This window comes from Mustela putorius, unplaced genomic scaffold, assembly GCF_011764305.1.
Source record: "Mustela putorius furo isolate JIRA1106 unplaced genomic scaffold, ASM1176430v1.1 tig00003858_pilon_pilon_pilon, whole genome shotgun sequence".
NCBI lineage: Eukaryota > Metazoa > Chordata > Mammalia > Carnivora > Mustelidae > Mustela > Mustela putorius.
In genome coordinates this window covers 34,748,872-34,893,050 of record NW_025422010.1, presented here as the reverse complement: position 1 = coordinate 34,893,050, position 144,179 = coordinate 34,748,872, and positions in this window count along the sequence as shown.

Below are 144,179 nucleotides of genomic sequence, written 5' to 3'. Positions count from 1 at the left end.
ATCATTTCTGATGTAACCCTTCCTTTCTCCTCCAACCTTATCTCTTGCTTTAGGTCTTTGACATAGACAGCTTAACCCTTCCGATGTTTTATAGCACAATGTTTCATCTCTCTACCAACTCTGCACATTTTCACAAAATTGTAACTCTTCCTGGGCCTTCACCTAATTATCCCTTTTCTCTTTGACTAGATAGTTTTTCCATCAACCTTATACTGCAGCTTTGATTTTAATTCTTGAGAAGCCTATCAGTTGCCCTGATCCATGGTGTTTTATGTGGCTTTTATGGAAACTACTATGCCAGGTGATGTATCTATATACTTTTTAACATTTTCTAATAGAGCCCAAGCTCAATTTAAATACTACCTACTTTTTCTTATTTTCCTCTCTACTTTCAGACACTAGTACAATAACAAAAATATAACGAGTGCTCACTATCACTGAAAAAGTGAATAAGTAAAATAATGTTATAATTACCATTATTTTTGTTGAATATATAATATTTAATATGAACTTGATTATCCTCCAATCCTCATTCTAATTTCTTGAATAGCATGAGATCTGAGAAAGTTCACTGCTTAGAAAATAAGTTATGTTGTTATCACACCCCCTGTCCCCTCTAAGTCATTCTTAATTCTGCTAGGTAATTATGTTATCACAAAGAAATGTATTTAATCAAATATCTTCTGCACATGGGACATATCTAGTCAATATGTGGTAAACAAGTTTATTTCAATATAAAGTAGGGACACTGTGTTTCAGAGAAATGCATTGATCTCAAATGGCAGAGTTAGTCTTCTTTTGTGAGAAGAATCTTTCAAATAAAGCTACTTGAGTGTTTGAAGGTGTCAACACTTTGATGTTTCAAAGCCTCAATTATTCAGGTACCACAGAGCTGAGCATTGTATGTCTGCCAATGTCACATTTAAAAAGCTTAGATGGCTAAGATGCCATGTTCTGTTCAAGTCTTCTGATATTTGGGATTAAGAGAAGACCCCTTTTTATTTCAGCAACTCCTAAGGCTCTCCCAGTCTTCATGCTGTTGCTCTGAAACTCAGCATTCATTAAATGCTTGCTTGCAATTTGAATACATTGTTAACAGAGTGGACAGCTTCAGAGGTTGAAAGTTCAATTTATACTCTAGGGCAAGGGGAAACTTTTGATATCTCTGATTGAGGTTCGTTATTGAATCAAGGGCTTGGTTTGGAGCCAGAGTTGTATTAGACAAATTATCTGAGAGGACTGAATAAAATGCTTTTATCTTATGAAGCATCTGTCCAAGCTACAACCTTGTTTCAGCATATGGCATTCAAAGAATATGTTGCACTCCTTCCAGATGGGTCTGAGAAACTTTTTTCAAGAAATCAAGTGCAGACCCTGTTATTTTCTACTGACATTATAAAACACCACTTTATTCCATGCACTGTGATGTAAAGCTTCAGGTCCACTGGCTCTGGAGTCACAACCATAAACCCCAGGGCTATACCACCTTTTGTTTGTCAGACAAATACTTGCATGTAAATTCCTAGTGCAGTTTGCTTCAAATAGTAGACTTTCCCAGCTTCAAAAAATCTGTCATTTGCATTGGTCTGAAATTATCTGGAAATTATGTTTGGATTAAATAACCTTCATGAGTAAAAATAAATTTTAAATATTTGGAAGAAATAATGAATAAAGCACATAAGAGGTGTTATCAGTAATACTGACAAATGAAGTTTTAAATTCCACCTTTTGTGTCCAGTTTTTTATAGTTACTCAATAAGTAATTGTTTAATCAAGAAGTGAAAAGAAATACTCATCCTGCATATCACTCTCAGATGATTCCTTTTAAAGCAACATTTTCAAAAATGCCTTGGTCACATTACCATTCCCTTTTTGACACATTGTCTTTTTTTCTACTTTCAGGATTTTTTTTTTTTTTTAACCTTCAGGATTCTAGTCATATGATGCCCAGCCCCACATCAGCTTCTGCTTATAGTGGATCTAAAATACCTTTCAAGGATCTGCTAGACTGATTCTTCTATGAATAATTGTCTTACTGTTTCAACCTAGAATGATCTCTCCTGCCTCACATTTGTATTACTTATTATCTGCCCCATTTATTTGGCATTAAGGCATCCATTGCCTTGTGACATCTGTTCTATTTTTGGCTGATATTGCAATTGACCTTTTTATGTATGTATCTTGTCTCCTTAACTGGATGGAATGCTCCTTGAGGACAGGGTCATGAATTGAATCATAGATTTTTACACCTACAAGAAACTTTAGAGATCAAATAGTCATACACCTCATTCTGTAATTGAGAAGAGAAGAGTCTGGTAAAAGTTAAATAACTGATCTAAGGTCAAACAATAATTTAGTTAGAAGGCCTCAAATCGAGTTCTTGGCTTGAAATACACTGCCCTTTACAGTGTGCTCCATCCACTGTAACTTTCATAACATATTAGAGTTGAAACATAAGTGTATTAGTAATCCAACTTCCTCAATTTCTAGAGTGAGAAACTGAAGCTCAGAGAAGCTGTGAAATTGTTGCCAATGTCATTTATTGAGTTAATTCTAGCAGTCCTGCGGTGACAATTCAGATTTCCTATTTGTACAATGCTTTGCCCACTGAAAAGGAATTTTCCTTTCATCTTTCTGTATTCTGCAAAGTTCTATGTACCAAGTAAATAACTATTAAGCATCTGCTAAACTTTATACATGAAAGTTTAAATATCTCCAATACAGAATCCTAGAATCTGGCATTTCAGTGGAAATTGAGAAAATCGTAAGTTTCAGAGTTTAACTCTAGGCTTTTTCATTAGGCTTTCTCTGTATAACACTCTATTTTATCTTAGGAGACCCAAATTGTGGATGAAAATGGATAGATTTGGGAATAACTCTATTTGTAGGGTAAAAAAAAAAAAAAAAGTCTTCTGCCTTGTCAGGTTTTCTGGAGTCAAATCCCCACCTTATCTGTGCATGGCAGATCTATATTCCACAGGACTCTCAATCTGTGTAGGATTGAGTGGGATTTCAATTTCTCCTTACCCCGTTTTCTTCTTAAGTGTAATGAATTCTTACTTTTTGTATCTCACATGCAAAAATTCTACACAAGAAATATTATAATCCTTTGTACAATGAAGTCCATGGGAGGCTTTCAATTGGCTGTAGCATGTCAATACACTTGGTAGCCAGAAGCATCTAAACTTTGTGTTTTTTTAAATCTTCTTATTAATTATTTTTATTAACATATAATGTATTATTTGCCCCAGGTGTGCAGCTCTGTGAATCGTCAGGCTTATACTTCACAGCACCCACCATAGCACATACCCTCCCCAATGTCCATAACCCAACCACTCTCTCCACAGCCCCTGCCCCCCCAGCAAGCCTCAGTTTGTTTTGTGAGATTAAGAGTCTCTTATGGTTTCTCTCCCTCCCAATCCCATCTTATTTTATTTTTTCCTTGCCTACCCCCCAAACCCTCCACTCCACCTCTCAAATTCCTCATATCAGGGAGATCATATGATAATTGTCTTTCTCTGATTGATTTATTTCTCTCATCATAATACCCTCTAGTTCCATCCACGTTGTCGCAAATGGCAAGACTTTATTTCTTTTGATGGCTGCATAGTATTTCATTGTATATATATACCACTTCTTTATCTGTTCATCTGTTAATGGACATCTAGGTTCTTTCCTTAGTTTGGCTATTGTGGACATTGCTACTGTAAACATTTGGGTGCATGTGCCCCTTCGGATCACTACATTTGTGTCTTTAGGGTAAATACCCAGTAGTGCAATTGCTGGGTTTAGGGTAGCTCCATTTTCAATTTTTGAGGAACCTCCATGCTGTTTTCCAGAATGGCTGAACCAGCTTGCATTCCTACCAACGGTGTAGGAGGATTCCCCTTTCTCTGCATCCTCTCCAATATCTGTTGTTTCCTGACTTGTTTATTTTAGCCATTCTGACTGGTGTAAGGCGGTGTCTCACTGTGGTTTTGATTTGTATTTCCCTGATGCCAAAAGATGTGGAGCACTTTTTCATGTGTGTGTTGACCATCTGGATATCTTCTTTGCAGAAATGTCTGTTCATGTCCTCTGCTCATTTCTTGATTGGATTATTTGTTCTTTGGGTGTTGAGTTTGAGAAGTTCTTGATAGATTTTGGATACTAGCCCTTTATCTGATACATAATTTGCAAATATCTTCTTCTATTCTGTCAGTTGTCTTTTGGTTTTGTTGACTGTCTCTTTTGCTGTGCAAAACCTTTTGATCTCAATGACGTTCCAATAGTTCATTTTTGCCCTTGCTTCCCTTGCCTTTGGCGATGTTTCTAGGAAGAAGTTGCTGCGGCTGAGGTCGAAGAGGTTGCTGCCTATGTTCTCCTCAAGGATTTTGGTTAGAATTTTTGCATCTGTGTTCATCAAGGATATTGGTCTACAGTTCCCCTTTTTGATGGGGTTTATGTCTGGTTCTGGGATCAAGGTAATGCTGACCTCATAAAATGAGTTTGGAAGTTTTCCTTCCATTTCTATTTTTTGGAACAGTTTCAGGAGAATAGGTATCAATTCTCCTTTAAATGTTTGGTGGAATTGCCCCCTGGGAAGTTATTTGGCCCTAGACTCTTGCTTTCTGGGAGATTTTTGATGACTGCTTCAATCTCCTTACTGGTTATGGGTCTGTTCAGGTTTTCTGTTTCTTCCTGGTTCCATTTTGGTAGTTTATATTTCTCTAGGAATGCATCCATTTCTTCCAGATTGTCAGATTTTCTGGCATATAGTTGCTCATAATATGTTCTTATAATTGTTTATATTTATTTGGTGTTGGAAGTGATCTCTCCTCTTTCATTCATGATTTTATTTATTTGGGTCTTTTCTCTTTTCTTTTCTTTTTTTAAAAATTTTTTTTCCTTTTCTCTTTTCTTTTTGATAAATCTGGCCAGGGGTTTATCAATCTTACAAAGAACCAGCTCCTAGTTTCATTGATTTGTTCTTCTGTTCTTTTGTTTGCTGTTTCATTGATTTCTGCTCTGATCTTTATTATTTCTCTTCTCCTGCTGGGTTTAAGCTTTCTTTGCTATTCTTTCTCCAGCTTCCTTAGGTGTAGGGTTAGGTTGTGTACTTGAGACCTTTCTTGTTTCTTAAGAAAGGCTTGTATCACTGTATACTTTCTTTTCAGGACCACCTTTGCTGCATCCCATATATTTTGAACAGTTGTGTTTTAATTATCATTTGTTTCCATGATTTTTTTCAATTCTTCAATTTCCTAGTTGACCCATTCATCTTTAGTAGGATGCTTGTTAGCCTCCATATATTTGAGTTCTTCCCAACTTTCCTCTTGTGATTGAGTTCTAGCTTCAGAGCATTGTGGTCTAAAAATATGCAGGGAATGATCCCAATCTTTTGGTACCACTTGAGACCTGATTTGTGACCCAGGATGTGATCTATTCTGGGGAATGTTCCATGTGCACTAGAAAAGAATGTGTATTCTGTTGCTTTGGGATGGAATGTTCTGAATATATCTGTGATTTCCATCTGGCCCAGTGTGTCATTTAAGACCTTTATTTGCTTGTTGATCTTTTGTTTAGATGATCTGTGATCTCATTTCAGTGAGGGGATGTGTTTATGTCCCCTACTATTATTATATTATGTTGATGTGTTTCTTTGATTTTGTTATTAATTGGTTTATATAGTTGGCTGCTCCCATGTTAAGGGCATAGATATTTAAAATTGTTAGATCTTCTTGTTGGACAGACCCTTCGAGTATGATATAGTGTCCTTCCTCATCTCTTATTATAGTCTTTGGCTTAAAATCTAATTGATCTGATATAAGGATTGCCACTCCAACTTTCTTTCAATGTCCATTAACATGGTAAATTGTTTTTCACCCCCTCACTTTAAATCTGGAGGTGTCTTTGGGTCTAAAATCAGTTTCTTGCAGATAGGATATTGATGGGTCTTTTTTTTTTTTTTTTTTTTTTTTAAATCCATTCTGATACCCTATGTCTTTGGATTGGGGCATTTAGCTCATTTACATTCAGAATAACTATTGAAAGATATGAATTTAGTGCCATTGTATTGCCTGAAAGGTGACTATTCATTTCTGGTCTACTCCATTTAGACTCTCTCTTTGCTTAGAGGACCCCTTTCAATATTTCCTGTAGGGCTAGTTTGGTGTTTGCAAATTCTTTTAATTTTTGTTTGTCCTGGAAGCTTTTCTATATCTCCTTCTATTTTCAATGATAGCCTAGCTGGATATAGTAGTCTTAGCTGCATATTTTTCTCATTTAGTGCTCTTAATATATCGTGCCAGTTTTTTCTGGCCTGCCAGGTCTCTGTGCATAAGTCTGCTAGAAATCTAATATTTCTACCATTGTATGTTACAGACTTCTTGTCCTGAGCTGCTTTCAGGATTTTCTCTTTGTCACTAAGATTTGCAAGTTTTACTATTAGATGATGTGGTGTGGACCTATTTTTATTGCTTTTGAGGGCTGTTCTCTGTGCCTCTTGGATTCTGATGCTTGTTCCCTTTGCCATATCAGGGAAATTCTCTACCATAATTTGCTCCGTTATACCTTCTGCCCCCTTTCTCTTTCTTTTGGAATTCCAATTATTCTAATATTGTTTTGTCATATAGTATCACTTATTTCTCAAATTCTACCCTCATGGTCCAGTAGTTTGCCTCTCTTTTGCTCAGTTTATTTATTCTCCATCATTTTGTCTTCTATATCACTATAGAATAGTGCCTTATTTATCCTAACAGTAAGAGCCTCCATTCTTGATTGCACCTCATTAATAGCTTTTTAAATTTCAGCTTGGTTAGATTTTAGTCCTTTTATTTCTCCAGAAAGTGCTTTTATTTCTTTAGACATGGTTTCTCTAATATCTTCCATGCCTTTTTGAGCCCAGCTAGCACCTTGAGAATCATCATTCTGAACTCTAGATCTGACATATTACCAATGTCCATATTGATTAGGTCCCTAGCCACGAGTCCTTAGTACTTCCTCTTCTTCTTCTTTTTTTTTTTTTAATCCATTCTTTTTTTTTTTTTAATCCATTCTGATACCCTAGGTCTTTGGATTGGGGCATTTAGCCCGTTTACATTCAGAATAAATATTGAGTTATTGGTGGTGAGTTTTCCTGCCTTGTCATTTTATCCAGATAAGAATATATGAATGAAAAAATAAAATACTAAAAGGATGGCAAAGACCACAGAAAAATGTATGCTAACCAAATCAGAAGAGACCCCAAACTGGGGGAGAAAAAAGGGGATAAAAAGGAAAAAAAATATGTATATATAAGTATATATATGTAAAACTTATAAATATATATGTCTAATATATATATATTATATGTCTAATATATATATATATTAGATTGGTGAAAGAACAGAGCTATCCACTTGATTTTGTGTTTATTTTAGTCTCTTAGAAGAAACTACCTCCCAAAATTTTAAAGAGAGAAAAACTTATATATATACATATACAAAAATAAAGGTAAACATGATGAAGAGATGAAATATGACTGTAAAGTTGAAAATCACAAAAAAGAGTTCTAAAAAAGAAATTGATAAGATAAGTTGATTGTAAAAAGAAAGAAAAAAAAAGGGAAAAAAGAAGGAGAGAATGTGCTCAGGCTGGAGACTAGAACAAAGCCCTGTGCTAGATTTAGGGTAAGTTTTGATCTATTAGAAGAAATTGTACCCCAAAATTTTTTAGGAAAAAAAAACCCTTATGTATACAAAAAATAAGGTTAAATACAATGAAGGATAAAATATGACTAGAACAATGAAGGTTTAAAAAGATTTTTTTTTAAAGAGAGGTATTGTTAAGATAAATTAGTTAAAAAATGTTAAAAGTGGTAAGAGGAAAGGTTAAATTAAAAATATTTAATTTAACTTTGCAAGACCAAAGGATCATGGGGAGAAATCCAGGAATTCCATGCATTGCTTTCCCTTAGCTCTGGAGTTCCACTGTTCTTCTTGATCTGTAAGCTTGGTCTTGACTGAATGTTCTGGGGGAGGAGTTTGTGGCAGTGATTCTCAAATGTCTTTGCTTGAGGCAGAATTGCACTGCCCTTGCCAGGGGCCAGGCTAAGAAATCTGTTTGGGTTCACTCTCGGGAGTTTTTGTTCCCTGAACGCTTTCTGTAGAGCTCTGGAGGACAGGAATGAAAATGGCAGACTCCCAATCTGCGGCCCGGAGGAGCCGAGAGCGTGGGTCCCCACTCCTAAGTGCATCCTCAGAGAAAAGCGATCAATCCCTCCCATCTCCCTGTTCTCTGGCCGCGCTCCGAGCTCACCCAGCCTGTGACCAAGGATTTCTATCTCTGGCGCATGGCCCCATTTGGAATTTCTAGACCCAGAAGATTCCTGCCATGCTGCTCCTCCAGCCTCCCTGGATCTGCCACTTGTGGATGGAGGTGAGCCTCCCCTGGATCTGCCACTTGTGGGATCCCTGCTCAAAGATCAGTGGTATGACTGTGTTGTGGATGACAGTTTACGGTAACCCCGTGCTGAGAGCTCAATCCTTGGCTCTGTCTCTATAGCTGGCTTCCCTGCTCTGATACCTGGGAGCTCTGCCACACTCAGGACACCCGCAATCTTTCTGTGACCCCATGGGACCTGAGACTACACTGTCCCTGTGAGGGCTCCACCCCCACTCAGCCTCTGAGCGATGTCTCTGACTGGAGCAGACTTCTAAAAGTTCTGATTTTGTTCTCCACTGCTCCACCACTTGCCAGGAGCCGGCCACTACCCCTGTGGTCTATCTTCCCATCATTTCAGTTTCACTTCTCCACATGTCCTACCTTTCAGAAGGTGGTCGATTTTCTGTTCCTAGTATTGCTGCTCTTATTCTCTTCGACCTCCTGTTGAGTTTGTAGATGTTCAGAATGGTTTCATAACTATCTAGCTGAACTCAAGCAACCTGTCATTTCAGTCCACTACTCCTTCGCTATCTTTCCAGAACCTCACACCTTAGCTTTTTAAGGGCTTTCTATATTAACACCATAAAATTAGAATTCAATCTCTGTAACTCCTAAAAGTCTAGAGTTCTCATTTTAACTTGGTTCATAAATTTTGCTTTACTTCATCCTTTTTGTTTAATAACACTCAATACTAGATTTAGCAATTTGCCGTGATCATGAAAAGAAACTGTATCTTATGGGAGGAAGCACTACCACTGATCCACTGAGTGGTTATAACCAAGTCATGCATCTCCTTGGAATTGTTCCTTCATCTGGCAAAACCAAATAAACAAATAAAAAACAAATGTATTTGATTAAATGATTTCTGCCACTTATCTCTTGATAAGTGGACCAAGATATTTGAAGATATAAGTCTGTCTTCCCAATTACTGAAATTTTTGAAAATTCTAGAGAAGCTCTATCATAAATCTAAGTTTTCAGAAATTAAAGTTACCATTTAGAATGCCAAAAGATTTTAGGAGTTCTTGGAACATGCCAACTAACATTCGTAGAAGGCTTACAATGTGTTAGAAACCTCATCAGTATTAAATTGCTTATTCTGCACAAGAATTCTATGATGTAAGCACTGTTATTATGCTCATTTTATAGGTGACAAATCTGAAGCACTGGGTTTAAAGTAACATGTCCCAGAGTGCACAGCAAGTTTGTTACAAACTGCGCTTTGCAGGCAGATTCAGGTTTCTGAGCCTGTGCTCTCAACCATTGCCTCTGTCTCTCAGGGACAGTCTCCAGAGAGCTCATGTGTTTATGCCAGAAAACGGAGATCAGAGAGACCTACAAACTTTCACTCCCACAGGAAAAAGAACAACTTCAATCTAAGAACGTGTTCTGACTGATAAATATAGAGGTAGAAGGTGGGTAGGAAGGTAGAAGGTTGTGATGCAAAGTATTTGATTTAAAATCAATGTGATTGATTTTTTAAAAATTCTACTTGGAACATCAGGACACTAGACCAGTGCCTGATGTTTATACTTAATGATCATATTTCCTCTTGTCCTTATTCTTTCTCATTTGATGTTTTGTTTCCTGCTCAGTACATCCTAAAACTCTTTTCACCTATCTCTCAGTGTCCTCTGTCTTCCTTTAAATCATTCACGAAGTGAAATTGAGAACTCCATTGTACACCAATCACTGGACTCATTGCTAGCCAAGATGAATGAAAAATAAATGGGAAATAAAGGCTTACAAAATTCACAAATTTTATGATTTATTTGTAAGGAGAATACCTACATAAGAGGGCAACTGTATTATGGTATGAAAATGTGAGTGCGATGTTATTTGTAAACTCCATGATTGTTAGTGACCAAATGATTTCTAATCCTGTCCCTGATATTAAGATATACTTCATTGGCTGAGGATTTATTACTCTGTAAAATGGGAGAGTTGGACTTGTTTGTCTCTAAGACCTCTTCCTGGCATACATACCTATGCCTTCCAGTTTGGGTTAGATCTTAGAGGCCTCCATTTTATTTCTTACCTTCAGTTATAGCACTTACATAGCTTGTGGTAAGTAAGCTTACCACTACTTACCTTAAGATATATAAGTAATGTTTAAATATTCTTTGTAAAGTGTTTGGTATTCATCAAATAAATCTAGAGTAAATGGTCTACAACTTTATGGCTGAAATTAAGCTTTCCTAATTACTTACTTAGGGGAACATGGTCAGATTTCTGCTTGACTCTTTTAAATGTTCTTTCTCCAGCCCATAGAACATATAATTTTTGGGATAAAGTAATGGGAATAGAAAGCTTATCTTCCTTAAAGTAAATGACAGCACTGATGGTTGCTCCATCTAAGTTCTCTGCAGTGTCTTGCCTGTTTTCTTGCCCCCCCCCCATTAAGTTCATATTTTACTCATCTCATTTTGTCTAAATGTCTTACTCCTTGGTTTCTTTACCTTGATTTCTGTTTCTTTCCTCTCTCAAGGCATATTTAACCAGGTGCCTTTAAACATTCTTTTTTTTATATGTAAATGTGCATATTTATTAATACATCTAGTAAAGTGCACAGATTTTAAGTGCAAAGTTACATATTTTACATATCTGTTTTTACATATCTTACATTTTTAACGTATCTATATATTTGTAAAACCATTACTCAGATCAAAATATAGAGCAATATCAGCGCTCTTCCTCCCAAAAGTAACTGCTTATTTGACCTCTACTGCAATAGATTAATTATACCTATTCTTGACCTTTATATAAATGGAATGATACAAAATGCATTTTTTCTGGCTCTTTCCATGAAATTTTTTCCAAGAGTCACTCTCGGAAACATTCTTAAGCCTTAGTTATTGCTTTGATACTGCTCAAAGAAGAGCTTGAGTAGAAATCTGATCTTTCATATTTTAATTGTCCTTACTCAAAGGATGTGCTGCTTTTCCCCATATATTTATTTTGTTTATATGTGTATTATTTTAATAATAATAGATCTTGGATTCTGGAGTTTTATTTAACACCATAGATTTTAATTTCGAGGTCTGACTGTGTCAAGTGCTTACCTTCTATTGCTTTGAATTGAGGCATATGAACATGACACATATTCACTATAACCATACCTTATGCTTCAAGGATTAAAGACCTTATGAAGGTGATTTTCCACAGTTGGGTTTATTTGGAATGAAAATAAAGAAATGTTTGAAATTAAACTCCCAGCTCAAAACTATTAAATAAATCCCTGGAAATCATAATTATTAAGTATATTTCAGCACATTTAATCAGCTCAGACAGTGAAATCAACATAGCCACTGAAAGATTCCTCAATCTTTGACTTAGTGATACAAAATCATGACTTGCCATTTCCAAAGATAATTTAATACTAAAGTTTGAATTTCTAGTTATGAAAATATGAACATAAGAGGAATTATTGTCAATTATCTTATATTCCAATTTACTGAATGCATGTTTCTGTGTACTATGAAGCTTAATTTGTCTGGACTAGGTACCCTCTACAATATTACTCTAAAAAATTACATTAAATAGTGAATAGAGATATTTGTGATTTATTGCATTCCCTCTAGAAAAAAAAAACTTAGTTAATTAAAAAAGCTTCAGGTCACTATACATTTTAATTAATTTTTAGCTGTAATTTTAGATGTTAAAAAGGCTAGAAGAAGGTAGAGAATAAATATAGCTAGCAAGCAAGCTAGAGCTACTTTAATTCCCCTGGTTTATTAAAACCTATCAAGTCTTTGATGGTCTATGAAATCATGGTATTCTATCAATTATGATCTCAAAAGATTTCTGAAACATTTTTTAAGCAAGAAGTAAGTAAATTATGGGTTTGTCTTTTAAAATGTGTTTTATTATGTCATTACTTCAAATAATGTCAGTAACTCAGTACCAGTTTGAATGGTTATGGAACATTTGTAATTCAAGGGGGTGTGATTATCATTGTATATTCTGGTATAAAAAAAGACTTTAGCCAGATTACTTTTTATCGGCTCATGAATTTAGATGCAGTTCTTTTAGTTCCATAATGCAGCTGTCTAGGGGTAGATATATGCAACTCTCCAGATTGGCTGCCATTGAAAACTTGTATACTGCAACTTGATAGTTCAGGGTAGAGAGGGATTGCTGGCTCTCCTGGGGAAAACATTTTGAAACAAATAGCTCCAACAATGACAAAAAATTAGATTTGGGTTAGCTGTTTCCCAGGTGATATTTTTGCTCTCCATCTATAAGTATAATGAAGAGGGGGAAAAAAAAGCCCTCTTTGGGTTTGTTTCTAATGCCAGTCTGTATATGATAAATGTTAATTTCTCTAATCATCCAACAAATAAGGCCTCACTTCCACTAAGAATCATTCACTTAACTGCCAAATTCATTTTTTCCATCTAATGTGTTTTTATTAACAACATTTGCCATCAGCAATTTTCAGCTCATCGGCTGATGAAGAATGATGCATTCTCCTTTCATTAATGCTCACTTAAGAAAATAATTCCTAATCTTCAAAGGCTGAGTAGGCACACTGTATACTCTTTTAAAAAAGGATATACATGAGTAAAAAAAGACAAAAGTCATTTATGCAGACTTGGTCAAAACCTCTGAATGATTATAAGGTACTAGCAGGATGGGGGAAGAGTCAGGTTCATATTTCATACAGACACAACTGTTCATTATAGAAAGTTTTCATGCAGGATTCCCATAATGAGTAATATAAAGTATATTAATAAGGAATAAAAAATATGGGAAATGTTGGGACACCTGGGTGGTTCAGTCATTAAGTGTCCACCTGTGGCTCAGGTCATGATCCCGGTTTCCTGGGATCAAGCCCCACATCGGGCTCCCTGCTCAGCAGAAGGCCTGCTTCTCCCTCTCCCACTCCCTTTGCTTGTGTTCCCTCTCTTGCTGTCTCTTTCTCTGTCAAATAAATAAATAAAATCTTTTTAAAAATATGGTAAATGTTGATACTGTAAACTTAGTGTTTGTTGAGTCAATCTTAAGAAGACTCTAAAGAGGACTAGACTTTAATTAAAATACAATACCCAATCTGTGGTTTTACAGCCCTAAAATCTCCATTCTGCGATTACTTTGGCTCCATTTCCACACTCTTTCTCCTCCTTGCAGAACTTGGTAAGTGTGTGTTCTCATACTAGGTAAAGGATACCTAAGTCCAGATTGATGGGAGAAAGAATCCAAGATGGACAAAGTCTACTATTTATCTTGAAAGGCACAGGAATTTGCGGGATAACAGTGGTTGAGAAGTTAAAGGGCAAGCAGTGAAGTCAAAGGAGAGAACCTGAATTTTGGAAAGGAAAAAGAAACCACACAACCCATTAAGGGAAAAGCAAATCCTCATGGGGAGGGAAGATGCTCTATCTCTACCCTCTTAGGTTCAGTGGGTGGTACCTATGAATCAGACTGATGAAAGGCAGATTAATAGGAGAAAGAGGTTTATTACATCTGCATATGTAAGCTTCACAAAGAGAAAAGAAAAGAGAAGAAAAGAAAAAATTAAAACGTGAAGAAGCCATTGGCCTAGAGAATTATGTACCATTTAAACAAAGTGTGGAAAAGGAGACAGCTTTGGGGAAATGAATAGGAAATGTATGGTAAATAGGGTTGCTCAGTAAAGTTCATCATGCAAACCCATATCATCTCCAATGATGAAAATTGTCTTCTGCTCATTCTCCTTTTGTTGGTACAGAAGAAGAATACAGCTTTATAAATGGAAATATGCTTTACAAAATGGAAATTTATGCCCAATTTCTAGGAAATTAGGAGGAGGCTAGAAAACTATCCCATGTTTGCTGTTTCTCAATCACCTTCATATCAAATTAGTCCTATGCAAAAGTGGTATAATTTGAGGTGGTACATTCTGATCCTCTTCATGCTGAAGTATAAAGTATTGTATATAAATTATACATTCAAAAGAATGATGCATATTTTGTAGGATTGCATAGTTTTAGAAACAAGTTATTTTGATTATTGTAACTTTGTTGGCTCCTTGTTCTTCCTGTTATCATTAAGTAGGGTTTCTGTTCAGTCTTATGAAGGTGTTATCTCATATAACCCTTGATAACAGGTCCTGTGAAGTTTGTGGTATTAATCCTCTTTTAAAGAAAAGAAAACCCAATTCACAGAGAAGTAACTCCTTGAAGGTTCACAGCCAGTCAGTGGTAGACATGTAACTTGAGTCTAAGTATTATATTCTTTCTCCAAATGTGGAGCCTGGTAGGAAGGATAAGTAGAAGTATAGGAAGAGAAAACTTCTTGGGGAGCTGAAACTCTTGGCTAAAACAAAATATAGCCACATAAAATTCATTTAGTTAAAATAGAAATATAAATTACAAAAACATGTCATAAATATTTTAAAACAATCCAATGTGTCAACAAAACAAAACAAAACAAAACAAAACAAAAAAACCCCACAAACCTTTAGTTTACTACATTCTCAGTGTGTCCCAAATGTGTAACATGGTTTTCAAAAAGTATACTGTTATCCATTAGAATAGCCAAAATCAGGGTCAATGACAACAGCAAATGCTGGAAACAATGTAGAGCCATAGGAACTCTAATTCATTGCTGGTGGGAATGCAAAATGGTATGGATACTTTGGAAGATAGTATGGCAATTTCTTACAAACTAAATATACTCTTACCATACTATCCAGTAATTGTTCTCAAAGGGCTTGAAAACTTATGTCCACACAAAAATTTGGACATGTTTGTTTATAGTAGCTTTATCTATAATTGCTAAAAGTTGGAAGGAAACAAGAGGTCCTTTAGTAGGTGAATGGATAAACTATGATATATCCAGACAATGGGATATTATTAAACACACATAAAAGCAAGCTATGACTCCATGAAGACAGGAAGAAAAGTTAATACATATTACAAAGTGAAAGAAGCTGATCTGGAAGGCTTCATACTGTATAATTTCAACTACATGACATTCTGAAAGAGGCAAAACTATGGGGATGGTAAAAAGATCAGTGATTGTCAGGAGTTCTGTGTGGAGGGATGAAAAAAAAAAGCATGGAGGATTTTTAGGGCAGTGAAAATGCTCTTTATGATACTATAATGGTAGATATGTGTAATTATGTATTTGTTCAAACCTGTAGAATGTACAACACCGAGAGTGAACTGTAATGCAAACTATGGACTTTGGGTGATTATGATGTGTCAGTGTAGGCTCATCTTTGGTAAAAGATGTACCATCTAGTGAAAGATGTTGATAATGGGTGAAGCTATGCATGTGTGAGATCAAAGAGTATATGGGAAATCTCAGTACCTTCCTCTTAATTTTGTTGTGAGCTTAAAACTGCTCTAAAAAAATTAAGTGTAAAAATCCATGTATACTGTTCTCTGAATTTACCGACTCTGAATTATGCTTCCTTCTAAACTTTTTTCTAAGAGGTTAGGTCAGGGAAGGATAGGGAAGTAGTTTAAGACCTCTCATGGTACCTGCCTCCAGGGCAAGGTAGTGATATAGAAATATAGAAGCTGACACATTTGGGTAGGAGAGGGCTAGTACTATCAGAGAAAGACAACATGAAACATGGTTTAAGAAAGTGCCAACATTTAGGTTTCTGGTAATGAAAAATGAAACTTCAGGCAGTAGCTTGGGCTCAAGAGACTGGGGATTATGCAGATATCTTCTTATAGAAACAGCATATCCCTTGTCTCTAAGCCACTAAAAAGAATATACGAAAAAGTTTCAGTCTAGCATCACGGGTAAAATAAGGCAGGATGGCAGGTCTACTTATTACGCAGTAATAGTTGTAGTAGATTTCCAGTGTTTGAAGCCATCTAGAAAACTGGCTGAGTAAATCTGTATCAATGCTTACAGACTTTTCTATAAACTATCAACCTGGTGAAAAACAACTTGACTATCTCAGGGAACATGGGCCTCACTGCCTATACAAGTTCATATATAAAATTGGCCATCATAATGCCGACGAAAACGTCAATGAATTTTAAGTGAAACATTAAAGAATCAAAGTGTGTATGTGATTTCTGTCTTAAACTCGAAAATCTTTTAGTATAATCACTTATGATCATAGATATAAAAGAGAGACCACATTAAGTCTTTTTGGGCAAATGAGGAGAAGCATAAAAATCACTGGAAAACTGCCTTAAACATAATTATCTTAGGAACTGGAGCAGAGCCCGTCTTTACTTGGAGTGAAAAAATTGGAGGCCCAGGTAATTATGATAGCAAGGAAACAAGATGAAAAAAGAGAGTTCTGATTTTAGGCTGCAGTAGCAGAAGTGTGACCTGTAGAACAAGAAAGGCAACTGTCCTGTTTTGTTCACACCTATGAAATCATATTTTGGTTATATTAATTGTAAGCACTATGTTTGCTTTTAGTCCCTACAATATCATCAACCATGTGTGATAGGGCTTGCATCATAGTTGTAGAAAATTATCTTCTGTTAGATATGTATATTATTTGTTCACTTATGTCTCAGAAATTTAAATCTGATACACCATGATGATTTGGACTTAACCACCACATTTGCTTATATCCTGTGATGCCATTGCCTTTGTGTACCGCAACTCAAGCACAGTGCTCTGCAGTTTCCTCTTTGAGAATATATGATAAGCACTTCCCGAGCCAAGGGAAGAATAACATTATAGTGTGTTTTTCTCTATCTGTTTGTATTTTTAAGGGAGACAGCAGAGAAAAGGTAAAGATTAACTGAACGATGTAATAGTAAATTTTTAGACTGTATGACATATTGCTGAAAAGAGCCCTTCAAAATGCCCCCTGAAATGACCCTACAGAGGTACCTAGCTCCTCTTATTTTATATAAAATGGAACTAATAGAAACTGAAGATGTATTATGAATAATGAGGCTGAATTTTAATAAAAACCATGTCTTTACTAATCTAAATGTTCATTCCATCAAAATGAAAAGAATGTTAATCTAAGTGCTATTCTCTTGACACTTAGAAGCCTTGATTCATTCTATTAAGATTCCTCTCCATTCTTTCTGTGCCCTAAGATGATAGAGCAGCTATGTTTATTTTTTAAACAAATAGGTAATTTTTCTGGGTGCAATCTTTATAGGAAATGTTCCAATGTATTTATAAAACAGAAGGAAAGTTCCCAGTATTATAGAGCCTCCACATACTATACAATTGTACACTTTAGGCTTTTGACTTGAAATACTTTTCTTGGTTCAATAAAAATAATTATTGATTAAAAATTGTATGGATACTATTTTTCTGGGTTCTGAACAGTATAATTCCATCTTCCAAAAATATCAACTCTATCTGAGGAAAATAGATATTATAATAGAATCAACTAAATTATCATATAAAACAGGGTAAGAATAAATGTTATACATTATTAGTTGTGCACAGAAACAACATAATATTTTCAGGGCCTAGGACAATCATGTAAATGAAGACCCATGTATCATGTATCTAAGCAGTTAGAAGTTTTAAGCATTCATAGGAAACTGAAAGGCCATATTTGAGTTTGTTATTCTCACAGTCCCTGTTGCTCTGCTGGAATATTAGGCTCAGGGAGAGCCCACACCAGTCCATCTTCAGTAGCAGCCTGCCTCTTTTTTTGTGCACCCCTGGCTCTGGACTGCGCTGCAAGTGACACCTCTTCTGCAGACACATAGTTATTTCAGTCCACATGTCAAGGTCCCATCCACATTCTTCATAGCTATTCTTTGGTCATTGCTCATGGTGGTGAAGGGATCTATCTTCTAGAAGAGGAATATGAAGAAGATAGCAGATTTCAAGCTGAATTGGATATTCAACTGGGTCCCAAATATGAGTAGGATTTGAGATTTCTTGAGAAGAGAAAAGCCCATTGTAAGTAGGACATAAAATACGATCAAAGCCATGTGGAAAGAAATTATATTAGAGGCTGGAATTGTAGGTGCTTTTTTTTTTTTTTTTCCTTGATGGAACTTACAAAAGCGGGGAGTTCCTATTAGAAAAGAATAATAAGTGAGACAAAAATTCTTCTTCAGTGATTCTGCCTGTAACTGCAGAATTACATTAAAAACTTACTAGAATTAAAGTCAAGATGTTTCTCAGTCTAATTCTAGACTAACTTTTCATCCTCATCCCATTGTTTTTTCATACCCCAACCCTGAACAAAGAATGTGACATTTGACTTGACAATGAAATTTAACACTTTTAAATCTAGAAAACCATAGTTATATATGGTCAATAAACCTTTATGCTCCATATCTACCTGTCACATCAGTTTAGCTTATCATTCCTCACTCATCCAAATTTTGGCCTCCACATTTTAAATTATGATTGTTTTTTCAAATCAAACATACACAGTCCATGTACTGTGTAGATAACTCTTCCAAACTTTTGTAGTTTATCCCAAATATTGACCAATCATGGAAATATTTCTACTTTCATGGAAGACTTAATGAATCCTACTCCATATTCTCCTAGAATTTTGTTTGTATCATATCACATACTTATATATAGGCTATTTTTTACTATTGGATAGTAAAAACTTTATGTCAATTATAATGTTATATTTGCATTTACCAAGTTCCCTGATATATTATAAATATTCAGCTAATAGTTGGTTAATAAGTATAAAGTACTTTTTAATTTAATGTTGGTATAATAAGTAATGGGCATGGACTCACAAGTCAATAAGTCTTTTGGAATATAAAAACGTCATGGGGTACTTGCTTCTGAATCAAAGTTCTTAAAATGCCAAGAAAACGTTTCACTTCAGTTAAAAGATGCCAAAAGATTCCTCATTCTGAGAACTTGAACTCGATACAGTTTCAGTATGAATACGAACTTGGTTTGAGGGAATTCCAGTTGGAGTTTATGGTACTTTCTCCAGTTTAAGCCCCATTTATCACTAGACTCCCCCTTATTTAAGGAAAACCGCCAACAAGCTGAACTCCTTCTTGTCACTTTATTACAAACTTCACAGAGCTTCAGCCATGACAGCAAACATCAACAAGAGCCATGAAGTGATTGGCACTGCCCATCAATCATAACTTGGGTACAAAGTGAAGAAGAGGTTTCTTGTTTTTTTATTTTTTTTAGTGGACATTCCAGAGAGAAAGCATGGTTATCTCAGGTAAGTTTGTCTGTAAATGCCATTTGTTAATACTGTGAACACAAATGATTTCCACCCATTATTCACTTTTCTTCCTTTCAAATGTTAGTTTATTCCATCGAAGATAAAATATTAAGTGGAATAACCAGGTTTTAGACCATAAGGTAATAATCCTGATAATCCTTTTAAAATGATTGTGTTCAATATGGCAGGATTATTTGGGGGTTAATTGGCCTTTGTTTCTGAATTGCTTATGAAAATTCAGTATAGTTATAAAATACCATAATGTAGCAATTTGTATTTCCAACTATTGGTTCTCATTGAGTTTTCCCATACTGCAGGGTTTTTGTTTTTGTTTTTGTTTTTTATAATAAGGGCATTGCATTTTATTGGTTAATATTACTTATTTTTTTTCCTTTTCCTTTGGCTGGATTGAGATTTTTCAAAAAGTAGTTAAATTTCCTTATTATGAGTCTCTAAAATTTTTAAGAAATAAACTGGGAATCTATTCTGATAACCAGTACAGATTTCGTCTCTAAATCACACACAGACACACACAAAAAAATCCCTAATTTAAAGATTCACTGAATAGGAATTTGGATTGATAAATCAGTGAGTGTCTGTGTGTGAAGAAAGACAGGTGTTTTTCAAGTTTTATGCTTCAACTAGATTGCTGGCATCATGGAAATAAGTTGTGTGAGACAGAAGAGAGAGGCTAGATATTTCTTTTCATTTGATCAGTTTTGAAACAGTGTTAATGAATGTTTAATTCCATTTCTGAGGTCATACAACTGGTTAAACCAAAGGTAAAATCAGGGTCTGGATAAATTGCCCTCAACTCTGGCCAGATTTCCATTTCACATTAAAGAATAATTTTCTTTTCAATAACCATTTTTAAAGAAACTTATAATGAGCTTAATGAAGTAATAGCCACAATCCAGTTCCCTTTCACAAATATAAACCATACTTTACCTAAACCACCGAGTTTTCAAACGGCAGAGATCCCGTAGTAGGCACGTTGAGAAAACAGAAGATGTAGAGTCAGTCTATCCTTAATACTGGACAAAGCTCTCAAAACTCTTACCCATACTGGCTCAGTCATTTCCACTTCTGATTCATAGGAAAGAATATAAAATAAAACTCTCAATATTTTATACTTATCTGACCAAATCCACAGTATCCCTTGAGTTCCTGTCTGTGACTAAGAAAACTTTAGTAGAAATAAATTTTTTGTTACTAAAACTGCTTTTGACCTTTTAGACACTTTCTTGTCTTCACTTCAGAATTGTGTGTGTGTGGCACATGAATGAAAATCAAAGGAATTGCAAGGTCATCAGGCGATGACAGAAAACAAAACAGTATCTGAGAGAAGAAAAATGCCAAAGCAAAAGCAGTTCTGCTCTCATTAGATAAACAGTCCCTGTTCTTCTCTTCCCCATTACCGTGACTGATAAGCATTGCATCATCTCAGAGAGGGGAGAGATAAGCAACAGGGAACAGGGAAAAGCAAGTGTTTGGGGAAGATTTTAGTACCTGGGTGTGTGATTTCTGGCTTTCTCAGATGTGAACACAAGAAGGGGTGTGGAGAAAAGGCTAGAAATGTGAATCTTTTGGTTACCAACAATTCTTTATTTGAAAATAGACCCTACAGGCCCTTTCAGTTGTCCTCTAAATTGATATTTAGAAGGTATCTAGAGTTCTGATTTTAGCTTAGAGGTATAGAGTTAGAAACAGTCTCATTTCCACCCTCACACACTCAGACAAAACTTCAAACTGCAAAGTAACAGCTTTTCTGAATCCATTGGAGAACTCAGGTGGCAGGGCAATTCACTAACCCTAAATCTAAGAAAGACAGGTACCTCAGGAGAAACAGAGCTCAAGTATTTGGTTACTTGGAACCAAATAGGCCAATTCGGCTCACAACTTCTAATGAATTGCCATGAGAAAGAGTGTATGAAGTCTTTGTGGATTACATACATTGGGGGGGGGGGGGCTTGTTTCCTCTTGAAAACTTTTTATTCTACATATCCTACCAGGAAGTCATACTAGAATACTAGGACTGTTCCCCTTGGGGTTTCTGGGATTGGCTGGGGAAGGGGAACAGCAGCTGCTAAAGAAACACTGTCTGGACCATCATTCCTATCTCTCCTAAAAAACAAAAGTCTTAAGACACTGGCAGATACAAAAGTTGGATATACATCCTTTCTGATGAAGGCATAATACTCCATTGTATATATGAACGATATCTTCTTTATCCATTTGTCCGTTGAAGGGCATCTTGGTTCTTTCCACAGTTTGGCGACTATGGCCATTGCTGCTATGAACATTGGGGTACAGATGGCCCTTCTTTCCACCACGTCTATATCTTTGGGGTAAATACCCAGTAGTGCAATTGCAGGGTCACAGGGAAGCTCTATATTTAATTTCTTAAGGAGTTTCCAGACTGTTTTCCAAAGTGGCTGCACTAACTTGCATTCCCACCAACAGTGTAAGAGAGTTCCCCTTTCTCCACATCCTCTCCAACACATGTTGTTTACTGTCTTATTAATTTTGGCCATTCTAACTGGTGTCATCTCACTGGAATCTAAAATTTTGTTTATTCTTATGTAGAGTGTACCAATATCCATTTTTTCCCCAATGAGTTGTGGAAGTGAGTATTTTCTATTACCTCTCAGGTCAAATTACATGGGAATGTGTTTCCTTATATAACATTGGAATGGGGAATTTCACTACATGTAAAATATATTGCTTAATGACATGACATATCAAAAACTGATATCCAGCAATTATTTATTTAAAAGTCTATGAATTTGAAAACAAAATAGTCAAATGGTTGGTTGATCCAAGAAAAGCAACTGATAAGACTAATGATTTGATTTAATAGACTGGATCAGCTGGGGAGCTAGTATCCTGTGGAACAAAATCTAGCATCCATCTTTCTCATAGGCAATCATGTCAGAGTGTGTGAGGAACTGGTAATTTCTAGAATTTTTGCAGAAATGTAAAAATTTTTACTATATATTGACTTATGACTACATGCATTTGATTGTATGAGGTTCATTTGGATTCATCAAATCCTATTAATTTTTACTTGAAAATACGTTGCAGCTCTGTTCGCTCGTCCATATTATACATCCTAGTTTACTGCAGTTTTATCCACTGTCATTCTCCACCTAGGCAATTTGCAATACCTATTACTTGACTTGTTTGTTTCAACCCCTACCTCCTTCCTTTATAATTCTTTTTCTTTAATGGATCGAGAATTATTTCTTAAAAATTGATTTTAGGTCACCTCACTCCCTTGCTTAAACTATTAAATTATTTCCCTGTTATGGGTAGGATAAAATCCAGATTGCCAACCACCATGTACAGATCCCGGATGATTTGGCCTTATATACTTCATCAGTATCATCCTGTGCTTCTGAGTGCTATTGTCACAACACTTACGACATACTGATGGCCTTCCTTCCCTTTCCTAAACATCTTAAGTACCTTCTACATTGGTCGCAGTTTTCCAGAGAAAGAGAACCAATTTTATACACACACACACACACACACACACACACACACACACTCACATATTATCCACTCACATATTATCCTTTCTTTTATTGTCATAAACTTTGTTTACCTTATAATTAGGCATTTCATTGTTTAATCTCTACCTTCTATACTAGACATTAAAATCCATGAGAGCATATACTATCACCTTTCTTTTTTCCTCCTGATGACTGCAAATTGTGAATAGCTGGAATATAGTATGAATTCAATAAATATTTGTTGAATAAATTATATGCTTATTAAATAGCTAGCAGGACCATTATGGAAGAGGGAATGTGCCTTTATCGCTCATTTGCTTTCATATTGAATCCCTGCCTTTTCTGTTTCATTCTTATCACGGAGTCTGCCTAGAGATTGCATTCACCAAACCTGGCTGTACACTGAGTAGGTTTGGCCAATGGGAAGCACTAACCAGAAGTGAACAGCTAGGAGGGAATAAGCAGTGTGTCTGCCTTCTTTTGCACTTCTTCCAGTAGGCAGGATCTCTGTGGCTCTGGCTTCAACTGGGGATTCTCAGCTTCAGTAACACCAGCACCTCGGTTGTCCTCTCGGGCCGAGTAAGGAGCAGTTTTCTGCTGGATTGCCTCTCTGTCCTCTGATTTACATTTTAGCTCTTGCAACGTGTTTCTCTGCATAATGGGTTTCCCATCTTAAATTCCCTTGATTTGAAACACGTACAAGCTTATGTTTCCAATGTAACACTCTGGCTGGTACAGAAATATTGGGTTCTTGGTCTTCAATTGTCAAGTCCTGTTGGAAAAAGATGAAAGAGCAACAAGTCCTTCAATAAAGATGTCAGTGCTGGTATGTTGTTTGCTGCTGACCTGTTGTTACAATGTTTCTAAAGCGGTATCACCATGTGATCCAAGTCTTCTGGTTTGAAATAGGGTTTGAAATCCTCCAGCCAAAGAGGGTGGGTCTTGATGCCAGTCTTTCTAAATTCTGTAGAATATTAAAGGAAGTTGCATTAATTTCCTAGGCCTGCCATAGCAACATAGCACAAAGTAGGTGGCTTAAAGTAACAAAACTTTGTATCTCATAGAACTGGAGACCAGAAGTCAGAACTGAAGGTGCTAATAGGGCCCTACTCTGATTAAAGGCTCTGCGTGAAGATCCTTGCTTGCTATTTCTAGTTTCTGGTGTCCCCAGGCCCTCCTTTGCTTGTGGCAGCCTAACTCCTATTTGTTCCCGTACCCATGCAGCCATTTTCCCTTTGTGTCTGTGTCTGTATCCAAATTTTCTTCTTATAAGCACACCGATCATATTGGATTAAGGCCTACCTTAATATCCTTATCTTAACTTTATTACTTCTGCAAAGACCCTATTTCCAAGTACTGGGGTTAAGATTTCTTTCTTTCTTTCTTTCTGTCTGTCTTTTTTTCTTTCTTTCTTTTTTCTTTCTTTCTTTCTTTCTTTTTCTTTTTTAAGATTTTATTTATTTATTTGACAGAAAGAGACACAGCAAGAGAGGGAACATAAGCAGTGGGAGTGGGAGAAGCAGCAAGCTTCTTGCCAAGTAGGGAGCCCGATGTGGGGCTCAATCCCAGGATCCTGGGATCATGACCTGAGCCAAAGGGAGGGGCTTTAACCCACTGAGCCACCCAGGTGCCCCTGGGGTTAAAATTTCAACATCTTTTTGGAGGATACAATTTCACCCATAATAGGAAGGATGTGGATGTTGTAAAACCTACCTTTTCTTCTGTTCCTGCCTTTTGATACTCACTGTTTCTCCAGCTTCCAAAACTACTGTCCAGTATATTGAGGAAGCCAGGTTTTCCCTATATATATTTCTTCTTGGTCTTTGTCATTAATAGCACTCCCATGAAAATTATAAGAACTGCTCTTTTGAGTGGGAAATCAAAAATACGAGGATCCCCTGGACTATAACAGTCAATATGTACAGGGCTTCTGCCCAGCTTGACCATACTATATCGTGCTGCCCACTCCAAACCTGTTTACTGCCAGGCAACTACATTTATTGAACCTTTCATAGGGGCTAAAAAATAGCCACCTCATTGTAGTGTCTGGCAGGTACAGCCCACACTGTAAACTTCTTAGCGATTCAGCAGTTCATACTGTAAAATATCAGAGTCAATGCTGAAAAAGACAATATTCTGTTGGCTTCCTGGGAATCCTGACCTCAAATTCCCTTCTAACACTTTCTGACCTAAAGGGAATTAATTTACCGTCTCTAAACATAGCCCCAAATACATTATTTTAAGATCTTTTATTTACTGTACTGGTTAGCAAGCTTTTATCTCTTATTTATGATCGGGTAAGTTTTAATTGGAAATAGGTTGGAAGTCATCCAAGCTAGGTGGGTACTGTGGTCCCTGTTGTAAATTGATCTTACAAACACCTGCTTGTTGTGTGAAGTTATGCAAAATCATCCTTGAGCTGTTGCTTTTTCTTTTTTTCCTCCTTTCATTTTTAAACTTTTGAAGCACTGTGGAACTTGCCAATTAAATCAAGAAAACATAAATAAATCTCTCTGAATTTGAAATGGATAGAAGAAACTTTGGTGAAAGCATAGTTGACTAAATTATAATTAATCATTATCATGCATTATGAGGGTTTTATTGTTTTTTTATCCACAATGTGCTTGACTGAAAGAGTGTTAACCTGGTCTTAGTAAATAAAAAAGAAGAAGTTGAAATCCCCTAACCTGAAGGTAAGAGGACAGACAGATAAAGCAATAGAAAAGTTGAAAAAAAGTCATAAATATTTTTAAATGCCTATGGTCTGAAGTTCATAATTTTAGAACATGTTCAGGGTAAAACATTTTATTCTTTATTCTACAATCCCACTAAGGACTGGATACTTCCAGGTCCTTCATGTGAGTCTGGAAGCGGGGACTAAATACTTTGGATTGAAAGGACTGGAGGAAGGACAAGTTAAGTCATTGAGTCTAATTGATAATTGACTGTTCTTTATTATGCATGTGTTGGTGACCCTGTGTGGTTATTTTATTCTATCCAGAACAGTGTAACTTGAGAAAATCTGAATTTCAGTGTTGAAATACTCATTCTTTGCATATACATTTGACTCTCAATTACATGAGCTAATAGAGAGGAACAGTTGCATGATTGATTCGAAGAAAAAGAGATTATTCACAATTGTCTTCAGATTGTATTTGATCACTTTTGCTGCAGCAGAATTGCCTTACTCATTCTGTCTTGCTCCAGCTATTCAATAAGTTTGCACTGGTTCCTCATGAGATAGGGAGGCAGTCATGGTGATTCTGCTTGGTGGCCTACAGTGGGAAATTAAACATTTCTCACAAATAAACCCAAGGTACTATAAACATACAATACTTTAAAGTTAACCTTTCCTCTAGTTAATTTCTAAAATAGTAAAATAATGATCGTGATAGGCAGCTTACATGCTTAGTTTTGTTCTTCCATTAGCTGAATCTCATTTTGGCCCTGAGATGGTTACAGTTCCTCATGGAAAGTCAAGCAGAATGACAGTTTAGAACATAATGGGCCTGTTGCAGAAGAACGGTTGCAACTATCAAGATATTTGATGGAAATTGCCTGTAGATATTCAGAGAAATAGGTTTGATTTTTTTGTGTCTATTTCTTGATCTGTAAAATGGGAATAAAATTCTCCCTGTTAGCTTCTCAGGGCTGTTTTAAATCAAATGAATTATTGACTTTGTCAAATATAACCCATACTATAAATGTAAGGGGAGACAATTATAGAAGAAGATATTACATCACTGAGAGAACACAAGTCTGAAGTAAAACCCTTAGGTTCTATGTGCCATGCTGCTAAACACACAAGCATTTTACTAATGGATCAATGAACATACATCAGTTTGAATCATTGTGACTTTAGGATTTAAAATTTAAGGAACTCTATCTTACCTTATTTCTCAGTGAGCTCTATGATCGCATTGATTTTTTACTTATTAATCATCCTACCTTTGGTCATTTCAGCAGTGTCTTTAATTTAAATATTGTCCCACAATCATTTCTAATTTGAAAAGAAAGGAATATGATGTTTAAATTTCAAATCAGGGAGATAACTTGGTAACATGATATGGTGTTTTTATTGTGGTTAGAGGACTTTCTGAAAAAACTTTAAATCCATTCATTATCTTATTTATAAATTAAAATTCATTTTTTCTTTTCTTTTTAAAAAAAAAAATATTTTATTTATTCACTTGACAGACAGAGATCACAAGTAGGCAGAGAGGCAGGCAGAGAGAGAGGAGGAAGCAGGCTCCCTGCTGAGCAGAGAGCCTGATGTAGGGCTCCATCCCAGGACCCTGGGATCATGACCTGAGCCGAAGGCAGAGGCTTTAACCCACTGAGCCACCTAGGTGCCCCCATTTTTTCTTTTTTCTTTCTTTCTTTTTTTTTTTTTTTTTTAAGAATTTATTTTTTTACTTGGGGCACCTGGGTGACTCTGCCTACTTGTGATCTCTGTCAAATAAATAAATAAAATCTTTGGGAAAAAAAGATTAAAAATAAAAAGAATTTATTTTTTACTTGACAGAGAGACAGTGAGAGAGGGAACACAAGCAGGGGGAGTGGGAGAAGGTGAACCAGGCTTCCCACTGAGCAGAGAGCCTGATGTGGGGCTCAATGCCAGGACCCTGGGAACATGACCTGAGCCTAAGGCAGATGCTTAATGACTGAGCCACCCAGGTGCCCCAACATTCATTTTCCCATTCCATTAGTAAGACTACGGAATATATTTTAAATTAAAAAAAAATATTAAATACAAGACTGTGTCGGGTGTGATAAGACATGCAAAGTGATATTATACTAATATAGTCTACTTAGATAGTAAAACTAAATGTATGACCACGTAAGATGTTAAAACAAGCGACAGCACAAAGTGCAAAAGAAGTTCGCTATCATTGAATAACATGCGCCGGGTGTTGTGAATTCAAGTGAAAAGATTTGAAATGAGTGTAATTAAAAAATAGTTTTGAGAAGCAAGTGAGGAGTCTGATTTTGAAAGACCATATGTAACAGGTTAAGGTGTTTGAAATTTGTGTTATTGTTACTAGTAAATCATTGCTGTTTGGTGAGTAGGACACTATCTTCTTCCTCTAAAAAATAAAATTAAATGTAGATTTCCCATAAATTATAAATTCGATGAAGAACGGACAGAGAGGAAGCAGTGAAGGAACCCGAGAGAAGAAGGAAATTTTAGTGAACATAAGTAGAGAAAAAAATCTAGTAAGGGCAGAGGAAAATGTTTGCTGCATATGACATGACCAGTAATTTCTGTTGATTGGTTGATTGATTGATTAAGAATTAAGTGACATAATTTAAAAAGAAATGAAGTGAAGGGCTCTGTTTGTTAAGCAGCTGTCTTCTTAGCTCAGGTCATGATCCCAGGGTCCTGGGATGGACCCACCTCGGGCTTCTTGTTCAGTGGGGAGTTCGCTTCTCCCTGCCTGCCACTCCCCCTTGTTGTGTTTGCTCTCTCCTTCTCTCTCTTTCTGTGTCAAATAAAGAAATAACATCTTTAAAAAAATTTTTTAAAGAAAGAAAAAAGAAATGAAGTGACCTAAGCATTTAAAACTATTCTGATATGAAGGAGATTCATGTTTGAAGGCCTAAGACTTTAAGTTCTCCTTTGGTTATTTTTTCTTATCCACAAGTCCTTCCCTTTCTATTTGATCTCTTCTCCTAAAACCTATTGTGTAAATAAAAATAATAACTTATATTCGTTAGAATATTAGTTGTTGTAGCCTGGGTTATGCTGTGAGAACAAACAATCCTAAGTATTAGTTACCTCACTAAAAAAATTTCTTCACTCACAGTTTGCTGTGGGACTGTGTAACTCTTTAGGGTGGCCAAATTCCTGTCTTATCTCAGTTTTCCAGGTCACTTTGGTTCTATAGCATAGAGCATGTCAATATATATATTACAATGAGACATTCTTATGTGGGTTCTAAGATATATCTGCTTGTTAAAGACACACTTCACTTGAGTTTATATTTCATTAGCCAAGGAAAGTTACACAGCCACACCTGAATTCAGGGACGGATAAGCACAGTCTTCTGTTTATACTGGAAGAAGGAGAATTAGAAATACTAGTGAATAATATTCATGTCCACCATAACCACTTATTACATGTCAGCCGCCGTCTAGAGAAATTTATGTGAATTGTGTATATTTACATGCATTCATTAGCCCAGCCATTCTATTGCATAGGGACAAACTGTGCACCCTTGGCAGGTGAGGAAACTTAGAGTTTCCTCTGAATAGTATTTTACTAGTGCAAAAAGAAGATGGGGTATGTTCCCAGACAGTATGGCTGCAGAGTGTATCCCCTAACTACAACTTATTTTAAACCATTACTTCTTCAAGTAGTATTTGTATTTTTAAAGGAAACAAAACCTTAAACTAAGAAAAATGAAATGCTAGCATATAGAAATTTGTGGTTCCTGTGAGGAAAAAATATAATGGCTATAAACAATTGCCCATTTTCAATAAAACCCTGTCACAGAGAAAGTTTCTGTTCCAATCTTGATTGTAGAAACTTAGTTCTCAGACACAGAACAGAGAAACAGAATTCAACTGTTAAGATGTAAAAAGCATGATGCAGTAGAATATTTTAAAGAAAACAAATAATCAAGGAAGAAAGAAAGAAAGAAAGAAAGAAAGAAAGAAAGAAAGAAAGAAAGAAAATAAATAATCCTAAAGGTAGTCCTCTGTTTTGTCAGGTTGAATAAGCCAATTATCACATCAAATTAATACGGGAGAAAAAAAACCAGCAAAAAAATTCAAATACCACTATTTTTCTCCTCATATATTATTCTTTGCCAGAGAAAGGTGGTATTATGTTGAACATTATGAAAGGAAATGATTTAAGCAAGTCTCAGTTTATTTAGGAAAACAGCAAAAAAAAAAGTAGATTTATAAAATGATAATAAATGTAAAACAGTATTATGAATAAATCATTTTGTGACATTATACTTGGGGGCTTCATCATTCAGGAAAGGCATATGCTGTCCAAGAAATATAGCCTCCAGAGTACATCATTTTAAGATGGAGTATTTAGTGAGCACATTAGCAAGGCTTAGTCTTTTATTTACGATCAGGTTGGTTTTAATTGGAAGTGGGCTGGAAGGCATCCAGGCAAGTAGCTGCGGCCATTGGATTTCTTAGAACTCAGTAATATCGCTATTTGAAAAGTCTGTACAAACTCCTAGATATGTGCAAGATCTAATCAGATGTCTTGAAAATCAGATCAGCATTTTCTTTTCATATAAAATATAATCCAAAGGACAACTTTAATTTAGAGAGGATATGAAAGTTCATCAGATAAAAAGAAGAATATGGTCAAAAGAAGAAGAAATATGCATTTTCTAATTATCCTCAGTGAAGGAGTTGAGATTTTGAATGTTTACTTCTTCTCTGTATCTATATATAATACTTCAGTAATAGGATATTGAGAAATCACCAGGCATCGCAACCATTCTCCATTCCATAAAGACAATTACAACAGTGCAAAAAAGCATCCCATCAACTCCTACTTTTTCCAAGAAATGGTTGGCTACAGAAAACCTTCTGCCCTAACACTGAACACTCTTTCTGCTTTTGAAAAGTCCCCATGGGCAACCAGATGTTCCAGAACACCAATTAGAAAATCTCCCTACTTCTAAAAATCCCATTGCCAAGAACACTTGCCAATTAGAGATGGCCTTAGTATTTCTTGTTTTTAGCCTTGTAAAGGTTACTCTCCCTTCTAACACTTTTGAATCCCTGTTGAAATGAAATTGATGGAAGACAGGTACCCTGGCAGTATGTTTATAAATATATAGCCTTTGTTAATTTTGTTGCTCTCTTACTCTTGTCTTTGACAGTTGTCTCAGTGCTGAATTTGGATCCTGCCAGATCTACCTGTGATGCAGACTTGGGCTCTTGAGCAGGAGTGGTACCCACCTGGACCCCTTGAGCTTCAACTGCTCCTTCAGTTCCCCAAAGTAGTAAGTCTTCTCTTTGAAGAGTAACTCTGCTGTTTTATTCATTTGTTCATTTCTGGATATTTGCATTTGTTGGAAGTTTCCTGTTTGGTGTAGATCCTTGGTAATTTGCCTCTGCTTGCTGTACCTTTAAATGTTGTAAACTCATGAGGAGAAGAGAGTCTCAAGGTCTGAATCTGTTGTTCCAACCAACTCCCAGGCTGAGGATGTTGTGATTTTCTCCAGACCTGTGTCCTCTGGGAGTAAACAAAAACAAAAACAAAAACAAAAGAAAACTTTGCTCTTGAACACCAATAAAACTGGATGAGAGTCCCTTCCTATTCTGACTATTCATCCCAACAGCTTAGTCTTAATCCACAGGGAGTATGACCTTTGATTTTCCACTGGTGGGGAGGGGTGGGATATAAATTGTCAAATCTATGTTTAGAGGTAACTAAGTTTTATTTAAGGGGCTTGAGACACAAAACACACCAAGTAATTCTTTCCACTGACTGTGGGCAACTCTCATGGGTTCTTCTTAATGTAAACGTCTTTCACCACAGAGAAAACTGCTTTCTATATGTAATCATATTACAATGCTAAGGTTTGTGCTTATTTCTCTAAATGGCAGAATTTCACCAATGCCATTTAGAGAATGCCAGTGAAATGGGTCTCCAATGTCACTTTGGGGAGCATTTCATTTAGCAAATATTATTCATTTGAGAGATATCTTAGAGAAAAGAGGAAAAAATTGCGTAGATAGCCCAATGAGCAAAAATTTTAATTGGTATATTGAAGCTTCTAAGTAAAATTCCAACTCCAATTTAGCTTCTCTCTAAGATTCTTTGGCTGAGGTTAGAAAAGTTTTTTGTTTTTTTTAAAGATTATTTATTTACTTATTTATTTGACAGGTAGAGATCACAAGTAGGAGGAGAGGCAGGCAGAGAGAGAGAGAAGAGGAAGCAGGCTCCCCATTGAGCGGAGAGCCTGATGCGGGGCTCAATCCCAAGACTCTGGGATCATGACCTGAGCCAAAGGCAGGGGCTTTAACCCACTGAGCCACCTATGCACCTCTAGAAAAGGTTTTGATGATATTAAACAGGCGACAGCTTTCCTCTATTAAAACCACGCCCCCTTGTATACCTCACACTTTCTCATAGTCTGTACTTTTCCTCACTATAGCTCTTCAGAACTGCCTTTTCTTCTATGTTTCCTGAGAATTTTCCTTACAAGCTCTCTGCTACTTCCATCTGCCAATTCCTTTTATGGATCCACTCAAGTCATGAGCCTAGAATGTCCTCACAATTGAGTTTACGTTGGTCCTAGGAATAGTTAAAAGCCATTATTGGGGATTTTCCTAAGCCTCAGAAAGACAGACAACTAGTCCATAAATAACTTAGAATCCTGCGCAGGGTCTACGACTTTGGCTTACCTGACTTTCATCAATTAGTCCACATATTAGTGAGTACTTCAGATGTGAAGCTGTGGCAAAGTTGAAACATTTCCTTGCTGAAAAATTATAGCCCTCACCATTGCTAAATGTTGCTTCCTTTTATAAATCCAACTTGGGACAGACAAACAATTATTTAACTAATGGAGGCACATATTATTTAGGAACTACAACAGAATAAATTTATAGTTTCTCCTGTTACTCAAAAACTACACTACATTTACCACCCATAACTTCTAGAAAGGTTAAAAGAACCAATGGCATTCTTGAGCTGAGACTAGCAAAACTCAGAACTACTCTTGAACTGACCCAGCCAAAAGCATGGTCCCTATCTGTTGTGGCTATTCAGTTCACACATTTGCAGGCACCTAAGTTATCTCCCTAGGAATTTGCTACCGGAAGACAGATACACATAGATATTTCATGGCCCACTCTAGCTTTTACTCTTTGACAGATGTGGCAAAATAATGCAAAAGAATCATGTATTATGCCAGTATTGTCACTGACAGGTCAAAGCTACCCTTTCACAGCATCTTCCTAGGCAGCCTATTCACAATCTTCAAACAGAAGATTCTGTTTACTGGAAAGGCATCAAAACTCACTGGAAGAGTACATATCCGTCATCAGGTTTTTATTTTTCAGGGTGTCAAATGCTATAGGGAAGTCTTAATGGATTGTACAACAGATGATCAGATATTGCTTGACCAGACAACAAAATAGCTTATGAGGATAAAATCTTCAAGGAGATTGATGGCACCCAATAGATTCAGTGATGATGATCTAGTGACAATGAACTAGTAGCCTGAGTCTAGGCCAATTTCTTGATTCTGATAGGAAAAACAAAAACAAAACAAAACAACATTGAAAGGGAGAACTAAGACACCGCCTGCCATGGCAGCCACTTCCATAAGGGTCATTATGACAATTTGACCACAAAAGAGCACCCAGTTCACCCCCACTCGTTCCAGAAACAGGTTGGCCACAGAAAACTCTTAACCCTGAGGTTAAACACCCTTCCTCTTTTGACATTTTCCCAGACTGCTTACGTGTCGTCTTGTAGTCAACCAAGCACTGTACTGAAGTACACCTGAGGAGATCAGAAAGTCTTCCCACCCTTAATTAATTTTGTCTCTGACTTCCTCTGTCTTTAAGAATACCAAATGGAAATATAAACAGCTTTACTTATCACTCGCCTCTTACAGGGACTATGCTTTTTTCCATATCATGCATTTGATTTTCACAATAATGTGCAATTTAGGTGTTAGTCCTGCTTCATAGACAGAAAACTGTCTATGAAAACTCTCCCCTTTGGAGAGTTACAAGATGTTGGCAGTTACATAGTAAAACAAAAATGCCTAAGAGATTCGCTGGTTAAATAGCATATTGGAGGTAGAGCCAGTACCGTAAGTGAGGAGTTCTGATCTGTAGCTAAGCTTACTTGCCTTGAGACACTAAGAATATTTCTTCTGGATCCACATGGTCTTCTCTCAGGAAACATATTTTTTTAGACCCATATCCTGGGAAATTAAAAATATAAAACACAAATTAACCCATAGTTTATTCCTTGGGTTACTTTCAGTAATTCACAAGGTCAGACACAGGAAAATACTTAAAGAAAGGTTAGAGCTGTGGGAGAGATGAGGAGGTGTTGGGGAATATGCAAAGTTGTTTTATAAAGTCAAACATTGAACACAGTTATCTTAAGTCTTCAGAGAAGTGACTTTTACAATTTGGGATCGACTTTCAAAATCTGATGAAAGATGAGAATTTCTCCCCAGTAAGATGGAAATCAGTGTACATTATCTATTGGTTAATGGTTAACTGGGTTTCTCTATTGTAATGTTATTTTTTTTCACTGTACTTAATGAGTACATAGGGGGAAATATTTTGAGAATGTGCATATCCTTTTATCTTAAACATTATCTACTGATTTTAGACCCTTTTATTGTGGTGTTTGTCTCATGGTGATTTTCTATTTCTCTATTTCCTTTGACATTTATTTATGGAATTCTACTTTAAGGAAGAAATGCCTTTTCTTTCTCATTTATTCATTTATTTAAAAAAAAGATTATGAATACAGTGGTACTTGGGTGGCTCAGAGAGCTAAGCATCTGCCTTTGGCTCAGGTCATGATCTCTGGGTCCTGGGATCCAGCCCTCCAACTCCCTGCTCAGTGGGGAGTCTGCTTCTTCCTCTGCTCATGGTCTCTCTCTCTCTGTATCTCTATGTCTCAAATGAATAAATAAAATCTTTTAAAAATATTTGTTTTAAAAAATTATGAATACTTGTCAGCATTTATGACATATATAAGTATGAACTCAAATTATTTTATGTCATAAATATTATCTTTTTGTTTTAGTTTTGTATCTATATTCTCTCTCACTCTTTGTAAAATAAATGGAAAATTTTGAAGAAAAGCATATAACAAAACTATGGAAGTAAAATAAAACTCAGATGAAATTACACTCTAAATGAATTTCAATTACTTTTAAATTTTCCAAAATAAAAAAGTTAAAATTTATGTATGATCTTTGACATACAAGTTGACATATCACCTTAGACAATCCATGACAACCTTACCTTTGATGACAGCAAGTTTTGATGAACTGATTTTGGTAATTCCGAGATTTGCAAAAGTAAGGTTATTCTTTTTATATATATATATATATATATATAAGATTTTATTTTTATTTATTTGTCAGAGAGAGAGCACACAGGCAGGCAGAGTGGCAGGCTCCTGACTTCCTCTTCCTCCCGCTGCACAGGGAGCCCAATGTGGGACTTGATCCTGGGACACTGGGATCGTGACCCAAACCAAAAGCAGCTGCTTAACCAACTGAGCCACCCAGGCATCCCAAAAGTAAGGTTATTCTTAACAAATGGAGAAAGAGTCCTCATATCTTGCTTTGCAAAATGATGCTAGGTCTATGTCAAAGAACACCATTAAGGTGTTCTGGACAGAAATTCCCAAATAGCTCTTCAATTTTACAGGTATCTAGATTTCCTACCTGCAGAGAAATCAATAAAAATAAATATTTTCTTAAGACTGTTCCAGTAGAATTCTACATCCAATATGTCCTTCTAGTAAAGCATCTTTTTCAAAAGTAAATGGACGTTTTTCTCTCAGGTCTTTTGTGGTGGTGACTAAAGCATGAGAACAGAAGCCATCTGATCTCACAATGCTTTTTTACTGTTACAAAATGAAGGTAAATGGCATATTTGACAATTTCTCCATAATTTGCTTCAAAAAATTGAACTAAATAACATGTTCTATGGAGTGGAAGATATCATCTGACAGAAGCCCTGCTTACATTGTCCTCCTCTGCTTCGCATCACAGAGCAGCTTGATAATTTTCAAGCTCCACATTTTCCCCAAGATTGTTCCAATTCTGCATGGTTCCTTTTCTTGCCAGTAAGATTAGCAGTCTAAGATGCTGTACAATGAGGCTTCACTTTGGTTGTTTTTGAGTAAATTCAAGTTTGTATAAATAAAGATTTAGAAATCAAAATTCCCTCCCCATCACAAACACACACACACATACACACATGCGCACACACATACACATGCACACTGTCCAGTGCATTGTAAAGATGGCGATAAATACATTTATTAGCTACATATTTCTTTTGGTATAGATGTTGCAATACAAGAAGCACTGTAATCTCATTTGATACAATGTGAGAGAAAAACTAAATGATTTACAAATGTCAACATGTATCCCTTTTCTAACATTTACAGCTTCAGCTGATATATGTAAAGAAAGGTTCACACCATTAATCCTAATGTTTTCCTCTTCCCAATAACTTCTTGCCATTGTGAATTGGTGGTGACTACTAGTACATTTAACATTCTAACCTTCTACTATTTGAAATGATATATTAATAACACAATTTCTATATAATTTAACCTTAAATATTTTCCCATTTCAATTTTCAAATAATAACATATCACAGAAAAACACGTTATTTTTGTGTGTATGTGTGTATGAGTTTGCTAGAATTTTGCTTAATTTCCTGGCTCATCTAAATATATCAATGCCTCTGATCCTTAGTTAAGAGAAACCCATGGCTTGGTAACAGGTTCCTTCTTTGTATGATAGCATGGTATTTGTTGAACTTGGTGCTGTGAGGAATACAAAGGAGGAATTGTCTTTCTCACTGTCTTTCTTTCTTTGTATGGATATCTACACTACATTATGTATAGTGTGTGTATGGATAATATCTATACATTTTATATGTATCTATAATATATACATTATATATTATATATATTATATATGTACATATAATATATACATATATGTGAATAGTTTTAGTTTTCTATCTATACTTTTTCTCACTCTTTGTAAAAAAATGGAAAATTTTGAAGAAAGCATATCTGTATGTATGTGTATATGTACTTATATGCACATATATAAGTATATATATGTATTTCTATATACATACATATAACATATATATGTTATATGTATACATATATAAAATGTAAATATTATATATAATAAATGTGTATCTAATATAATTTGAAGTGTTATTTTATAGTAGATATTTTACAAATAAACACTTGTAGCTTGCATATAGAGGATAGACAATAGATAAAGGATGTGTGCACCTTTGATTATGATTAAGAAAACCTCAGAGAGAAGTGAAGGTTGAATTGAATTTAAGGTAGAAGAAAATTCCATGGAAGGGAATCAATATAAGGAAAGGTATGAAAAGATAAGGTGAAAACTTATATGGGGCATGTGCTCATTGAGTGTTGCATGGCAGGGATGGGAAAGAGAAGGCTAGGCATATCTAAATGGGATAGGAAGATAGATTGTTGAGAATGAGAACAGAAAAATATCTAGCTTCTCTCAAACAGAACCCCCTTTTCAGAGATGTTAGAAATATTTCCTAATTAAAAGTAAAGACTACATTTCACTATTCCTTCAAACTTATCTCTTACGTCACTGGTGTGAAGTAACTCGGGGGAAATGTGGTTTAAACAGATAAAAGTGTTTTAAGGGGAGGTGAATCATGAGAGACTATAGACTCTGAAAAACAATCTGAGGGTTTAGAAGGGGTGGGGGGGTGGGAGGTTGGGAGAGCCTGGTGGTGGGTATTAAGGAGGGCACCTATTGCATGGAACACTCGGTGTGGTGCAAAAACAAAGAATTCTGTTATGCTGAAGAGAAATTTTTTTAAAAAGTGCACAAAATTTTTTAAAAAAGTGTTTTAAGGAAGTTTGTGCTGAAATCAATCCACAAATAACAACATAGTCTTTTATCCATAGGTTATGTCTGTGCTTTGCTTTCACATGAGAGGGACAGTCCTTAATCAGTGATTTAAAGATGCGACATGAATTTTCTTGCTATGGTCCATACTTCCACCTTTTTTTTTTTTTTTTTACCTAGTCAATAAAATTATAAGGTTATTAATTCATGTACCTTTCTAGTCCTATAAAGCTCTACATTCAAACTCATTGCCCAAACACATAAAATGTCTTAAATTCTCCATGTTACACACTGCAGTAGGTTTAAGAAAGGCAGTAAGAGGGTTTGTGGGGGAGGAGGTACACTTTTATGGCTGCACTGATTTAGTTTAAGCTGGAGACACCAAAGGCTTTCAAATGCTACAAACTTTCCTGAAAGGGAAAGCATTAAAAGCCATTCTGCCCTTACTCCCCTCTCATGATGTCGATAAAACATAATTTCCAGGGCTTAATGGTGATCCCCCTGGGAACTTTGAGAACTGTAAAGCATTTTGTTTTGCTCCAACAGAATAGCATTGTATCCTCCTCCTTCCAGCAGTGCAAGCTCCCCAACACCTTCCCACTCCCAACAACTATAGAAATCAAATGTATCACTTAGTACTTTTCACTAGTCCTTAAAGAATATAGTAGGATGATTTCTTTTTGCTTGATGCACTAAAATTTTTAAAAGTCTATTTGTTGCACATGAAAAGATGAGTATGCCATGCAAGATTAATAAATTAATATGCATAAGATTTGGCTAGATGCCAGCTGCATCCAGAGGAAAATACATGCAAATCACTTTAGCTGGTGGTCCAAGGTGCTGAACCATGTCTGTCTAGGGGCAAGGTCACTGCCTTAAATTGTTCATCTCTGTCTCTGCCTCAGGATATCCCTATCATGGCCATAGTGGAATTGATAACACTACAAGATGCAAGAATAAAACTTACCGAAGGATAGACTCAGACCCCTGAATCCTCAGCAGTTCATGAAAATGAATGTCATCCTCAACTCTGTCTCTCTAGAATAGTTACATAAATACATTTGCAAGGAAGTTATTAAAATGAAGGTGTTTGTGTTTTTCTCCCTTGGCTGTTTGAAAATCAGTGTTTTAAAGTGAAATGGGTAAATCTGTGCCTTCTGGGTTGGTGTACAATGTGGTTATATTTGCTAGTATCTTTCCTACAAACCTTATTCTGAAAAGCCGGACCTATCCTGCACCATAAGTAATATTAGATTGCAAAGCATATAAAAAGAATTGAAGTTGGAAAATATCTCCTCTTCTTTCACTCCATGATACTGCTGGTTGAGCAAGAGATAACTGGGGTCTAAGAGATGGATACTTCAGAAAGCAAGAGGCACGGGAAAGATACTGATTATTGGTTAAAAAAAAAAAAAATCGACTCTGTGCCACATAGGAACAGGAGAAATGACACAATGGTTCAGACCCAATGTCCATTCAGAGAAGGATTATATATCTGGTAAGTCCTGGTATTATATTTTCTCTGAAATTATTTTTGTATATATTGGACAAATGCCAAATGCATGGTACATGTTTTTGAACTTTTATGTACCATATATTTTTAAAGATTTTATTTATTTATTTGAGAGAGAGCATGAGAAAGAGAGACAAAGAGAGAGTGGTTGAGATTGAGCAGGCAGAGGGAGAATGAACTGAGCTGAAGGCCACTGCTTAACCAAATGAGCCACCCAGATGCCCTTACGTACAGAATTGATTGAATCCATTATCTTATCTAAATGATTTCTGTACCCACTTTTATTTGCAACATATGTTTATTAAATGTACACAATGAAAGAAAGAAAGGAAAGGAAAGAAAAGAAAGAAAGAAACAAACAAACAAACTCATTCTTTATGTTACTAAAGAAATGGAGGATTCCATTTCCTAAAATAACTAGAGTATTTGGTAGGAAATATTATGTTGTAAGATTGGCTTCATTTGAATTTATGGATCTGTTAATAATCTGAAATATTGTGGGGATAGCTACTACCATTTAGGTGTGAAAACCAACCCCTTTGTACATAGGTAAGTTAAATGTCCAGTGAGCATCAGAAACACAGCATATCTAAGATAAATCTCACAAGCCTTAAATATTCTAAACTCCCAAATGCTTATCTTTTTCTCAGTAAATGGCACTACAGTTCCCCTAGTTGTGTAGGTGAATCTTTCTATCCCTACCACCTCACACATAAAACAGTAAACAATGTAGGCTCATTTTCCCCATACACATCCCAAATCTGTTCTCTTCTCAACAATTATATAGCTACTTGTCTAATGAAAGTCACCAAGGTCCTCTCTCTGCTCAGCAACTGTATTAGCTTTCTAATTCATCCCTTCACTCCCTTCCCCCTCCCTGAGTCTCTGTTCTCTATACAGGAGCTGAAGTCATCCTTTAAAAATGCACAGCAGAGGGGAACCTGGATGGTTCAGTGGGGTAAGCCTCTGCCTTCCGTTCAGATCATGATCCCAGAGTCCTGGGATCAAGCCCCACATCGGGCTCTCTGCTCAGCAGGGAACCTGCTTCCCCTTGCTTCTCTGCCTACCTGTGATCTCTCTATCAAATAAGTAAATAAAATCTTAAAAAAAAAATGCACAGCAGATCATTTCAATGCCCTGCCCTCAAGTTGCCATGGTTTCCTATAACACTTACTATAAGATCCAAACCCTGAACAATTGCCCACAGGGTCCAGCAGGATCTGGCCCTGTCCAGCCACTTTCAAATTCTTATTCTCTCTGCCACACTCTCTCTGTACAGGCCACAGCAGCTTTCCTGCCAATTGATGCTCAGGTAAATTAAGCTCCATTCTGTTCCACTATCTTTGCTCTTCCCTATTATTAGCAGTCTTTTCCTCCAAATTATTGCAAGAATTTTTCCCTCACTGTTTTCATGTCTCTGCTGAATTTTCTCATCCCGATCAAGGTTTTCCAGTTAGTTTATCAAAAATAATCTTTCTGACATCTTGCTTTATTTTCTGTTACATAAAAACTTCACTGCCTAAAATATTATATCATTATGTGCTGTTATTTTGCTGTCAGTCAGACTAGAACATAAATCATATGATGCCAACACTGATTTCCCAGGGTTCAGAAGTGTCTAGTACATAGTAGATGCTCGAAATATACTTACTGGCTGAATGAGTCAATAATTTTGAATGTACCTATACACAAACTAGGTATGCTGAATATATTGAAAGACTTTTATCAAATCAGAAGACCAGAATGCTAGTTCAGACTTGTCTCTATGTAGCTAGGTGAGGAGTTTTAGATGTTACTTCCCCCCTCCAGGGTTCCATTCTCCATGAGTATGTAGCACAGGTGTCTTGGGCTACAACATTGTGGGAATAAGTATAGATTCCAATAGTCTCAAGGCTTTGCTGCAGAAAGCCCTTACAAAACCAACCGATTGTCATCTTGCCGTTTTTACTTTTTCCCCTTCAGTGTATAATGAATCTCTACTGTTGCACAAAAAGTGACTGGAATATAAGAACACCCACCAAAGCAGCTATCACTCCTCCAGGCCCCCAGCAAGAGGACTGAATCCTTCAGGGCTCTAGGCCTGGATGTTGCTGTACTATATGCTGACAATGCCCAGAGGGAACTGAGTGAAATATACATTTTTAATTATTCTCCTATGAAAACCCATTTATTCCACAATTCTGGGAATCTGAGAAACAGACATACCTTGTGTGCTCCCTACTTTGCCCTACCAATGTTTTGTCCTTGATTTTCCCCCATATGGGAGGGCGAGTCCAGAGTTGCTCACTATGGCACGCATCTGATGAAAACCTAAAACCTAGGGTGTACATAACTAAAGCTCAAGCTGAGAGTGCTACCGAAAATAGCTGGATGGCATCTACATCTCTCAAAACATGTAAAATTTGTAATGGAAAGCCAACATGTCTGTGAGATTTCTCTCATTCTAATTCATCAGCGCAAGTTTAGGTAGTTTCATATTTGCATTGCTAATAGCCCTCCCTCAGAGTGTGTTGACACTGTAGGTTTTCAGAATTTCTTTTTTCCCATTTGTAAAACTTTGCAAGGTAGCTAACTTTTTAAAATAGGCTTTAACACCTACATAGTTTTTCGGAATTACTTAAAAATCTCAGGAATTTCATATTATCTCTACTTATTTGTTTAATTATAGAAGGACATCCTTTGGCAGGTGTGGTGATAAACCTTCTGGAAGCCACCGGAGGCAAGCACCTGCTTATTTCTAATGTTCGCTTCTCTTCCACCCTGCCTGTAGAAGAACATCCTTCTAGAGGAAAACTGGAGGTTTCTGTCAATCAAAATGTCAGAAGAGCCTTCTGCAGCCAGGTGCCTCCCTCTCCTCTCCCTTCGCCAGCTGGTCAGTGCCTTCCCCTCAACTTGCTCGGAGGCCTTGAAAGTTCAAGAGTACACTTTAGTCACCACTCCCCCGCCCAAAAAGTACAAAGAAAAATGCATAATGTATGATCATGGTCAAACTAGTAAGAATTAAAGTAAATGGTGTGATATAAATAGGGTTTCAAACAGGTTTAATAATTCCACAATTTGTTATACAAAGTCAATTTTTCCACTTACAGAGCAAAGTTGCCTGGTGGGTTTATTGGTTCACTCCTTATTAGGTATATATCATTTTTATTGTTTCACATTTTTATCGTTTATTAAAAAAAAGACAGCACTCATGAATAAAACATTTTGGCTTCAGGCTGCCATACACTGAGGTTGGTCAGAGGGATTATACCATCCTTGATTTAAAGTGATAACGGAACATACAAAGTAAAAATAGCATAGTATCCGACAGGATAGCAGCATAGAGGTGGAGTTTGCCAAACTGCAAAGAGACATTTGTATCTCAGGTAGATTCCTCAGCATCAGTCTCTTGGTTCTCTTTATCCCTGTGGATAGGACCTCTCTCAAGTGTAGTATCTATTTTTCTTGGTCATTTGGTGACCATGATCCCCTTGTCCACATTGGATTATCGTGGCTTCTTTCCTACTCATTTTCATCACACAGGATGGTGATGCATCTGAAGTGCCGGTCACGTGCTGCTAAGAAAGAAGTGGAGACATGTAGCCTGATGAAAGTATTTAATTTTAGCACTTCTCAATCACTCTGCACATTTGAGAGTTCATAGCTAAGCATCATCAAGAGTCAATTAGAACTCTATGAGTAATATTTCTATGTATTCACACATTAATTTGGTTGGGATATGTGATATGCTTATCTTATTCCAGAGAGCTCTGGGGATGTCATCAGCGGGAAGTCCTTAGATGTTGTCTGGGGCCTTGTGACTATACCAGGAGAAACAGTGCATCATTAGGCCAATTTGCCAGTTTTGTTTTGTCAGTTTTGTGCCTGCACCAGGAGTTAGGCTAACCATATGGTTCTAGCTCAGAGCTGTCTGCTACTGTAATGGTGACCTTTGTAGAGCTAGGAGCTAGTCATGGCACAAGAGACACTAGGGAATAGCAGAAGGAAAATAGTAAGGTGGAAGGTATTTTCTTCTAACTCTGCCTTTCAAGCTTAACAATTATGTTTTCTCTTCAGAATTCATTTTCTATCACTACCATAAAATTTTTTAAAGTATATTTTTAAAGAAAAAAGGAATATAAACTAATGATGTTATCCATTTTTCATAGTTGATGAATTTGAGGAAATTGCTGTTACATGGCAGAAACCATTGATAGAACAAGCAAGGGGACACAGTTGTTGCCTTTCAAGCTGATGGTTTTCCCTAGCTACATACTTTACCCATGTATCTCTAATCCTGCAGTTATTTTAAATTTTCAAGATTGTTAATTACTATAGTTTTAATTTATCTTAATGAATTAGAAACTAAGCAAAATAATGAACCCATTTAAAATTAAAAGCCAATTACACACTGATACTTGGAGTACTATAAACTATCTTATTTCATCTCATCTTACCAACTCTTCAATAGGTAGTTTTTTATTTAAATTAGTATTTTATTTAATTATTTGCACATGAACCTGGATTTTGGTGGTGGTGGTGGTGGTGGTGGTGGTGGTGGTGATAATGACTGGAAATTAAGTAACATATGTAAAAACCTTTGGTAGTTTGCTAAATTAAAAGACTCTCCAGGACTGTAAACTATGTTAGCTAGTAAGAGATTAGCATGTATTGAATACACAGTCTTGTTTTCTCATAAATTGCTAATAATATTCCATTACCCTGTAGAGCTCAAGCTCACAGGTCCCATATAGCAATTTATTTAATGTGCTGGAGGCAATGGAATCTGCTTTTAATTGGATTAATTTCAATTTCAAAAAATTAATCAAGTCAGTCTGTCACGCAAAAATCAACTCAATCAATCATCTTGACCACTGCCACTTGCCAGATTCATGTGATATTTAACTGAAATATGATGGAAATGTCCAGTTTTTCTATTTCTGTGTATGTGATATAAAAAATCTAATCACTAGAACAATATTTGGCCAATTTGGGGCCTTACTTATGTACCCCAAAACAATCAATCAGAAAAGACGAGACCCATTGGAAAGCGTTGGTTTAGGTGCCCTGGTTAGGTTTTGCCCTAGAATGAGAAAAGGAAAGCATAATTTCCCATAATCCTGAATAATACACAGGCTAATTGGGGAGCCACCGTGTGTAATTGAGCCATTCTGAAGAGACGATCTACTTGCAGTATTTATGAGAAAGAATCTTACCCAGAACATAGCATAAGGGAGCTCCCAAACTTGTCTAGCTTATCCCCGATGAAGCAAACCCATAGCTTGCCTTGGAGAAGAGGTAAATGGACATCATACAGGGACAGCTGCTAGCATCAGCAATGTGTTATAAATGCAATCTGTCAAAACCTTCCCTGTAGAAACAAAACTTAAAGACCTAACATATTCTCAAAGCCTAAAAAAGATGATTTTTTTTTTGTTTCTGTGTCAACATAATCTCTTGGCTTCTTCAGAAATGAGTACAGGTTCCCTTTGAAGGTCTATTCCTCCAGAGAAGTCCATAGTAAAACATAAATTTTACATGTATAGAGTTTCTTTATATTATTTTCTTGAAATTTAAGTTCTTCATTTACTTCCAAGTTATGTTGAGTCTTGTATAATTAGTCTAATATCAATATATTGATAAAGGCTATTATTGATGAAACATTGTGAAAACCATAAAACAGATATATCATCTCATATATAACTTGATAGAAGTTTTGGAAAATAATTCTGGGTCATCATGCCATAAACACATAATATATTGTCTGAATCTTTTCAGTTGCAAGACTTTTAGGTTAGTTACCTTTATAAATTTAGGAAGTGATATCTAAAATCTTTGGGGTCATATTCAGTGCATGTAAGAAATATAAGAAAGTGATTGGTTTTTGAGAATATAAATGGGAAACAAATCAATTATTTTCCATTTCCATTTTCTTATGTATAAATGAAATAGAGCTTCATAGAGAGAAGAAGGTGGAAATAGTGTTGAAACTGGCTTCTGACAGAAGTTCCATTTCTGTTTTTAACAAATGAGGTATAGGCATTTATGATGAAGATGAATAGGGACTATATGGAAATGTTGTCCATTGTTCCAAATTCAGACTGGCAAATTTCCATGTAAATGGTAAATAGCAGGTGAGCTGAGCTAAGGTGAAATTAAATGCATCAGCCCACTAATAGGAACACAAAAAAGATGTGCCTTATTCATGTTCCTCAGTAATCATGTCACTTAAAAATCAAACAAATCCGAGTCATGAACTCTGTCCTTCTTTCTCCCATGTTAGAAATGTGAAATTTATTGCAAAATTGTGGTGTATGTGATGTGTGTGTATAGATGTATGCTTGTACTTCAATATCAGATACTTAGAATATACTCACAACATCGATGTTTTAGCAAATACATATTCTTAGATTTCTCAAAGACTATTCTTTTTATTATTACTTAAAATAAAAATTAGTAAAAAACTGTAAATGTCTCTAATATGGGAGTAGGAACACAGAGCTATGTGGTATCTATAAGATAAGATATTTAATCAAAACTCGAACTTTAAAAAATATGCAATATGGGGTGCCTGGTGGCTCAGTGGGTTAAGCCTCTGTCTTTGGCTTAACCAAAGATCGAGCCCCGCAATGGGCTTTCTGCTCAGTGGGGAGCCTGCTTCCCTTCCTCTCTCTCTGCCTGCCTCTCTGCCTGCTTGTGATCTCTCTCTGTCAGATAAATAAATAAAAATCTTTATAAAAAATATGCAATACAAGACATTGTTCATGACATAAAATTCCATGCAAAAAACACAACAGTCTGTATGTGGAGTAGCACAATTTTTAATACATAAAAATTGCATGAAAATGAAAACAGGATATTTGGAACATTGTTTACAAGTAATTCTCTAGAATTATGGGATTCTAGATCATGAAATTATAAGTAATTTTCTTCCCTTTGAGTCTCCTAAGTTTAACATTTTCCAAAATCCTTTACACAATACAGTATATATTATATTTGTAATTATAAACACTTTAAAATATATGTAATATACAATTAACTACTGTAAAAGTCTTATGAGAAAGTGTCTTCTCTGAGTGGCTCATGCAACTCATACCTTCACTTTTGGAAAAACAGGTCTGAGGTCATCTTTCATTTCCATTCATGTAGTGATGCTACTTTTTTTTAAATGTGAGGAATGGCATTATGATTTTGCTTATTATCTCTATTAGATCTCTTGGCTCCAAACATACCATAATTAATTCTAATTTAAAAATTAGTATGTAATATATAATATTATACACAGAAACACACCCCACTGGCTGATGCAGTGGGTTAAGCATCTGCCTTCAGCTCAGGTCAGGATCCGGGTCCTGGGATCAGGCTCCACATTGGGCTCCCTGCTCAGTGGGGAAACCTTCTTATCTCTCTCCCATTTCCCCTGCTTGTGTTCCCTCTCTCACTTGCATCTCTCTGTCAAATAAATAAGTAAAATCTTTTAAAAATGTATATGTATCATCTCCTATGTGTTAGATACTCTTATTGGAACCGAGGATGCACTTGTATTGGAGGCAGAATTTGAGGTTTGTAGTAGAGTTAGTATTCTAGGTGAGGAGTCTGAAAAGAAACAAGTAAAAATATTTCCCAAACTATATCTGTATTTATTTAGGTATCTATATATTTATATAGATCTATTCCTATTTATTTATCCACTTATCTATCATTTTAAGTGATAAATTATGTGAACAAAAATAAAAGAGACTTAAGAGACAAGCGTGGTAGGGTGAGGATGGAGTCCAGATGGGCTGGACAATGAAGACATCTCTGATGTGTTAACATTTGAGGTAAAACTGAGTGAATCAAGGAGTAAAGAATTAAGAAGGATTAGGATAAGAACATCTCAAAAAGCAGAAATAGAAATGAAAGGCCCTAAGGAAGAAGTCAGTTTAACATTTGGGAAAAAAAAAAAAAAAAAGCTTGGAGGACATTATGGCTTTGCAGAGCCTAAAGGTAAGTAATAAGGACATCATGTTGGAAAAATAGGTAGAAAAAAGATTATAGGGAACGTCTAGGCCTTGTTAAAAAGTACAACTTAATTCTAAACATTATAGGAAATAAATGGTAGGGTTTTAATAGGTAGTACTGTGATACAATTTATATATTACTTAGATCATTGATTTATTATGTAGAGGGGATGTGTCAAAGACAAGATAAGAAGAAAATTAAAAGACTTATCGCAGCAGTCAAGAATGCAGATGATAGTGGTTTGAGCTAAAGAAGCAGTAAGGAAGGTGGCAAAAATTGCCCAGGTTCAGAACATATTTATGTAAGATATGAAGGAATAGTAGGTGGAGGAATCAACATTCACCTATAAACTTTTTTGTCCAAGCATCTGGGTTAATGATCTATTTACCATAATGGAAAAGCCTGGAAAGGACAGGTTTAGGTTTCTAAAGAGGAATCCAGAAATTAGACACATTAATTTGGGTGTGTGTATTAGATATTTGGGGGGAGGATAATAAGAAGATACTAGAATATTTAAGTTTGGAACTCAGGAAAGAGATTGAGCTAAAAAGATATGCTTGGGAATAAAAAATATATAAATGCAACTTAGAAGAAATACTGAAAATAGGTAAGGATTTAGGGCATTCACCATCAAAGGCTGATGTTGCTCCAGAGAGGGGAGGATACTCTCGAACTAGAAAGGACAGTAAGATTTGCAAAACTGTATCAGTTCGGCAATGAGAAAAATGTCTGAAGCTAAAGATAAAAAGAAATTTTGACCTAATCTTAAGTTTTCAACATCTGAAAACTAAATTGCACAGGCTGACTATTGAGCGAAATCATAACCTAGCGTAAGTGCATATCCTGCCCCCAAAATGTAATTATTCTAATTACATGGCAATTACAGTATATCCACAGAGTAAATTACCTAGTTATTGGCATCCTGTGGAATAAAGTAATCTAGCAATTTGCTCTCAATGACGACACTCCATTGCAGGTTTTAAGAGCAAGTAACATGATTTCTTATCTGACATTGTTCTCTAACCCTTCGGTTTCTTAATTGGCATCTTTTCTAGCCTTCTATTCTCTTCCCCAAATTAACAAACTCAATTTTATAAAAATATATCTGTTCATTTTTGTTTCCTGATGGTATTAAAATTCATTTTATTATGAATTATTATACATATTACAGTGAAGTCATATATGAAGACTGGAGTCAGTCTTATAAGATGTTTAATCCTGCTGAAATGACCATGTTACTATCCAGCAGCTCTATTTTTTTTTTTAAAGATTTTATTTATTTATTTGACAGAGAGAAATTACAAGTACACTGAGAGGCAGGCAGAGAGAGAGAGAAGGAAGCAGGCTCCCTGCTGAGCAGAGAGCCCGATGCGGGACTCCATCCCAGGACCCTGAGATCATGACCTGAGCCGAAGGCAGAGGCTTAACCCACTGAGCCACCCAGGCGCACCAATCCAGCAGCTCTAAAAGGATGATTTTACCTGATTGTCTGGACTCCTGTGTTTTTTTGATCAGGATTATGTAGTCATTTCTTTAGACTCTAGCAAAGTAGTTGAGAATAAATTTCTATTCTGTATTGAATAATTGGTACTCAAGCAGAAATCTACACTTTTCCTGGAATAAGGAATTAGAAGATAAAATCTGGGACTGCCAGAATGTCTGAAAATTGACAGGGGAGATCCCTGAATTGGAGCAGTTACAGAGAGAGGTGTCCCAAAATTTGTAGAAAACTCTGCCTAACTCAATAAGTAACTTTTCATTGACAGACCCACAGAGGAGAATATAGGGCCTAGCAGAAGATAACTAGCTAAAATAAGTGAGTAGGGGGGCGCCTGGGTGGCTCAGTGGGTTAAGCCGCTGCCTTCGGCTCGGGTCATGATCCCAGGGTCCTGGGATCGAGCCCCACATCGGGCTCTCTGCTCAGCAGGGAGCCTGCTTCCCTCTCTCTCTCTGCCTGCCTCTCCATCTACTTGTGATTTCTCTCTGTCAAATAAATAAATAAAATCTTTAAAAAAAAAAAAAGAAAAAATAAGTGAGTAGGGATTTGAGTTACTGCATACCAAAAGGATTAGAGTTTGGAGTTTAGCTTCAGTCAAGTTAACCAACTGTTAGAATAAAAAATAGATTTTTTCGTGTAAACCTGGTGATTCACAGACCTGTACCCCTGGGGATAAAAATATATGTTTATAAAAAATAAAAAAATTTTAAAAAATGGCAGTTGAGGACTAAAGAGAAAAGATTAGATTAAGCAGAGGGTTTCCTCTGAGAAGATGCCAACCTAATAACATAAAAACTCTTTCAGAGTTTCAAAGATGACATTTGAATGCCAAGAAGACTGGCCAAAAACATGTCTAAGTTTACATCATTGACTCAATATAGACAGAGGTGGCAATGCAGATCTTTAGGCTTGCAATAAAAATTCAAAATTAGATATGAAAAAAAAATAGAATTTTTCAGAAGGAGATAGCAGAATCCAGAATCCCTACAACATGTCTTCCAAAATTTCCAAATATTGGATCAAAATTTTTAAGCATATGAAGAAATAGCAAAATGTACCAATTGTTTAGAGGAAAGGCAATTGTTAGAACCTTACATTGAGATGACCCAGATATTAAAATTACTGGGCCAGAATGTTAACACTGCTATTATAAACATGCTTAAGGACCTAAATGAAAATATACTTATAATGAATGATTAGATGGAGAGTTTCAAAGATAAATGGAAACTATAAACAGAAAAGCCAAATGGAAATTCCAGAATTGGAAACTATAATGTCTGGGGAAAAAAAAATATCCCAGACAGACTTTGCATGTTCATGAAAGAAGAAGAAAATACCCAGCAAAGCTGTGTAGAGAAGTCAATTAAAAAGATCCAATAGAATAGGAATTAAAAGATTAACAAATATATTTTTTCATTTTTATGTGCTTATTTGTCATTGCTGGTGTTCTTTATGCATGTCTAGAGCTTCAGGTTTTCATCTGATAACATTTCTTTTCAGCCTAAAGCATTCTTTAAAGACATGGACTTTTTAAAGAAAAAGATATGTCACTCTCTTGTGAGTGATGACTTTTCCACTATATGCAGATGCTATACATATGACAGCATAAATAGTGAAAGGAGTGATTATTACAACGGTACTGTGACAAGTTTCTTGCAGTACATAATGTTCTACAATATTTACTCTAAATTTGGTGTTTTTTTAAAGGATACATTTTAAAATTTCAGAACAACTACTAGAGAATGCAATGATCTATAGTAAAAATCCAATGGACAGATTAAATAGAATATGAAAACAATATGTGTTTAACTCAAAAGAATGCATAAAGAATAAATAGAAGAAAAGAATTAGAAAAAATGAGAAAATTGAAGAACTAAATCCAACAATATCAGTAATTGCATTGTAAGTAATTGAGCTAAAAAATTACGAGCCCTTATGATAAGGTAGATATTGTGAAATTAGATGTAAACCAGTTCTATGTGCATTCTAAAATATGACACAGATAGGATAGAAATAAAAGGATAAAAAAGGACATACTATAAAAATAGTAAGCATAAGAAGGTTATTAGTTTCTTACCACTGCCATAACAAATTATTACAAATTTGTTCCTTATGATAATAAAAATGTATTATCTTAGAGTTCTGGAGGTAAGAAATCCAGAGTATGTCTCACTGGGCTAAATTTAAGGTATAAGCAGGACTGCATTGCTTCTAGAGTTTTTAGGGGAGACTTTATTCTCTTGCATTTTTTCAGGTTCTAGGAGATGTCCCCATTCCTTTTCTTGTGGCCCACTGCTGTCTTAAAATCAGGCAATTAAATCCTTCAGACTTTTGCACGTGTCCTGCTACTTTTACTTCTCTGACTCTGACCCTCTTGGTTTCCTGTTTCACTTATGAGTTCTTATAATTACATTGGGCCCACTCAGATAACTCAGTTTAATCTGATTATCATAAGGCCCGCTAATTAACAACTTAATTCTATCTACAACATTGATTTCTTTTGCATATTCATAATCTGTGGGGATTGGTAAACAGACATCTTTGATGGGTCATTACTGTGCCTACCATAGCTGGGCGTGCTATGTTAATATCAAACAACATAAACTACTAGAAAAAAATTATTGTGAGAGATGAAAAATATTTGACAATAATAGAAATTTACTTCATCAGAAATTAAAAATTTACCACATCTTTCTCAGTAATGGATATAGAACATTTAGACACACAAAAATCAGTAAGGACTGACGATGTGAATAACACAATTAGACACTACAGCCTATTTGATAGCTATTGAAAACTTCAGAAAATAACTGCAATATATACATTGTTTTCAAGCACAAATGTTATTTTCACCCAAGATATGTCATTTAAGAGAATACTTGATATTTTTGAAAACTTTGAAATTCTCTGTTAGAGAATATAGCATATTATCTGATTATAATGAAAAGAATTAGAAACTATTCATATACAAACCTAGAAAACAAAATTCCCAAACATATTCGAACTTAATGGCATACTTTCAGATGCCCTATATGCAAATAAGAAATCACAAACAAATTACAAAATGTTGTAAACAAATGATAAAATAAAACATATAAGCAACATATTATTGTTTATAAACATATAAACATATAGTACATCCATGTGCAGCTAAATGGTGCTTAGAGGAAAATTTATATTTTAAATATTCTAATTAAAAGAAGAATTATTAAAAATCAATTACTTAGTTTTAGAGAAAACTAAATCAATTATTTAGTTTTAGAGTAAACTAAAACCAAAGTAACTAGAGAGATACAATAAATATAATAAATAGAAAATAATAAAATGGAAGACAATTTAGAGAAGTTGAACTAAAAGATGGCTATTTGAAGATTAACAGCTAACAGGATGATCAAATGGAATAATAAGAGGGAAAAATTGGTTATCTCTATACATACTACATATTAGAAAGATAATATAGTACAAGTATTAATAATATTCTGCCAATACATTTGAGGTATCAGATGGAATGAACAAATTCTTAGGAAATCACCACTTATAACTTAACGTGAGATTAAATAGAAAATCTCAAAAGCTCTGTATCTATTAAACAAAGTAAATTAGTTATTAAAAACATTCTAAAGAATTTTCCAAGATTTAATGTTCAAATATTTAAGAAACAGTAACAATTTAAGGACTATTTTTTTTCAGAGAATGTAGAAGGTGGAACACTTCCTAACTCATTTTATAAGAGTAGCATAAGCCTGATATCAAAATAAGTGAAAAGGAAATTTCACATTAATATATCTTATAAATGTTTAAAAAATATGTTAACAATTTATATACAGCAATCTGTGAAAAGGATAGAACATTATGTACAAGCAAGATTTATCCAAGGAATTCAAGGACAGTTTAATGAGGTATGTGCTTTATCTAGGTATGTATAAAGCATATACATGGGTATATGAATTTTTCAAAACTCTGACTTGTTCACTCAAGAATGATGCATTTCATTTTCTGTGAATTTTACAAAAAATATTAGCATTTTTTGATATTTATATTTTACTTACTGAACTCTATTTTGTAGATTTGTTTTTTTCAGGGGAATGACGATATGGTTCAGCAATTCAGAAAATGCTTTAGGTTTATTCTTCTTACGAAATTAAATGAAAATAGTAAGGTTAGTGGGAATCAGAATTGTCACTGTTAGAGAAAGGATTGACATCACAAAATGGGAAGATAACTCTGTGTTAAGAAAAAGTTCAAGAAGTTTAAAGATATCAGAAGAAAACAAAAGATTAAATGAAGGGGCTTGTGTTGGTCAAATCTAGCACAATTTGATCAACCAAAGAAATAATATCATATTTTGACAATAATAAACATAGAGTGGATTAGATGATAGTATTGTGATTGTTTAATTTTCTGATTTTGATAATTGTATATTGATAAGGTAAGAGAATACACTTCTAAAAAAACTAAATGGGGGTGCCTGGGTGGCTCAGTGGGTTAAAGCCTCCCTTGGGTTCTGGGATTGAGCCCCACATTGGGCTCTCTGCTCTGCAGGGAGCCTGCTTCCCTCTCTCTCTCTCTGCTTGCCTGTCTGCCTACTTGTGATCTCTGTCTGTCAAGTAAATAAATAAAATCTTAAAATAAATGAATAAATAAATAAATATTAAAATTTTAAAAAACTAATGGAAATATTTAGTTGTAAAGGATCTTGATATCACAATTGATTCCACAATAAACTTATTTGAAATTCATTTACATATATACGTGGACATATACTCACATACACACGCAGACAGGAGAATGACAAAAACAGATGAGTCAAAAGGAAAATAACTGGTTATTCTGGAAAAAAAAAAAAAAAAAAAAACCCAGGGAATAAAATTCCCTGTGTTATTCTTGAAAGTTTTCTTTAAGTATGAAACAGAATAAAAATAAAATGTTACACACACAATAAAGCCTTATCCTAAGGCTATTGCTACTTTATTGGGTTGAAATATACACATTAAAACTCACAGAAAATTGGTCATTCTGAAACCAAATATCAGAAAATTATATAGGTTGATTTTCTTTTTTTAAGAAGAGCAGGTGTAGCTTTCATGAGTGTGATTGACAAGTCTTAGAAATGAATTTCTTTTCTCCAGAGGACAATTGCACTAGCCCTGTACCACTTCTGTTAATCTGCTTCAACCTTGGCCCTAGTTGCCACTGAAAATGAGAAGATAGTTTTGCCTTTGGGGCCTATTCCATCCTTAGATCCTCTGCATAGGCTGACAACTAGAAGGGCAAGTGAATGTGTTTTGTGATCTGTACACTTGTCTATTGGGAACAGAGTTGAAACTCTGATATGTTTCACATGCCTCTGAGAAACAGGGCTGGGAAGATAATGATTCCATTACACTATTCATCTAGTTTGAGACTGAACCCGGGTATGAATGTTGGGAGGAAAATTAGCATGTTTTAACTGCTTTGGTTGTGGTTTAACTCAACACACATTCATTAAGACCCTGCCAAATCCCTAACTCTATGCAAGTACAGTGGAGAATAACAAAGAATATGTAGTACCTGATTTTAACTGCTTAGATGCAATTTGGGAATAACGTAAGGCATAGGACTAAAATAATAATTAATAAGTTATAGATTTATGTGCTCAAAATGTATAGTCAAGGTTTCTATTTCTTAAATGTCTGACGTAACGATAAATTTTAACTTTCTCCCTCTTAAATACCCGTTCAAATAATCAAAAATATAAAAATTCTCAAAATAAATGAGAATATTGGATTAGAGCAAGAAACAAAGATGAATGCCATCCATGTGTACTAAGGCCAAGATATAACAATTGCTATCATTTATTGAGCAATTCCTATGCATCACACAGTATGCTGCACGCTTCACATATATTATTTTATTCTTTAAGAATCATTTTACATCAGGGACACCTGGGTGACTCAGTTGATTGGACGACTGCCTTCGGCTCAGGTCATGAACTTGGAGTCCCAGGATCGAGTCCAGCATCGGGCTCCCAGCTCCATGGGGAGTCTGCTTCTCCCTCTGACCTTCTCCTCTCTCATGCTCTCTCTCACTGTCTCTTTCTCTCAGATAAATAAATAAAAAATCTTAAAAAAAAAAAGAATCATTTTACATCAAATTTACTTGAGAAATGTGAGACTTTAGTTAAATAACTCACCCAAAGTCATAGAAGTTATAGAGTTCTCTCCTGAGTCATCATGTAATAATACAGCATCATGGAATGGAAGGGGAGATTATAATTTGTATGTTTGTATATGCACAGGAGACATGTGACAAATATCTAGTAAATTAGTGTTAAAAAACTCTTCCACTAGTGGACAATAAAATTATAAGAAATTGTTGAAAATGTGTTGTAGATTAATTGATAGTGATTTTTTTCCATAGAAAATACATAAAATAATGATGTCTCACAATTGATTGTAATTCAGATTCAATAAAATTCAAGAAGTATAACATCCTAAGAGTTTAATAACCATGAGGGTTATTGAATTATGAATACCTTGAAAATAATGTATAATTTTCATATGATTCAAACTTTTTCAGAGCTTAGGAAAAGTAGGAAATATTCCCACTCTTTAAAAAATTTAAGCAACACTGAAATGGTAAGTGTCTTGGACAAAGTGATAAATTTTGCTAAGATGAAAGTAGCAAAAGAAGCTTGTGGGATACACACAGGAATCCTAAATAAAATATTGTCAAATAAATTAATCACTATAGATAATAGACCATGACCAAGGAGACTTTAATCCCAATTAGCAAAAATGGAGGTCTATTAATATAATTTACCATTTTAGTATGCCTAAGAAGGAAAAAAAAATTATCTTCTCAAGGGGTTCCAAAAGACATTTGATAAAATTCATATATACTCCCCAAAATACACCAAGAATAATGTAATATCTGACCAAACCTTTATATTCGGTGAAGAACTAGTACAATATATACCATTAAAAATAAGACAATATCTGCCTAAAACAATTTTATATAACATTTTGAAGGTAGTCTCAATACAAGAACATCATAAAAGAACATATACAAATAATGAGGAGTTGACACAAAATTTTATTTAATATTATAAGGTATTATACTTGAATATCTCAAGAAATAAAAACCTTACCAGATCAAGATATAAGTTGCTTCTCCATGAGATAAATAGACCATCTTTACATGACTATTTGTTAGACAATTCCATGGATAAAGTCCGAAATCACAAATGAAGTAGAAAATGTACCTTCTTGGTGGGGCTTTTGCCCTATTTGATTTTTAAATTTATACAAACTTTTTATAAGAACTAGAAAGCTGAAAGTATGAAGCCATTATCTTTCCATATTTCTCTCTATTTTCCCAATTCTTTCTACCAGGTAACACTAAGATTTTCTATTGTATGGGAATAATGGCAGTATTGATCTATCTTTTTTGATGTCTTGGGTTACAGGAATAGTGATTTTATTTGAAAAATAATATTGTCTAAGGAAATTTGCACATACCTTATTAGAATAGTCACAGTTGGTCCTTGGCTTCTAGATTTTGTAGGTGTTTGTAATTGGTTAATCACTGAAACACTGGAATTATAGGACCCATGAGAGAATTGCTGTTAGAGTAATAGAGTAATAAGTATTTTGGTGTGGTGTATGCTTTCCATGTTAAAGGGCTTTGGTAGATAGTATGACCTCTCTTAGATGTTTACATCCTAATCACTGGAACCTGTAAATATGTTTAGTTACATAGTAAAAGGTGCTTTACGGAGGCATTAAGAGTGCTCTAAATTAATCACATGAACCCTTGAAAGCAAAGAGCTTTCTACAGCTATAAGCAGGAGAGAAAAGGCAGAAGTGAAGGTCAGAAAGATTCAAAGTGTGAAGAGTGTTTTACCCACTATGGGTGGCTTTAAAGACAAAAGAACATGAGCCAGGTAAAGCAGAAGGGGAAGGGGATGGCAGCCTCTAGAAGATGAGAATGATCCTGGGCTCTCAGCTGTCAATGAAAGAGGAATCTCAGTCCTACCCCCACATAGAAATACATTCTGACATGAAGGAACCTGGACGTGGATTCTTCCTCAGACCCTCACTAAGTAGCAGAGGTCATTCAACAGCTTGATTTGAGCTTCATGAGATTCTAAGCAGAGTACCCACCTGAGTATCCCAGACTTCTGACCTATACAACTGTGAGATAATAGATTTGTATTGTTTTAAGCCACAAAGTTTGTGGTAATTTGTTGTAACAGCAAGAAAGCTCAATGGCAAATCAGTAGCTACATAGAATTTATTTCTAGATGAAATTAGAATGAATGGCAGGCAGATTGAAAGATAAGAGCAGAGAAAAATAAAATTATATAAAGTCTATTAGTGAAAAAAAACAGTACAGTAATTACATACAAAATATAATTTGTGTATGAAGCATTAAAAAGAGTAGAAATAAATAGCTGATATTTATTAAACTCCAATCCATAAGTAACATTAAAATTAGAAGACTTTAGAGTATCTAACAGAACAGTTTTAAAATCTGAGGTATAAAAAGCAAAAACTTGAACTTCTAAAAAAAAATGGGAAAAATCTAAAATTAAAAAATGAGGCACCTAAGTGGCTCAGTCAGCTGAATAGCTGACTCTTGATTTTAGCTCATGTCCTGAGACTGAGCTCCAGGACAGGCTATGCGCTCAGCAGGAAGTTCACTCACTGGAGATTCTCTCTCTCTCTCCCTTTGCCCTTCCCCGCCACTGCGCATGTACATTCACTCTTTCTTTCAAATGAATAAATATTTTTTTAAGATCTCAAATAGAAAATAAGAAATTTGTGGGTAAAGTGATCTGAAGTAAGTAAAGATACTGTAGAAATTTAAACAAGCAAATAGAACTTAGAACAAGCATAGGATTTACATCAGAATGGACTGAGTTCAAGGCCATAAAAAGAATCTCAACAAATACCAAAGATTTGATATCAGCATGTTTTATTCAGCACAACAGTTAAAAATTAAGAAAAAAATCAAATATCTGAGAATAAAATTAAAAAATGAAAATACCATTATTTGGAATATAATCACAATAAAAATAAATACCTATTTTCTTCAAAAAGTGATTTGAAAAGACAGTTATAGTTTTAAGTGCATATATTAAAAAAATACATGTGCAAGAGAGAAGAAAAATTGAAAATGTATGCACTTATTAAATCAATTAAAAAAAAAACCAAAATAAATCCAAAGAATGGAAAAGGGAAAAATCATAAAATTAAAAGCATAAATGGGGGGTGCCCGGGTGGCTCAGTGGGTTAAAGCCTCTGCCTTCAGCTCAGGTCATGATCCCAGGGTCCTGGGATTGAGCCCCATATCGGGCTCTCTGTTCAGCCCGGAACCTGCTTTCCTCTCTCTGCCTGCCTCTCTGCCTACTTGTGATCTCTGTCTGTCAAATAAATAAATAAAATCTTTAAAAAAAAAAAAAAGGAAAAAAAATAAAAGCATAAATGGTAGAAATAAAAGGAACAAATCCCCAAATAGGGTTGATAAATAAAAACAAAGCTCCCCACCACCAACAAACACCCAATTAAAAGTAAAAAATAGTAAGGCCCTGGTTATTTTTAAAGATTAATAAAAGATTATATTGAACAGCATAGCTGTGTATAATTTGAAATGCAAAGTGAAAGCTATGGCAGTTCATCATTTCATTATAGTGTTGCCTATCTAGTAGTACTTATCAAAATCGCTTTGAATCCTTTTTCAAAACACAGAGGATGAAATTTGTTTCTTGGGAAACTGAATCTCGGAGCAGGATTTGGAGGCAGATGGGTATGTAATGGATATCTTCCCAAGATATTGGGGTGCACGCCACTCTATATCATAAGGAGCAGGAATGCCAGCAATGATTAAAAAAAAAAAATTCCTAAAGCTCAGAAATGATACAAAATTCCTAAAACATTTCAGGGGTTCTTGTGAACAACACTGAAAACAAAACAACATGGAGTTATAAATCTGAGTTGTTATTCACCCCTTCCAGTTAGGCAAATGGAAGTAATGATATAGTCAGCTCTTGCTTAGATCTTCATGAGGCTTTATCTGATACCTGTTTTGATCTCTTGCTTTGAGAGGAACAAAAAGAATCCTGATAAACCACAGGCCTAACTAGTCAGTTCACTGGAGGTAAGGGAAAGGATGTATTTTGATAACCTGTTACAGATTCGCCGAAAATTCTAGAAAGCCCTCACTAAGACAGAACAGGTCCAAAATAGCTGATGAGGATTCTGTTATGGCATTCATTTTTTCACTGCATTTTCATTGTGATCCTATGATGCAATAGATGTTAAATGAGATGTGGATATATAATTGCAAATAAAATAATACTGGTCCTCACTCCTAAGGATCTTTGTCAATGAAAGAGTAAGCAAATAATGTATTATTTTAGATTTTTAAAAAAATATTTTATTTATTTATTTGACAGACAGAGATTACAAGCAGGCAGAGAGGCAGGCAGAGAGAGAGGAGGAAGCAGGCTCCATGCTGAGCAGAGAGCCCAATGCGGGGCTTGATCCCAGGACCCTGAGATCATGACCTGAGCCAAAGGCAGAGGCTTAACCCACTATTATTTTAGATTTTGATGAATACTTTGAAATGAAGTAAGTAGGCTATAGAAAAAGATGATTAAAAAGCACAGGGAGTGTGTTCCTGATTTCAGAATGATACAAGGGGTGCAGACGGAAGGAGCCAGACACTGAAATCCTTCTTCATAGAGGTTTTCTTTGTGAATTTTCCCTGCTCCCTTGAAACCAATATGGCAACAAAGTTCTGACTCTACCTACTTTGATTATATATTCTTAGGTCAAGTAGGATTCAGGGTCTGGCTCAGGGGAAATAAAACAGTCAATCATTCAACCAGCTCCCTTTGAAGCCCTTAGTCCCTAAGGAGAAAAGAGCCATCCCTGTCCACACCAATCCAAACTGACTTGGTGAGAGACACTTTAAGGGTTGGGACACCAGCTAGAAATTAAAGCATGATGCTTTCTGTCATATATTTGGGCTCAATTTATCTTGAGTTCCTTTGGTAGCTCTGAGTATTCATGGAAAATTAAGAAAATTGAGATCCTTTCCACAACCCTTTTCAGAGAACTATCAATTAGTAAACAAAAGATTATTAATAACAAGTGTATATTAGATGACAGAGTATAAACTATAGGAGTTTAATGAACTTTATACACATGAAAGGTAAAGAAGGAGGGGCATTTAACAAGTCTTGGAGGATTAGTGGGTTAGAGAATTAATGAAGTTAAATAAATTAGTTTGCATAAAGACAGCTGTTAGCTCAAAAGTGTCTTTATTCAGGAAGAAAGAAAAAGAGAAGGAGAAAGAAAGAAAGAGAGAGAGAGAAAGGAGAAAGGAGGAAGGAAGGAAGGAAGGAAGGAAGGAAGGAAAACCAAATGAGTTATTGGGTAAGTTAGATGATTACATAGAAGAAAGTTCAAAGAGCATGTCTTATTGACAATATATCAGTAGTATCCTTTTCCTTTATGAAATATGGCCCCTTTCTCCTTCTCCTTCTCCTGTTTCTCCTTCTCCTTCTATTTCTTCTTCTTCTTCTTCCTCTTCTTTCCCATTGACTTTTTTTTTTTTTTTAAGGTTGAAATGAGCTTGTTTTTCCCTCTATGGGGAGAGTATTTTCCCGAAGCAAAAAGAAAAATGATTAATTCTACGTAGTAATAAAAATTTCCAATGCTTTGCATCTGTCAGACCTTTTCAGTTTATTCTAAACGTGAGCTATAGAAATTTACAGATAAGCAGGTTTTTTTTTAGGAAAATTATTATGGTTTTCCTACATTCCTACTGAGATTTCTTAGTAATCCTCAAAAAAATTACTCTACTTTTTCATATGCAGTTGTATCATCAAAATGCAAGGTCAGTTCTTTGAAGTGACAATCCCAATGCACTAGATAAATGGTCAGATGGCAAAGTGCAGATAATAGATGACCTTGGGAGCTAGGGTCTTGAAACTTTCAAGGAAACAATTATGAATGCCTTATATCATGGCAGTAAGTCATTGCCCTAAAGCTTGGTCTATAGGCATGTGTTGTTTTCCCAATAATGCAAGGAGAAAATAGAGGAAATGACAAGCTGTGTACATGCTTATCCATAATCCATACTAATAAGAACACAAGTAATTCAAGAGAATTTTTAAATGCCACCTTTGTTCACTCTCCTAACTATACCAAAATATAGGAGGAGGTTTGGCTTGTATCATGAGAATACATTTGTAGGATCTTATCATAAAATTATTCAACTTATGATTCCTAATGTTTTTTTGTTTTGTTTTGTTTTATTTTTAATGTCCAGCTTTGTATGCTGCGGTTGTTTCCTGCATCCAGGAAGGATCTAGAATTACAGGCTCAAAAACCACAATTATACCTTTTTTCCCCCTTAGTCTCTGCTGTTCGTTTTCTTTGTCTCTCTCAGACACACACAATAAAAATTACGCTAATTTTTTTCTGTTATACCATTTTTGTAGGTCACTAATTGTGAATCTTTGGGAAATACTAATTCTTCTAAAATTTGGTTTCTTCAGTGTTAATAGCAAATGATATCATTTGTTCTGCCTAAACTACATACCAATGTTTCTTTCCTCTTGGGCTAGCACTAGTGGTGATCAAACTTATTATATCTACCCTAGGGCTTGATTAAGATCATCTGAAGGGTTCTTGAGCATGGAGAATTTTGAGGGAATCAATTGCCTGATTCTTGAACTTCAAACTTCCCCTTTCTTATAACTGAACTGCTACAATTGAAGACTCATTCCATTTTGCCTTTTCTACTTTGTCTTTCATAATCTCATCTTTTCTAATTTATATGTAAAAGGGGAATAGCTCTTATCCACCACTACTTAATAATTGAAATTCTGGATTGTCTGGTTTAGAAGAATATGAGAATATTTTGCTTATGAAAATGGGGAGAGGTAAGCCAAATATTTAGTGGGCAAAAGAATGAATTGTGGTAATCAGTACAGCAAGTTACCTAGAATTTTTGGAGTCTCACCCTTCTAGTACATAGTAGGATTTCACGTCTTACTAGTGATTTGGGAGTCAAAGTGACATATATTATTTCTGGACTGAAGGATTTAATTCCTGGTAATATTTTTCTCTCTACCATTGCTATTAGCGACTTTCAAAATGGCAGCTGCTCTGGCAGCCTGAATATTGTAGTCAGCAGACATGAACCAGAGCCTACAACTGACTTGCATTAAATGCATAGAGGATGAGAAAAATCGGCAATTTTGTATTTTTGGTTGCTTACTTGCTTTAGCCATTGAAGTTTTGAGGTTGTTAATTACCTTTTCATAGCCTGGTCCTTTCTGACTGATACCATGTTTCTGCATGTTACGTGTATAAAACCCAACAGACATAAAAGAAAGAATAGAATTGAGGATGAGTAACATTCATAGGAAGCAGCTTCATCCATTTCATCAGGATGTTTAAAGAACCTTTTAAAGTATAATAATCTATTGAAATTTTTAGTATAAAAAATTTACTTTAATAATTGTGATAACTCATTTAAAATAAATTTTATAGTATTTAGAAACTTATACAGAAAGTTTAAGACTAAATTTCAGTTTACATACTGTTTATAATCTGTACAGGAATCTGATAATAAGACAAGGTGAACAATAATAGGCTTTTCAGCATAAGTTACCTATGACTGACACAAAATTAAAAATATATTTATATTTATATGTATATGTATACATATAAATATATCATGAATGTAGCAGCATGGAAATAAAAAAAAGAAAATGTAAAAGTTCTAACTCTTAAGGTTTGTTTTTCTTTTAAAGATTTATTTATTTATTTATTTTAGTCAGAGAGAGTAGATGAGTGGGGTTGAGGAGAGACAGAATGGGAGAGAGAGAGAATCTCAAGCAGACTCCCTGCTAAGTGGGGAGCCCTATGTTAGGCTCAATGCCAGGATCCTGAAATCATGACCTGAGCTGAAACAAAGAGTCAGACACTTAAACTACTGAGCCACTCTTGAAGTTTTTGAGATGTATGTGTGTGTGTGTGATATATATATATATATGTATATATATATACACATGTGTATATATATATACATATATATAATTTTTTTATTCAAGTATCATTAACATAATCTTATTATGTTAGTTTCAGGTGTACAATATAATGATTCAACAGTTCTGTACATTACCCAGTACTAACCATAATAAGTATATTATTAATCTCCTTTATCTATTTCATCCATCCCTCCACCCACCTCCCCTCTAGCAACCAGCATTTTGTTCTCTATATTTAAGAGTCTGGGGTTTTGTTTATTTGTTGTTGTTTTTTTTTTCCTTTGTTTTGTTTCTTCAATTCCACATGGGTGAAGTCATATGGTATTTGCCTTTCTCTGACTTATTTCACTTAGCATTATACCCTTTAGGCCCATCCATGTTGTTGTAAATGGCAAGATCTCATTCTTTTTAATGGCTGAGTAATATTCCTAAGTGCATGTGTGTGTTCTTGCGTGTGTGTGTGTTCTTGCATGTGTGTGTGTGTGTATGAACATGTATGTACAAATCTGTTGATGGTCACTTGGGTTCTTTCCATATCTCGGCTATTATAAATAATATTGCAATAGATAGAGATGAATGTATCTTTTCAAATTAGTGTTTTTGTTTTCTTTGGGTAAATACCCAGTAGTGGAATTACTGGATCATAAGGTAGTACCATTTTTATTTCTTTGAAGAACTTCCATAGCGTTTCCAACAGTGACTGCACCAATTTGCATTCTCACCAATAGTGCAAGAGAGTTCCATTTTTTCCCCTCACATCTTCACCAACACTTGTTATATCTTATCTTTTGGATTCTATCCATTCTGATTGATGTGAGGTGATATCTTATTGTGGTTTTGATTTACATTTCCCTGATTAGTGATGTTGAACATCTTTTAATGTGTCAATTGGCCATTTCTATGTTTTCTTTGGAAAATTGTCTATTCAGGTCCTCTGCCCCCTTTTTTTTTTTTTTTAAGATTTTATTTATTTATTTGACAGTTAGAGATCACAAGTAGGCAGAGAAGCAGGCAGAGAGGAAAGGAAGCAGGCTTCCTGCTGAGCAGAGAGCACAATGCGGGACTCGATCCCAGGACCCTGAGATTTTGACCCAAGCCAAAGGCAGAGGCTTAACTCACTGAGTCACCCAGGTGCCCCCCTCTGCCCATTTTTAATAGGATTGCTTGCTTTCAGGTGTTGACTTGCTTAAGTTCTTTATGTATTTTAGATATTAACCCCTAAACAGGTATGTCATTTGTAAATATCTCTATCACTCAATAGGTTTCCTTGTCATTTTATTGATAGTTTTTTTCACCATGCAAAATGTATTTTTAAATAGATGGAAATGGGTATGGTAATGATATTTGATTCTATTGGATACACTTAAAAGATAAATATAATATTATTTTAAAGTGTCAAAATTGACAAGAGATTGGAATCTACATCCACTGCAACTTATAACAAAATACTTTAGATATTAGTGAAAAAATGGTATGAGGATGTATGTTTATATTCAAAATTATTTTAATAGGTATTCAAGCCAAATACTTAAAGACCACTTGGTTATAAATATGGGGCATAGGGCTTAATAAATTCAAGAATAAGTGCTTCTAAACCAAACCCTTAAAATCAGAGCTATTTAGACTCAGCAATTGCTGAGTTACTAGTGGTTCTAGTCCTTTAAGTTTCTATCATTTATATCATGATAAAATATAGGGAAGGAGAAAAAAATACCATAAAATGATAGCTATTCATGATATACTAAGTATTGACAGAGGAGGTGATAAATTTGAGTTGTTTTTGGTCAACATTTGGACATTGAGGACAGACCTTTGCTTGGGAGAATGTAGCAGGGACCTGGTCACACACAGAGTTGAAGATGGTGAGCACAAAGTTGACATAGAGGAGATTTTCTGATTCAAAGGTGGAGAATACTATCAAGAGTCCCTTTTTATTAGTTGTTCTTTGAACTGGCTCTTACAGTATTGTAATAAAATAACTGTGGGAGGTTTTCATACTTAAAAGCCTTCCACTTGACCTTCTGTAGCCATATTGATCTTCTCAATTAGAAGAGTAGAGCTGTGTTGAATTTCTAGGGCTGCTCTAACAAATTACCACAAGTTGGATGGCTTAAAACAATAGAAAATTATTTTTTCACCTCTCTGGAGGGCAAAAGTCCATAATCAAGATAGATGTTCCATAGCTACCCTTCCTCTGAAGGTTCTAGGGGGAAATTCTGTTCCAGTATTACCTCTTCCAGCATTTGGTGATTCCAAATATCCCTTGCTTGTGGTCATGCCACTCTACTCTGTATCCATGGTCACATTGCCTTCTCTTCTCTCTGTCTTCTCATCTTATGTCACACATTTCCTTCTGTCTTTCTCCTATAAGGATACTACTAATCCAGGATGATCTCCTCATCTCAAAGTCTTAAATACATTTGCAAAAACTTTTTCCCCTTACCCCAATATAAGGTAACATTCTCAGGTTCCAGGAATTAGGACATGAGTATCTTTGGGGAGGCCACCATTAAACTGTTAGCAAAGGTAGGTAACTGCTTTATGCACCTGTGAATAGGTGGCCACATTTAGAGGTGAGGCTGGACAACAGAACCACAGAAGTGGAGTGGAGCAGCTTCTAAAATGGTAGCAATGAGTAGCTTAGGAAAAGGCTTTCAGTAACTCTCTTATCCCCCCTTCCCATCATTTACTCCACCACAATACTGTGAAAAGCTGAGGAGAACAGTTTAATGACAAAAGCAGTAATAGAAGGCCAGAGTATAGGCAGTGATAGGAGAATTAAATGAGGGGAGCTTTGGATCCTGCTGGAAATGGAACTTTGGGGGGGTAGTTTTTTCTAAAAATAAGGAAAGAGAGGAACCACCACTGCTTGAGAACCCTGAGAAAACCTCACCTGGGCTGTCTGGGTTGGCTTTTCTATCGGCATTGTGGGTTGGCATTGTTAGTAACCCTCATAACCTGTTTGATTTACCACACTACTACTAGTGTGCTAAATCAAAAGGAAAGGAAAATGTTTTCTTACAGGCCAAGGGGGTTCTAGTGACTGCATCTGATTCTCAGATGTTAGCATTGCAGGGCTTGTTAAAACCTGTATTACTAGCCTCCACTCCCAGTTTCTGACTCAGCACTTCTAGAGTAGGACAAGGAACCTGCATTTTTAGCCAATTTCTAGGTGATACTGGTCCAGTGCTCAGACTTTGAGAAATACTGGTCTAGGCTTTAGGCCTATTTTTGGCTTCTGTAAGGAATCCTGATTGGGTCCAAACAGCTGTCCTTAGTGACAACTGGTTTAAACTTTCCAATATACATCTCCTAAAACAAGAGCAGTGCTTTAAAAACGTAATGAGTAAATCAATCGCCTGAAAATCTTGTTACTACCCAGATTCCTGCCAGGGTGCCCTGAGTGCCTGATTTACTGAATCTGAGGTGGGCCTGTTACTGGCAGAGGTCATCGAGAGGACTTGACCTCTGGTTGACCCAGGAGCCCACCCAGGCAATTGAGAAGGACCTCACCCCTCACCCCTCCCTGTTCCTATAGCTGAAGCAATTTTAGGATGCGTCCTTGAGAGAGCAATGTGTTACAGAGATTATCTCAATGGTACCTGTCACGGAGCCCAGTTACAGCCTCTATACAAATTCTCAAGATCCTGGGGCAGTTTGGAGATTTCTTTGTCTCTGGCTGGTCACCGGGAACACACCTCCTTTGTTAAGTTCCTGTGCTCATTAAAACTGGCTACTAACCTGGAGGGGCCTTCCGACTCTCCTTGCCCGCAGCGTACAGAGACTGGCTGCAGATTTCACCTGAGGAATCCTGGAAGTTGTGACCAACAGCCTGTGGTTCTTCTTTTCCGATAAACTTCCACATGATACTAGTGCTATTGGTTTGAAGACCACACTGTCACTGGCAGGGAAATAGAGGGCATTCATCTGCCTGACCTTGTTCTTTGGGCTCAACTCTTACTGGAACCTGGAACAGCGGACATCAAAGTCTGTGATGGTAAGTCTTGATTTGGGGGTATCACTTCTGGAATGTGGTTAAAATGTTCTTTGTTCTCCAGTAGGTGCTCCAAAATCTTCTCTGCTTTCTGCATTTATACCTACCCAACCCTCTCCTCTGCTTATTTTTCCTCCACTCACAATGAGTCAGGATTAAGGTTTGTGTGTTTTATTTTAAAATAATGTTAGAGATGAAACTTGAATTAAAATATTAAAGGCCTGGGTTTCCAATGGCTTTTCTTTATGGGACTTAAGTGAGTAAAATAATGTCCAGGTTTTCTCCAACCTGGAAGCTTTCAAGTTGTTGCTATAGGCATTCCAGCAAACTGTTTTGTCTTGCACACCTTTAGCACGCTTCTCTTTAGACTGATAAGTTTTGTCTGATAATTGCACTAGTAAGAAACAGTGGGCAGAGATTCATAGACAGGACAAGCAGGAACTGGAAAGAAGTCTGTACTGGTGTTTCTGTTCTTTCTGTTCTTGGTGGTCGTGGTTTGTTGTGGCCAGAGTTACTACTTTATAAGGTCCAGGTGAGGAGCTTTCATTTGAGTTTGAAGCAGAAACTGGCTAGGAATATTTTTATATCCCCCTACCCCCTTGGCCTTATTCTGAAGTCCTTTCTTCTTAAGCTTCATAATTGTAATAATGGGCTCAGGGCAAGGATGAGTGTCTGTGGCAAAAAAAGGCTGTTGGGATCTAGGATACCATTTACCTGCTGACTCAGGATCTCTTCATCTTGAATCTCATTAACATTGATGACCCTTAAGGCCAATCTGTAAACTAAGCGCTTTGTAACTTTGTAAGTATTATGCAAAAAGTACTAAGGGTTGGGCAGGAGAGTAAAAGGATGGGCAATAAAAACTTAATTTGAGAATCTTTGGGCTCCGGAAGTCCATGTCCTCCAGGTACCTCAAGACACTACCTGTTAAGCATTGTTATCCCCACTGACTAGGTGAAGAATATGGACATGCAGATATATTAAATAATTTGTTCAGTATCATAAAATTATAAGTTTTAGAGTTGAAACTTGAATGCAGGCCTTTCACAAACACAAGATTTCATGAGTTGAACACTTAATGAAAGTTAGCAGGTATATTGATGTTATTTAGGATTTATGATTTACTACTTAAGAGCCCCTTACTACAAAGTAATATTCCAGAAAGCAAGATGACTTTCATACATACATAATTAAGGGAAGGCCTTCATCTTCAGGGAAGCCCCAAGACTTGTGCAGACTGAATAATCTCAATGAAGGGGTAACTGGGTATCAATAAAGCATCCAGTAACCATCAATATGGAAAGCAACAGGGCATTTCCCCTTGCTCTTCTGCTTTTCTGTTCTTTTTCTTCTTGAATTCAGTTGGGCAGAGTAAGAAAGTGACTCTCGATATAAGTTTGTTCTAAATTCCTGCTAAATCCTTTGAGGACAAATCCCAGATTATGACTTACACTTAGTTCCTCTGACCCATAAATCACATTTCTAAAAAAGATCATCCATGGGAACGATGCAGTTCCTTCCTGGCTTCCTGCTCAGCTGCTTCTTGACCATTAGTTCCAGCGTTAACAGAATGCACACAATTTGGGGTTCCTGGGTGGCACATTCAGTTAAGCGTCCAACTCTTGATTTCGGTTCAGGTGGTCATCTCAGTGTTGTAGGATTAAGCCCTATGTCTCACTCCATGCTCAGCATGGTGTCTGCTTGAGATTTTCCCTCTCTTTCAAGCACAGTGCTCCTCCCTGCCCCATGCTCATACTCTCTCTCCCTCTCTCTCTGTGTCAGATAAATACATCTTTTAAAAAATGCACACAATTTTAATTTGGATTCACTGAAACCAGGCCCTGCATGAAATGAATTTAAAGATCAGTAAGAAAGCATGCACAATAACAAAATGATAATATAAAAAAATTCTGTTCATATGAACAATCAGGGGTTGACAGTGTGTCATTTTAAAACAATAGTATTTGTAGACAGTTTCTAACATTTGAGTGCTTTCTGTGTGTCAGGCCACTATTCTAAGTTTTTTGTCTATCTTTTCCATTTAAGCTTTGGGTTAACATCCAGTGATATCTTTATTTGAAAGATGGGGATAGTGAATCATCAAGAGGGTATGTAGCTTTCTCAGGGTCATACAGACAAGAATAGATAAATATGATACATGGAGTCTGCAAGTTCAAAGTCTTTCTACCCACAGTCCGAGTCTACATGTGGATATACACACACATAGACACACATACTCACTCAAAGCTTCTAAATTTTGTTTCTGAAAGGCCCAAATCAGTGGACTTCTATGATACTATACTGTAGTTATTTTAGCTAGTAGTAAGGCAGTATTTAGATAAACCTATAACAATATAAGTATAGCATCTTTATCTGCAAGTAACATGGTGAAATATTAGTTTTTATGTCTATAAGTTTTACTGCTTTATCTTTGACAAAGTCTGAAATAGTACACTTGTGACATTTTAAAAAATTAGTCTTCTGCATTTAAAGACCACTCACAATTGTCATCTATCATTGTTCTGGAAATGTCACATTGATTTTATCCTCCTTGCAATAAATGGTAATACCCCAAAAAACAAATAATGGTCTGACACTTCAAAATCAGCTGCCAGTCTTAGGTAGAACAAAAATGAGTAAAAGGGCAACTTTACTTGAAGGACAAGGAAAAAGAGTAAAAAAGAGGGAAATGCTCTGTTAGACACTGACAATATTGACAATAGGCCAAAGTAAATGATAATATTTTGCCTTTTCTATGTAAAAGATGTAATGTAAGTGTCATAGGTCTATTAAACTTTGCAGATAATGGTAAATTTCCCGAAAACAGATTTAGATATAGAATCATACTAAAGATTAAAAATTTCAAAATCAATGTACATGGAAAGCAGATTACTTCTAGATTACCTATTCTGGAATTCTCCTGGAGTATGTCAAATTAATGATGTATAATCAAAGATAGGATGTCAGAATTATTTGAAATTGCATTAAAAGGTCCTAATGTAAATAAAATGAATTTGATTCCTTGTGTGTATTGAATGAATGGAGTGTATTAGAAATGGGCATTGAACAAGTCCAGATCTTCGGATTTCATTGCCAACTCTTCTAATGATGGTTGTTCACTTTTGTTTTTGTTTTTTGAGAGGTAGCAAACTATCTGTAACCTTGTTTCTTTGTCAGTGGCAGTAAAATATGGGTGTCTTTACCATATCCACAAAGCTTTTAATTCAGTGCATGTGGGATTATGGCTCAAGAATTTATATATGATCAAATTCCCTGGATACATTTGATAATCAGAAAGATTAGAAAACTTTGTTTTGGGGTTGCAGCTGTAGACACTGGGAGGACGATATTAAGGGCATCATATGGACTCAGACATTCTTTTTATCTCTGAGTAGATCTAAGGTTCAAGTTGAATAATAGGTAAGGAAGTATGTAGAAGACCCCTGGTTTTATTTCTCCCCATAGATTCTCAACAGTTGATATTTCAGAGCAGTGTATGGTGATGAGAGGCTGAAGGTGGGGTGGTATGAAACACTTGAGAGAGGGAGCTGGACTCTTTTCTTTCTCCCAGGGAGAGGAAGGATTGATGTCAGGGACCCCTTCATCTGCTAAGAGACTATTTCCTCACTGTGTTCCCCCTATCTCACCCCAAAGAGTGCTCACTACGAAAATGACAGTGGTAATTAAAAAAAAAAAAAAAAAGACATATCCTTTAAGCTTTAAGCTTCTTCCATTAAGCAAAAGTCCCTTCTTCCTCTCTTGAATCTAGGCAGGCTTTCTGAAATTACTTTAGCCAGTGGAATGCAACAGAATAAATGTGTGATTTTGATCCTGAGCTTCAAGAAAATTTGTATTTATTTCTTTTGGAGCCCTGCTACCACAGTGACAATTCTAGGCCAATTTAATGGAAGGGTGAGAGCCCAGGTGGAGCAAATTTTAAGAGCTTACAGCTGATGTCCTCTCTAGGACAACTAGTCCCCTTCAACCTGAAAACTGGTTAAACCTGGAAGGGTTTAAAGACAGGAGTTAATAATAGAGTTGAAGTGCTCTCTGCCTGAGTTCAAATTTATGCATTATCGTGGAGTTAGTTCATGCAATTTGATAACCTTTCCTTTCAGATGATGCTGCAAGTGACAAAAAACCTGGGTGGGCTAAACAACCGTGAGTCTGTATGTGCTTGTGCGCACATGCACACGTAGTAGTATTCTTAAGTACTTAAAGTCATCATATTTTCCTTTGAGTTAACAGAGTAAGTGATTTATTGTAAGAATTAGATAGTATGGGAAAAGCTGGACAAGTGAAGATCCAGGAGGGAAGACAGAACATCAAAGGTGTCATCAAAGAACTATTCTGAGAAGCAGAGCCACTGGAGGGATTATAAATGTGAGGTTAACGGGTAGGTTTACCGGGGGATGCTATGCTAATACTTCTGTGGGTCTGCCCCCAAGCATCTGGAGATTGACGGCTGTTGGTCAACAGAATTAAGAGCTAGATACAAAGTGAAGGCTAAACTAGCTAGAATCTGCCATGATCTCTGCAACTGGCTCTCCCCAAATCCAGCCACAATGACCCTGAGGGAGTCAGGGGCTACTTGCCTTGACGTGAGGACTACTGCCTCATGTCCACCGTTCAAATCTCATGCAACTTCCTCTTTGCCCAGCTCTAATCTGGCCCTGTGGGTGCGGGGGGAGGGTTTCTGGGAGATGTAATTCCTGCTAAACCAATTGGTTGTGTTTCAGCTACTACAGCTGATACATACTGGGTTGAATATATGTCCAGTTCATTGAAATCCTGTTCCTGAATTTTGTTCATTTGAACTCCTACTTGAAGAATTGTTGAAAGGACTTGAACATGGGAGTCACAGACCTCCGTTTAATCCTAGCACTGTACATGAGCCAAGAAGACCAGATATTAAAGACATGGAGTAGATCTGAATAATAAACTTGTTTGCCTGTATTATCCAAGTACCTTAAGGAAGGAATGATGGAAGAGGAATTTGCCTTAACCAGATATCAGCTCTAACTTTCTAGTTTACTTTTTATTAAACATATATAAACACTAACAGTCTTGTTTCATAAATTAAAAAATGTTTCTGACATTTCACTTTTTTTAAACATTTACCTAATCTCTGAATGCAAAGATTTAAATTAGTTTTATAATTGTTTTTATTTTTTACTGTTATATAATGAACACTATGATTAGATACCTAATTTTACTAGAACCCTCTCAATCTTCTGGTACCCCTTTGTAGCCAGGCTCATCATAGTATCCCATTTAGCTTCTGGTAACCACTGGCCAGTTCTCAGTCATTAGTTTCATCTTTTGTGAATTTCACATAACTGGAAGAAAGTAGTCCATCTTTTGCTTTTGGTTTCTTTCAATTAGTATAGTGCACAAGAGATTTAGCCATGCATCAACAGTTTATGACTTTTATTTGCTAAATAATATTTCATTTAACAAATATGTCACATTTTGATAACTTATTCAACAGTTGATGGACACTGAGTTATTCCCAGTTTTGACTGTTATATCTATTGTGTCACATTTAATATAGTTTTATTTGGGCATATATTCATTTCTTTTGAAAAATACTTGAGAGTAGGATTCTTGGATCCTACAAAAAATGCTTAATTTTATGAGAATTTGCCAAGTACTTTCCTAAAGTGACATAATTTTGATCTCCCACCATCTAACAACATTGGGGTTCCAGTTGTTCTAGAATCTTAGAAATAGTTTATATATATATATATATATATTTTTTTTTTAATTGACCATTCTGGTAGGATGTACCTCACTGCAGTTTTAATTTATATTTATTGAATGGCTAATGATAAGTGTATTCAGTGTATATTTGCTTTTTCCATATCTATAGTAGTTCCTATTCAAATATTTTGTTCATATTTAAATCTGTCTTATTGAATTGTAAAAGTTAATTCTTATACTTGGAATACAAGTTCTTAGATGTATAAATATATTTGCAAGTATCTTCTGAGTTTGTGGCTTAGCTTTATATTAAGTATCTTTGGAATAACAAACTGTATAAGGCCAAAAGCTTCCAATTTGTCTTTTTTTTCCCAAGCCAGATATTGTCAGGTCATTTGGTAGGTCTTCATTAGAAACTTAAAGGCTAATTTATGGTTTTCATTGTATATATTAGAAAAGAAGAGAAACTGTATTAATTAAGTAAACATCCATCTCATATTTATGCAAAAACAACAGAATACGAAGAAAATGAAAGAAATAATAAAAATAGAGCATGTGGAAAATATTACATTAGTCTTAACAAAAGCTCAAAAATGTTTTTTTATATAGACTAATATAATCCATAAACTTCAGGCAACAGTGCTTAATAGGGACAAAAGCTTAATTAACTTATTTCAGGAATGATAAAGGAAATATCACTATAGGCCTTTAGGGTATTGAACAAATATAAGAAGAAATTATTAACCAATTGATGTTAATTTGAAGATGTTGCATAGAGAAGCTATTTACCAAAGCTACTTAGGTAGAAATAGAATGCCTAAATAGTCTCATAATTATTAAAGAAATATAATCGATAATTAAAAGTTCCATAAAGAAAAAGTAAAAGAGCCTCTGGGTTCAGATAGTTGTATCTTTAAGTTCTACTAAATGTTCAAGGCACAAATAATTCTATTACCAATTCTCCCAGAGAATGGAGGGGGAGTATATTCCACAACATATTTTAGAAAACTATTCTAACTTGATACCAAAAATTTATGGGAATTGATAAAGGAAAATTAGATTAATATTATGAACACAAATAAAAAACATCGAATGTTAAGCTGTATTTGACAATGATCCTTTGCTTATTTTATATACTTCCAGATTGGGTGAATCTCAAGAATGTAAGGTCAGCCTACATTTTAAAAATCAATAAAACTTGGGACTTACAGAATTCAGGAGAAATACCAGATGGTCATGCAAAGATATAGGAAAATTGATAAACATCACTTGAGCAAATTAAGCAACTCATTATAGCAAACTAAGTTCAGAGGGAGCTAATCTGAATTAAATGGTCCTGTCTGATAAAGGATTCTTTAAAAACTAACCTCCAATAGAAACCATTATTAATGGAAAAAGAAAGCATTCTTTAATTGGTAAAGATAAAGTTATCTTTAGATAAAGATAGTTGTTTCTCTCATTGTTTTTGTTCAACACTGTATGGAAACTCTGATTTCTTAAACCAAAAAATATGCATATTGTTTTGTGTTCTTTTATGTGATGGTCAGTCATCTGTGGTCACAAGAGGGGACACAGGAGAGCCTCAAGAAGACAGAGTTTATTATACTCACAGATCCTAGAAACAAGAGTCAAGACATTACAAGTAGGGTCACCTGGGAAAACAACAGCTTCATTCAGGGGACAGTAGGGCAGGAGCAAGGAGGGTTTCTAGGCCATGACCTTGTTTGATATTTCTATGGGAAAGGCCATGCACGGTAGGTAAACACTTTTGGACTGGCTAGTTTGATTACTTTTGGCAGGCTCTAAAGCCATAGTGTGGCCCCTGATAGTTTGGCAACTGGTCCTGGATTGTTTAAGGCAGAACCATGCAGCTTCCAGGGCACTATAAGCCCTGGAGAGAGAAGGTATTGCTCTGGATTGGCTAGTTTGAATAACAAAGGCATGTTCCTGGTTGAGAATTTTGCTCTCTCAAAGAACTGAATAGCCTCTGAAGAACCAATCTTACTTTAGCCAGAAAAATTAACATGTCAAAATATAATGTATAGAAAATAAAAATTGTAAACAAGACACATCAATATGTACAAGTATATAACTACATAGAAAAAAATATATATGTATAGGGAAGTAAAAAGGAAAAACTCATTTGTAAATTATACATTTTTATATGTAGAAAGTTCAGGGGAATCTACAGAAAATTATAATTAAGAATTCAATAAGTTTATTATCCAAAAATTGTGTCTTACATACTGACACACAAATAAAACTTAAAATAATGCTATATAAAATAAACATTTAATTTCTAGAAATCTAACAAATCCTGTGCTAGACTTCTAGAGGAAACAAACAAAAATATTAAGAAATAATAAAGATGATCTAAGAGTAACAGAAGTATTCCATTTGTGTGGATTAGGAAATTCAATATTTTACAGATGTCAATTATCCTTCATTTATAGGCACTCTGAAACAGGAAACAAAACAGGAAACAAAACAAAACTTTTACTGTGCCAGATTAATATTTAATAGGATGAACTTAAAATACATATGACAAGGCAAAGTGTGAAGAATAGCCAAAGCATTTTTTTAAGTTTTTATTTAAATTCCAGTTAACATATAGTGAAATATTAGTTTCAGGTGTACAATATAGTGATCCAACACTTCCGTCCATCACCTTGTGGTTATCACAAGTGTACTCTTTCTTCTCCAGTGCAGGGCTTGAACTCATGATCCTGAGATCAAGACCTGAGCTGAGATCAAGGGTCAGATGCTTAACCGACTGAGCCACCTAGGTGCCCCAGGACAAGTGTACTCCTCATTCCCAATCCCTCTTTAACCCATCCCCTTACCCGCTTCTTTTCTGCGAACCATCAGTTTGTACTCTACAGTTGAAAGTCTGTTTCTTGGTCTCTTTCTCTCTGCTCATTTGTTTTAAATCTTAAATTCCACATAGGTATGAAATCATATGTACTTGTCTTTCTCTGATTTCACTTAGCATATTACTCTCTAGTTCCATCTATATCATTGCAAATGGCAAGATTTCTTTCTTTTTTATGGCTGAGTAATATTCCATATATATATTTGATATATAGTCACATCTTCTTTATTCATCAATGTATGGACACTTGGGCTGTTTTCATAATTTAGCTATTTGTAGATAATAGTCCTATAAACATTGGGGAGCATGTATCCCTTTGAATTAGTATTTTTGTATTCTTTGGGTAAATAATTCTTTGGGTAAATAATTACTCGATTGTAGGGTAGTTCTATTTTTAACTTTTTGAGGAAACTCCATATTGTTTTCTGGAATGGCTGCAGCACTTTGCATTACTACCAACAGTACAGGAGGGTTCCCTTTTCTCTATATCCTCACCAATACCTCTTTCTTGTGTTGTTGGTTTTAGCCATTCTGACAGGTATAAGGTGATATTTGATTGTAGTTTTGATATTTCACTGATAAGTGGTATTTAGAATCCTTTCATGTGTCTATGGTCTTCTGTTTATCTTCTTTGGAAAAATGCATATTCGTGTGTTCTGCAAAAGCATTCTTGAAGAAGAAATAAGGTGGTTGGACTTACACTACCAAAAAGTAAATCCTTATAATCCTGCAGTAGTTGAGACCATATGATAATTGCTCAAACATAATTAAATCGACTGAAAGAAAAAAAAAAGCCTGGAGTGATATATCCATTGTAGACATTTGACACTGATTTATGACAAGAATAATAGTAGAGCGTTTTGACTGTGATTCTAGTTATATAATATCCCTAAACAAAACTAATCTGTATTATTTGTAAATGTATAATTATTTGGTAAAAGTATAAATAAAAGCAAGAAATTTGATGTTTTATATTGGCTACTTTCCAAGGATGAAAGTGTTTATGAATGGGGAGGGGCATTAAGGAGGCTTCTTCCCACAGAGAATAGTCTTCTTGTTCAGGATGATGGTTAAGTGTGGTAACTTTTTAAAACCTCAATTTCTATATTAATGTTTCATGAAACTTTTCATATGTATATGTTCATTGTATGAATTATGAAGTTCACACAGAAAACCAAAATGCAGGAGGCTTTAAGTTCAGAAACAATCATATTGTAATTTCAGCTCCTCTCCGTTTTGCCTATATGTCCTTGGACAATTAATTAATCACCCCTAATACTTAAGTATCTTATTCTGTGAAATGATGGTAACAACATCTATTTGCATTGTTAGGAGGATCTGAGATGCATAGCTACAGAGGGATGGTATAGTTATTGAGTGTTTGTGATTGCCACACTGTCCAAATCACGTCTTTTTTAATCGTCACATTTAGTCTTTCAGATAGGTTATTATAGAATTTCACTTTAATTATGACCCTTTCATTCATAGAGTAAATTCTGTGAGGGCTGAGATTCATCTATCTTGTTTCCTATTAAGTGCAGTACCTGGATGGACATGTTTAAATTCTGACCTCACAGTATGGTAAGCGTATAACCAGTGACAGAGATGGGTCACCATAGAACTAACTGCCCGGGCTTACCATTTGTTTGTCCAAGACAGAGCAGTTATACTTTAATTGAAAGAAGAAGGATTTTCTAGGAATGGCATAAGATGAATGTAGTTTTAGTCTTACCATGCTATCAATTCCCCTAAGGAGGAATACAGACTTTTGTTGTAGTTGGAATGAAATCCTAATTACAGTGAATTCTTGTAAAGCTTGAAAGTTGAACTTGTGTCTATATCTTTTTATTTTATTATTTTATTTTATTTTATATTTCTTTTCAGTATTCCAGCATTCCTTGTTTATGCACCACACCCAGTGCTCCATGCAATACATGCCCTCCTTAATACCCACCACCAGGCTCACCCAACCTCCTAACCCTCTCCCCTCCAAAACCCTCAGTTTGTTTCTCAGAGTCCACAGTCTGTCATGGTTTGTCTCCCCCTCCAATTTCCCCCAACTCACTTCTCCTTTTCATTTATTTGACAGTGAGAGAGGGAGCACAAGCAGGGGGAGTGGATGAGGGAGAAGCAGGCCTCCTGCCAAGCAGGGAGCCTGATGTGCAGCTGGATCCCAAAACCCTGGGATCATGACCTGAGCTGAAGGCAGACAGATACTTAACGACTGAGCCACCCAGGCACCCCTTGTGTCCACATCTTGAGCAAGGGATTGAAGATATTCTATAGGAGGCAAGAAAAATATTTTGCTTTTTAGAAGGCCAAGAGAAGAAAGGGAAGAAAGGGGAGGGAGAGCAGAGAAGAGAGGGGAAAGAGGAAAAGAGAATCTGCAACTTTGCAATACTTCCTAAAGCTCACCAGATTCTTAGTGTGGGGACTGTACATTTTCAAGGGAACTGTTTGAAGAGCTGTGCTGTGCACTCACTGCCAGGAGGCAAAAAGCATGTGGATGTAGAATCACAAGACGGAGCCCACCATGAGAAAGCCAAAGTTCCCCAAATCACAGCTCTTTTAGGGGAGGGGTTTGTCTGGTGCTTGTGGTGGAATTAGGAGTCTACACTAAGATCGTCCAGTTGTCCAAGTGACAGGAGAGCCCGAACTCAAGACTGGGTTTAAAAAAATAGAAGCAAAAGGCTAGTTATAAGATTACGGTGCGCTGGGGTAATCGAAAGTCTTCATGGAGAAAGTGGGCAAGAATATCCCATTTGTGTAGAAAACACTTAAAAACACACAGACCTGTACCCCTGGGGATAAAAATATATGTTTATAAAAAATAAAAAATTATATTAAAAAAAACACGGAGATTTAACTATTTACACTAATTGGTGCAAGACTTAAATCCAGAATAAATCAGAAGTGCAACGCGCAAAAAACAAAACAAAACAAAACAAAACAAAAAACAAAAAACACTGAGCTTACTTGCAAATGCAAAGCTTGAGAACTTTCATTCTCAACTGAAAAATAAGCCTTCTACAATCCTTATTTTCTCTGTGATAGGCCCTAGAAAGTGACAGAAGGAAGAATGCAGGATGCGGAACCCACCTCCCCCATTCTGCAGCACTAAGACTTTCCTTGGAGGTCACACACAACACTTAGCTTGGAGCTCCCAGGATTATTGATGGCAGCAGCCAGCAGAATAAAAATTCCATAGGTAGGCAGTAAATATTTGAAAAGACCTTTCAGTTTGGGGAATGGTTTATATTGTTGCTTAAAAATGTAGTTTGAGAGCCATGGGAGCCTACGATTGGGTGCGGCATGTTTTACAAATGATACCCATTTATCCTGAGCGAGAAACATTCCACCCTGTAAATGTCAGTTTCACAGTGACCAGATATGATGAATGAGTCCTCTGGCTCCTATTAATATGGGGGTCACACATTTAGAAAAAAATTAGAGACCATTGCAAAATTAATCCTCCCTCTCAGTGTGGCAAAAATGATAGGAAAGGAAATGGGGAGAGGAAGTTTGCAAAAATATGAAACATCAAGTTTCTTTCTGAACGTCTCGCTGAGCCTCCAACTTCATAAAGGAATTATCTTAATCACATTGGGAAAAAAATGAGAGGGCTTGAAATACGATCTCAGATGGAAACTCCGACACGGGGAAGTATAGCATAAATTTCTAGGCACTCAAGCTTGGGATATTGCAGGCATGATTCCATAGCTCAAACCCTGAAAGGAATAATAATTACTATTTGGCTATTTGTCAAGGTGAGGGTTCCACTGGAGGGAACGTCTTATTCAATTTGGGAGCTGAAATTACACAACTGGTGAGATATTAAATAACAGCATAAAGCTGAAAAGAGAAAGAAGGCAAGCGAGTAGCTGAATTGTAAGTGAAGAATAAGTAGTTATAAAGTGGAGGAAGGTCTGAAGGAGAGGGTAGTCGTCTCCTCCAAAGCTAATTTTGGGCTTAATCTGATTATATTCGAATTTACATGATTTTTGGTAATTCACTTATGTGTCTGTTAGTGACAAAGATGTCACTTTGCAATTAGCAGGTGTGGTAAATTGATTAATCAACCAAGAGATAGTTATTAAAAGTCCAATATATTTAGTCAGTGCCAAGTGTTGTAGAGGATACAAGTATAAATTATGGTACTTGTAATTTACTTGAATAAGACCATATACACAAAATCTATATGACAAAATGGCATATCACAAGTGGTAAAATACGTGCCAAAGAATTTCACAGAGAGGAAACCGTCTACCCTTCTGGGGAGGAATTGCTGTAAGTGCAGGTAAGGATGGGACAGAGATATTTGCTGCACATTTGCATTTCGAGGATCAGTTTGTGTTCCTTGTGTGGACATACATTCCACAAATAGGTGTAATATGTCAACATATACATATCAACAAGTGTGCATAATATTTTAAGAAGAGTATTAGGTATTAAGCACCTAAAGCAAGTTGAGTTGCTACTGTTTCATTTTTATTTCAGGTTAGGCAAAGCATATTCCATTGCACGATTTAAATGAATGAGTCAGGAATACTGACTTCTGGCTTTAGACAAGAATCCTTCTATTCCATGGAGAAAAATTGCTCTTACGGATTATGGCATGTTCCTTGGTGTCCTGACTTTAAATACAGTCCTGCAGTAAACTAAAAAAATGGATAATTTGCAGCAAATATATGTTAAATATTAGATTGTTTTCTTTGAAAATTGGTGTGTGAATGTTGGGGGTTACTGTTTAATCTCTGGTGTATTTAAAGAAAAGACAGGCTTATATATGAGTTATGGCAAAAATATTTAGTAGGCATCACTGTGTTTTATGAAGGGAGCCCCTGAAGCCCCTGATAGGGGTTAGAGCAAGGACAGGCACTTTTTCTTGATAAAGGTATTAAGGTATCCATTATAACCTCCTGACCATCAAATTACTCTCTGTTTGTCATACTGTTTTAAATTTACATGGTACCAGGGCCTTAAATGTCAGGATTCCTGTTATAACTTAGACTCTAGTGTCTTTAATTAATGCTTCATGTTCCTGTTACGGTTATTTAGAATTTGCTGAAATCCCTAGAGCCATAAATTTCTTTTACAGGTCTTCGCGGTATGAACTTTAACAAAACAGCTATAAAGGGGTAATAGGCAAGGGCAGTATATCACAGAGTTGCAGTGGCAAGATGGGAGGAAGGAAGGAATATTTTGCAAACAGATTAAAAGATTTTGTTTTTGTCGAGGGGTTTGGGACTGGAACAAATTGGACATAAAACTTAAGCAAGAAAGCCTGAGCTCCTTTAATGTTTCGCGTAGGTGTAAGTTGCCACTTTTCACAAGATAGACAATTTCATTTAAATCTTGTTAAGCTTAAATTGGTTTAATTCAAATGAACACATTTTCCTTGAATGCCTACTGTGTGTCTAGTATTTGTCTTGCTGCTATGGGAATTACACAGAAAGGAAAAGTCAAGCTCCTGTCTCATTAATCTTCAAAAACTAGTTTTGGAGGCAAGGTTAGCATATATGAAGCAATTACAGACCATTACCAGACAGAACATAAATCTGCCAAAGTGCAGAGAGTGGTCTGTGAATTTTGAGTGCTGCTGTATCTCACGGGGAAAGATCAGTGGGAACTAGAATTACCATGGGATCCACCATAAAGTAGGAAACATGAAGTGTTCCTTGTAAAATGGATGGCCATAGGAATGTGAAGACACAGGGGAAGGCCTTTCCAGAGGAGAGAATAGAACAAGGAAATTCACAGCAGCAAAATAAAAAAGACTATATTGAATAGTGAATAAGAACATGCTTTTAGTTTCAGAAAGTTGTAGTTTTGAATTACTATATTACCTTGTTTAAGGAAGAGAAGAGTAGTTGGAAAGAAATGTAATGTTTGAGATTTGAAGCATGAGTATTTTAGATATTTCAAGAAAATTTAAAATAATTGAAAAAGGAATCGAAATCTCCTCTGAGGGATATTATAAACATAAGTTGCTTATGGAAGGTTGGACAACAGATTAATATGCTCAAGTATTTTTTTAATTGCATGACCAGTCTTCTTTAAACATCTGATAGTCCTCCATTACCTAGAAGAATGAGAAAGATGAAAAAAAGAGGTAAAGGAGGAGGGAATGGGAATCCATATTTATTTTGAGCACCAAAACCTTGTAATAATGGTAAGAAGAAAGACAAAAAACTTTAAATTATTTCCTAAGATAGATGCACAGAGCTTTGCTGGTCATCGCCTTTGATTATTTTCTGTCTAGGAATGCTAAGCACAATGGTAGTAAAGAGACAAGCTATGACAAAGGATGTTCAGCATATCAAATATTTTAGAGATCACTGCTTCCATGTTCCATAATAAATGTCAATTATCTGGTGCGTTACAACTGATTCTTGACTGAGCTATGCTATAGTCTTATAGGTATGATAGTGAAGTTGAATTTATTCATTCTACAGTATTTGTTAAATGCTAATGTCATTTAAGGCAGGGCAGGCTAGGTTGTGCTATAGAACAACTAGACAGAAAACCACACTACCTTGAAACACTGCATATTTCCCAAAGCTACATGGCCTTTCTAGGTCACAAGAGTTCTGTTCAAGTGACCCTCATTCAGGAAATAGCACTGATAGAGACTCTCCGGTCTGGAAGGACTTTGGTTTCTATGGCAGGGATAGGAGACATGGCAGAGGGCACAGGTTTTCTTCAGTGGCTTTTTTTCTTTAAAGTGGCAATTCAGTTTTAGTCAGATGGCCATGCCTAACTTGCAGCCTGATGGTAGTGGAGATGGTGTATGTGTTTAGGGGTATAGGGGGAGTGCAACAGTACACAGGGTAGAGGAAAAAAGAACTCAAAATATAAACACTGAGTCTACCAATTAGTGCTGAGACATCAAAGGAATGGTACACAAAAGCCTCAGACCTGATAGTGCTCACATATTTATTGGGTGTTTCATTGTTAAAAAGAAAATATATATAACATCAGATAGTGGTAAATGGACATAAAGAAAAAAAATAGGAAAATATGCCGTGGAACAATGGGGAATGGGAATGGCTTTATTAAAGTGGCTGAGACTCTCTGTGGTATTGGAAAGATACCTGGTAACTAAATGATTAAGAGTTAGCTATGCAAAAATTCTACCCAAATAGCACTTTAAGTATAGGAAATACTGAGGAAGAAATCCCAAATTACGAATGAGATGACATAAGACCTTGTAAGACAAATATATTTTGTTTTTATTGTATTTGCACAATTTGTGCCTGGAAATGTTGAGATCTGATTTACATTTCGAGGGGCACATTTGACTGTTATATGGTATAATTGCTGGTTATCAGAAAAAAACAAACAGAAGACAGGAGTCCAGCAATGAAAGACAAGATCTGGAACTAGGCTTTGGAAGACTCGGTAGTGAGAAGAGATGGATTAGAGAGAGATTCAGGGTTTGCAAGGTACATTTACTTCCCGAGTTCCCTAGGGAAAAAAATGAATTCTTTTTACTCTCAGATCCTGGATGTGGGCTGCTACTTGGAAGATAGTCTAATTTACTAAGAAGGATAGAACTGAAGAACTCTATTTAGAAACCATGTTTGGGTCTTATGGTGATAGTGTCAGTTTATGGGTTTTATTTTGGACATACTAAACTGTGAGAATTGTTTGACATCCAAGTGGACATTGGAAAATAACAATTTGAAGTTGAAGAAAAAAATACTAAAGGTGAACATTAGAATAAAATCAATGATATATTCTTCAAAAGTGTAACTCTATTCTTAGAAATTAATCTAAGAATAGAGTCAAGGAGAGGGACAATCTAAGAATAGAGTCAAGGAGAGGGACAATTTCTGCTTCCAGTAATAAGGTACTAGGGAAAAAACATCATCCACTAAGGATACAAAGAAATCAAATAGTAAGATGGTGAATTTAAAATCAAATGCAGTGGTTCTCCACTGGGAACAATTTTGCCATCAAGAGTACATCTGACAATGTTTGCAACCATTTTTCATTGTCACAACTGAGGGGTATGTGCCACTGGCACCTAGTACTCTAATAAATAGAGGCCAAGTGTGCTGATAAACATCTTAAAATATGGATTAGGAGTCCCCCACAAAAATAACAATATGGCCCAATATGTCAGTGGTACTGAGTTTGAGAAACTTTGTTCTATAGAAAATGTCATTTCTTTCTGGCTGATTTCAGGATAATATTTTTCTTGTCTCTGGTTTTCAGAAGTTTGATTCTACTTTGTCTAAACATGGATTTCTTTAAGATTATCTTGTCCAGTATTCACTCAGCTTATTAAATTTGTATAGTTATATATTTCACTAAATTTGGAAAGCTTTAGTCATTAGTTCAAATACGTTTTTAGTACTACATGTTTTTCCTTCCTTTCTGGGACTCTGATGATATGAATGTTACAATGAATGTTATAATTGAATTATATTATATATGAATGTTAATATATTAATATCATATGTTAATATATAATATATTAATTAACATCATATATTTATATATGATTAATATATAATCATATTATATATGAATGCTATAATGAATGTTATAATTGAAAATTTAAATTACAGCAAAAAATCTGAGGCTTACTAAAAAATTCTTTCTGTTGTACAAATTGGATAATCTCTATTGATCTATGTTTGATTTTGTAGATACCTCTAATATTGTCTCTATTCTATCCTATCCAATGAGATTTTTGGCATTTATATTTTTTAGTTCTAGAATTTTCATTTGTCCTTTTTATGTCCTCTTATTTTTGAGACTTCCTATTTTTTTCTTTTCCCAAGAGTCTTTATCATTACTTGTTGGAGTATTTTTGTGAAAGCTGTGTAAATATTGTGTCTTAGTGTCATCTGAATGTTACTAACTGACTGTTGTTTACCTGTTGGAGTTGAGATTGTCCTGGTTCTTGGTATGACAAGTAAGTTTACACAGTACGCTTGACATTTTGAATATTATATGACTCTAGTTCATATTAACTCTTGTATCTACTCAACTTGTTTAGGTTCACAGTTCACATCCTAGATCACTTTAATGTATTATGAGTCAAATTAAAACTTAGTATATAGCAATTCTAATAATTACAGATGTAATAGACAAAATTAGTAAAATGTTGATCTTTCAAAACAATAAAATGAAGAATCCCTTAGTGTATCTGATAAAGAAAGGGAAGATGATACAGAATAGATTACCAGTAGCACACGGATGAAAAAAGGAGACCTGATTGCATATCCTTCAGATATTAGAAATAAACAATAGTGTATTTGAAAATTTAAATGAAATATCCCCGGGGACGCCTGGGTGGCTCAGTTGGTTAAGCAGCTGCCTTCAGCTCAGGTCATGATCCCAGTGTCCTGGGATCGAGTCCCACATCGGGCTCCTTGCTCGGCGGGGAGCCTGCTTCTCCCTCTGCCTCTGCCTGCCATTCTGTCTGCCTGTGCTCGCTCTCTCCCTTCTCTCTCTCTCTGATAAATAAATTTAAAAATCTTTAAAAAATAAATAAATAAATAAATGAAATATCCCAAAAAAATGAAAAAAAAAAAAAAAGACGTAGAGGTTTGTGTAACTATTGAAGAAATAACATGTATAATTGAAACAGTCTTACAAAAAAATATCCACATTTAGATGACTTCACCAGTAAATTTAGCTGAACACATACAGAAGAAATAACAGAACACATACAGAAGACATTTCTACACCAACTATTCTAGACAACTGAGAAAAAGAAAATGATCACTAACTTAGTTGTTTCTAACAACCTAGATTCCAAAATCTGACAATAGTATTTTTCTTCTAAAAAAATCAATTATTGGGCAATTTGACTTAAATATTTTAAAAATTCTTAAATTTTAACATCATGAGTTGACATTGTATATAAAGTTTAAACCAATATATCTGAGTTTGTTTTTAGAATATGAGATTACTTTGAAATTCAATGGCCAAATTACTAGTTGTAGTCCACATTAACAGATAAAGGGGAAGATTCAAAGGCCTCAAAATATTCAGAAATTACACTTGATAATATTCAACATCATTTCGTGGTAAGATTCTTAGCAAATTAGGAATAGAAGAGATCTTCCTTGCTCTAACTTTAAAAAAAAAACTAATAATCATATAGTATACACATCTCATGATGAAATGTTGAAAACATCTTGAAGTAGAAAGTATTTTAATTCAATATTTTGCTTGTGATCCTAACTACTGACACAATACATTGAAAAAATATATATATAACTTGAAATGAATAAAATGAATTCCAGATTTTTAGATGGTATAATTATAGCCCATCTAAAAAACATACAAAGAATTAATAATTCTAATTATTTTAATCTATAAAATTACAATATATTAAGTATTTCTAACTGATGCAAGTTCAGCAAGGTAGCCAGATAAAAGGTGTGGTAGGTGAAGTTTTAATGACGCAATTCTAAGCTTCTTGTCTCCTGACTATTTAGGGTTCTATCTGGATGAATTTTGTGACGTTAAGGATGTTGATCAGTGAACCTTAAGTAGAGTGGTTATCCTGTGTTGTCTGGTTGGGCTCAATGAGCCTTTAAATGAATAGGAAGGTGGGAAAGTAAGTCAGAGATATAACAGAAAGGGAAACAGAGGTGAGGCAGAATGAAATGGAGGTCATAAGCATTTGAAACATGAAGAAGGGCTTGACCTGCCATTGTTGGCTTTCAAAATTAAGGAATGGGTCTATGAGCAAGGATTGTGGGTGCCCTATAGAAGTGGAGAATAATCCCTGTATGAAAGCCAATAAGGAAGTGGGGGGTGTCCATCTGTAGCTCTATAGAACTGAATTCTGTCAACCACTTGAATGAGTTTGGGAGACAAATTTATCTTCCAAGTCTCTAGAAAGAGATCCCACTAAGCCCTGCTGCGCCCAGACTTGTGACAAAACTGTGAAATCATGAATAGGTGGTCTTTTGAGCCTCTCAGTTTGTATAATTTGTTGTACTAGTAATAGAAAATGAATGCATAGGTTAAATATCTAAAAATAAACTGCTTTTCTATATATCAACAACAAATAGAGAAATTTAACAATATTTACAGTGGGATGCCTGGGTGGCTTAGTTGGTTAAGTGTCTACCTTTGGCTCAAGTCATCATTCTAGGGATCCTGGGTCCTGGGATCAAGCCTGGGGTCCTGGGATCAAGCCCTGTATTGAGCTCCCTGCTCAGTGTGGGAGTACTCTCCCCGCCTCCCACTCATGCTGTCTCTTGCTGTCTCTCCCTCTCACTCTCTCAAATAAAATCTTTAAAAAAAAAAATACTTACAATGGCATAAAAATACACAGGGAAAAAAGTTAAATATGTGAAGACTTCTAGAAGGGAAGAACAATTTAAAGGTTCTAAATAAATAGAATGTTTCCTGTTCATGGACTAGAAGACCAACATATTAAAGCCAATACTGATCTGTATATTTAATGCAGTCCCAAATAAAATCTAAGCACATGTTTTAGTATATTGATAATGACTATAAAATTTACATAGAAATATAAAAACCAATGATAGCAAAGCCACAGTGAAGATGAAATAGCTGGGATAACTATCAGTTTTCAAGTCTTATTACAAAAGTTAACAGTAACTAAATTATAGTATCTTTTTGGAACAAAGATACACAAGGACACCAATAGAACAAAATTGCAAGTCTATAAACTGACTTGTGCATATAGGGGTACTTGATTTACATCAAAATTGGCATTGCAAAATAGCGGGAAAATACTGCCCATCAGTATATAGTGTTTGGTACCAGTAGACATCTGTAAGGAAAAACAACTGAAACTAGATCCCTATCAAGTTTGTGTGGTAATACAAACAAAAATCAATTTCAGATCAAAATCCTAAATATTAAAGGCAAGACAGTATAGTTTCTGGAAGTTAATATGGGCAGATATCTTTATGACCAAAGGACAGGAATAAGGGAGCAAAACTTTTGAACAAGCACTTCACAAAAGAAATACCCAAACTGCAAGCAGGTGAAAATTATACAAGCTTCTTACTGCAAATTAAAGCTACAATGAGACACCACTCTGCAACCATCAGAAAGGCCAAAATTACCACTAACAGTGATAGTAAGAATGTGTTAGGATGTGATTAGGACTCTCCTAGGTTGCTGGTGGAGAGGCAAACTAGTACATTTTAGAATTAGAATTCTGTTTGGCATTATCTAATGACCCAGCACTTCCACACATCTGTATGCAAATAGGTATGTACAAGAATGCTTATAGCCCATATTTATAATATCCCTAGACACTCAGATTGCTTCTAGTTTATCAGCAATAGAATGGGTAAATAAATGTTGTTAGTAATAAAAATAAATACTACAGAGCAGTGAGAATAAACAAACTACAACTGTGTATACATACACACATGTGGCTTTCACGAACATCATATTGACTGAAGGAAGCCAGATAAAAAATTATATATTTATTAATGATTATATAATTTAAAAATGTACTTTTTAGTGGTGGCTGGGTGGCTCAGTTGATTAAATGTCTGACTTTGGCTTAGATTTTGATTTTGAGGTCCTGGGATTGAACCCAGAGTCGTCTTGTCCCTCTCCTCCTCCCTTTGTCCCTCCCTTCTGCCCCTCCCCTGCTTGTGCTCTTTGTCTCTCTCTCAAATAAATAAAATCTTTAAAAACATGTATTTTTTAAATCGGGAAAATACTGCAGTTAAAGGTCATACAAAAGAGTTGAATTAGGAGAGGTTTTTATTTATTTTTATTTTTTTAAAGATTTTATTTATTTATTTGAGAGAGAGAGATCACAAGTAGGCTGAGAGGCAGGCAGAGAGGGAGAGAGGAGGAAGCAGGCTACCTGCTGAGCAGAGAGCCTGATGTGGGGCTCGATCCCAGGACCCTGGGATCATGACCCGAGCCAAGGGCAGAGGCTTTAACCCACTGAGCCACCCAGGCACCCCTAGGAGAGGCTTTTAGAGTGGATTCTGGGGTCTAGTAGTTTTCCATTTCTTGGCATGGGGGGCGATTTCATAATCTTTCATGTGTATATACTTGTTCTGCGTTTTTCCATTATCTGTTTTATTCTTTAATTAAATGTATTGGGAGAAATTGAGAGGGTAGGACAATAAAGAGGAAGAAGAATATATTTAGAATAGAGAGTACATCTGGATTCAAGCAAAAGAGGAGATCCAGCAAAAGAAACACAGGTTAAGAGGTGAATAAATGGAATGGGCAATGACATAAAATTTGGAGAAGAATGTAGTGCAGCCACTTTGGAGAACAGTGTGGAGATTCCTTAAGAAATTAAAAATGGAGTTTCCCTATGACCCTGCAATTGCACTACTGGGTATTTACCCCAAAGATGTAGTAAAAAGAAGGGCCATCTGCACCCCAATGTTTATAGCAGCAATGGCCACAGTCGCCAAGCTGTGGAAAGAACCAAGATGCCCTTCAGTGGATGAATGGATAAGGAAGATGTGGTCCATATACACTATGGAGTATTATGCCTCCATCAGAAAGGATGAATACCCAACTTTTGTATCAACATGGATGGGACTGGAAGAGATTAGGCTGAGTGAAATAAGTCAAGCAGAGAGAGTCAATTGTCATATGGTTTCACTTATTTGTGGAGCATAACAAATAACATGGAGGACATAGGGAGATGGAGAGGAGAAGGGAGTTGAGGGAAATTGGAAGGGGAGGTGAACCATAAGAGACTATGGACTCTGAAAAACAACCTGAGGGTTTTGAAGGGGTGGGGGGTGGGAGGTTGGGTGAGCCTGGTGGTGGGTATTCTGGAGGGCACGGATTGCATGGAGCACTGGGTGTGGTGCAAAAACAATGAATTCTGTTACGCTGAAGAAAAATTAAAATAAAAGAAAAAATGGAGTTAAACTCTGTCAGATGGAAAGGAAAATTAACTTTTGGATTGCCATATTAAAAACCTTTTCAGGGAGCTGTAGAAATTAAACCCTGATTAGATAGAATTGAGGAAAGTAAAGGTGAGAAATTAGGCACTGAGAATAAACCAACCTTATGAACAATTTTAGCACTAAAGTGGTTGGGTAATAAATGGGGTTGCAATCAGAGGGTAGAGTAGGCAAGATTTTGTATATATAAAATGAATGTTTGTATATATAAAATGAATGTTTGTACACTGACAATAATCATGTAATGGAATGAAACAAATGCTGAATTTAGAGAAGCATTCTGGAGCAGGTGAGAGAGGGTATGGGATGGAGAGTACACATAAGGAGTTGTCCTAAGATCAAAGAGAGGTAAATCTTCCATTACAGAAGTGCAGATTATAAGGATCTAGATTCAAACGTGGAACATATTTTTTAGTGAGAAAATTAGTTCTCAAATACCATCTATATTCTGAGTGAAATATGAGATGAGGTCAGCAAATGAGCTAGAGGAGGAAGGAAGATCAAGGGTCTGAAGAGAAAGGAACTAGTATGAAATAATCACTTTGTAATGTGAGCAAATGCATGTTCTTGGGAGATTTATTAGGATTGTCTTGACTGTATCGAATGGCCATTTGAGATTTGTGGCCATCCTGGAGTCTATTTGATTAACGAATCTAAGAAATTGTTCAAGGACTACAAACATGGAAAATTAATGGTGAATGACTGAGATTATTAATTGTGGCTTTAAATGCTTGAATAAAATGAATATATGGAAATTATTTAATTACTATTCAGTTGCTATGTTTGTTTTATGTGGGCCAATAGAGCCCTAAGTGAAGTTTCAGTCTGAATTACCTGTTTTTAGTCTCAAGATTATGGTAAGGGCATATTAATAACTTATCCATCTGTATGTTCACTGAAGTATTTATTGAATTACTATATGTCAGTCATGAGAGAAGATACACTAGTGAATAAAAATATATACCATTTTTATTGGCCTGCTGAATCATCTATTTTAGAGAAATTAAATATTATGTTACATACTCAATTTTTCTGTGATAATTTATAAAATTACTCTTAAGCACTGTCTTTGCAAATTAGATTTTTAAGATGTATACTATATTTGTATGATTTTTCTTCCTGAGTAACTATATTTTGGTCTAGAATTAAAATAAAAATAAAGGGCATGGGGTCATGAGTAATTATTTTGGAAATAAGGAATGTGGAAATCATAAAGGAGTAAAAGAGTTCACACATTGTACCACCTGGCAGAATAGCTTTTAAGAAGAAAAGGATGAAATCCATTTTTTAGGTTTCAGTTTATATTTCTATATGCATGAAGAAGCAGATCTCTTCATTATAAAAGCATTTGGAATGTCACAGAATGTCTCAGGAACACAGACTGGTTTATGAACTTAAGATACTTGGGTCCTTTAGAAGCAAACATTCTAATACTGAATTTAGCTTATAGGAAATATCTTCAACTCCAATAAAGAAAATAAAGGGGGGGAAACGATGATTTATGAAAACTGGAAGATAGTGGAAGAAATGTATTTGACTGAAAAACCATCCTTTTTATGACAAAATACGGGATGTTTTAACAGCTTAGTCAGTCACAACGAAAAGTTTCCAAATTATTGAGAAAAGTGTCGCTAACAATCCATTTTCCTGCTTTATGATCAATAGGGTGTAGTGAGTTTAGTAGTTACATGCTTGATTATACATCTAGGAAAGCTGGATTAGAATCTTTTAATCTAGCAAATTGGCAAATTTAACGAAGTTAAGTGTGTTGGCTCTATCTGTTCCCTGCTTTTAAGATAAACAAATACAACTGGTTAATACTATAAGTTCTGTGAGTCCTAATCTTTCAATGAAAATTTATTGATCTTTCACATGGTGAATACTGAACTAGCTTTTGGGTAAGACAAAATGAAGGTAGGCCTTGTATGCAATTTGTTAGCAATCTAGTGGGGAAGAATTGCATTTCATCTCAACACTGAGTGAAGAAAACAGGCAGGTTCAGGATAGGAGAAATAAACAATCTAGAATTCTTGAAAGTGACAGAAGTTAAAGGGTTAGCTATGTTCTGGCCACAGATATGACCAAGAGTATAATTAGGTGACTTCAGAAATTGGAGTAATTTGTTTTACTTTTTAAGTTTTATAAACTATTAATGTTTTAATGTTTATTATTGTTTAGGTATTTTTACGGAAAAGGTTAAACATCTATTCCAAAGTAGAGATCCTGATACATTATTCACTTATTTGTCAAAATCTGGCCAATTTTAGTTTATCTAGACTCTTAGACAAGTTTTAGAAGTGATTTTATTGATAAGTGTTCAATGTGGGAAATATTAAATATGTTAAGAATATGCTTAATTAGCATGCCACTTTATATGCTGTTTAGCATTTATACTATTCCAAAAACCAGACACTACTACTACATTATATTATAGTGAAGAAGTTGTAAAATGTTAGTGCCACTTCAGGGCCTCTTGGGTTTACAGGCTTGCTCTAAGCTGAGTTTGGGTTCCAACAGAGGTGCCACTTGATAGTCTCTTACTGCATGCCCAGGTCTCAGATACTTTATCTCTTTCTATAAATAAAATGCATGGATTTAATAAACCATAGTTGGCTACAAATTCAAAATTTTCTATAGTATAATTTCTGTTGTTTTTTAAAGCTACTACTTTTATAATTCTTTTTTTAAAGATTTTATATTTATTTGACAAACAGAGATCATAAGTAGGCAGAGAGAGAGAGGAGGAAGCAGGCTCCCTAGAGAGCAGAGAGCCTGATGCAGGGCTTGATCCCAGGACCCTGGGATCATGACCTGAGCTGAAGGCAGGGGCATTAACCCACTAAGCCACCCAGGCACCCCCTGCTATCATAATTTCCTGAGTTTCTTTTAGGGTTCAGGAAGGATAATGTGTTATAAGTTGATGCTATACAGTCTGAGTTCTCTCATAGGAGAGTTCTGGGATTCGAATTAGAAATACTGTAGAAGGGGATTAAGCATTTGATAAATTCAAGGTAGAATAATTAATTAACACTCATCTGTAGTAGGTCCAGGGGTAGAAAGAAGAAAATAGTCTTGTGTGTTAGAAGAAATTTTAAGGGGACAAGTGTTACTCTAGGAATTTTAGGTAAAGGCAAACAATAAGGTGGAGGGCCAGTGCAAAGTGAGATCATACATGTTTTTGTAGACTAGATGAACATTGGTCTTATTCTATGAAAGGTCTCAATTTTCTATTATATAAACAAGAGACCACCCTGAACATGCCCAGTCTCATCTGATCTTGGAAGCTAAGCAGGGTCATGCCCGGTTAGTACTTGGATGGGAGTAATATGACTTTAAATGTATAAGTAAATACATGCAATAATGGAGAATATATTGGAGCTACCAAGACAGAACACCCCCAAAACCACTTACCCTGTTATAATGGTCTAGATGACAGATGATTGGGATTTGAAGAAAAAAAAAGAATAGCGATAGAAAAGATGATTGATTTAAGATGTCTTTAGGAATAGATCTTACAGAATTTGGTATGGATGAACATCAGTAGTGATAGGAGATGAAATTGCCAGTAATGACTGAGTTCTTTGCCTTTTGGAGAGTAATGGTATTTTTTGAGATGGGGAAGGAGTGGGAAAAGTTCTGGGATGGATGTTGGCAAAAACAGAAGAATTTTACTACCTTGGGGCATGTTAAATTTATGATTAACTTGAGATATTCACGTAATGATGACTGGTTGACATTTCGATATTTAAGTCTGAGGCAAGACATGATTTTCAGAGTTCTCCATATACTTAGAATACTTAAATATATGAAAATTGGTTAGGTTCTCTAAGATGATATGGGAGAGAGGTGCAGAGTGGTTCATTGTTGAGATTATCCAAGACAAGAGGACTATACTTTTTAGAATCCTGGTTGAAAGAATAGTGATTGACAAGGGATTTTCATAAAGACTAGTAAGAAAGAGGAATACAAAAACTGTGGCTTATCAGAGTGTTCTCAGATGGAGAGAATGTTCAGCACTGCTGAACAAAAGGTTTAGAAAGATAAGAGCCAAAAATACCTCTTGGAACCTTGGCAATTGATACGTGAGTAGAGCGGTAGGAGTCAGACTAAAAAGGGTTGAGAATGACAGTGGGTATAGATGATTGGAGATACTGGTATAGACAGCAGTTTCAGGGAAATGTTTTCTTTTCAAGATGTGAAGCATCATAGCTTATTTTTCTGCAGGAATTATCCAGTTGACAGAGGTAAAGAGGCTACAGTGGGAATAACCAAAGGAACACATGATTTGAGAAAGGAAGATCTGTGTTTAGAGAAACTGATCTCTGATGAGAACAGGGCCACTTTCTCTGTTATAAAAAGGAGGAAGAAGGAAAAATTGGTTATAAATGGTGGTGGCAAGATGATCATGGCTTCTGTTTTGTTGGTAAGGACCTTCACAGGTTATCCAGCTTGTTCAGGTTGGAGAAAGGAAGATAACAAAAGCATTCTTGATGATAGAATAAATTCAGAAAATATTGTAGTATAGGATTCCTGTGTACAGTTGTGTGCCCATTAGAAGTTGGCTGTAATGAATTTTTAGAATGAGACCCTTGTACCTGACTGAGCTACAGCTATAGTGCTTCATTGAGCCTGTGTGCAGAGACCAAAAAAGGCAGGTGGTCGATTTTACAATTGTGATTTTGTGTGGTAAGTACGGTAAATGAAGATCAGGTCACTGAAGTTAATTAATTATATGTATTAACCATGGAATATGGAAATAATCATAAAAGAGATTAAAAGCAAGGTCACAGAAAGGAAATAGATTCTTAGAAAAGAGTGAAAAGGAACTTTTAATAAGTTAAGGACAATTCCAGAGCAGATCTTTGACCAAGTAAGTTGGAAGGATAGGTCATAAAAGAGTAGGAGGCTGGGCTCCTAATCTTACAGTGTAGTTTTTGGTGCTGATAGTTTGGGCTGTGGCTATGGGAGTAAGTAAATAAAATGGAATGGAGGAAAGGTTCATTGCAGAAGAGATCAAAGAGGTGAGACTCTAGATATTGGGCCCAAATAGAGGTTGAATATATGAAGTATGATGACTAGTGTGGGTGAAGAGGAATGTGGCAAGATTTTTCTAAATGACCAAGATCCTTCCTGACTATGAGATCTGACATCCTAACTTTCTATTTTAGTTATATTATTTATATACGTTATTTTCTCAGAATTGCTTTTTCACAAAAAGTATCTTATGACTAAAATCTTCCTGAAGATCATGACTAACAGCTTCTCACTTTTTCCCTAAAACTTAAGATTTTTTTCCCTAAAATTTATATGAAGTTACAGAGTCATCATGAAAATGAATTGTACATGGTATATGCAAGTAGGAGGCATTATCTTTAATATTTTCCTGTTGAAATTTGTCATATTTGGGGGGAAAATGTGGAGCATATCCTATATACTCAGACTAGGCAGTATGCTCTAGTTTTGCATTTCTTAATCTAAAGTGTCAAGGAAAAGAATGGCCTGCTTCATGTGTGTAAGATTTGGCTCAAAGGAAAGAGAACAAATGAAACAGGCTTTTTTACTTCAGATCATGCATTGTAATGCAATATTGTGGACCCACCTGCTGCAAATGAAGTTATTAAAGTACCGTTAGGTCAGTTTTTGTAGACATGTGAATGTATAAAGTTCTGGGAAATATAGGACAAATAGTTTAAATGATTTATTAGAGTCTAGCTATTTCTATATATGTGTATGTATATCCATGTATGTCATATCTACATAAATGAAAATATGATAAAGGATAAGTAAACTAGTTTCTGCAAGGTAGAGTAAAATTAAAGGAACAACTGATATTTTTAATTTACATTTTTAATCCAGTGGCATATACACCAAATTTTATTTCAAAAGTTATTGTATCCAGTTATACTCACACTGTACATGGAGCTCTCTGATGATCAGATAATTAAAAGCAATCTATTAAAAGATGTGAATGCAAATGTGAATACAAATATGTGGCAAAAAAATGTGTAATTAGTTCTAAAAATTCCAAAGCCTAAATTAGCTGAGGATCATGAATATGTGCAAAGAACCACTAAAAGGGCTTTTAAAACATCTGTTTGAATGGAAGGAACAGGGTCAGATAGAATTACTAATGATAAAGGTGAAAGGAAACTACTCTTCTGTCACATGGTTTCCTTTGATATGTCACCTAGATATGGTAATTATCCATGTCTTTTATTGGGTCTCCTGTTGTCCTAACAAAGGATCTCTGACTTTCCACTGCCATTCCTCAGTACAGTTACCCCTTCTGTCAGCTAGTGATAGACAGGATCTCTTACCTAAGACAGGCACCACAGCTTCCACCAAATCTACGAGGTAAGGCTGAGCTAGCATGGCTGATGAGTAGTACCCAACTCTGTTTTATTCAACAGTATATATCCAGAGGTGGGCATGGTACCTGGAACAATGTCATGTTTTCAGTTTTTTTGATATATGCAATATTCAACATACAAGTGAATAGAAATCGACGATATAGATAACATTCTGGTGTAACCCAGCATTCAAGTCTGCTATGGCAGGGGCTTCTGCTAGCCAGTCACTGACAATCAGAATCAAAAGGCATTCGTACAATACCGGTTTACTTCGGAGTCACTGGGGCAGGATTTTGTTTTATTTATTTTGCCTTCTCCTGGTTTCATGTGAGTCTGGCTTTTTTGTGAGGAAGATACTGGTGTTGGTTAGCACCTTCAGGGATCCCTGTAGCCACCCCAACCCCAGTCATCCATTGGCGGAAAAGGTACTTTCGTCTTGAACCCTCTATGTCCTCTTCTACTTTCCAGGTCTTCCAAGTCCTACCAGACCAGAGAGGCAGAACCTGGGTGCCCATGGGGGCCAGGCAGTAGAAGGGCATACAGAATCTTGAAAGGCTGTGGTGAATAAGAGATTCCATGCTCTATCTCCAGAAGCCAATGTCCTCAACTGCAATTGGTTTGTGCCTCTGGAAATGTTAATCCACTTCTGCTAGATCTTCTGCATTTCAAGAATAGTTAAAATATCTCCTTTTTTTAATATATATATATTTGCAAATAAATCCCCCAAATCAAAAACAATGCATCACAGAGGCCAAATAGGACACATTGGTTGATGTAAACCAGCCTATGATCACCCATTGGAGACCTCTCTTTCATTCCTTTTGGAATCTCACCTCCGGGTTCCCACCTTTTCTTGTGTTGATTTAGAGTCTATAAACCAGAGTTTTCCTGATAAATGGAATACAGTTATTTTGAATGGGTGGCAGAAGGAAGGTCTTCACTGTGATTTGGGCTCTGCAGTGATACTTGTGAAATACTTGGGTAAGTAGGAATAGCCTTTCCCTTGTACTACATTTCTAAATTCGTAATTTGCATCATGCTCTTCGTATTTGTGGACTGGCTTCTAAAGAAAGAAAGAAAAAAGGCCAATTCTGCTTCTCCTGTGACAAAGAGGCCTTAGGACCCATGGATGGGAGAGCCAGCATAGACTAGGGAAGGAAATTGTTAATTAGGAGACATGTTGTCCTCAAGCCAGTTAAATTCCTGACTGGGGTATGTTTAAGCAGGCAGAATACCCTTTGTGAAGGTTACCATTCAAGTTTATTGTATGGGATGGGGCTTGAATTAAAACTAATACATTTCTGGGGCACCTGGGTGGCTCATTGGGTTAAAGCCTCTGCCTTCGGCTCAGGACATGATCCCAGGGTCCTGGGATTGAGCCCCGCATCGGGCTCTCTGCTCAGGAGGGAGCCTGCTTCCCCTCTCTTTCTCTGCCTGCCTCTCTGACTACTTGTGATCTCTATTAAATAAATAAAATCTAAAAAAAAAAAAAAAAAACTAATACATTTCTTAGATTTCTTCTCTGATTCTACAAAAGTATCTGTTCTTATAGCTCAAATTTTAGAATTTCCATTACTTTCTAAATATGGAAGTTTTAATTTCCTGAACTCTAGGGATGTGAAATAATTTATTCTGTTTATATTTGACCACAACTGTGCTGTATGGGACACTAAACACGTAGTAGGTGACCAACAAACACTTGCAAAATCGAATTTGATTTATGTCTGCAGGTCTAAGCCTACCACGGTACACATATGGTTTTAATTTCTGTTGGAGTCAGAATATTTAAGAACAGATTAAATTAAAGTGCCACCTGCCAAATTTCTAAAACCAAGGGAAAAACATATTTATGGAATAATTGGAACAAGAGATGAGAAAGTAAGCATAGAGGATAAAGACCAGATTTTATTCCATCATTTAAATTCAGCATGTATCAATGAGCATCTAGTCAGCAGAAGTTCTGTGCTAGGTGATATGGTTATGTGAAGTTTAAGCACAGTTCTGGCCTGAATAATTAAATTGCCTATTGTTTCTCCTTTGTCCTTGTGATCCTAGAAATGATATATACAGTGTTCATAGGGCAAGCTCTGTATAAGGACATTGAAATCACTGGGCTCATACGTAACATATTTTTTTTTTAATTTTTTATTTTTTATAAACATATATTTTTATCCCCAGGGGTACAGGTCTGTGAATCACCAGGTTTACACACTTCACAGCACTCACCAAATCACATACCCTCCCCAATGTCCATAATCCCACCCCCTTCTCCCAAACCCCCTCCCCCCGGCAACCCTCAGTTTGTTTTGTGAGATTAAGAGTCACTTATGGTTTGTCTCCCTCCCAATCCCATCTTGTTTCATTTATTCTTCTTCTACCCACTTAAGCCTCCATGTTGCATCACCACTTCCTCATATCAGGGAGATCATATGATAGTTGTCTTTCTCTGCTTGACTTATTTCGCTAAGCATGATACGCTCTAGTTCCATCCATGTTGTTGCAAATGGCAAGATTTCATTTCTTTTGATGGCTGCATAGTATTCCATTGTGTATATATACCACATCTTCTTGATCCATTCATCTGTTGATGGACATCTAGGTTCTTTCCATAGTTTGGCTATTGTGGACATTGCTGCTATAAACATTCGGGTGCATGTGCCCCTTTGGATCACTACATTTGTATCTTTAGGGTAAATACCCAATAGATTATTCACCACGACCAAGTGGGATTTATTCCAGGGCTGCAAGGTTGGTTCAACATCCGCAAATCAGTCAATGTGATACATCACATCAATAAAAGAAAGAACAAGAACCATATGATACTCTCAATAGATGCTGAAAAAGCATTTGACAAAGTACAACATCCCTTCCTGATCAAAACTCTTCAAAGTGTAGGGATAGAGGGCACATACCTCAATATCATCAAAGCCATCTATGAAAAACCCACCGCAAATATCATTCTCAATGGAGAAAAACTGAAAGCTTTTCCGCTAAGGTCAGGAACACGGCAGGGATGTCCATTATCACCACTGCTATTCAACATCGTACTAGAGGTCCTAGCCTCAGCAATCAGACAACAAAAGGAAATTAAAGGCATCCAAATCGGCAAAGAAGAAGTCAAATTATCACTCTTTGCAGATGATATGATACTATATGTGGAAAACCCAAAAGACTCCACTCTAAAACTGCTAGAACTTATACAGGAATTCAGTAAAGTGTCAGGATATAAAATCAATGCACAGAGATCAGTTGCATTTCTCTACACCAACAGCAAGACAGAAGAAAGAGATATTAAGGAGTCAATCCCATTTACAATTGCATCCAAAACCATAAGATACCTAGGAATAAACCTAACCAAAGAGACACAGAATCTATACTCAGAAAACTATAAAGTACTCATGAAAGAAATTGAGGAAGACACAAAGAAATGGAAAAATGTTCCATGCTCCTGGATTGGAAGAATAAATATTGTGAAAATGTCTATGCTACCTAAAGCAATCTACACATTTAATGCAATTCCTATCAAAGTACCATCCATCTTTTTCAAAGAAATGGAACAAATAATGCTAAAATTTATATGGAACCAGAAAAGACCTCGAATAGCCAAAGGGATATTGAAAAAGAAAGCCAACGTTGGTGGCATCACAATTCCGGACTTCAAGCTCTATTACAAAGCTGTCATCATCAAGACAGCATGGTACTGGCACAAAAACAGACACATAGATCAATGGAACAGAATAGAGAGCCCAGAAATAGACCCTCAAATCTATGGTCAACTAATCTTCGACAAAGCAGGAAAGAATGTCCAATGGAAAAAAGACAGCCTTTTCAATAAATGGTGCTGGGAAAATTGGACAGCCACATGCAGAAAAATGAAATTGGACCATTTTCTTACACCACACACAAAAATAGACTCAAAATGGATGAAGGACCTCAATGTACGAAAGGAATCCATCAAAATCCTTGAGGAGAACAAGGGCAGCAACCTCTTCGACCTCTGCTGCAGCAACATCTTCCTAGGAACAACGCAAAAGGCAAGGGAAGCAAGGGAAAAAATGAACTACTGGGATTTCATCAAGATCAAAAGCTTTTGCACAGCAAAGGAAACAGTTAACAAAATCAAAAGACAACTGACAGAATGGGAGAAGATATTTGCAAACGACATATCAGATAAAGGACTAGTGTCCAGAATCTATAAAGAACTTAGCAAACTCAACACCCAGAGAACAAATAATCCAATCAAGAAATGGGCAGAGGACATGAACAGACATTTCTGCAAAGAAGACATCCAGATGGCGAACAGACACATGAAAAAGTGCTCCATATCACTCGGCATCAGGGAAATACAAATCAAAACCACAATGAGATATCACCTCACACCAGTCAGAATGGCTAAAATCAACAAGTCAGGAAATGACAGATGCTGGCGGAGAAAGGGGAACCCTCCTACACTGTTGGTGGGAATGCAAGCTGGTGCAGCCACTCTGGAAAACAGCATGGAGGTTCCTCAAAATGTTGAAAATAGAACTGCCCTATGACCCAGCAATTGCACTATTGGGTATTTACCCTAAACATACGTAACATATTTAAGGCAAAAATAATCATAGGAGCTGTCTTTAAGTGGTACAGTGTTGCCATTAACACTTTTACCAGCTGGAAGTTATAAAGTCTGTGGAACAAATGGAAGGGTACAGGAGGACATTCAGAGAATGATAAGGAGGTGTTGAGAACAGCCCCTTCCTTCCTAAAAATTGTATTCTTTAGGAAGGAAAGGAGATCATTCCTACCTACATATGAATAGGGACATTTCCTAAAAAGGTTTGCATTCAAAGGGAGAATTCTAATCCTAACTTAGGGCCCCAACTAGTGTGGCAGTCTAAGTGGAGAGAAGGTCAGCCCTAGTAAGGCTCCTTGTGCGGGTAACCCTAGTATCAAAAGAAGTTTTTAGTAATACCAGAGGTGTTGCTATGGGCACTGATGCATAGGAGCCAGATACAGTAGAAGGAAAATAATGAAAAATGCTGATTAGGAGCTCAGAGAAAGGAATGGAACATTTGTGCTCAACAATAAAATGTAATGCTCTGTTAATCTATTTCTTGGCTGTCCTTATTCTGTAGGTTTTTAAAATACACTTTTGTTCCTCATTTAGTTCCTTACACTATATTTCTTCCTTTCTCATTACTTTTCCTATTTTGACACTGACTTTAATTGTGAATAGATTCAGCTCTGTAAGGGCCTGAATATGAAATATAATGTCAGCATCAAGAGAACCAACGCTTTTTGCTCCATATGAAATCAAGAATGTTAGATATGGATAGTGCATATTAGAACCATTCCTAGCCGAGGCTCAGAAAAGGTTCACTGTCAAAGCCATGCAGGGTTCCCATGTTTCTGGGGTAGAGAAATGTCTCATGCCCTTAAATATACATGCCACAGACTTAAATATGAATATATATGTATGTGTGTGTATAAACGATTTTTCCAATCTATTTATGGTAGGTTTGGCAAAAAAGAGATTAGACCTGAATGACTTTGTTAGCTATTTGTTAGTGATATTCCAATTAGCTTATACATAGAATTTCTCCATTTTTCTCCCCAAATAAGAGAAATTAAAAGATATTTTTCCCAAGATCTCTTCCTTTTCTTTTATCTGTAAACCTTGCTGTCTGTAACATCCTGTAATATTCTTTCCCACCTTGTCACTTGACTTCCTCCTTATGTCACTTCTGCATAATGGGAAATCTTGAGGCTACATTCTATCATCCCAACTCAGTTTAGAGATGTTAACTACTTCTTTTGATTTCGACTCCATTTCCAACGAGATGGTTATATTTGATTTCCTGTATTTGTGCCCTTTACTCTTCATAAAAAACAAAAAAAAAAAAAAAAAAAAAAAAAAAAAAAAACGTGACATCTTAAAACACAGTGTCGACATTAGCAGCTGTCGTGTTTGTTTGGATACCTGATTTATTTTCAAGCCTTGTGGTTTTAGGGTATCTGGGTTCCCAAATATCCTCTCCATACTTTCACACTAAAAAGTCTGCCTGTTGGCATGTTGTCATGAGTGTCAATCTCACTGTGAGTGAACACCAGATCATAGAATGAAGCAACGTACTTTAGTTAGTGGAGGTTCTGCGAGCAGAGGGTCAACACGATGAAGAGATGGACTACTCCGTGAACTTCCCAGAGTGCAGCTGGTTTTGGGTATCTCCACTTCAAAGGACAGCATGGAAGACTTGAACCTTGATGCCCCAACAGCACCTAGCCTCTGAGGAAATAAATGAGCCCAGGCAAGGAGTACACGCGGCCAAATGCTATGGGTGCCACCGCTATCGGGTGGCACAGATTTAATCTCCAGGCACAGAGCTGCTGATTTGATTTAGGATAGCAGTTGTCAAGAGCAGAAGGAGCTGCTGGCACAAATGGTGGCCCTCCCGGCCAAGCATGCTTTCCAACTGTCCTGGATTTAGGAGGAAGGGAAAAAGAGCCACAAGGGGGAGGGAGGGAGGGAGAGAGTATGGTAGCAGACCTATTGAAGAGTTGGGCTGCAGCTCACTCAGAGGAATTCCATTAAATGAACTCATCCGTCATCTTGCCTTTTATTGATGAGTGGCATTGCTTGGTGGCAAGTGACATAGCAGAACAAATAGCATCAGAGTCCTGGCTCCTGTTCCGCAGCACACACAGACGCGTGGGCCCCCAAACAATGAGTCATTACTTATTACATCCATTATTAACTCAGCTCAGCCTCATTAGGCTTAGAAATTGAGGAGAGAAAAAAATTAGAAGCTAAGTAACACCAAGTACCCACACATTTAGGGAGATAGGTAGTGGTGTAGGAGAGACAGTGAACAAGTGAAGGACAGTTAAAACCAGCAACTCAGCAATGGTGACATTTTCAAATCCTGAGGGTCATGGATAGTTGATTGTGTGTTTGCCTTTTTCTGACATGATTGTGTTGAGGACTACATTTTAAAGCAGTGGGGCTGAAGTTGAACATAGGCGGTACATCATTAGCTAACGCCAGCCCTTCAAGATAGCTTATTAGAAGTCATGTAGTTTCTTTATTAATAGATACTTAAAGGTTGCTATATGCTGAAACCTATATGCATGATCATATCTTCTAAAAGGGCGTCCGGAAGCAACAGAGATTACCTGCTCCTACTATAAAGCAATATGCCTACTAACTGTAAGAATAGGAACAAGAACACAGGAATCTTCTTCCTATTATTGTCCCTACATCTACCTGGGCTTTCTGGATGTTTCTGGAAGTTGGCTTCTGCACCCAACTGGAGTATAAGTGCTCTCTACCCCAGGCTTGAGATAATTAGAAGAGAGAACCACTTCCTTATTTTAGCAATGCTACACAATGATCGAAATACTATAGAGAAGAATTAGAACTAGTTCCTTGGAAAAGATTATCTTCTTTTGGATGCATGTTTAGAACAACTTATGGAAGAATTTATTTTACTCATAACAATGAGTATAAATAAAGTTTCACGTGACTCCACGTGAGACTAACCGATCAACTCTGTCTGTTAAATTTCCTGGTTAATTAAGTCAAAAAATTGGCTATATTTTTTTCCTCCCTGAATATTAATAAAACTATTTTGCCCACGTGGTCATGAGTTCCTGATTTTGAATACATAATCAGTATGTTTCCTAGGCTTTCAAATCCTTCTTGAATGCAATCTTTAAGATTTTAATCTTTTAAAAACATAATTAAAAATAGATTTCTTGGGTATTTTTTCTCATTTGAGCTGATAAAACATTTCTCTATGAGTCAGTTGAAACTTACAGCAATGCTTATTATGGATCATACATAGATACACACACTGGATTGTTCAAAGTGTGTTTACAGATGGGCAGCTGATAAATTGCAAGATTACCAAGAGAAGAAAAAAAAAGTTTTTCATATTTAAGACACAGTTTGAAGTTCTTCCTTTTGTGGAGTTGTTGCTTTGCTACAGTAATATTCTGGACAGGAAATAAAGGCAAAAGTGGTCATCAAAATTGGTTAAAGATACAGGTAAACAAATGAATGTATGACATTGTTAACATTCCTTTTGTGGCTTAGTAGGTCTACATTTAACTATACATTTGGAAAATGTCTTTAGAATGTGGAGTTACACACTAACAGATTGCTGGATACAGAGTTTGGTTGTACATATATCTAAGATTTATTTTAATATCTCATAAAAATAAATGATTTATTCAATTGTGCATTCATCTAGCTATCTAATATGGCCTATTTCATGTCCATTAAGATTATGTTCATAATGAACAGTAAAACCCACTGTAACTCTCATCTAACCCTATAAACAAGTGTTATTCCTCTCCTTAACAAAGGAAAAGGAGGAGAAAGATGTATATATATATATGTATTTTAGTCTGTCTTGGTAATTTTGAAATTTGAGTTTCTGATTAACCATTGAAACTTAACAAACTTGGGGCGCCTGGGTGGCTCAGTGGGTTAAAGCCTCTGCCTTTGGCTCAGGTCATGATCCCAGGGTCCTGGGATGGAGCCTCACATCTGGCTCTCTGCTCTGTGGAGAGCCTGCTTCCTCCTCTCTGTCTCTGCCTGCCTCTCTGCTTACTTGTGATCTCTGTCCAAAAAAATAAATAAAATCTTTAAAAAAAAAAAAAAGAAACTTAACAAACTTTCTACTTTTTGGTTTTGTTCTTGAGCAACTTCTACTTTGTAGTTATTTGGTCATTTGGATTTCTACCACTTTTAGATGTAGGAAGGAAATAGATCTATCAGTTTTATAGATCTGTAAATCTGTCTTGTATTAACTTTGCCCTCTGGAAGAACAGGATAAATCTATTCTACCAAATACCCCTTAAAAATCTTCTAAGATAATTGTTATGCCTCAACATTTTTCTGTTTTCCAGCTTATGAACACTCAGGTCCCTCAACTACTGTGTGAAAGAGTCCTTTGAGGCTGAGCCAGCATACAAAGAATAAAAGTTTCACAGTAGTACAAATGTAGTAGTAATTATGTGGCTTCATCTGCTCTTACGCCCACCCCCTTTCCAGGCAAATAGCTTTGTGGGTTGTACAGGAGGGTCCTTCCTTGTTATTCCTCCAGTTGAAAAGGGCCAGACCCATTGGACGGCTATTATAAGTTGATAAAACATTATAATGCGCAGCTGTTTCTCCAAGGATAAGGTCATGTGCCCTAGAGGCTATCATCCTGACAAAATTTTTCTATTATAACTGAAGGTTTCTCTGCCAGAGAACCAAGTTCTTAATCAGTCCATCTTATTTTCCACTAAAAATTGCCCCAGTGTTTTCCTTTCTGTTCCAGAAGATTTTTCTGATTTATTGAAGAATCATGCCCTTCTCCTACCAAGAGTGCCTTACACTACAGAGCAGAACTGACACATGTCCTCATTTTTCACACATAATCTCCAGTAATATAGATTTTCACCTGATTTTCTCTTTTTTACCACCTCTTCGTCAGACTCACCCTGACCTGAAGAAGGCTGGGACACAAAAAAACATGAGTGACATTTTACTACCATGTAATCAATAATCCTCTACCTCTTACTCTGCCCCTTGCCTCCCATCAAGTTTAAATGCAAGTCTCCCTCTTGAAGGTGAACCTGTCCCCCATCCAGTATATTGCCAAGGGCATGTAGTGGTTGCTCATGTTTTTCACAGACTATGCATCTTAGCCCTTGTGAATTCTCCAAAAAATATACTTTTAATGAGACTGCCAGCTTCCCATGAAAATTTCAGCACTTCTGATATTCAGTACCATATTAGACCCTTTCCCTTAAATCCCTGGCACATATCTGACAAAATTTACAAACCATTTGGTCTACGATATTATGCACCCTTTCGGCAGTAGCCTTCTACTTCGTCAAAGATGCTCTTGAAGCATAGCATACACTTCCCCTCAGAGCTTTTTTGTATCTGACACTTGTCCATGGTGCACAGGACATCAGCCTCCTGGCATCTAGGTCTAGAGGGAGGCCCATCCTTTGTTGCAGCATAGCAAATGCAGTTAGGTTACCTTTTAAGGCATGTCACTGTCTGATCTGATATATAAATTCACTTTCCTGGCTATGCAGGTTGAAGTAATGTCACTTTGGCCCACAAAATTCAAAGCTTTTCCACTTTACATCAGGAAACTAAAGAGAAAATAAAATTAAAGTATGGATATTTTGATGTTCAGTATAGCAAAACTCAAACCTAATTTCTTTCCCAGAGATAACTGCCTATGGAAAAAGCCAGAACATTTACTCACCCCAGTAGAGAAGCATATGGCAAAGAGATATTCAGTGCTGTGATTGAGTGGGGTTTTTGAATGGGACTTAAATGCCCAGTAGGATTAGCTACAGGCAAGGGCTGAATAAGTGCCCGTCTGCTGGTATGATTGAGGGGTGACAGGTAATCTCACTGCCCAAATGTATGCATATCCCCTAAACCACCATGCTGATGTTAGAGAATCATTCCTTTGGGTATTATTTCTAAAATGTCTCTGTAAAAATGCAAATACTTTACCTAGAAGTAATGGAACATTAAGCCATTTATAGTCATTTAAATTTTAGAACGGCTTATAACATTGACACAGAGCTAGAGTAAATCCAGGAAAACAGGATATATAAAAGAATTATTGATTCAGAAGACTGAGAAGTAGTACCTAAAAGAAGGCTATGAAAAGTTGGCGATAGGAGAGAGCTGTACCTCAGAGATGACAGTAGTTTGGTAGGGCAATTCAAGGACCAGTTGGTATAAAGGGGAAGTGAAGCGACGTCGAAGAACACCTTTCCAAAACTTACCAAATTCCCCCAGATCTGACTCTGATACTGTGAGATAAACCAGAACTGATGATTTTGAGCATTTAGGCCATGTTAGGAATAGTTGATTGTTGACCAGAAATAGCCCAGTGACCAGGAATCTCAAACCTTAAATTTGCCCTTGGAAAGTTGAGTGTGTACCTGAGTTTCCTTTATTTAGTGGAAATACTTGGCAGACCTTTTCCTCAGATATTATCTTCACATTGTCATTATCATTTTCTTCATTGCCCTTCAGAGTATTAAAAAAAATAATAAATCGAGCCATTGAACCAGATGGAATTAAACAGACTTTATTCAAGACCATTATAGAAAGAAAGAGAGATTGAACTCCATTGCCATTTAAAGAAAAGGGACAGGGTGTGTGTGTGTGTGTGTGTGTGTGTGTGTATGTGTGTGTGTAGAACTAAGATTTACTCCTAGCAACTTCAAATATGCCATACAGTATTAACTGTAATTAATATACTACACTGTACACTATATCCCCATGTTATTTTATAACTGCAAGTTTGTACCTTTTGATTGCCTTCACCCTTTTTTTTTTTTCTTACATGCATCCCCTGCTTCTGGAACCCACTAATCTGTTCTCTCTTCTGTAAGCTTGTGTTTTTTTTTTTGTGGGAGAAGTAGGGCTCTCTCTCTCTTTTTTAAAATTCCACATGTAAGTGAGATTATATGGTATTTTTCTGTTGTAATCATTTACTGCAATGCCTTCAGGATCTATCCCTGTTGTTGCAAGTGGAAAGGTTTCATATTTTGATAACAGAATAATATTCCATTTTGTGTGTGTGTGTGTGTGTGTGTGTGTGTTTATCCATTCATCCGTCAGTGGGCACATAGGTTGTTTCTGTATCTTGATTATTCTAAATAATACTGCAGTGAACATGGAGTGCAATATGTCTTTGAGTTAGTATTTTCTTTTTCTTTAGATAAATACCCAGAAGTAGAATTGTGGTTCATTAGGTAATTCGATTTTTAATTTTTTTTTTAAGAAACTGCATACTGTTTTCTGCAGTAGCTGCACTACTTTGCATTCCCACTAACAATGCACAAAGATTCCCTTCTCTCCATATCCTTGCCAATATTTGTTTTATATATATATATATATATATATATGTGTGTGTGTATGTAGGTGTGTATATATATATATATATATATATATATGTATGTATAATGGTCATTCTAACAGGTACAAAGTGATACTTTATGGGAGAGTATTTTTTTTTAAAGATTTTATTTGTTTATTTGACAGAGAGAGATCATAAGAAGGCAGAGAGGCAGGCAGAGAGAGAGAGAGAGAGAGAGGAGGAATAGGCTCCCTGCTGAGCAGAGAGCCCGATGCGGGACTCGATCCCAGGACCCTGAGATCATGACCTGAGCCGAAGGCAGTGGCTTAACCCACTGAGCCACCCAGGCGCCCCTGGGAGAGTATTTTTAAATCCTGGGGAGTGAGCTAGTGGAAAAGTACTGGAGGACCTAGGGTCTGCAGGGTTTGGTTGGTATGATTAGGTCATCTATGTTTTTGGTAATCCTTCCTTACTGAAGCTAGGCTCCCACCCTCCCACTGTGACATAGAGTTAGAGAGTGCTGTCTCCTTCAGTGATTGCATTTCAAAGGAATGACACCCAGCTCCTTAAGAAAGACATTTCTAGCTTGTAGAAGATTTGCATCTCAAAGAGACAGAGAAGGAGTTTACAATTGCAAGTTTTCTAAAGTAAGTGCTCTAAGAAAAGGAAGGACATTTTAGTCGGGAAGAAACCTGTCTAAAGTTTAATTAAGATGAGGGGAACATTAAGGCAGTCTTTGTCAAGAGATTTCTGAGTTTCAACCTCTCCCATTTATGCTTGGTATACATTTTATATTTATATAGACACTTACAACAATAACAACTGATTATATTTCATTAATCTTTCTCCTGTGTATGTAACACTTCACATTTATGAAGCAGTTTTATTTTTCAAATGCTATGTATATAAATATATATATATATATCTGTATATATGTATCTTCCTTCTAGACATTGATTTTCTACTGTATTTCTCCAATCCCACCTGTCCCCTCTCTGGGTGGAAGGCTTGTATTGTTGCATCTTTCTTGACAGAGCAAAGTAGAAGATGAGATGTACATCCTGGAGAAATTGCCTGATATTATTATGTGGAAGCTGTGTCTCTCTACATAATCCTTCTGGTCCAGAGTTAGGAAAGAGACTTTGTAAAACTTCATGTTAGGGACTCACTAGCAAAGTTCTCTTTATCCTTCACTGTCCTTCACTAAAATTAGATCCTTTTCGGAATCTCACAGACACACACACAACATATATGTGTGTGTGTGTATATATATATATATATATTACTGCAAACCTGAACCAAACAGGCATTGTGCCTACATTACAGCTGGAGCCACAGAGGTTTGAGTCCATGTTTTATACTCCTAAGGACTCTGTTAGTATTTGGCCTTATCCATTTCCTTTTTAAATTTGATCTCAAAATACTATCTTCATTCCAAACCTAAGAAGAGTGTACGCCAGTGGGGCCAGAAGTGGGCTAGCAGAAGGTGGGTTATGAAAAGCAGGGGGCAGAATCCTCCCATGCTATTCTCCAGAAGTTGAGTTCCAAGTTCTTCTTGGCGACTTAGGTGAGTGCTTGAGTGTCTCACAGTGCTAATTAATTCTGAAAAGAAAAGCAGACGAAAGTGGAATGATTGACAGCTGCCCTATACGACAGTGTCAATGCCAGTTAACAGATGCCACTGATCATCTGCTTTCAGCTTGTTTTCATAAATCCATCAGCAGAATGGCAGGAAACTTTTATAATTTTTTTCACAGGTTTAAACTCAAGCAAAACAGCACTTTTCTGAATAATGTACATTCAATATTTTGTAATCCTTGGGCATTATTGCCTTTGCCGGTGATTGCTAATTTTCATGGACTCCTGACTATCATCAGTAGCAGCTACAAAATTTAATTAGGCACATACTATATGCAAGATTCTATGAGGAGAATTCAGTAACATAAAAAGGTGTAGACAGTTTTACTCTCTGCTTAAAACCAAGGATAGGAAAAACACAATAGTACACAAAAATATAAAGCAACATTTACTAAGCACCAAATCACAAGAATTACCAAAGTTATTGAAAATGGGGTTCTGATGGCACACTTTTACAATTTCATTTATTTCCCTCTTGACTGATAACTTTTGCTTTTGTCCTAGTACTATACGACATTGCCGCATACCTCTTATAGGAGCCATTAATTGCTGTTAATTAAAGAAGCTTTACTCTTGCCCTCAAGCAAAGAGAGTTGATTTTGAATGTAAGTGCCTGGTCTGGAAAGTGAATGGGTAGACTGAGTAATTGTTCCAAGTTAAGTCAGAAATCTCCTTTTAAGAAATTTAGTAATACTGTAATAAAACTGAAGTAATAGCAACAAACTTTTATATTCTTAAAGTTTATAAAACTTGTATATATCCATGCATTCACATGATTGTTATAGAAATTCTAGTCCAGAATGGCTGTGTTTTAGAATCAAGAAAACTGAAACTCTAAGGTAGTAAGGTTGGAGCTAAGGATCAGCCTCCGTGATGTCTCCATTACATCATACTATTACATCGTATCTAAAATAACAAGACTGGAAAGCATATTTACTGAAGAAGGAATTCTAAGACCTTACAGTTCATGAGCTATATAAGAGCAATTTTTAGACATAATTATAAAGTAGTAAGTAACCCTACTTCCTATTCTGCAGCCTCTCTTCCTTCTAGACATTGATTTTCTACTGTATTTCTCCAATCCCACCTGTCCCCTCTCTGGGTGGAAGGCTTGTATTGTTGCATCTTTCTTGACAGAGCAAAGTAGAAGATGAGATGTACATCCTGGAGAAATTGCCTGATATTATTATGTGGAAGCTGTGTCTCTCTACATAATCCTTCTGGTCCAGAGTTAGGAAAGAGACTTTGTAAAACTTCATGTTAGGGACTCACTAGCAAAGTTCTCTTTATCTTTCACTGTCCTTCACTAAAATTAGATCCTTTTCGGAATCTCACAGACACACACAACAAGACCTGACCTACCTTCCTCTAGGCTTGGTAGCACCCTAGACTTATCTCTACTGCAGCACAATGTGTTATATACTATTACAATATTTTCACACTGAATATGTAAGCTTTAGGAAAAGGGTTCTGTCCTCTTTATCCTGAGCACCATGCCAGGTACACTGTAAGAACACAGTAAATAGTTTCCAAATGATAGAATAAATGAGATGAGATGGAATAATATTAAGATGGTCTACATAGTCTCCCAATTTCTTATAACATCTAAATCAGAATAATACTGTGTTTATTAAGGAAATTCATACAGATTCTCATTCCTGGAAAGGACCCTTAGGAAATCACTTTTAAAGTTCTAACAAAAGTAAACAGCAGAGACTTGTAATTGCCAAGAAAATCTTTGTCAATGACACATAATTTTCAAATCAGAGTAGGTGAGAGCATACATCTCTTATCTAATCACTCTGAAATGTTCCTGAAACCTAATAAAGAAGATGAACTATTATGGTCCAGATGTAGCTGCACTTTAGAGCTGTTATTTTAAGATCCCTCAGTACAAAATGAACTAGATGCACATATTAAATTATTAACAGGCTAGCTTTATAAGCCTGAGCCAAGGTGCAAACAACTGGCAGAGGAGAGCTATGAAACAAAGTAGATCAAAGGGTGTGATTTGATCAACACTCAACAGCCTTTCAGTTTTTCTTCTCCTTGTATCAAGGAGCTTTTAGTTGCAATTACAATCAACTGAGTGAGGTAGCATTCAGACCACCTGGAAGCAGGCAAAGCATCATTGGTTCCAGGGCAAATACATGTAATTTGGTTCTGTTTATCGGGGTGGTAGGACATATTTTAAGATTCCCTTTAGCTTCTTCTAAAACCCATGTCCTACGCTAGCATTTTGAAGCCAATTTCAAATGAACTAGATCCGACTTCTAAGTATGATTAAATGATACTGAATAAGCAATTGAAACTCTTTCTTTCCAAATTAAATTTCAGATTTGGAAGGAATTCTAAGTCTGAGACTTAGCCTAGTGATTAAAGAGCCTGGAAACATTTACCTTACAGAAAATAAAATGTACTGATACTTGTATTTATATATATTACACCATTGTCATTTTTACAAAAAAGCTGTCCACAACAGCCTTGTGAAGAAAGACAAGTGTTCCCATCCTCATTTTATATCTGAACAAACTTTATCTTATTGGAGTGTGTGTAAGCCATCCATAGTAGAAGGCATGTTAAATACTAACAGAAGAGTAGGTTATTTCTTTGGCCAAGAGAAATGATCAAAAGTTAAGTCAAAATATTTACACTTGGGGACATCAGAGGAACCTTGAGATAGGGTATTTGCTGAAATTATGAGATGAAATTTTAGATAGCAGGCAAAGTATTTGTGGATTTATAGCAGCATGCAAACTATTCCCCAACTGCATCAGTATTTGATTAGAAAAACAGAACCCCTGAGAATGATATATTCATATGTGGAGATGGGGTGGGGAGACAGACAGACACACCTCATATATGGAGACAGGGTGGGGAGACAGAAAGACACACCTTTAATAGGAACTTGACCATATTTAATTTTGAGAACTCATACAAGATTGTTTTCTTCACACTGCAGCTTAAAAATCCTTTCTGGCAGCCAGGAAGGGATTATAGGTAATGAAGTAGTGTAAGGCAAAGACAAAATAGAAATCATGAGGATGAAATAGAACCCACAGGATGGATTGGAATCTGTGTTTACTTCTGATTACTTCCAAGCCTCAGTGATGTGGGTAATCTTACGGAAAATCTGGTATCCTTCATCATGGTACAAAACATGTACCTGATCAAGAAGAACCAATGATACTTTGCCTGCTTCCAGGAAATATAAATATAAATATAAATATAAATATAAATATAAATCAAATAAAGTTTTTTAACTGCATGCTACAAGTTATGTGTATATTTAACCTTTTAGTTTTAAGAATTGAAAATTTTTGCTATGACTTTTTTTTAACCCAAGAATAATTTCACCTTTTTTTTTTTTTTATGTTGGAATCTTAAATTATATATTCGGTATTTCCTTTTTGTATTGTGGTAAGAAAAAAAAGTATTTGGACAAAGTATATATTTGACATTTGATGAGACAAGTTCATCTCTTATTTCATGTTGATTTTTGTAACTGTCCAGTGTGTGCCCAAGAAAAATATTTTTACTACTTGTGAGTAAAGACTTTTGTATGTGTCAAGGAGGTGAAGATTGTTAATTGTGTTCAGAGTGTATCAGTACTTTTAATTTGGAGGTATAGGGAGCTGATTGACTTTCGAGTTTTTAAAATGGTCTTGAAGTATTCCATTTTGTTAGTGGATTTGTCCATTTCTTCCAATCTTTGTCAAAACCTCTGTAATTTGAAGATATTTTATTAGATGTATGTATTGTTAGACATACTTAGTTGAACACTTTATTATATACTGGCCTCTATCTCTAGTAACAAAATAATTTTAAAGTCTATTTTGCTCAAGATAAAAATATTTGCTCTCCTTTGATTAGTATTTGCTCACTGAATCTTTGTCTTTTTCCTTTCAATGTTTATAAAGCCTCACGTTTTAATTGTATCTTTTTTTTAAAGTTTTTTTAAAAATTTATTTATTAGACAGAGATCACAAGTAGGCAGAGAGGCAAGCAGAGAGAGAGGAGTGCTCCCCACTGAGCAGAGAGCCCGAGGCGGGGCTCGATCCCAGGACCCCAGGATCATGACCTGAGCTGAAGGCAGAGGCTTTAACCCACTGAGCCACTCAAGTGCCCCTTAATTGTATCTTTTATAAATGGCATATAGGTATATTTACTTATCTGTATGTTAATCTAATTTTAGAATATCTTTTACATGGTAGATATTTTATTTATTTTTAATTTTAATTTTTAAAATATATGTAATTTTTATTTTTTCTATAATTTTTTAATATATTTGAATATATTTCTGCCTATTCTACTCTTGAATATTCGCTTATCCTTTTCTATGCTTTTCTCTCTTTTCTTGCTTTTACTTAAATTAACTAAGATTTATTTGCTGTTATTCATTTTTGGATTTTACACGTCATATTTATTAGTTTATCCTTTATCTTTTTCACGAATATTTAAAGTCTGAAGTACAGAAAATATGTTATCACACTTCTAAAAATATAAGAATTTTGCAGTAATTCATTTCTGATCACTTTCTCCTGACTATACTATTTTTATTCCAACATTTTCATGGTTTACACCTACATTTTAATTCTACAAATGATAAATTCTTTATATATGTACACACAACATTGTATGTATATGTGTGTGTATAGTCTGTACACTACTGTCTGAATCTCAAATTGTGCTTCTCAAATCATGCCCATCCACGGAAATACATTTGGAGGACATTTGCTGGCACACTAGTTTTGTATTTTATTTTCTTTCTTGGAAAATAATTTTGGTGGGACTATATATCTAATTAACAGTTATTTTCTTTCAAAATCATAAATGTATTTTTCTGTTGTCATTAGGCGACTGTTTTTAATGTTGAAAAATCCTTTTTGATTGAGCTGTATTTTTAAGATTCTTTCTTGTTTTTTTGTATTCCTCCATTATATTATGTTTCTTGGTATCTATTTTTTTCTTTAGATACTTTATTTATTTATTTGAAAGAGAAGGGGGGGATGACTGGGGGAGGGGCAGAGTGAGAGGGAGAAGAAGACGCCCTGCTGAGCAAGGAGCCCAATGTTGAGCTTGATCTCAGGACCCCGAGATCATGACCTGAACTGAAAGTAGATGCTTAAGCAACTGAGCCACCCAGGTACCCTGATTTCTTTACTGTTATTCTGCCTGGGATAGATTCTCCTTTCTGCATCTAGGTATTTATGCTTTCAATTAACTCTGGAATATTCTGAATGATGGTCTCTCTAAATTTTGCCTTATGTCCATTTTCTCTATTGTCTTCTCCTGAGGATCCAATTAGAAGCATTTTAAGTATCTTCATTCTCTAGACCTCTTAATTTCCCTTTGATAGTTCCATTTTTTAATCCTTATTCATTTACTTATGAGCACTATTGTCTTTGCTTCTTCTGACACTCATACATGTTGGCTTCTCTAATTCTGTATTTGTCAATCTTTGTTTATGGACTGATCAGATGATAGTAAGCCATGGAAACCTGCATGCATTCTTTAGGGAGCTTTCCTCCAGATTGGATTTGCATATGCTTCTTTTGGGCATGAGAGAATTCTGATTATATCAATTCAGTCTCCAGCTGAGTATCCTAGCATAATATAGGTGTTCTGAGCACAATTTCTATACTCCCTGGTTGACCTGGCTTAGTATCAAGATCTCAGTGATGCTGTTGGCATCTACTTTTGGGACAACCATACCCTTTGTCTACCTCTTACCATGTAACACTTTCAGTTTTACCTCTGGATATAGCTCACATTATTTTCTTTTTTCCTGCCTCCCCCCTCCCTTTCCCCTTTTTCTTTGTTTCCTTCTCTTCCTTTCTTCTGGACATCAGAGAACTTACAGATAAGTACTAACCCTTACAATCCCAGTAATAAAGTTGTCCCAGTTTTAAAATTGTCTTATCCAAAATGTAACAGTTCAAGATAGGAAGGATCCCTCATATTACTTAGTTAACTGTGTGACATTTCAACCTAAGGAAATATAATTTTCTTTGATTCTAGAAACTTCGCAGTTTCTTTGAATATAACTTCCATTTCTTCTGGTAGAGATGGAGTAGTAGTAGTAGTAGTAGTGGTAATAATAAAAAAAAAATAATAATAATAAAAGAAGTAGCATCAGTAGTTCTAATGGCAGTGTGCTGTGATGGCCCTTCTAGTAACTTCTGAGTAAAGGCAGATTAACATAGATGACTAATCCAGTGTAGCCTTGTAAACCAAATGAAAGCATACTAGGGTAGTAGTTTGTATTCTAAAGAATTTATAGAATGGAGAAGCAAAAGGCATCCTTGGGTACCTATCTTGTGGAATTTTTAACAGAAGGGCAGGGGCATCCTGTATTTTTAATAAATCCCTCCTTTAACTGGGAATAGTTCATTGTGTGTAGGTACCAGAGAAAGTATTGACAAAAGTTTGTCTCTAAGTAGAATTGGAATGAAACTCCTCTGAGAGAAGATCACCATTAAAAGAAACAAACAGGGGGGTGCATGGGTGGCTCAGTGGGTTGAAGCCTCTGCCTTCGGCTCTGCTCATGATTCCAGGGTCCTGGGATCGAGCCCCTCATCAGGCTCTCTGCTCAGTGGGAAGCCTGCTTCTCTTCCTCTCTCTCTCTGCCTACTTGTGATCTCTGTCTGTCAAATAAATAAACAGAATCTTTTAAAAAAAAGATAAAAACAAAAAGTATTTTAAAGAAAAACAAACATAAAATTATGATTAATACTCATTGTGATTTCCTTAATTTTTATCTTAAAAATAAATTATTCTCTTAGGTGTTCCTCAAACTCCTCTTTTTGGTACTGAAATCCATATACTTGGTCTCAGCCTGAAAACGTTTGATACCATTTCCTGTATTTGTTTGTTCGTTTGTTTTTTGAACGTTAATGTATGTAGATTTTTATTTTATTTTATTTTATTTAGATTTTTATTTATTTTATTATTTATCTTTAAGTTTAGTTGACACACAGTGCTACATGAGGTTCAGGTGTACAACATAGTGATTCACTTTCCCTGTGTGTTATTGATACTGTGTACTATTGATGTTTCTTTCTTTGCAACTCTCTGTTCATTTATTTATCTCCATATTCAGTTTTAATCACCACCGATTCACCAGGACAATCACAACTTGGTCTTCCTGCCTCTTATCTAAAAAAATCATTTACAGATTTTTTTTCCTTCATGTTCTAATCTGATCCTGTTGCTTCATTATTCATTTTGTATTTTTGATTTTTTTACTGACATCTCAGTCTGAGCTCTCTCTTATCTCCATCTATGTCCTCCCTATTCTCACACTCCCACGCCATACTAGATACAACTATTTCCCAAAATACCACTGATACATGACTGTGTGTCACAGATTTTATGAAAATTTTGGGAGGTTGCAATGAAGTGATTATATCACAGTGCACCACAGAAAATAATTTATATCGTATGATAGAAACCATATTCTAAAACACCAGAGTCTTCCCTGGGATTTTCCCCTTTTGTATTCAAATCTGTCTGTCAAGGGATTTATCTAAACAAAGGGCCCTCTGCTCAGGAGAGCAATCTTCTTTCTCCTAGAGGGCAAACATGGTTTTCAGGAGTACGTTTTTCCTCTGATGTTATGGAACATAGGAAATTTCTTCTCTGCTGCTTTCCTACTCTTTTCTCACACACCACACCAAACTTCAAATAATTATTCTTTTGCCTGTTCAACAATAGTTTGTGAGCTGAATGCCCTTATCCCTCTTCCCAGGCTAATGAAAGTAATGAAATTTCCATGTCCAATGACCTACCCCTTTGGCAGGTGCCTTGGAATATTTATTACCACCTTTGTAACACCAGGAAGGTATTTCTCTTTCTTGTGAATACTCATGTTCCTTAAAGATAGATATTGCTTCCTGGTACCATGCCATATAATAGCTGGAACAAAGTATGTATTTTATACTTTTTTGCAGAATGAATGATTTTTGTGTCCCTTAAATTCCTCCAAAGATATGTAAGTAGAATAAATGCTACCCTCAGAGTAGTATGAGAAGAGTTTATTAGCATAATATATGCAATCACAACAAAGTATTATAAAATATCACAAGCAAAAGAACACTAAAATAATTTATAAATGCCAACCCTTTATAATCATTGTCGCTAACCTTCACAATAACTCTGAGAAGTAGATAAATTAACATCCTGATTTTGTAGATGAGCAAATGAGTCTCAGACCTATTAAATTGCCAAAAGATGAATTATTTAGAGTTTATATTAGGATATGGCCTCCTAGAAGAGGGTCTTTTTGATCACAAATCACAGTCTTTGAAAAAAAATAATAATAATTGAGCATGCCTGGGTGGCTCAGTTGGTTAAGCATCTGCCTTTGGCTCAGGTCATGATCTCAGGGTCCAGAGATTGAGTCCTGCTGCAGGCTCCCTGCTCAGTGGGGGTCTGCCTCTCACTCTGGCCCTCCCCTAGCTCATGCTCTCTCATTCACTCTCTCTCAAATAACTGAATAAAATCTTTAAAAAAAATAATTGAATTTATATATCAGTTTGGAATGCCCCTCCCCTTTTTAAAGATTTTATTTATTTGAGAGAGAGAGAGAGCATGCATATGTACAGTCAGGGAAGGAGCAGAAAAGGAGAGAGAGGGAGGGGGAAAGAATCCCAAGAAGATTACACACTTGAGTGTGAAGCCTGACCCAGGGCTCAATCACCCCAAGGTCATGATCGGAGCTGAAACCAAGAGTCAGACACTCAGTTAACTGAGCTACCCAGGTGCCCTGGAAAGCCTTTTTCTTGTCTGATTAAAACTTCCAAGAAATGACGGTAGTTTCAAGTATTACAGTGAGAATCTTAGGTTAACTGGAACGGGATTGGAGATACCAGGTTCTTCCTAACTTCAGTCAAACAAAACAAAGATGAGGCAGAGCAACTGTTTTCAAAAGATAGGGAGGGAATTCAGGTCACCTAATTACCAATTGCCAGTATTGAATGTTGGTCCCTGGGTCTCCCACTTCAGCATTACTCTCTGCCTAATGCTCTTTGGTGTCTTGGCCAATCAAATTTATAATGGTCCAAAGGAAATGATGTACCCACTACTTCAGTAAAAACTTTATTTCACAATCTGAGAAATTTTCATGAGTAACACTGCTTTTTTGAGGATTAGCCAAAATTGTCACTTCAGTGTCTATATACTTTCATCCCACCTCTTTCTATCATAATTGCCTATAACATTTCTGTTTGGGAGGGACAAAGAGGATATTTCAGTTAAAACCATTGCCTCAAATCCTGTATGCTCCTTCAGACTTTGAAAGGGCCAGTAAGCTTGAGAAACATTGAACAGATATTTTTTCATATGTTCAGCAGATACTAAGTAACCTACTTTATAACTAATACTTTGTAAGACCCTGAGAAAAGAGTGAAAATGTGGGATTGGTGGAGGGCAGCATTAGTCCTGTTCTAAGTGAGCACATGGGACAAATAGAGCTTAATTGGTAGTTAAAACACAGGTTTACAGTTATTTTGTGAGTGAGACAGGTAGGAGAGAATGTCTATGAACTCCACAGCAAGAGACCTTCCTAAGGTTTTGGAGGGTCCATGATGCCTTCCAGGAGGCAGGGCTATCTCACCTGAGCACCTCCACTGAGAAGCACAAGGAAGAACATTATGTGAGGAGAAGCACAGATGCACGTAGGAAAAGGTTAATGACAAAACATTGTCAGTTTCAGAAAACAGGATTCAGTATGGCTGAGATGACTGAAGAGGAGCTATGGTCCAGATCAATATGCAAAGCAAAGGAGGAGTCAGGAGTGAAGGAGAACATCAGAAAAATCCCCCATGGGTGAGGGTTGGGGGGCAATTCTAATACTCATTGCTACCAAATATTATATACCGTTTGAGCGTTGAGTCTTTTGTTACCTGTTTTCTCTCAGAATCTCCATTAAAATGCAAATGTAGTTGGAAAGTGTATTAATCAAAACCCCTTTACAAGCTGAGAACTTGGTGGTTTTTAGAATAGTTGAGCGTGTAGGTGGAAAATTGCCAAAGGAAACTTCACCCATTCTACAATCTTGCTGCAGGCCACCTCCACTTGTAATTATCATATCCCCCTTCTACTCCCTAGGAGGGCCTGTATTAATGCTTCAGTGCCAAGACCTTAAGGCAGGGGCTTCCAGGCTGGCTGGAAGCAAACAGTAGCGAAAATGTCATCAGCACATCCTCAGTAGGTTTCCACTAGTTTCTGCAGACTCTGAGATGTGATTCCAAAGTTTTCTGGGTAAGCTTCCAACTCTGGCCTTCTGAGATTCACCCATCACCAGTCTTTAATCCTCTCAAATGTTTGAAAATGATAATCATATCCCTCTTCCCTTGAGCTGTGAAGATTGCATTTTTACTTGGTTCTTCGTAAATCAATCCTTTCTGACACATACGCGATGCCTTTGCACCAGATTTACAATTGTATTGTTAATTTAGGACAAGATCAGTGTATACAGAATAATTTAAGGAAAAAATCTAAAGAGATAGGCAGGAAGATTTTAAGTACAAAATCACAGATTCTGGTTATCTATATCGCTCCTTCATCTTTACCTTTTAACTTCAGAGACACAATAGGAAACTCTCAAATTGGGATTTATAGGGGCGCCTGAGTGGCTCTGTGGGTTAAAGCCTCTGCCTTCAGCTCAGGACATGATCCCAGGGTCCTGGGATCGAGCCCCGCATCGGGCTTTCTGCTCAGCAAGGAGCCTGCTTCCCTTCCTCTCTCTCTCTCTCTGCCTGCCTCTCTGCCTACCTGTGATCTCTGTCTGTCAAATAAATAAATAAATAAATAAATCTTAAAAAAAAAAAAAAGGGATTTATCATTAATTTACATTAGTGCTTGGTATCCACCGTATTCCTTATTTCATTGTTTTCAATAGCTTATTTGGCTGCCTTGTGGAATTCTGAGCCTAAAGATACACAGTTTTCCTAGAAAAGAAGGAAAGTTTAACAGGTCTTAACAAGCAAGTATAGAAGAGAGAGGTGTAGATAAAAGTATGCAGAAACAAAGGATGCTGACTAGGTGGCTTTTATATATGTTTAAACAGTGCCCATAAAGATACCATAGCAGAGTTTTATCATAATTCATTCCCACCCTACCCCCCACCTTCCTTTCTTCCTTTTATGCTAATGACTGGCATGATTCATTAATTAGACCAAGACAATTTTGAGGAGAATCTAAAACATACATTTTATGAGTTAGACAAGTGTAAGTTTAGTCTTCAGATGACTATTTTTTCTTCAGACTGTGTTATATATGCCCAGGATAATGGAAGAGGACCTGAAATAAGAGCAGAATTTATATGTATTTTATTTATTTGCAACATATAGCATTGTAGTAGAGATCATTAAGACTCACTATACTTAAGCTATAACCCATTTGGGAAAAGTAAAATGAAGTACACATTTTTACACATACAAGGAGTATAATTTCCAAATTCAATTATTTTGACTCTCCCCCATTCTCCCTTCCAAAGCCTTTTTTGCCAGACTAGATCTATGACTTTGGCTGTTGAGTTGATGAAATGAACCAGATAATTGCCAAATTTTTACTTTATTATATGCCCATGTAGACATAGCCTAATTGGACCATATAATGAAATGTTTAAATATATCCATACATTTTGCACGAAATGAAACCCCACGCCAGTCCTCCTCCTAGAGCTTGGTCACTAGGGTATTTAAGGATGCACAACTGCAGCTGATGCAGAAGTTCTTTCCCAGATGTTCAATTTGACCTGGGGCAGCTCAATCAAAGTTTGTAAGGTTTCCAACATTCCTAGTGGGAATTTTCAGAAAAGGAGGCATATGGATTATTCTGGCAAGTGGATATGCAGACAGAAACTCATGTGCAGTGACTCTAGAACTTGAAATCTCCATGAGAGCAAGTCAAATAATAGCATTATTTGTAACAATAGTATTAATAAATAATGGAAGGAACAGTGTTAGTGCTTTTAAAGGAAATGAGTCAACAACCCGTAAAGCAATGGCAGTGAAGAAAGTGAGGTTGCCCACTGAGAGAGAGAGCAGAGACGTAGGGGAGAGAAAACACAACAGGGGTGAAGCCTAATGCATAGCAACTCTATGGTAAGGGAGACACGCAGGCAGAAGTTCAGGAACAACTCCTCCTTCCGAGTTTATCGCCTGCATCCTAAATCAGTCAGATTAATGCCATATCTTTATGCCAAGATGTCTAAGCCATGAGGAAAACTAATTTTTACTTTAGAACTATTAAATTCAAACCAACAGTTACACACTGACATTTTTGTCAGATGGTCAGCAGTGTCCTGGGCACTCTGAAGGAAAGCAGGAGTTTAGGGCCTTAGACCTAGTTAAAAATTAAATAGTTTTGTGAGATTATGCAAGGCATTTGAATTTAACCCATTTTGTTTGTAAAAACAGAGCTATTAAACATCTGCCTTTATTTTTTGATACAGGAAATATATATATACACACATACACACATATATACATATGTGTATATATATACATGCATGTATATATATACATTTATGTATATTACATATACATTATACATAAATGTATATATATGTATATATACATTCATGTATTATGTATATATGTATATATACATTTGTATCTGTACATATATACATATACACACGTATGTGTATATATACATGCATGTGTGTATATATACACGTGTGTGTGTGTATATATGTGTGTGTATATGTATACATATGTGTGTGTGTATATATACACACACATATATATGTATACATACACACGGACATGTACACACTGTACTCCAGATAGCTAACAAATCTAATTGAAGGTTAATATATGTATAAATATTAGGTTATTAGCAAAAATAATGAACTTGTGCACCATTTGTGGATTAAATACTGTGTTCCAATATAGGCAATATAATTACGCTAAGAAAGGAGAGCTTGATGATGGTTGAAAAGGATTTGTAAGAGGTTTCCTGAAAGGTGAAGTTTGACCTGAGTTCAGATGAGCTTGTTAGCTTGAGCGAATTATGGAGAATATTTTCCTGAAGTTTAAAACCATGAAACGTGAATCAGTGGTATAGAAGGATGACCAGTTAAGCCTGGGTCACGGAGGAATTGTGTTGAGTATGAAAGAGTACAGTAATGGGAAATATGACCATTGGAGGTAGGCAGAATTGGAGACCTTAAAGAGACACCAAGAATGTCCAGAAACCTCTCATTCCAATTTTGCTATGTTGGAGTGTAATGACCTGATTCTTGAATTCATTAATATTCTTCACTCATTGACAATGCCACCCACTCAGACACTTCACCCATTTCCTTCGTCTTCTTGAATTACACTCCGAAGACCTTGTTTCTTTCTCCTCCTCCTCTCAGGCAGACTATGCCAAGGTATGCTTGTAGGTGCTGCTGCATGGCAGAGAGAGGTGGTTATCTGGGAGCTGAGGAAGAAGAGTTGGAAAATGAATGAAATGTGTACTTGGGAACCATCTGTGATTCAAATCTGAGTTAAAAAAAATTATCATGTCCATAGAGTATATATAAAACAGAATATGGAATCAAAGTCAAAAGGTTGGGAGTGAGACTGGTGAAGAGACAGAGCAGACAGATTAAATGAATGGAAGAGCAAAAAGCGGGTATCTAAGATGTATGTCATGGATTGGGTTAAAAACTTTGAAATTTGTCATCACTAGGAACTAGCCATGCATTCAAGGGGAGAATGGAATCTTTACAAGCATCTTCTGATCATCAGATGTATGGTATAGATCTTAATTTTCAAGAGGTATTTACATAGTATTTTTATTTTCTTGAACTCTTCTCTTCAGAACTCTGAAAGCATATTCTTTTTCTTTCTTCACCCCCTAATCACTATGGTCCCCTTCCTAGCCCCTTTACCTCTCCTGAATTCTGAAATTCTGGTATTCTGTAAGGCTAAAATGGAGGGGTTGCAGAGAAAGAAACCACTTCACTCATAAAATAGAATTATTTATCCTGTGCTCTCTTTTTATCAAGTACAAGACTCTCGTCTACTACATATCACTTTACTTGCAAGCAAGTATATATCTGTATCTGTGAACTCTGAGATTCTCAAAGGCATGGGCCATTTTATCAATGGGTTAGTTAATGGCTGCTTGCATAAACAAATGATTGTCTCTACCCATGTGGTCTAGAGAGGTATTTCAAGGATGTATTTGAAACACAGCCCAGCAGCTTAATTCTACTCAGACTTTTTACCTCATTTATCTAGTCACATGATTTATCTACGCTTACATCCTATTACAGGATACCCAAAATCATTCTCTGAACCCATTCTTGATTGTATCCAATCCATTCTGACAATGTGAATAGAGATTGTTTTAAGAACAAATATGATACTGACAAATTCCCACCCCATCCCCACATGAAAACCTGCAATTAATGTCCACCATTCTTAGAATGAAATAATTAATAATGAATTAATAATTCTTACCACAATTTAAAAGAATATTTTAAATATTGGAGAGCAACCCATTGGTGAACCATGATATAATATTTTATTTTATTTATTTATTTTTTATTTATTTATTTGACAGAGAGAGATCACAGTAGGAGAGAGGAAGGGAAGAGATCACAGAGAGAGAGGAAGGGAAGCAGGCCCCCTGCTGAGCAGAGAGCCCGATTCGGGACTCGATCCCAGGACCCTGAGATCATGACCTGAGCCGAAGGCAGCGGCTTAACCCACTGAGCCACCCAGGCGCCCCGATATAATATTTTAAAAGAAGCAGAAAAAAATGAATAGAAGATACCAAAGAACATCATCCATATTTAGGGTAATTATTAAGTGCACATATGTGCTTGGATATGGGCTTCCAATATAAAATGTAATTTTTACTGTAGATCATAGTTTAGTAATCATGAAAACTTTGGCCTCTGCTGATCTTGTCATTTTCATTTCCTGCTCTTCTTTGTCTTTTGCTTGCCCCACTGGTCTTTCCTTACAAGATAGCCATTGCATGTCTTCTATCTCAAGGACTTTGTACATTATCCCTGAAAAGCTCTTCTTCCATTTCTTTATGTGCCTAAATTATCCTCTAATCCACAGTTTAAACAAAGCTTCAGGGAAAATTTCTCAGCCTTAAGATGAGATTAGTTTGCCCTTTTGTATATTATCCTAACACTCTAAGTGTTACGTTTCCCTAACATGGATTCTTTGTCCTGGTCCATTATTTATTTAACAATATATGATTATTATGGAGCAATTATCAACACAGACTTTAGTCTTCCAGTTTTAGTACCAAAAAAATGACTTTAACTTAATGTATTAAGAATTATAGGATATATCCTTTGACATGGTGCTTGGTTTGCATATGAGATAATAATATTTGGAAGAATTCAATAGTTATGGATTAATTTCTTCTATTTTATCAGATTAGCCATTTCAAGCACAAACTGTAGTCTCTTTCTCTGTTTAAGAAGATCTATTTTGTCTCTCTAATTTAGTTCTGAGTCCATTTGTTCTCTCCCTCAAGCTCCTCTGGAGAATCAGTGTCTAATAACATTTCTTTTTTGTTTCTTTAGGCACAATCCTTTAGCCACAACTCTTTAGACTCAACCTACTTTAATTCATGGATTCATCTATGAAAACATCTATCCATCCTTTCAAATGAGTATTTATTACACATTAGTTGTGGAGTGGTAGATGAAGCTGCTTTAATAGAAATGCCCCAAAATTAATGATTAAGAAAACAACAGAGAAGTTGATTTATCTTTCACATAACAGTCTAAGGGGAGGATTTCAGGATGTTAGTGGCTCAACTCCGGGGGACTAAGCTGATGGGAATTCTGTTGTCTTTAATATTCAGTCTCTAAAGTAACTGGACTCATTGGCCCACTAGCACAGGGGGAGAAGACAGGAAGTTCAGGATCAGAAAAATCAAAGGAAGTGGAAGTTCACATTTGTCAATCTGCTCATATTCCATTGATTATAGTTTGGTCATATGGACAAACCTAGTCGGAAAAGAGGCTCGGACACATTGGTGCAGGTAGAATTACCATGTTCCATCTTTACCTGTGTTACTGTTGAAGAAGGGGATAGCAGATATAGAGAGACAATTACCAGTCTCTATTATATTGAATTTGAGAAAATCATGTGAAATGTTAAGAAAAAATGAATACTGGATTCTGTAATTAAAATAATTAAATGTAGCAGAGGACAAACTAGTATAGAAATAACTATAATACTGTGCCAAAATCATGTAAGTGGTAACTGGGAGTCATAAATGTTATAAAAATTCACAGAAGGGAGAAAAGTTGCAGATTGTGTGCCTGGAAGCCTTCAGGATATTGATGAGACATGACCAGTGTCTGGAAGAATGACTGAGGCTTCAGCAGGTGAAAGTAATTGTCAGAAATGTACATTTTCCCTCAACTTCTCTGTTGCTCAGTTTTTCTGTCCTAAACATAAATTTCTTATCTACTTTAAAATCTGAAGGCACATATATAACATCATATTTAAGCAAGTGGTTGTTAATTCATTATAGCTGCCCAGTGTCCTACATTTTAAATTTTGTGGGAAGCACATTTTTTTTTTCCCATGGGGTTGAATTCATTGAAAAGCACCCCTTTTGGGAATCTAAAATATCTTTATGAATATAATGGGAAAATATAGGCTCTAAATGGAATCATTGGTTCAATGGCAATAAATAAGTTGGCATGTGCGTTGTGTCAAAAGCTGCTCATGGGCCCAGAGCCCACAGATATTAGTGAAAAAATCTGAAGAGGTCAGAAGGCTGCAAGAAAAACCTGCTCTTCATTATGGACAAGTCAGAGATGATGCCATTACCTCATATTGCCTCCAAGGTGACATGGAAAATCTCTGCTTTGTCATGCATTTGTTCAGGGTCATGTATAATGCACTGCTTATAGTAGTGGATATTCAGTCTCATGTGCAAATATATGATTGGTTCATCTGTTGAAAAGAAACTAAGTGGGACTATCACATTGTTAGTTGCAAAGAAAGAAACCTTTTCCCCCCCTATTGCTTTAATCAGCTAAGTGTTCATTCTCCTACAGAATATTAGAGTCATCCTTTTGACTTTGCACAGAAATTTAGGCAATAGATGTGACAAACAGATTGACTCCTACTTCTTAAAATCTAAACAGGCCTAATCTTTCAGGGGTCTGAGGTGTTACCTGGCACAGCTGGGTTTCTGTCAATTTTTCTTACCCATCTGCTGCCCCTCTAACACAATCCTCCACCTCAACTGGTATTTCAAAGGTATAATGTTTTCAAATTTTCACCATTTTTAAAATGACTATAGTAGATATGAGTATACCACCTGGTATACTCCTTACTCAACAGAAGGAAAGGAGACACTGTTGTTAGCTACTTGACTAAAAATGGTGAACAGTATCATCTAGCTACAATTCCTATGCTTTTCCTCAAACATTTTAAGGCCTAAATTACCTCTCAAAGCAGCTCCTAGCTTTTCATGGATCTTACTAGCTTAATCCTAGCCTCTTCTTCAAGACCTTTTGATTTTTCTTCTCTGATCTTCATTTTGTCTCAGCTACTTTCTTCCAAATAAAATTATATGACATCACTTGGTATGTGATCTAGTACAATGCATGTGTGCCATTCACAGATGTATTTATGATTCAGTCTTCAGTAACAACGTTGCACTCTATTAACACACTTGACAACCTTTGTTGTATGACATCAACCGATGAAGCAAACTGTTGATATTAGTTGAGGTAGTAGTTAAGGTTTGTGAGGAAGAAAGGAAATGAAGTCAGGAATACAGTATCTGAAACAGAAGTTTATTTTCCATTGGGGAACAACCAAGTTATATTCCCCAAGTCCAAGGTGGACAATGGTACTGTCGTTCTTAACATGTGGGAATTCTCCAGCTCTCACCATTTTTGTGTAGCTCTAAGAGAAAGAAATCAGGAGAGTACACAATCTTTTGTTTTGTTTTGTTTTCAGAGCAAAAGCTGGCATTCATACACAGCAGTTTTCCTAATTTCACTGGCCAGAACTTGGTCACATGGCCATAACTGGCAACAAAAAAGACTGGGGAATGTAATTTTTAGCTAGATGGTCATGTATCTGTCTACATGCTGTTAGTATAAATTAAGCAAATAATGGATATTAGGCTACAATTAGTTATCTTCCACATATTTATGTATGTATGTATGTATGTATGTATGTATGTATGTATGTGCTGGAGATATCTAAGAGCCAGAATTCTTCAGTCGTACATACAAAAAAGTTCAGTTTATCAAAGGGTAAATGCTTCTTGATTCACCATCTCTCTGAGCTGAGGTCAGAAGTTTCTGCCAGGAATGCAAGTTGCTTTAAGGTGTGACTCTCAGACCAATTTTCTATAATCTTTTGCACTCTCCAGATAAAACAATGTGCCATCAATGTCAAGCTCTAAATGTTTTGTTTTTTTTTTTTGACATGCTACATTTGAGCAATACTTATCAGAATTTTTCTTTTAAAAAAATATAGTTGTGCATCATTTTCATTAAAAAGTCTGCCCATTTATCCTAATATTTAGATTTCCATTAAAATTTAACATCTTCTTTTACTTTAAAATCCCTGAGGTGGTATTTTACATATATTCTTCTCTCCATGCTGAAGAGTTAACCTGTGATAATTTGCACACATTTTTCTAAAGCCTCATTTTACCCAAGGATTTCTGGTACAACAAAGAGTAAATAAGCTACCTTTAATTGGCATTTGTTACATATTACAACTTCCATCATTATTAAAACACAGGGCTCTACTTTAGTTTTCTTAATCCAAATGTTTTTAATTTTTAAAAAGGTATCTAAGAACGTGGTTTTGTAATTGAGCAGAATGCAAAAACTTTTTTTAATCCCACCTTATGTGCTAGACCTTATGGGAAATTAAAACACAAGCACCACACAATTCACTTGGCCTTATGAAATGTATTCTTTAGTTAGGAAAACAGAATCCACTTTCATTAAACTATTAACGTGAGAATATAGCACATGGTTAAGGGGCAAATATTATGTTACAGACAATAAATGTTTTTAGGTATTAGAAAAGGAGCTCCTGAAAAGCAGACTCTATGTCCTGTTTCTTCATGTTTTGCTTTGTACTCAGTAGTTACACAATAAATGTTTGCTGAAAGCATCAGCACTTTTATCCTGAGTCAGGGCCTTAAAATGGTTGTCCCAAGGTTCAGTGGACATGAAAGAGGATCAAATTCAGTAAGGAAAGTATAAAAAAGGTCAACACTAGATGAGAGATCAGAAATATTCCAACTAACTGATTCCAAAAAAGTTTTTTGGACATTTATTCTATAGTCAGAATCTACTACTACTTGGCCCAAGATTTCTGAGCTGCTAACTTCTCTGTGCAGTAGTCTTTAGTGTAGATTAAGAGGGGGAGAGGGGATGAAGGCATTCCTTACCAAATACACACTAGCTCATATTAGGGTATGTGTGGTCACTTGTGCATCTTAAAACTTCTTGGTAGAAAACTTCCCTATGTCTGTAGAAGGAAGGCACTAAATTTGGGGGTAAAAGCATTTGATCTATGTGGCCTCTTGAGTGCCATGTCAGTGGAACACATTAACTTTTCCCAGTGCACTCAATTGCCCTGTCCTTCACAACTGCATCACTATGCTGAAAAATGCGATTTTCATAGAAATGTTCAATTTTGCAGCTTAGAGACTTTGTGAAGGAGAAAAATATCATTTTTGCACTTAAACTTCTCCTTAAATTGCTCACTTCAGAAAGTTAAAATTGGCCCTGAATATAATGACACTAGATCAACATATGTTGGGATATTTTTAACCCTTTCATCTTTAGTTAGCTCTGCTGTCCTTTGGTTGTCTACTGCAGGTCAAACATCCAAACCAGAATGAAATAAACCTTCTAGCTTTTCCACCCTGCCCACAAACAGTTTGAAGTATCTGGATATTCTGAATGCTCAGATTTCAGTTTTTTGTTTTTATTTGGCAACTTGAAGATAAGTAACAATTTTGACACTGAATTCTATACATTAGGACTACACAGGACTATGGAAATATTCCTGTAAAAGAAAGGCTGCTTTTAACTCAATATCATTCATCAACCTTCTCTTCCCCACACACTTACACCAAGGAGTCCTGACTTCATTTTCTTTCTTATTCTGCTTGTTTACAAGCCATCTGTAAAAGAGCTTCCTTTTCTGTGAAGACTAGGATAAAGCAGTCAGGTTTTAGTCATACATATTCAAAAGTGAAGTTGCAAGAGTCTTCACATCAGAAGATAAGGCTGTATATTTGGTTTTTTAAAAAATCATTGAGTGGTGTCTGAAGTTCTCTTTGACAGTTTATCTATCACGGTTCCTCTATTGAATATTCTAACACTGTGCCTATTTAATCTTCTGATGTAAACAAAAGTTTAGTTTTTTACATCTCCTTCACTATCTGACAAAAATTTGAGGCTGAATTTTGATTTATCTGTGAAAAACAACTATCCAGAGTAATGAAAATACCCCCCAATAAGCAAAATGCCTATAGCATAATTCTGTTTATTCTAGATTCTTTTCCTTATCTCTGGCTTTCTTTTGATCATTATCAGTTTAACAAATATTTCCTACTCACTGTAGATAAACCCATTGTATGGCACTGTGGGGAGAAAAAAAAGGGAACAGGAAACAATCTGTTTCCAAGTGAGTTTTGCAATCTCCTGGGGTGGATTAGTCACCCTTCGCTTCCCATATTTGCCTCATAAGTATTATTTATATTAAAAATTCTATGCTGACAAAAATCCTATCCTCCTCCCCATCATCCCTCTCTCCATTCACATCAATAAGATTTATTCATAGTACACTTTTTTTTTTTTTTGCAATTAGGGATGAAAAGAAATACTAGATACAGTTCCCATCTTTAAGTAGTTTGAATTTAATAAAAGAAAAAAAAAGCTGATTATTTATTAATTTATTTATTATTCCTAAATTATATAATCAATTATTTAGTTGAGGTCCCAAACTTCTGATTATAAGAATTCCCTGGTGTGCTTTTTCAAAATATTTTCCTGAGCCCTTCTGAGCTAGATGTTATTTCTCATCTTTAATGTTCAGGTGAAGCTGCTGGTTCATCTGCAGACTTTGAGTACCAAGACCTCAGGACATACTGAGGACATATGAGACCTCAGGACATACTCAGGACATGCTGATTTTATGGTGAAAGGATCCAGTAAACTATTTTTTATGTGGACCCCAGGTTTCATCATGCTAGGTTCCGTAACACTGATCTCATTTTTACAAGTGAGAAAAAAACATGGTACAGCCTGACTAAATGAGTGTTAGATCCAGATGGATTTTCAAAAACCTTTACTTTTCCCTACTGAATAATACTCAAGTGGGAGATAGCCTGGGCATTGCACTTTTGAAAAGCTACCCAGATGATTCTTATGCATCATCAGGGTAGACATCTCCACTCCAGCACTTACCCACACTTATTACAGCAAGTTAGAGTAGGATGTTAGAGCCCACGGAGTGAAGTGTGAATATGAATCATCACTCAGTTTTATAACCTCTGCTAAACGTAGTACTCATTGGTACTGTTCTCCTTGCAGGCACAGAATAGAATTGTATATCCTGGCCTCATGTTGTTGGGTTGGGCCAAGTGACAAGTTCCTTTCATAGACAGAGAAAGGTGAAACTGAAATGTCAAAGTCTTTTTCCAGTGTGTGAGTGAGCGCGCCTGAGGAGTGAGGTTTAGAGTAGATTGACCCCTTTATTTCACCTCCCATGTTAATAAACCTTTGGATTTTAAAAAAGGGTATGACAATTTATTCGAAAGCACAGAACTAAACTGTTTTGCATGATCAAGGAAGAGGGGCTGATTGGCAAAAGTAGCAGTCATGAGCCAAAGAAGAGGGACTCCACTAAACTGAGAAGAGGGGCATGATATGAGAGGAGAATCCAGGGGTGGAGGAACGGAGGTGGACAGCAAGAAAGAAACATCTAGGAAAGAGGAATTTTTCTGAAAAGCTGAGAGGAGAATGGTGATCCAAATGGCAGGCAAAGGATATTTAAGAAGAGAATGGGTATTATCCAGTTTGAGTAATTTACGTATTACTAAGTAAATACATTAACTACTTATATGTGTGGATGCTTGTATTTAATATGTATGTATTCAAGACTGGAGCCTAAGGAAATGAGCTCTAAGAACTTGGAATATTAATAAGGATTGATAACTTAGTATAATGTCTTTGCAAAATTGAAGGAAATGAAAATTATTTTTGATGCCCATTCATACCCCCCCTGTAAATTCCTATTCATCATCACCTATAGACCTCTTTTCTTTCTCACCATTCTCAGGACAAACATCTATAACATATTCTGGATTTGCTTTTTTGTTTTTTTACTTGATTTCCTGTTGCTTTCAACTCATCTATTTTTCACTGTTGATGGTGGTTTGTGTTACTTCTCCAAGGGCATTTTCATACTAGAAAATTAATAAATGTGCAAATATTTATGACAGATATTTATATGGACCTTTAGAAGTGACATTGTAGGCCAGTAAGACAGATTGATACTTTGGCCTGGGAAAATGTAATACAAAAATATCTAATAAAATTCCTGTGATTATTGAACTATTTTAAGGTCCAGACTAGAATACTTGGAAAAGGAAGAGATGCTATTTTTGAGGCATTTTGCAGAGTTTATCACATGTAAACTTCTCAACAAACTGTGAACCTGTGAGCTAGGTATTTTGTCACCAGTCTTACATATCAAAATCAGTAAACCAACAACAAATTAAAGTGAGGAATAAGACATGTGCCTATATTACATGCCCTTAGTAGTAGGTGTTGGAGTCCAGACTCAACTCACTACCATAAGATTCTGAAGATCCATCCATTTTCATTCTACTTCAACTCATACAAATATTTGGAAATGGAAACCTTTGGTCAGTTTTGCACCAGAAGGCAGAGCTATAAACATGGGTAGAATTTTAAAAGATGAAGATTTTACTAATTTTTTTAAAGCACAAGACTATCTAGTAATGGAATAGTTTGCCTCAGAAGTGATTTCTGCCTTGCTGAAAGGGTTCAAAGGGAAGACGGATGACAATCAGCCTGAGATATTGCAGAAAGGACTCCTTCTGTTGTCTGAAGTTGGATTAGATGTCAGCCAAAATCCTTTCTAAATCCCCGATTCTATGCCTCTAGGGCCCTCAATGCTTTGTAGTGTGGAACAGAATATAAATAAGTTAAGAGAAGCGATCAACCAACAGATACTTATTACATTTCTACAGTGTGTAAGGCACCAAGATTCTCATCTCACACCATGAAGATAGCAGCTTCTCCTACTTACTCCCTGATCTCTAAGTGTGAAGGAGGCTTGGTGTCAAGAAGGAAGGAACCAAGAGAAAAAGCTGTCAAAAAAAAAAAAAAAAGGACTGGGGGTGGGGGGGAGCCAAATGTTAACTTCTCACCATTTGCTCAAGTCTGGCTCTTCATGAGCATCTTCTTAAAGTTTTGTGTTGACCTCTCCCTCTCCCCTGGGTGTCAGAATGGGGGGGAAGAATCCTGCTGATTGACTCATGAAACACATTACCAGAAGCTCTCTATTTTAATAGTTAAGGCCACGGAAGCAATTTGTACTTTACTTAGAAGTTTATTGCATTTTGATAATTGCTTTTCCCCTTGAACTGTAGAGTTTTAAAATATAATTTTTGACTGACTATAAAAAGGGGAAAAAAAATCCATATAACTTTAAGAGCATTTTCAAAGCTTTTAAAGTCTCCACTAAACCAATGCAGCCCAAAGTTACCTTGTTGAGTTGTTTCAAGTTAGCTTTATAATCATTTTTTTTAACCCTCCCACATCCAAAACACCCAGAGAAAAAGAAAAGACAGAGATATTCTCTCTTACAGAGAATTCTCTCCAGGAACAGTGTTTCTGAAGGATGCATTGAAGGGAAGAGAATATCAAATAACTCACCAACGAGCTTGGAGGGCTCTGTTTGTATGCACACAAATAAAAAATGAGCCTCAAGTACCCAAACTCATAGAACTCAGTAGTTGAACAGTGTCAGTGAAATTAGCTTTATGAATAAATTTTCCTACGGGTCATCATTTTTCAGGTGTGAACATCCATATGGGCTATTAATCAATGGTCTATGCTGGTTTATCAACATAAAAATAATGACTGATGGAGACCATCTCTTAGGAGTTACAAAACCCTTTTACAAATCTTCTCATACATACTCTGTACATTTGGAAAATATTTACTTTATCTAGATCCATACACATAGCCAGGATAGTTTAAGATACTATGTGCCATTTGAAAATGTTTCCTAGGATTGTTTTTGAATTTTTCCACTTCCGTCTAGCTATGTTTGTATTAGACTTAGATTTAATTAAATCAGCTGTTTTGTTTCAACACAGTGATGATTCACAAGTGTTGGTTAGCCAGTCATCTGAAAATCAAAAGAACAATTATCTGCTTGTCTATAATAATTTATATTCAGTAAACTATGTTCATCCTTTATTTATTTGATGATCATGACAACCTTTTATAGGATTATAACTTCTATTTTCTGGAAGAGGTCACCAAGCTAGCAGAAGGGTTTAGTGACTTGCCAGTACCCCACAGGTAGATAGCAATAAAGCCGGAGTAGAAACCAGAATTGTTGATTCAAGATTTAAATCGGAAGTACCCATTTTGAGACCAGTGAAGCAAATTATCTTCCACCCTCTTATTTCTGTGAGTAAATGTGGAAAATTGTGAATTTAGAAAAATGCAGACACCATAGGATAGAAGAGAGTTTTCCACAAATGATTTATACTCAAACAGAATATTTCGAGTAGGGGGCAGTGCATGTAGAGCACTCATATTGAACATGTTTCCTTTTCTAGTGCAACTGATACTGAGTTTATTATAACATCTGTGTAATAAATCCATGGATGATAGACCCCTAGTGGGTGATGAGGGGGAAATTAGATGAATAACAGCTCATTTATCTAATATTCAGTACTTTTCAAAGTGCTTTCAGTTATCAGTGATATTTGATAAAACACCCTAGTGAGGTTGATAAGGCAGAGATTTGTAGTGTTGGGCAATAGAGCTAGTTAAGTGACAATGATGATTTTATAAAATTGAAAGCCTTGTAAACAACATATAACCTTCTACATAAATGTCCTAAAAAAGTAATGATAATTGAGCTCAGAACAACCACTGGACTCTTCAAGTGAATTACGTTACCTTCACACATATTCAGGGTATGCTGTTCTTCAGTTTATAAAGATGAGGAAACAAAAGCAGTTAGAAAAGCAGACTTCATTACTCGGGCAGTTAGTGCAAAACCAGCAATAGGTGGGAGCTAAGATAACAATGGACAGCCATACTTCATTCCTGGTGCCCCCTACTGTCTCTGTCAGAGGAAATTCTTCACTAGGTGGGCCATGAGTCCAGTCATCGTGGCACTTCCTGTAATTTTTTATGAGAAGCCATATCCTAGTGTAAGTATAAAATGCTTTTTTCTCCATGAGTTTTATGGAAGCTTTTTCCCTCTTTGCATCACAAGGTTGTTCAATATTGTATTGGGAAGCACTTTGAACTCCTAGGAAGATAAGTGCTATTTAATTGCAAAGTGTTATTAGTCCTATGACTGTCATTATGTGCACCAGCACAATTTTACAGTTAATGCATCTCAATATTACTGCTGTTGACATTCTTCACTTTTTTTTTTTTTTTTTTTTTTAAACTGGCTCAACGGCAGAATTGGATGTCTCAGGGGACTGGTTATTGGAAATTGGATTCAGTGTCTCTTGCTTCTAGGTTTTTAATATCCAACACATTGCTCTATTACCCCATGCTGAATGGTATTTTAGTAGTATCAATACTGTCCTCACACACAATTCACAATCCCACAACATTAAGCATCAGATCTACTTGATGGGAAAAGATCAATTTGCAGAGATGCAGAGATGTAGTTCTTATCCAGACTTAATGATTTTAACATTTCTACCTGAAAAAATAATTTATTTCATTAATTGTATCCCATTTTTCTTCTTTCTTTAAAAAGAAGATATTTTTAGTTAAAATGTTTCATCTGTACTTGCTAAGACAATCTCATATGGCATATCTTTTAGGTTCCTATTTCCCTTTACAAATTCTCCCACAACTAACTCCAAATGCATGTCTCCTAGTGAGACACAGATATTCATTTTGGTTTCATATCTGTTGACAAAAAGTAGTGACATATGTAAACTATATCAGGTGTTCTTTCTCATTTTGATCATCTAACAACTCAGTTCTTCACCCGATCTCATTCCTTCCATATCTTAACCTCTCACTCCCATCTTATTGGCCATTACAGCCTGGATTGTCAAATTCCGTACTTGCCACCACACAGTACAGGCAGCTATTTGGATGGCTGAAACGGTGAAATTTGCATTTTGGAGTGAGGGAAGTAGAACTTTTGTGCAGAAAGGAAACAGAGTACTAAACATCAAATGAGCCAAAGAGGTAAGTAACTATTTTGTCTCCCAAAGCAAAGCTACATATTGAGAACCACCATTTATTCTTGATATTGCTATTTTTTACTGTCTGTGAAAATATGTGCAAAAATTAGGGATATAATAAATTCTGGCAAATGGAAACATGGCATTTGGGGACAGAATATGCCTTACAGTGTAAAGAATTATGGTATATGATTTTCTTATCGGAATTTTATTCTAAAGTTATATTCTTTAATTACTTGTGTGCATGTAACACAGGTCAGTTCAACTCGGTATAATCTATCATGTGTTCAATGTTCATTCATTAAATATGAATGAACAATTCTTTCTATAAGTGCTTTTCATCAGGGATTTTAAAATATCACTGGGTAAATAGAGCCTATAGCATGTATACACGGAAAAAAATAAAACAAAAGATATGGGTTAATAGATTCTGTAGCTCAAAGCACTCTGACAAAGCATATAGCATTTTACAATTAAGATCACTATTATTATCATGACATAATAAATTATGCAATAATAGCAAGCTATACTTTAGAGAATCAGAAGGGAAACACCAAAGTGACTTAGATGAAGGTAGACTTAGATTAATTTTCCTTAATGGGGAAAAAATGTTTTGATTTCAGCTCTAAAGGTTATGCTGGACTTGAATGAGCAGAAGTAAGATAGTTAATCTTTGTCTTGGGTTAAATTTCCCCAGAAGTGAACGCTGAGGCAAGGATTCATGTGTACAGGGTTCATCCAGAAGGTGCCAGAGTGGGAAATAAGGCAAGGAAGAGAAGCTAGGAAGCCCAGGAGGGTCCAGGAATATCCTTCTACAAGGAACCTTAGGGAAACATGCTTCAGAATTATCCCATCCAAAAGCAAGCTAGCTGGGTTATTTACAGACCAACTACCAAGTCATTGGTTGAAAACTATTAGTGAGGATGTTCGTTCTTGGGCAGTTATGGCCAGACATGGAGTGGGTTCTAGAATTCTAGAAAAACAAACAAGCAAACAAAAAACCCAAAACAACAACAACAACAAAGCAACCCTCAGACACACAGATTTTTTTTTTTTATATAAAACATTAAACAGCAGGGGTGCCTGGGTGGCTCAGTTGGTTAAGCATATGTCTTTCGCTCAGGTAGATCTCAGTGTCCTAGGATCAGGAAGCATTGTGTCAGACTCCCACCGGAATCTGCTTTTCCCTTTCTTCTGCCCCTCCCTTCCCTTGTGCATGTGCATTCTCTGTCTCTCTTTCTCTCTCTCCCAAATGAATAAATCTTAAAAACAAAACAAAAATGTAAAACAACAAACCACGATTAAGAAATAATGATGGATTGGACTAAATGAGATGAAATTTTCTATACAGGTTAATAAGGATACCACAGATAATGAGGAAACAAAACTTAGGATAACTTATCCAAAGTCCTGATCAGGTCATAAGAACACCTACAAAATATGATTCTAGAGTTTTTTCTCATTGACTGTGAAATGAGAAAAGAAGGAGGTTACATCAACTATTGATGGAATTGGTTGAGAATGCCGCATTTAGTATAAAATCATGTTTTGTAATGTGGACATAGAGTTCAGACAGGTTAGGAATTAAGTCCTGGTCCTATTCCTTACTGGCTATGAGAACTTGAGAAATTTACTACAATTTCCCAGTGGAAAGTGGAATTAACTACCATATACTATATTTAAATATTAAATATTTTCAGTCTGTAATAGTGTATAGCTCATGAGTAAGGTAATACAGTGTCTGCACGTATTATTAGCTCACAGTTGTTTGTTTATCCCCTTTGTCTTTCACCATTCTTTCTCCATTTCTCCCTCATTTTTTTTTCTTTCTTTCGACCTGCAGGTGTACCAGGGCATGGAAATACAGTGAGGATCAGTTCCCTGAGGAATTTAAGTCTAAAATTTGGGGCATTAAATAATACTACCAATAATAGGCAGCAACAAATTTTCAGTAAGGTCTACCTTGGCAAAAGTAATACTACACAGGTGTAGAAAAGTATGAATTTCACAGATTTAACAACCCGTAGAGATAACTTTTCAAACCCATATTTATGCTGATGACAGAAAACCTAATCTTGTCAATTCAGGGTAAAGTCAGTAGTCATTTCTGTCTAATAGCCATCTTTTTGAGACAGAATCTATGAATTATGTAGAGTTTCCTTCTTCCCCCTTTCTTACTCCCTTCTCTTCTGGAAGGAGATAAGTTAGTTGCAAGGCACTAGGTTAGATACCAGTTATTAATGAAGTATAAGATTCTCCAAACTGACTTCTTCTGTGATATAAGAATAACAATAGCATTAATGATGAGCAGAATAAAAATCATAATACTAACTGTTTACTGAAATCTATTATGTTTCAGTTGCTATTATACATTGTATGTATTTTTGTTTTCACTCTAATGCAGTGAGGTGGATACTGTAATTCCCCATTTTACTGATGAAGAATCCCCATTGATCATCTGCCTCTACTTTGACTGCTTCCACATTGCAATGTCTATGTCTCTCCCTGCTTCCCAGGCACCAGGCCCACACATGTCTTTCTCTGTCTTTTTCAGGTCTGTTAGTCTGCTCTCAGCTACTTCTGTATCACCTGAAAGCATAGGGAATTTTGGATGTTATGCCACATCACACTGACCTGTGTGAGACTCTGTGAGGCTGCAGCTAGCCATCATGCTGTGTAATTGTTTCTCTCCCTGAAGGCACTATGCCAGCATCAGGATATATGCCTTTCCTTAGTGTCAATTTCTGATTTTAACGAAGAGGTTAAGACTTCCTTACTTCCACAGTGATGACGCTAACATTTGGAATTGATGCAAATGAGGGATTAGTAACTTGGAGGTGGACATAACCCAAACAGAAAGACCATCTTCCTCTCTGCCTAACCCTGATGCGAATGGCTATTCTTTGGGAACATAAGGTCTATACATTTCTAGATCAGGCTGTTCTTTGGGAACATAAAAGCTGCCCATTTCTAGATCTAGATTTCTGTGTCTAAAGGCATAAGACTGGAGTGTCTGCATGTCCACGGACGGACATTCTGCTCTGTCTTTTCTCAGAGTTACTCTACTTCCCCAAGGAGAAGTAGAAGGCAGAGAGCACAGTCACCAAAGAATGATTTTGGATTGGCAACATAGGGAAGAAAATATAATTCGTTGGATTAAAACTTCAGTGGAAATGTGAATTAGGAATGGGTTTTATAAAGGAGAGACTGTCAGTTACACTGAGAAACTAATAGGCTGATTTCCATCCATTGGGACAAAGGAGAAGGCAAGTAGAATGAATCACCATTTTCCACTATAACAATGACAGTTGGAAGACTGTTATGACTCTTCCGATGATAATAATTTCCATTTCGATAGGCTCTTTTTCCAAGACATCTAAAGTATTTTACAAGTGATTTTTGCCATCCATCCTCATGTATCAAAAAGCAAAGATACAAATACTTGTATCCTCATTTCATAGGCAGCAAATGCGTCTGAAGGATTCTGAATACACTGTGCTTTTTCCAAAGAGATTTTTAATAAGGTAGGCTGTGGAAACTGAAGCATTCAGTCATATCTGGGAAGGAAAAAGGACAGAAATATAATATTTGGACACAAAATCCCCTACAAGTTCTTATTATCTTCTTATAACCCATATTTTGAAAAGAAGAAAATCAGAGGATAAAATATTTTCTCTGTGTATTGTGACTTTTGATTAATACCAATTTTAGTCCTTTAACATTTAGACTTTATATACGTCTCCGATTCAGATGTTGTTCTTTCTTCCCTCATATCATGATATTTGTTATCTTCTTTTTTATTTAAGCCAACATCGAGGATGAGATAAGCATGTATGAGATGCTCTGTAACATTTTATTTACTCGGTGAGTGTGCATAATCTCAGGTGTGGAATAAAGGTCTATAAAGTCATTCAGCACAAGAAAGGAACTGAAGAATATACTCATTAAGAGAAAGGAAATATCCTGTAAATGGTGACAATTTCCCTGATTCTTCCCCTTTTTTCTAATTTAGAACACAGCTGCACAATGATCTTGTCTTTCTCTTCCAGCTTTTCACTCATTAAAAAAGGAGGGTTTCTGGTAATTATGTATGGCAGGCAGAATAATGGCTATCCAGAGATGTCCACATCCTAACCTCTGTAACCTCTGAAAATGTTGTTACATGGAAAAGGAACATTAAAGTTGCACATGAAATAAAGATTTCTCATCAGCTGACCTTAAGATTGGAGAGGACACTGGATATTTGGAGGGGTCCAATATAATCAAAAAGGCTCTTTTAATATAGAAGAGAAGGCAGAAGAGTCAGTGCCAGCCTAATGTGGTGGCCATTGCTATCTCTAGCTTCCTCTGAACTAAGGAATGTGGGCAGCCTCTAGTAGCTGGGAAAGCCACAAAAATGGATTTCTCCCTAGAGCCTCCAAAAAGTAATGCAGCCCTTGCTGACACCTTAATTTTTTTTCAGTGTTCCAAGATTTTTCAGTGTTCCAAATGTGTTTATGCACCCAATGAGTGCTTCATGCAATATATGCCCTCCATAATACCCACCACCAGGCTCACCCAACCCCCCACCCTTCTCCCCTCCAAAATCCTCAGTTTGTTTCTCAGTGTTCACAGTCTCTCATCGCTTGTCTCCCCCTCCGATTTCCCCTTTATTTTAGCCCTGTGAGACCCATTTCACTTCTGACTTCCAGAAGTATAAGATTATAAATCTCTATTGTTTTAAGCAACCAGGTTTGTGGCAATATGCTATAGTAGCAATAGGAAACTCATACAGTATGCAGTACACATTTAGTAAATAATTGAATGAATGAATGAACCAAATAGAATAAGTCAGATCCTTTCATTTACTCACATTCCAAAATCTGAAAATGAGCTGGAAGAACTAGAGTTCACAGGCCACTTTCAAAAGATAGAATTAAAAACCATGACAATAGCAATGCTTTTATACATCATTTTTTAGTCCTAGTGCCATGCCTTGCATCTGTGAGGGAGAGGATAGTGTGGGAAAAGGAATAAATAGTTGTCCATAAGATATCCCAAAGGAAATTTTGGAAGTGCTCCAGTTGCACAATAATAGTTATGCTAACATAGTGCCTATTGTGCTTACTGTGTGCATTGTTCTAAGCAATTTATGTCTATTAGCTAGCTTAGTCCTCACCACAATCCTCTGAGATACTTTTTCTATCTCCATTTTGTGGATGGGTAGGATAAATCTCATGGTCACACAGCTAGGAAGTAGCAGAGTCAGGACTCGAAGTCGTCATCATTAAAATATATTCCATCTACAAAACTCTTTTACTTCCCTGTGCCATTTTTAATAAGTAGTTTTTGATTTGAGCGTTAATTACTATGTTTTATGTCCATGTGAAGGGTAGGGATAAGATATTCTAGAGTGAGAAAACAATGTAAGACTGAGGGCAAGTCTAAGTCAGAGAAGCACTTTGCTCTGTTTTTTGTCTAAGGAATATAGAAAACTAGTGAAAAATGAAACTAGAAGGATATTTTGGGCTGATGTTTGGAGGTTTCTGGACTCTAGCATAAGAAATAAAATTCTATTCAGCCATCAGTAGGAAATATTTGTTTTTTAGTTGTTGTTGTAGTTTGGTTGGTGTTCCAGTATTTTGTTTTTGCAATTTAAGCACAGAAATAAGCTTTTAGAGTTTTCATGTGAGGCAGGTTGAGTGTATATTGGCTCATGTCAAGGGTGATGACAGCAGAAGCAATGAGGCATGGAGTTCAGTGAGGAGATCACTGCAGTCTCACAAATGAAGAGTGCTGGGGAGGTGAAGAAGTGCGTTGACTACTAACGTGGAACAGATGTAAGAATTGTAAGACTATTACATAGGTAGAATTGGTTGTGAGGCTCTCAAAAGGTGGGAGAAACAAGCTCGAATGGTTTTGAGCATTTGAGACTGGATGACAGACTTGTATTTAGTTTGTATTTGAAAGAAAGGATAATGAATTTGGTTTGAGGGAACACCATTGAAACTGAAGGAATCATCTACATCTGAGATATTTAGCCCCTTGAGTAATAAGTGCCTGTTTTGTGCTTGCTTAGCTTTCAGGTATTTTGCAAACTCCTTCAGTAAAGTCTCTATTTTGGAGCTACTATTGTAAATTTCATTGATTGTAGCGATGACTGTGATCCCAGGGTCTCACTTGGATTCTTAGATACTCCATCAGTAATTCTACAGTCCTACTGCTCTGCTGCATTTTCACAACCTCTGGTTGGTGGTTGCTCTACCTGCTGAAATGAGCTTCTACTGATATAAAGAGACATTTTGGAAATTAGTAGAATCCTGATGGTGTAACCAGATGCAACCCAGTAATAGGCACCAGGACTAGACTTCTCCACCACCCTTAGAGATCTTCAGGTGTTTTTGAAGATCAATGTGTTAACTGTGCGACTCAAAGCAGACTCCTCTCCTCTCTATTACAGATTCCTTAGACCCATTAGGCCATTAAAATATTGCTTTTCTACCACCTTGATATTAAAACCTATGGACCTTTTGTGGTTTTCTCTGGAGAGGTAGATGCTTCGGCAGAGAAGTAAGGGGTGTGTTCACCGGCTCAGCTTACACACCGGCCTGCTGCAACCTGCTTCTTCGTTGCCTATATCAGACTCCTAAGCCATGAATATCTGTAATGACAATCTTCTTTCAATTGACTGCCCAATTTCTATGTAGTTTAAAAATTCATCATAGTCGAAAGTCATAATGGATGTGCAAATTCTCATTTTTGTTAGAATCCATCATAATGCCTCACAATCCATTGCAACAATTACATTCAATCATGTTAGGAAAACTCTCACAAAGTTTATTACAATAATATTAAACGCATCTTCCCCATTGGTCTTTAACCAAAGCAGTTTTTTATGTTGGAGTATAGTTTTATGAAGCTTGTCAAATGCCTATATTCCTTTTAGATCCAGGAAACTCCAAAGCAAGTGTTTGGTTATTGGAATCTTCCTTGACAACTGCCCCACCTCCGAGTGAATTATTCACTTTCTCTTTTTTCTCTTTCTGACACTAAACCTTCTACATAGTTCTGTTCTTATACTGATAATGCCTATATTTTTATTTCCATGCCTCTAAATTCTCCCAGTGCACTATAAGGTCTCTGAGGGATATATGGTTTGGTCCAGGAATGTCAGAATCAGAAAAAGTCGACTTTTGTCTCCACCTTCCATCAATGACTCCACTATGTGACCAGGTCTCTCTCATCTTCACTTTCCTCATCTGAAATACAGGACAGATCTCAATACCCCATTTCTTATATACCTTGAAGGGGTGTGGTACGCAAAGGAGAATGCTTTGTAAACCCAGGGTGTTCTGCAGCTGCAGGCCTGATTTTCACCTGCTGGTCCATTTCTCTTCTTCAGTCTAGATTTGTTGGCCCATCCTGACTCAGTGTTGCCCAATATTAACATAGGTGTTTCCGGTATGAAATAAGAGATTAACAAAAACACATACTCACATTCTCTCTCTCTCTCTCTCTCATACACACACACACACACACACACACACACACGCACACAGATAACTGTTGCCTGTAGTGTCCTTGAACAGAAAGAAAAATGATATAAATAGCTGCTGTATGCAAGAACAGTGATCCACACCACGGTCAGACCCTTCCCAAAGTCCACTGGGAAATTAGACCTTATCAGTGTCAAGCATCAATTCACAATCACCACAACAAAGTGGCAGAAGTTGCTAGAGTGACACGCTCGGCTGCTGAGGCCAAGACTCTGTCACAAAGAAATGAAGAAGGACAATTATCCCGAGATTTAAGTCTGTGTAGACAGCCACCTTATATCATTCAGGACCAAAATTTTCACATTGTTAGAGCTCCCCAATGACTGTCCCCAACTACTGCCCTATAGTTCACATTACTTTTTACAGAGTACACTGGGTCTGAACTTGGAATCTAAAGAGGGATAAGGGCTACCACCAAATTACACTTGGTAAGTTTTGACAGCTTCAGGCAACCTGAGAAACCCTGAGCTGTTGTCCCCCTGGGGCCCCCCTAGAAAATGACACATGTATCTCATGAAGATATCCTAGCAGGTAGCATTGGAAAATAAATAAATAAGTCTCGCTATAGAACACTGTCAGGTAATAAGTATTGAGTGGCTTTGGCAACTAAAGGCATCAGCCTCTTGGGGATATGTTAATCTGCTTGTGTCTGCTAGGAGGGAGGATGAACTGGCAGATGAAAGTCTGAGGCTGTCACTGCCTACAGGCAAGTGATGGGTGAACATCAAACTTCAATTCAGATGAACATCTTTACGCCTCGGTAGGAATTTCACTGTGGGGCTCAGTTGATTGGGAGGGGTCTGGAGGAGAGGAAACACACTGACACAGTCGTGCCACACACACCTTACCAGGCAACCTGACTTTAAGGGTAGTAGTGAATCTTCGTAAAGGGAAATAGAAAAACTTAAGTGCTGAATTCTGAGCTCTGCACAAGATAAGACTGTCAATAAATCTTAATGACAATAGGAAATATGCTTCAGTCCCTTATGAATTCTGGCCACAAATTAGTGCAACACACCGGCACATAATACCACTGAGATGAATATGCTTGGAAACAAGGAGGAATGTTCATATTTAAGCTAAATGCATATCGCAACATAATGTTTAATATTCAGGGTACATGAGGTCAGGCTGTGAAGGCACTGTCGCTGGGACAA